The 113,918-nt window shown below is 34.9% G+C and overlaps 1 protein-coding gene across 1 annotated transcript; it reads left to right on the forward strand.

Moving 5' to 3' along the window:
- Positions 1 to 290: 290 nt before the first annotated feature.
- On the forward strand, positions 291 to 101,838 carry LOC126977018 (cholecystokinin receptor-like). The gene is made up of 12 exons (XM_050825670.1): positions 291 to 451; positions 31,708 to 31,951; positions 35,477 to 35,591; positions 40,483 to 40,683; positions 49,254 to 49,436; positions 58,889 to 59,004; positions 62,407 to 62,523; positions 77,271 to 77,342; positions 88,223 to 88,395; positions 89,729 to 89,832; positions 96,428 to 96,541; positions 100,774 to 101,838. Exons 2-11 carry the CDS (start codon positions 31,715 to 31,717, stop codon positions 96,457 to 96,459), a joined length of 1,350 nt encoding a protein of 449 aa, XP_050681627.1. The 5' UTR covers positions 291 to 451; positions 31,708 to 31,714; the 3' UTR covers positions 96,460 to 96,541; positions 100,774 to 101,838.
- Positions 101,839 to 113,918: the final 12,080 nt, after the last annotated feature.

Raw genomic sequence — 113,918 nt, forward strand, 5'->3', positions numbered from 1 at the left:
AATTTATAGTTTGTTAGTACATGATGCGATTATGAATGATAAAAGTTATATTAAATTTATTATTAAAGTACATAAACTATGAAACCATTAAATTTGTTAAAAACATCACAGATTACAGTAGCTATCAACTAAGTACACATGCGCATTACGTGCTACCTTCATTCACAAAGGCAGTTGTACCAAAGCTATCTCCGCGCCGGTTGAGAGCTTTCGAACGGAACTTTCAGCGTACAGAAGCGAAATTGTAAACTTTGTTTTGAAAGCTTGTAATTTACTCGATAGAATATAAGTGTTTATTTTCGTTTTTAAATTTATATAAATATAAGTGTAAGTGTTCGTACCTTTAGATTAAGCTAGTGTATATGGTGTGAAAATAATTTTATTTGATTTCGTAATAATGACTTGAGGCTGTGTGTTTGGTGAATAAAAATTTGTTGTGTTGTTAAGAATTGTGAGTATATTTCATCTTTTCTTGAATTATTTTTTAATTTATTTACTTAATCAATTAACATTCGGTGATACGTCTTAACATTATAAAACAATTATAATTGCATTTATACATGTTAAGTCGCGTTTCTTTTATAAAAGTTTTCTATTAAAATTAAAATTAATTAGATTTTTACTAAATAACTTAGAAATCAAATTAAAAGTATGAGCAATATTTTTTAAATAAATTTTACTTTTAATATATTTTTACCTTAACTTGATGTTTAAAATATATCTTTTTCACATTGTCTTACTTTTATATTTTCTTTTATTGGGTACAAAAATAACAATAACAAATGCATTAAATTTCCTAATAACCATAAATAACACTACACTAACACTAACACTAAATATAGCCACTAAAAATATTGTTTTAATAAAAAAATCTGCCATTTGAGATGATAATGAAATAGCATTTATTTTATTTTATTTAAAAAGATATCAATTAAGTTTTCTTTAAAATTACTCAAATAAGTTATATATGTGAAAACATTGAATTTCTTTAATGCTCCTTTTCTAGATATATTTTCTCCAAACATACAGTAAATGAAATAAGTAAAGACGACTTAAAAGCGCTAAATGTAAAATCTTTAATTATTATGGAACACAATATTATCACAATATAATTTATTGATTTAGTTCAAAGTTATCTTCAAAATTTGCAAATAAATTTTTCGTTGTTCCATAACAATTTCTTATGCAAAATGCTTCTCGTGTCACAATGTTAGTTACCTTACTCCTCCGAAACGGCTTTACTGATTTTTACCAAATTTTATATGCATATTCAGTTTGAGAATCGGCTACTATCTATTTTAAATCCCCCTTAATGTTACCCCTTAAATTATTTTTTATTTTTTCGGGCGTAATTTTTTGTTTTATTTTTTTATGATACAACATTTAAAAATACATACAACCCTAAATTTTCAACCCTCTACGATCAACCACTATTTTTGTATCGCGATTTTTATATTATTCTGTTCGATCCACAATTCCGCTATAGGGTTGCAAGATGTCCATGGATCAATACTTACAATAATTGTAGTGCGATAAATTTGGTAGGTCTGAGAATCGGTTGCATCTACTTTTTACACCGTAAAATTTTTTTTATTACTTTATATGGCAATACAACGTTTGCTGGGTCAGCTAGTAATATATAAGATATAACATTGACATCTATAGCAACATAGCTTTATTGCGGACCATAACAAAATACTTTAATGTATAATACTATTACTAATTTTCATAATAGTAATAATTTATATTATAATTATTGACATGGAGTTAAAACTATCACTATGAGGATGTATAAAGAGAATTTTTAAGAAGACAGCATTTCCACCTTGTAAAAAAAGTTTTATTATAAATAGGTATCCTTCAATTCAATTCACCTTTATCGGTAATTCTATAATTACCATCACCTATGTGGCTGGTAATTCTTAATGGTGATACATACTTCAGATAATTAAAATAAAGAAAAGATCAATTATATAAAAACTTTAAAATATTTTTGAGTTACTAACGTAAGCTGTTCTTTAAGGCCTTTGGCCGGCAGTGGACATCTTGCTGTTGATATGATTTTAAAATCTTGATGAAAACAAATGACAGAATGCGGATAATATGGCTGGATTCACGAAATGAGCAAATGAATGTAGCTACTTATAACTAACAATTTTCTTTCATGATTTATTCTATAAGAATTATCGAAATACTTACTACGAAAAGAAAACCACCGCCTATCTCAAACAATTATCATATTCAGAAACCGAAAGTCTACTGTAACCTACTCACTAAGTATTAAACGCACAAACACACACACACACACACACACACACCGAAGATACAGTTTTAACTAGTTTCGGGGTCAGAGGTCCACCCATTTTAAAATCACTGCAAAACCGGTTTCCAATGTTATTATTATTACAATTAACGATAAAAAAGATGTTAATAATTAGTATTATACAATAAATATTGTACATTCAGTAAATTAAGTTACGTAAGAAAAAGATGAATTAAAGTATTATTATTATTACTTTATAGCCTTTTATTTGCCACAATAATATGCGTTCAGTGTAGACTTTATTGAATGAGAGATATAGAGGCGAAATAAATTTGTATCAGTGAGTAATATAACATATTTCTACCAAATAAAATATACAAAATTTCGAAGAAAACCTACTGATTAATAAAGGATTACAAGTCATGATTTATTTTCCATAAAAGGCGTTAGCAGTCATGATTTATTTTCCATAAATACGAGCCTCGCTCTCCCACATAAAATATTATCTCTTGCACGAGTAAAAAGGTAAGAACAGGCTAAGGACGAGAAATGCCGAAATTCCTTAGTGATGGCAATTTGATGCTTACTTACTCGTAAAAGTCGTATTTTCTTAGATAAATGACAATTTATAATGTTGCAACGTCGTTTTCGTAAATTGTTCACTTAGTAGTGCCATGTTTTTATCTTGATGCGTCACACTTAGTTCTCAAATATAATTTTATGAACGACACGAGACTCGAACTCACGACCTCTCGCGTTCCGTGCGAGTGCATTTTCAACTGAGATAACCGTTCGAGTGACGTATCGTGTATGCTTTGTTCAACTCTCAGGTTGTGGCTTCATCTACAGGATCAACCCCAGGTTTTTTTGTTTTTTGGGACTCAAACCCACGATCTCACGTTCCGTGCAAGTGCATTTCCAACTGAGCTAACCGTTCGAGTGACGTATCCTCATAAAATCTTGTATGCTTTGTTGAACTCTCAGATTGTGGCTTTATCTACCCGCATTGTTCATAAAATTTTATTTTCAAATTTTAGTTGAGCATTAATTCTAGAAGTGAGGGTAATCAATTTAAAAACATAACAAATGGTTTACATATAGTTCTTCTTATTTCTGTAATTTCTGTTATAATTTTCAATCGTTCTATTTTTATTTAGCATGAAGGCTGTTTTAATCTTTACCTTCTTGCTTTTTATACATAAAGGGGGCAAACGGTCGCCCATCTGGTAGAAGATAATAAAACCAGCTGCCAATGGATATGAGCTCCGCTGTATAGTTCAAGGGATGCATTGCAGGCCATGAAATAAGACAATACTGTAAATTCGAAGACTCTACGACCATATTATATTGATGTTATAGAGGTAATGGTCATATATACTCTGGGGATCATTAGATATGACCCGTTGACATATATAAATAATAGAAACGCCTAAGATGGATCTTGGGTACAGAAACCTGACAAAAGATTTTTTTTAGTACCCTTTATTTACTACAATCTGATTCCTTTGTGGGACATTCAGCAATATGTTGGTTGGTGCTATCGCTGACGCGCTCGGTATGTGACCTGTGTCACATCCTCAATGTTAAAACAGTAGCCGTGTTTACTGTGTATGAGGTGATCGTATTTAATATTGGGGTATTTTGAGTTTTAGCCGTCACGCTTTGTTGTGGTTTTCCATAAGTGCCGAGCCAGAGTGTTTGGGTGTATTTCGATGCGCTCTTTGTAAATTCTGGTATGGCGTACAATTTCCTCTTTAACGGTTAGCAGGCATAGGTCACGGTGTAATAATTTGTTGGGTACGAACCAGTTGGCATTGGTTATCATGCGGAGTACTTTATTTTGAAACCTTTGTATAATTTTAATATTAGAATGGGAAGCAGTACCCCACAGTTGGATTCCGTACGTCCAGACGGGCTTCAGTATTGCCTTGTGTATGAGTATTTTGTTTTGCAGAGACAATTGAGACTTTCGTCCAAAGAGCCAGTAAAGTTTTCGCGTTTGGATACCAAGTTGCTTTCGCTTAGTGAAAATATGTTTTTGCCAGGTAAGTCTTTTATCTAAGTGCAATCCAAGGTATCTCACATGATCTGCCTGTGGGACTACAATGTTGTTAACTATAACTGGAGGACAAGAGTCTCTTCTTAAAGTGAATGTTACGTTAACAGATTTTGTTTCATTTGCTTTTATCCGCCACTTTTTGAGCCATAGGGATATGTCATTTAACCCTTGTTCAAGTATTTGTGAGGCTATTTTTGGGTCGCTATGTGTAGCTAGTATAGCGGTATCGTCAGCAAGGGTTCCCGTTATTAGGATTCAGATGTCGGCAGGTCCGCAGTGAAGAGTAAGTAGAGTATGGGACCCAGAACGCTGCCCTGTGGAACTCCTGCTTTTATAGGGCAGAGATTAGACAGTGCTTCCCCTTGTTGTACTATGAAATGACGCTGCTGGAGAAATTACTTTAATATTCCGTAAAGGTAATCTGGTAGCGCATTTTTCAATTTAAATAACAATCCTTCATGCCACACTCGGTCAAACGCTTGAGATATGTCCAGGATAGCACTGGTGCAGTAAAATTTACCTTCCAGTGCTTCCATGATATGTTTTGTTAGTCTGTGCACTTGGTCGATAGTGGCATGCTTGCTGCGAAATCCAAACTGGTGATCAGGAATTAACTTCTTCTCTTTGAGTATAGGCAAGATTCGTTGTAGCAGTAGAGATTCGTATATATTAGATGGAATAGGTAACAGACTGATTGGTCTATACGATTTCGTTTCTTCAGGTTGTTTCTCTGGCTTCAACAGCATTACAATTTGTGCGACCTTCCACTCCAGAGGAATGAACTGCAGTTTGATCATCGCATTAAAGAGTGCCGTAAGGAAAGTTATGCCAGATTTAGGTAGTTCGTGTAATATACGGCTTGTAATAAGGTCGTATCCTGGAGCCTTTTTTGGGTCCGAATTTTTTTCTAATTTGGGCAACTTCTGTTTTTGTAAATTTAAGAGGCGTCTCCTGCGTATCTTTTGGACTGTAAACCTGTAACCACTTATGGTTAGTAATTTCTACTGCATCTTCTGGTGAGCCGTCGTATGGATGAGGAGTAAAGACGTTTAAGAGATGCTCTGAGAAGATTCTGGCTTTCTCTTGGTCTTTCCGTGCCTAGGTACTATCAGATTTTCATATAGGAGGAGAGACGTTGACGGGCCGTTTTAGTCTTCTTGTGGCTTTCCATAAAGAATAATCTGAGGAAGCAGTAGCATCCAGGCTGGTGAGATAATTATGAAATCCGTCATTACGATCTTTCTCTAGAGTGCGCTTTAGCTGTCTGTTGGCGTGGTTAAGTTGTTTTTTCGCAACAGGGTCTCTGGTTGTTTGCCAGCGTTTCCGTATTCTCCTCTTATTGATTATTAAATCAAATATGTGTTTCGCTACGTGGGTATCGCGGTTTCTAGATGATAGTGGTGGGGTCGACGACCAAGCTGCATCTTGCACACTCTTGTTGAAATATAGTACCGCTTCTGTTATTTCGTCTTTTGATTTGAGACGAACTGATTCTTGGAATGCTTTTTCTGTTAGCTCACGAAATAGGGACCAGTTAGTTCTTTTGTTATGCAGAACGCAATTTCTGATGCATTCTTGGGGGGTAGTTTTTTTGTTATTTAATTAACAGAAGAATTAAATAACAAAAAAACAATTGCCTTCAAAAAAAGCTATTCCAAAACAATAGATATAATATAAACTAAAATGTAAAAAAATAATTGCGTATTCTTATACAATCTAATTAATCTTATTCCAGTTACAATTATTGCTATTTTTGGGGTCGGTGTCCTTACACCGCGGCCCCACTCCTCACAATGAATGACGCTGGTGGCTTGGGCACGGGGAAGGGCGCTGGCTCCTTCTCATGTCCAAGTTACGTCATTAGTTGCTGGGGCTGCTGCTTCGACTGCCGAAGACGGCAAGCGTCGCAAATATGTTGGTCTTAGTGAGTCATACATCTTTGTGCCGTTTGGTGTCGAGACACTTGGCCCGTGGGGCCCAGAGGTGCGGAGAATGTTCAAAATACTATCTTCGCGCTACAATAAGGCTACTGGAAACCCAAGCGCTGGCAGCTATTTCGGTCAAATTCAGCCTTGCTATCCAACGCGGTAATGCTGCCCGTATTCTTGGTACGCTTCCACGTAATGATAGTTTTAATTTTATATAGTCATAGTATAGTTACAAACCTGCCTTGGCTGAAACGGATTCGAAGACCCTACGACCATATTATATTGATGTTAAAGCGATAATGGTTATACATACTCTGAGGCTCATTAGATAAAGCCCGTTGATAAGCATAATATTAGAATTCCAGTTTGGGTACAGAACCTTAAAAAGACAGCATTAAAAACATTTGTATGGTAAAGGTTACTATAACATAAATGACATTCTTAATGATACGATATTACATTGTGACCATATTTTATGAATAAAAGAAACCCGCTGAGTTTATTGCGCCCGTTCTTCTCAGGTCTGAGACATACTTTTTCGAATGGGTGTTAGATTTGACTTTCGATAAGTGATATATTTTATTATTTATTTATTTATTTATTTTATGAATATAAGGGACGAGACGAGCAGGACGTTCAGCTGATGGTAATTGATACGCCCTACCCATTACAATGCAGTGCCGCTCAGGATTCTTGAAAAACCCAAAACATCTGAGCGGCACTACAATTGCGCTCGTCACCTTGAGACATAAGATGTTAAGTCTCGTTTGCCCAGTTATTATATATATGATAGCTGACCCGGCAAACGTTGTTTTGCCATATAAAGTATAATTCACGCGATAGTTTTATAAGTAATAAAATATTGCCTATATTATAGCCTGTACATCATTTTGTTCTATTGTCAATAGTTTTTGCAGCGCACGCAAAAATAGGTTTTCGATTTTACACCTTGTGTTACAAAATAGCAATTTTATTACGGATCCCTAATTTTGAAAAAAAAAACATAGCCTATAGCCTTCCTCGATAAATGGACTACCCAACACTGAAAGAATCATTCAAATCGGACCAGTAGTACCAGAGATTAGCGCGTTCAAACAAACAAACAAACACTGCTGCTTTATAATATTAGTATAGATATATCATATTTAAAAAAAAAATATTTTAATTTGCTGTAACACTTGGGTGTCTGTCAGTCCCTTTTTCAATGCGTGAAAGTAACAAGTCAAAATTATCATTAAATAGTACAGTTTCTATCAACCCAAATAATTGATCTGGCCATATAAGCCTCATACTTAAACTCTTCGAAGATAAATCAATAGTTATATGTAACTTCCAAATATTCTACAAAAAATAACATTATTTATTATTTGTTGATATAAAACACGCTTAAACTAACAATATACCGCCTACAATATCAAATTGACAGGAAAATTGTTTTCCCGTATCATATGTCATTGTATTATTTTTACTTTTTCAATAAGATGTTCAATTGAATCCTATGTTTTGGAACATGGCCTACTTTCAGAAGCATAACTATGATTCGGATATTAAATCTTTCACATATTTATTTTACGTGTGTGTGTATTCTTTTACGAGCTCGATCATTACAGTTTAGTTTTAAATTTATAATTCAATTTTAAAAATAGTCTTGTGGCAAAGAGTTTTATTCATATAATCGGATATATTTTCATTAAAAAAAAAACGGAATAATGACGTACGTCTTAGCGTTGATTTGTCAAAATTCCTTTGAATAGTTATATTTATTTACCAGGTGTAATTTAATTATTTTCACAAAAACGCTCAATTTTCTATAAATATGAAAATAAGGGACGAGACGAGCAGGACGTTCAGCTGATGATAATTGATACGCCCTACCCATTACAATGCAGTGCCGCTCAGGATTCTTGAAAAACCCAAAAATTCTGAGCAACATCACAATTGCGCTCGTCACCATGAGACATAAGATGTTACGTCTCATTTGCCCATTAATTTCACTAGCTACGGCGCCCTTCAGACCGAAACAAAATAATGCTTATACATTACTGCTTCACAGCTAAAATGCGTGCCGTTGTCCTCCTCCTCGCGTCGTTTTCCTCATTACTGAGGGTCGTGACTCCCCTGCTGTTTCAGTTTCTCCCGTACGATTCCCCTCCATCTGCTGCGATTCTTAGCCTTATGAAGGGCATCATGGAAGTGCCGTTGTGGTACCCATAATCTAGCCGGCATCCTGTGCAAAGGAGCCTCCCATTGGTTTTGACCGTACTAAAGACAGATAGGGCTACCTACTTGTTTAAATCCAGCAATATTTATCATGCCAACACCTGTTGAAAATGATTAAGAAAATCTGAATAGGCAGTGAATATCGTGGGCGAACGTATTGATTATGGGGTAAGATTGTGTTCATTAGTTTGGAAATAACACTAAAGATTTAAATACGAGTACATCACAAATGTGTCGTGTCATTTTGTATAACACTTTATTTGTTATAATATAACTATTATAATTATAATTACATAATATTATAATCTATCTATCTATATATATAAAAGAGAATGTATGTTTGTATGTTCCCTAATAACTCCTAAACTATTCGACCGATCTCAATGAAATCTTTTGTAATAGATTCGTTGAAGCTCAAGGAAGGTTTACATATGTAGTTTGTCGTGTCACCCACGCACTCATCCACGCATTTACCATATCTCTCGAACCGTTTATTGACAGAACAATGTCTGTCGGGTCAGCTAGTTATTATATAAACTAGCTAACCCGACAGACGCTGTTCTGTCAATAGAAAAAAAATGACATTATTCGGGATAATGTAACCTAAAGCCACCGGAAATCAAAGTTGAGTTAAAAACGAAACAAAAACGTAAGATTTTGTGAATGATTTTATAATGTCACGTAGTAAGATGTTACAAGGATGTAGATATATCTATTTGTGTAAACAGCTTTTACATTACCGCATCATAATTGTTATCCTTAAGAAATAGACATATACCTTCGCGGAATTTTCTGTAGACCTATATAAGATACACAATTCCACCATACGATATTTTGTTATATCTCGAAGGGGTTAGAAAGCGTTTTGGTTGAAAGCTCCCACACGGCTTACTTTTTCCGACACCTCCAACAAATATCATTATGGTTTAAGACATTTATTGTTCCATAAAGGAATTTCCACTTAAATGGAACTTACAGGCTATTTTATAAAAAGTGGGTAACAAAATTGCATCTTAAAGCGTACAGAAAATTATAAAGTATTTAAAATAGGCTAATTAGTTAAGTATAGCTTATATTTCTATTTCTAATACAAATATTAAATAAAAATTATAATACAAATATTTTATAAAAATTATAATACTAGTGGGTAGTTTTAAAACACCATCGTATCAAAATCATACCGACCCGGGCCGGTCTCGTCAACAGTCGATGCGAGCCACGGTTGAGTCACAACTCACTACACAAGATTACATACATTAATCGATAACGAGTTACTAGATGTGACAACAGAAAATATTATTTCTATTCAATGGGTTGACAATTAATTTCAAGATATTTCTATTTATGTTTCAGTTTTATTGCTAAAATGGGCGTTTAGTAGTTTGTTAAAAATGTGCATACTGTTGCACTCTTTAATATTTTTAGAAAGCTTATTATACAGTTCAACACTTTCAAAAGTTATATTTTGTTTACCATAATTAGTTCTGGGTTGGCATAAGATTATATTATTGGCACTTCTTAATCGTTGTAATTGGGGATATTTATTTTTTATTGTTAAGGTTATGTTTGAATGTATTTCTTTTGATAATAATTTTCGGATTAAGATACAAGTGTAGTATTTGTAGTTATTAGTTATGTTCATTAATTTTGTTTCTATATATATTTTTTCTGATGATGTTAAGAAATCATAGTTAAATAATACTTTAGTCAATTTGTTTTGTGCCGTTTGTAGTACTTTAAGATTAGTATTAGCTGCTGATCCCCAGACTTGGATTAGGTAATCTAAGTGTGGCTTTATAAGGGAGTTATAGATTAAATAACGAACTTTATGGGGCAGGCAACGTACAATACTGCGAATGGCTCCAGTTAGAGATACTAATTTTGTTTTAATATTTTTAATATATGGTTTCCATGTAAGCCTATTATCTAAAGTTAAACCTAAATATTTTTCGGAATCTGACCTACTTATAGTAATATTATTTATTTTTAGCTGTTCAAAGTCATTATTTTTTTTATTTTTAGGTGCGAATATTACATAGTGGGTTTTGTTTATATTAAGGGTAAGCAAATTACATTGAAACCAGATATTAAGTATGTTAAGATCATTTTGGGCGTCTCGAATTATATCTTCAATTTTATTTCCATAATAAAACAAGGTGGTATCATCGGCATGTCATATATATCATTAATGTATACATACATGTATACAAAACCTTAAGAAATTATATACAAAAACCTTCCTATAGAACCACGCTATCTACTGGTGAAAACAGCATAAAAATCAGTGCAGGGTTTTTGAGGTTATATTCACTTCACTTTATCGTCTGCATCTGTGACATATTGTAGTAATAGGTATAATTATAAATCATAAGTTTCTGTGCTCATTTGCCGTTCCAAGATCCAATTCATAAATTTATACATTACTAGCTGACTATTTTTATTCAAAATAGGATTCAAAATCACTTATTCAACGTCAAAAACTACCACCCATTCAAAATAGACCTGAGAAGAATGGGCGCAAGAAGCTAAGCGGGCTTTTTTTTATAAAAATATGGATTTCAACGTAATATAGTACAATAAACAATAATAAGTATAGGGCCTGAGGGTGTTCGCTTCATTGCCAGTCTGTGGTATGGTTAAGAAAATCATTTATGCTATAATAACCTTTCCCACACAAACGTTTTTTAACAATTCTTTTAAATTTGGCAACACATTTGTTTTGTACATTTTCTAGGATCATATTGTAGAAGCATATACATCGCCGATTAAAAGACTTACTAACTCGACTTAACCGAGTAGTAGTCATAACAAGTTTATGTTTGTTCCTCGTGTTATCATTATGATTGTCACAGTTTCTAGCAAATTCCTCAATGCGATTATGATTTCTCAATGTGCTTCCCCAGTGAGCTAATATAGATACAGCAAGGTAGAAAAGGAGAGGGAATCTATTGTTACTGTAACTGATTTGATTGAAAAAACGTAAACAGTCAGCCACGGTATTTCCTCCTAAGTATTTAAAATACTAAATTACAAACTAATGCACACATTAACAAAACAAAATTTGTCACAAATTATCGGGCTGTCAGATCATCTATATGCTAGTATAATTTAAGTCTTATTTTATGACTGTAAGGGACGAGGCGAGCGATGCCCTGTACTTTCCCCGGGGCGTAAAAAGAATAGGGGAGTCCCAGGCCCATGGGTGTCGTAGAAGTGGGAGAGTCACGCTGCCGTCTTATTACGACAGCACAATCGGGCCAGACTCGTCCGGGTTAAAGACCACACTCGCACAGAATAACGCCGTGAAGTAGCGGCCTAGTGCCGCTATGTTTCGCATAGGTTAGTGTCGAGGACCGGAGGCCATCCCTTACCCCCACCCCCTCCCCCCAACAAAATATGAGAGCGGTCCATAAAGAGATATTACCCCAGGAGGGTACCGATTCTACCAGAGCCGGAGAATCCCTCCCCGAGCACTCTCGCTCGGGCTGCCCTTCCTATTCTGGGGTGGGCACAGAACCGCGCATGACCGAGGACAAACGAGGCAGAAACACCACGGCACCCCGCTCCACGCTCAACGTGGACTTTTGCAATATCAGGGGAATTCACTCCAATTTAAACGCCGTCCACCACTACCTTGAGACGGCGCAGCCGGCCTTGTGTTTCCTTACGGAGACGCAGATATCTCAACCTAGCGATACGTCATATTTAACGTACCCCGGGTACAAAATTGAGCACAATTTTTTGCCTCATGCCGGGGTATGTGTGTACGTTAGGGAGGATATCTGCTGTCGCCGTCTCGGCAATTTTGAGGGTAGCGACCTGTCTACACTCTGGCTCCGCGTAGATTTAGAAGACCGCGCCCGTATCTATGCGTGTGTCTACAGGTCCCATAGTGGTAACGCAGAAACGGATCACCTCATGGGCTGCGTTCAAGCGGCAATTGACGACGTGCTTGCACAGATCCGCTGAAATCGTAGTCTTGGGTGATTTCAACGGGCACAATGCCGAATGGCTTGGATCACGTACCACAGACTACGCAGGGCGATCTGTGCATAATTTGGCATTGGCGTATGGTCTGTCCCAATTGGTTGAGTCGCCAACGCGGCTCCCGGATGTGGATAGCCACATGCCGTCCTTATTAGATCTTCTGCTGACTACACATCCCGATGGTTACCAGGTCTTTGTCGACGCCCCTCTCGGAACGTCCGACCATTGCCTGGTCAGGAGTGTAGTGCCTATCCGACGCCAACGTCGCAGACCACCAGCGACCCGCCGCGTTTGGCACTACAAGTCAGCAGATTGGGATAGGATGCGTTTCTTTTTTGCATCCTTCCCTTGGGGCAAGGTTTGTTTCCCTTCGGATGATCCTAGTGCCTCCGCCGTTGCAGTAGCCGATGTGATGGTGCAGGGCATGGATATTTTTATACCAAGCTCTGTAGTACCGATTGGTGGCAGATCACAGCCCTGGTTCGATGCGTCAGTTAAAGTAGCATCTGACTGCAAAAAACAGGCGTATCGAACTTGGGTTGCGGCGCTGGGCACAAAGGATCCAAACTGCAAAGTTCTTAAGAGGAAATATAACCGTGCCTCCAGATTTTTTAAGCGGCAAATCACCCGTGCGAAGTCTAACCACGTCGTCAAAATCGGCGAGCAGCTTTCCAGTTACCCGACTGGAACACGCAAGTTCTGGTCGTTGTCGAAAGCTGCTCTTGGTAACTTCAACCAGCCGTCCATGCCGCCGTTGCACATGAGGAATGACACCCTGGCCCATACGGCAAAAGAGAAAGCCGAGCTCCTGTGCGCTCTTTTCGCCTCCAACTCGATACTTGACGACAACGGAAAAACACCGCCGACCATCCCGCGGTGTCAGAGCTCTATGCCTGAAGTACAGTTCAGACAGAAAACTGTTAGGCGAGCTCTGTTTTCGTTGGATGTCAGGAAGTCGAGCGGGCCGGATGGCATTTCTCCAATCGTGCTTAGAACGTGTGCCCCTGAGTTGACGCCGGTGCAAACGCGTTTATTCTGGCACTCTTTCCAAAGGCGTAGTCCCTGACTCATGGAAGTCAGCCCTTGTCCATCCGAACCAAAAAAAAGGAGACAGTTCGGATCCGGCGAACTACAGGCCTATTGCTATCACCTCCCTGCTCTCTAAAATCATGGAGAGCATAATTAGCCGCCAGGTTTTAGTATACCTAGAGGGTCACCAGTTGATCAACGACCGACAGTACGGCTTTCGCCATGGACGGTCGGCAGGTGATCTTCTGGTATACCTAACACATAGATGGGCGTCGGCTATTGAAAGCAAGGGGGAAGGCCTGGCAGTTAGCCTGGATATAGCGAAGGCCTTTGATCGTGTATGGCACAAGGCGCTCCTCTCAAAACTTCCGTCATTTGGGCTTCCCGAGAGCTTGTGCAAGTGGACCTCCAGCTTCCTCACTGGGCGTAGCATACAGGTCGTTGTCGACGGATATTGCTCGAACCCGAAGCCCGTGAATGCCGGAATGCCCCAAGGCTGTGTGCTATCTCCTACGCTGTTTCTTCTGCATATCAATGATATGTTGGACACCTCCAACATACATTGCTATGCGGACGACAGCACTGGTGATGCCTTATACACGGGCCATGCAGGTCTCTCTCGGGAAATCGTCGACCAGTGCCGGGAGAAACTTGTGTCTTCTATCAAGTCCTCTCTCGAGAAGGTCACGGAATGGGGTAAATTGAACCTTGTCCAATTTAACCCCCAGAAGACTCAAGTTTGCACGTTTACCACTAAAAAAACCCCATTTGTCGTATCACCGCTCTTCGAGAACACTTCTCTTAAAGCCGCGCCTAGTATCGGAATACTGGGTCTCGAAATCTCGAGCGATTGCCAATCCCGTGGCCATCTGGAGGGCAAAGCCAAATTGGCTTCGAAGAAGCTGGGCGTCATCAATAGAGCACGGCAATACTTTAAGCCCGCCCACATTCTAGCGCTCTACAAAGCGCAGGTCCAGCCACACATGGAGTATTGCCGTCATCTCTGGTCTGGCGCACCCCAGTATCTGCTCAATCCATTAGACCGCGTGCAACGTAGGGCAGCTCGAATTGTCGGGGACTCAGTGCTCTGTGAACGGCTGGATCTCTTGGCGTTGCGTAGAGACGTCGCATCATTGTGTGTCTTCTACCGCATTTATCACGGGGAGTGTTCCGAAGAGCTGTTTAACCTGATTCCTGCCGCCGAATTCCACCTTCGCACGACACGCCACAAGTTAGGATTTCATCCCCACCATCTGGATGTGTGGCGGTCTCTGGTGTTGCAAGAGAATGTGGGCGGCGGTGATCACTTAACACCAGGTGACCCGTACGCTCGTTTGTCCTCCTATTCCATAAAAAAAAGAGCAGGACGTTCAGCTGATGTTTATTGATACGCCCTGCCCATTACAATGCAGTGCCGCATAGGATTATTGAGAAACCAAAAAATTCTGATAGCACTACAATTGCGCTCGTCACTTTGGGACATAAGATGTTTAAGTCTCATTTGCCCAGTAATTGCACTAGCTACGACGCCCTTCAGACCGAAACACAATAATGCTAACACATTACTGCTTCACAGCAGAATTACTCGCCGTTGTGGTACGCATAATCTAGCCGGCATCTTGTGCAAAGGAGCCTACCATTGGTTTAATTTTAATTAATTTTATAATGCCTACTACTCGGCTAAGTCGAGTTAGTAAGTTTTTTTTGTGGGTCGATGTATATGCTTTTAGAAAAAGATCCCAGAAAATGTTCAAAACAAAAGTATTACGTTATTCAAAAAATTGTTAAAAAACGTTTGTGTGGTAAAGGCTACTATAACATAAATGACCATCTTAATGATACCACAGATTGGTAATAGAGTGATCGCCCTCAGGCTATTAAATAATAAGTTTAACTGTACAATTATATTACTTTGTAAACATATTTATTCGATGAAAAAAAAGCCCGCTGAGAGTGCTGCGCCCGTTCTTCTCAGGTCTGAGGCATTCATTTTGGAATGACTGGTAGTTTTTGACTTTAAATAAGTGATGTCACATCCTATTTTGAATAAAAATATTTTAATTTGAATTAATTTGAATTTGGGGTCTATGGGTTTGACCGTACTAAAGACAGATAGGGCTACCTACACGTTTATATCCGGCAATATTTATCATGCCATTTTTGTTAACCTTTAATCTAGTACTATTATTTTATCGAAGGTGAAACCATTAAAGATGCAAGCACGTGTGTGAATTCTTAAGCAAGTTGTCAGTGAAGCGTAAATAAATCATTTCAACACCTGTTGAAAATGATTAAGAAAATCTGAATAGGCAGTGAATATCGTGGGCGAACGTATTGATTATGGGGGTGAAATTGTGTTCATTGGTGTGGAAATATGTAAATTATTCAGCTTATGACATTAAATTTGTTAACGTGACACATAGGTACTAAATGGATTATTAAATTACTTACGTCTTATAATATAATATCTTTAAATTTAAATTTTATAAATATGTATAAATGATATCATTGCGAAATCCGACATGTTTCAGTATAACAGTAGTGTGTTGGTATTTGGACAATTTTATAACATATTTTGCATGTCAATTGACTAAACATATTGGATTATCAATAATATTATGTTAACATCTTATGTACAATGTTTCTTGCAAATAAATTTCATTTAATTTCAATAACACCATAGATTTAAATACGAGTACATCATAAATGTGTCATGTCATTTTGTGTAACACTTTATTTGTTATAATATAACTATTAAAATTATAATTACATAATATTATAATTATTATATAAACTAGCTCACCCGACAGACGCTGTTCGGTCAATAGAAAAAAAAGAAATTATTCGAGAATAAAGTAACCTAAAGCCACCGGAAATGTCTAATCAAAGTTGTGTTAAAAACGAAACAAAAACATAGTATTACCTGCATGATTTTATAATGTCACTTGCGGCCGTTCTCAATATACTATCTACAGATAGAGATAAATTACTACCTTCTACTGTCTGTCCTACCTGTCAATAATCTGAAGCTTTCCCAATATACCCGATAAGTCATTCTTATCGCCATATATTGGGACGCGTGAATTGCAATTTCCATACAAACTTCTATCGCTGGTAAGCTATACGTCGTCCCATTGACAGACAGCGTGTACAGATAAGGTGAGGTACCGTCGATGAGTTTATTGGGACAGAAAAGTCAACGATAGTTACGATTTTTATCTCAAGTAAGAGATAGACTGAATATTGGGAACGGCCGTTTGTAAGAAGTTACAAGGATTAAGGTATAGGTATCTATTTGTGTAAACAGCTTTTACATTACCACATCATAATTGTAAATTTTCCAAAGTATTAAAATTTTGGTCGTATGTTATCCTTAAGAAATAAACATATGAAATCAACCAATCAATCCAACAAATATCATTAATGTATATATATGTACACAAAACCTTAAGAAATCATATACATAAACCTTCCTCTAGAACCATGCTATCTACTGTTGAAAACAGCATGAAAATCAGTGTAGTGGTTTTTGAGGTTATATTCACTTCACTATATCGTCTGCATCTGTGACATATTGTAATAATAGATATAACTAGCTGACCCAGCAAACGTTGTATTGCCGATATTAAAATCGCGATAAAAAAGTAACTGTTGATCGTAGATGGGTGAAAATTTGAAGTTGTATGTATTTTTTAATGCTGACTCATAATCAAACAAATTTAAAAAAACATGTCAAAAAAATTAAAAAAAAAATCGTGTTGACCACCCTTAACATTTAGGGGTATGAAAAATAGATGTTGGCCGATTCTCAGACCTACTCAATATGCTAACAAAATTTCATGAGAGTACGGGAACAAGCCGTTTCGGAGGAGTACGGGAACGAACATTGTGACACGAGAATTTTATATATAAGACGAGAATTTTATATATAAGATTATATATCATAAGATTCTGTGCTTAGTTGCCGTTCCAAGAACAACTTCACAAAATTATACTAGCTGACCTGACAGACGTTGTTCTGTACATAATAAATACTGTTTTTATGAAGTTGTCAATAATATTTCATAGCATCAAGAATAATTTCGTATAATATGCTACCTGTTTTTATCATGAAATTGTTTTACAGCAGAACTTTCAAGCAGTGCGTCAATAAATTCTCTCATAGAAAATATATAAATACAAAACAAACATTGGAAATAAAAATAATTAATTATGGGACCAAACTGCACTCCATGAACTAATCCCCATTAAAATCCGTAGATTAGTTTAGGATTTCACTGGGAACAAAGATCAGGACACTGGACTTATATATATTAATAATAATAATAATTCCTTTATTTCAGGCTACATGGCCCATTAAATAAATACCTTATAGTCTAACATACATATGATATATAACTTAGATCTACGTCACATTTTCGCGGCGATGTGAGGTGCGGGTTTGGTAGCTTCCGTCGGCGATGTCCGTGATACTTGCGCAACACGACCCCCTTCGGCCACAGCTGCACGTCCAGGAAGGTTGATATATGTTCTGTCGGGACGCGAACAACAAAAGAGTTGAAGTCTACTGCGTGACGAGTCACCAACTTTTCGACCCCCAACCGGAACCTTGTTTACTCCACCAAGTAGTGAACAATGTCAGAGGCCTTGGTGGTGTGGTGAAAGCGAGAGACGTAGATATACGTCGCTGGGATTACGGGACGCAGGAGCTGGTTCTGTCCTATCGGTGCTGTGCCACATTGGTTATGACTAGGAGGTCTCCTCTTCTTCCGCTCCACCTTAATGAAGCCATCCTTGTCGGTCAGACCCTTCGACACAGCTCTAAAAGCGGGTTCGTTGCGGGCGTGCCCGCTTCCACTTTCTGTCCTCAGCACTGTCCGCTTTCTGGGTTGCTGGCGGATGGCAGCAGCATAGTCACGATATTATATTAAGATATACAAAATACTCGATCTCTTTGTATATAAATGAAAAGTGCTATATGTATACCTATAAAATTTGAAAAGTTCTCTCGATTCCTCAATATATTCCACCATCAAGACTTTTTTTACGATGGCAGTATAGCTTTTTAATGAAAAAAAAGCCGCAATAGGTCGGCTTTAACAGCGAAAATGAGGAAAAACAATTACAAAAACATCAAATACAGTTGTAATAACTATGATATTATAATTCTTACCGAAACTTGGCTATGTACAGGCATTTATAATTCAGAAATATTTAATAATAATTATAATGTTTATAGGAGAGACAGAGATCAGTTTAATTCAATAAAAAAAGGAGGTGGGGGAGTAATAGTTGCCGTTTCCAATAAATTAAATTCTAAGCGAATGAAAAACTGGGAAAGTAGGTGTGAAGACTTGTGGGTTATATTAGAATTAAACAAAAGTGAAAAAATAGCTATTTGTGCTGCTTATATTCCTCCACCTGTAAGTAAAATAGTTCTAGACAATTTCCTAGATAATTATAATCATCTCTCCGAAATTAATACGGTTTGTTCTCTTATTGTAGGAGACTTTAATTTAAGCTGTGTAGATTGGGACTTGGCTGACTACGTTTCTACTCAATATCACACATCTGGTATATCTAAAACCTTAATAGACTTTTGTCATGTCAACAATTTTCACCAATATAATCGAATCAAAAATAGTCAAAATAAAATATTAGATCTTGTTTTGTTTAACAGTGAGACACCGAAGATTTCAGTGGATAGTGCAATTACAGTACTAAGCAAAATTGATCCACTTCATCCACCTCTGCTTATAAACGTTAGCTATACTAAACAAGTAGAAAAAAAGTTAGGCACGAATAAATCTATGGTTAAATACAATTATGCAAGAGCTAATTTCAAGGCAATCAACGAATACCTTAGTAATTTAAATTGGAACGGTAAGTTTTCAGCTTGTGACAGCACTGATGAGATGGTGGATGTCTTATATGACCACATCCTAACATCAATGGATCTTTACATACCTAAGATCACAATTCATAATAGTAAAAAATTTCCTCCGTGGTTCAACAAAACTTTAATCAAAAGAGTAAAAGAAAAAGAAATAGTAAGAAAAAGGTATAAAAAGTACAAAAATCCGATGGACGCGATAATATTATCAGTATTGGAGAAAAGATGTGAAAGACTATCAACACAATGCTATAACGCTTATATTGAATTTACTGAAGAAGCAATCGCTTCTAACTCAAAATTTTTTTGGACCTTCACAAAACGTAAAAAACAAAATGCTTCTAATTCATATCCTGCTGAAATGACAAAAGATAATACTTGTGTATTTGATGGTCAAGGTATTTGTAATCTATTTGCATCACACTTTTCATCCATATACGTGCAGCGGAATTACAATCCATATGAAAAAAATGAAATTCTAAATAACCTAAACAATATTAAATTCAATTGTCAGTGTCTATCGTCTATACAGTTTGATCGAGATGAGATAATTCAGAAACTTAAACATCTCGATCGTAATAAGGGTGCTGGACCTGATCAAATATCACCTGTGTACCTAATCAACTGTGCTGAGACACTTGCTCTACCACTACAAGTATTATTTAATAATTCATTAAAAACGGGAGTATTTCCTAAAAAGTGGAAAATTGCCAAGCTGGTACCAGTATACAAAAGTGGCGATAAAAAAAGTGTTACGAATTACAGACCAATTTCCATACTTTCTTTGCTTGGTAAGGTATTTGAGGCCTTAATTTATTTACGACTTTATGGCTACTTGAAAAATACGTTTAGTGTTTACCAGCATGGCTTTATAAATGGAAGGTCGACTTGCACAAACTTGGTAAATTTTTCAGAATTATTAATAGACGCGGTTGATAAGAGGAAAAGAGTAGATGTTATCTACACTGATCTAAGTAAAGCATTCGATCTAGTGCCAATTTCCATCTTACTCTTGAAGTTATCTGTATATGGCATTGCTGGATCAATTTTAAATTTGTTAAATTCATACCTTACTGACAGATGTTTTTACGTAGTGGCTAATGGATTTGAATCTGTAAAATACGAAATAACATCAGGAGTACCACAAGGGTCGCATTTAGGTCCTCTCCTATTTAACATATTTATCAACGACCTTCCCAACTGCTTTAAATACTGCACACCATTTATGTTTGCTGATGACCTAAAAATTCTTAGGATAATCAATGGTCCCGCTGACGTTAGCGCATTGCAGTCAGACCTAAATAGTTTATTTAGATGGTCCGAGCTTAACGGTATGATACTGAATAAAAATAAATGCTTTCATATAACGTTTACAAAATGCAAAAATAATATTACAACTAAATACTATTTAGATAATATTCCTCTCAGTACAGTAGATACTATTAAGGATTTGGGTGTTATATTTGATAGCAAACTTACGTTTATACCGCACATAGACTCTATTGTAAGCAGAGCCTCTAAAATGCTGGGATTTGTAATTCGCAATGGCAAAGTTTTTAGGAACTGGCGCACTAAGATGATCCTATATAAAAGTCTCGTTGTGAGTATTTTGGAATACGGTAGTACAGTCTGGAGACCACATTACGCTAGCCATTGTCTCAGAATCGAAAGAATTCAGAAGCGTTTTCTTTATCACTTGGCTTTCTCAATTGGGAAATCTAGATCACTCGCAACATACTCTGAAAGATTTACATATTTTAATATACTAACTCTGAAACAACGTAGGGACATATTGGATTTACTTTTCTTATACAAAAGTATTAACAATATTTATGACAACTCCTTTCTGGTGTCTATGTTTAATTTTAGAGTGCCTAGATGCCCACGTAAACCTGTGAACTTATTTGAAAAACCATCTCGCAGAACTATTTTGGGGATCAATTCACCTGTGTCGCGATTATGCAAAATTATAAACGATTATAAATGCTTGGACCCATTCAGTGATTCATTGCCAAGGTTTCGCAAAAATGTAAAAAAATGTATTGTAAATAAATAATTTATAAGTATTCTTGATTTGTTTAATACGTTTATCTTGACTTATTTAGTAGATTTTGTTAATTTCTTAATTTCATTACATTATAGAATGGTTGTTTTATAACTTATATTTATTTTATGTAACTATTTCACACAATATAATTTAGCATGCGGTATTCACCTTAAAAGGTAATGCATTTAGTAATAAGACCCTTGTAAATTAGCATAATAATAATAATTATAAATGTATTATTGTAATTACCACTGGTGAATCTAAATAAATAAATAAAAATAAAAAAAAATAAAAAAAATATTAAGAACTTCCTGCTTTCGAAGTAGGTTTCCAACGACGTTGAGCTTAAATAATACGTAATTTAATCGTTAGAAAGAGATAATATTGAGAATAATTTTGAAATGAGTTCTTTCCCACATCAACTGTGTAATTGAATCAGGTTTTTTTTTATTCCAATAAGGGACGAGACGAGCAGGACTTTCAACTGATCAATGCAGTGCCCCTCAGGATTCTTGAAAAACCCAAAAACTCTGAGCGGCAGTACAATTGCGCTCGTCACTCTGAGAGATAAGGTATTAAGTCCCATTTGCCCAGTAATTTCACCAGTTACGACGAGCTTCAAACCGAAACACAGAAATGTTTACACATTACTGCTTCACGGCCATCTATATCTATAATCTAGCCGGCATCTTGTGCAAAAGAGCCGACTAATAATAAAAATTTGGGTAATGTAATAATATAATAACTATTTTAAAATTTATGAATTATATAAAATATAAAAAAAACATCTTCATCTAAGAGCTGTTGCAGAACCTTATAACGTGTATAAATAAAACCGATTCTATGTTCCAGTCGATATATTTTTCCGTTTCGCTTGTTGTCGGATGAAATTTGCGAAAGCAATTACTCTACCGCTGCTATTTTTTCGAATTTTCATCATAGAAATAGCCCACAAGCACGATTGGCATTTGAATTTTGCTACACTACTTCAAAGCTTCAAAAAATGTAATTGATACTGTTTAAAGTAAAAGTTTTACTGTACATAATTTTAAGTGTAAAGATGCAAGGTATTGTAAATCTAAATGTAATGTTTTAGAAGAAAAGTTTCAGCTCTGCGGGCTTCTCTTGCCAAAGTTTGCTTCGGGCAGTTTTAATTGGAAATGTTAAGACCCTGAGAACAATTATTAAGCAACGAACTTTCTTGAGTACTGACGTACAAGAAGTACAAAAGCAAGTACTACAAACAAGCCACAAGAACGGATTTATAGGAGATACTAGCTGATGCCCGCGACTTTTTCCGCGTAGAAGGGTTTTGAAAAATAATAAGCAATTTTAGAATTGAAGATTATCTCATGTCCTATTCCAGTTCCGGCTCCCGTTTTCGCTCCTGTTCCCAACATATTATATGAATCTTATTGCGAGGCAGATTGCTACAGCTCATCGAGGTTAATTTTAGTTTTTCACTAGGGAACCATGTGTTTTTCCGGAAAAAAATGTAGCCTATAACCTTTCCCAAGCTCTAGTCTATCGCTGTACCGAATTTCATCAAAATCAGTCCAGTAGCTCCAGTGTAAAAGCGTCACAAACAAACTTACATTTATAATATTAGTAGAGATAATAACATAACTATCAGGTTAATAATGTTGTCACGTAGTCTATATCACGTATATATCGTATTACGGCCGTTCCCAATATACTGTCTACAGCTGTCAATAATGTGAAGCTGTCCCAATATACCCGATAAGTCTGTATTATATATTCTTATCGCCTTATGTTGGGACGCGTGAACTGCAATTTCCATACAAACTTCTATCGCTGGTAAGCTATACGTCGTAAAATTGTTTTTTTTTTATAATAATAAGGGACGAGACGAGCAGGACGTTCAGCTGATGGTAATTGATACGCCATGCCCCATGCCCATTACAATGCAATGCCGTTCAGGATTCTCAAATAACCCAGAAATCCTGAGCGACACTACAATTGCGCTCGTCACCTTGAGACATAAGATGTTAGGCCTCATTTGCCCAGTAATTTCAATAGCTACGGCGCCCTTCAGACCGAAACACAGTAATGATTACACATTACTGCTTCACGGTAGAAATAGGCGCCGTTGTGGTACCCATAATCTAGCCGGCTTCCTGTGCAAAGGAGCCACCCACTGGTAATTGATAGACAGCGTGTACGGATAAGGTGAGTTACCGTCGATAAGTTTATTGGGACAGAAAAGTCAACGATAGTTACGATTTTTATCTCAAGTAAGACATAGACTGAATATTGGGAACGACCGTAAGCCGAGTAAAAATTGACAGATTGGGACCAATAATGAAAACATGTAGGGGCGTAAAACAGGGAGACCCGCTAACGCCTACAATCTTTATATCAGTCCTACAAGATAGAATGATTCATCTAGACTGGGATCAAAAAGGCATTAACATAAATGGGAAAACTTATAAATTCGCTGATGATTTTGTATTCTTTTCAAGATCAGCTAAACAATTAGAAGAAACGGTATCAGAGCTATGTGAAATAATCTACAGTATAGGATTACAATTAAATACAACAAAAACCAAAATAATGACTAACACAATCCAAACTCCTATTGAAGCTAGGAATTCAAAGATCTTAGAATACGCAGATAACTATATATATATATCTAGGAAAATACATTTCAAGATAAAATTGACAGAAGAAGAAACATGTCATGGCGTAAGTTCTGGAGCCTAAACTAAATTATAAAATAAAAACTTCCCTTGAAATTGAAATGGAGAGTTATGGATGGGTGTCTGCTCCCCTGTATGTCTTACGGTTCACAAACCTGGATATTAAATAAATATAATAGGGATAATAAACAGAAGACCCAGCGGGCAGTGGAAGAAAGTATCATGAATATAAGAAGGACGCAAAAATCAGAAATAATCCGCAAGTACACGAAAGTGAATTCAGCATATAAAAAGACTGAAATGAAAATTGGCTGGTCATGTGGCCAGATCAATAGATGGACGGTGTACAAAGCTGGCTCACGAGGCAAGAAAGCCAGAGGACGTCCTAAGGACAGATGAATTGATGAGATCATAAAAATTGCTGGAGAAAACTGGACTCAGAAAGCAAAGTCAAGAACAACCTGGAATTTGTTGGTGGAGCCCTATACCCTCCATGTGTTAGTTAAGGAAATAAAAGGGCTTAATTACTATTATTATTATATATCGTATATATATTTACGTATATATCATGTAAAAAATATGGAATAGGCCTACGTGATTCACTAAGAGAAACTAAGATAACTCACTTTTGAGTGTATTTTGTGTAGTGATTGAAAACATTACTCATCATAAACGCTCACAACAGAATCTTTAGAATGAATGAAAACGTCTGATGAAGTAACACATTTTTTAAAGTTGCTTTACGAAAATTATGCATCTAACATCTAGCAGACAACTTACAAAGAAAATTATAAACAAAAATAAGCGGAATCAAGAATAGAATATTCAAAAATTGGGATCGGTCTGTCCGCTAGCATGAATGGTCCTATCACAATTTATTTCGTTAACTCTACTACCACTCGGACCCAACTATAAATGGAATGGTTCATCAATAAGACTTAAAGAACAGATAAAATATGTGCCAATTTTATTAAAATCCGAGCGTACCTTTTAACATTTTACCTTTGTAGCGTATAAAAGTTATTGAGTTACGTGTATGATGTTCAGTGCCCAATATATGTATAGTTATTTTATTTATCAAAGAATCGCAATTGAAAGCAATTCCTGCACGAGCTTGACTCTCATTAATAGCCATCATTTTTCTATAAATTTAATATTGTGAAGCTCATAATTTTTGAAGTATAAACTTAGGCTTAGGCTCGCTGTGGGTTTTGAATGAGACTGAAAAGTCACACTTGGCTATGTAATACTCGATCGGGTAAAGTCGGCTCAATTACATATTGCTGGAGTGCAGGAAAAGTCGCTGTCGCGGTATCGAACTAGCCGACACTCTGTAAAAAAGCCTCCCACTAATAAATGTGCTTTTGTTCTTTGGAAGTAGATTTTTGTTGTTTGGATTTAATTTCTGTACATAGAGAACAGTATTAAAAACAGAGACGAATTAGACGGTAACGGCCATTCCCAATATTTTAGTTCCCAATACTATCTACAGATAGAGATAAATTGCTACCTTCTACTGTCAGTACTTAGCTGTCAATAATCTGAAGCAGTCCCAATGTAACCGATAAGTCATTCTTATCACCTTATATTGAGACGCGTGAATTGCAATTTCCATACAAATTTCTATCGCTGATAATATATATCGAATAAACGTCGTCCCATTGAAAGATAGCGTGTACGGATAAGGTGAGTTGCCGTCGATAAGTTTATTGGGACAGAAAAGTCAACGACAGTTACGATTTTTATCTCAAGTAAGAGATAAATTAATAATTCTTAATTCGGCTGAGGGAGCGCGATCAGTCAAAGCAAGCAGATTAATTTATTCACAACCATTTGTAAGGACTATTAATCGATAGACCGCTGATCCACATCTAGGTGACGATTTTGGTCGGAAAAAAGGAACCTCACCTTCGCCATCGAAAGCAGAGTAATGACCTTACAATAGTGCTTAGCTTGTGTAGCGTTTGTGTTTGTGTAGGTCACAGTAGACATAGTACATATGTCTACTGTGTGTAGGTGTAGGTGTCACTTTCGCGATGGTGTTCAGTATCACCTAGTGGCATGCCTCCCTCACGAAAGAGTTAGGGTGAAGAGGTCGTCTCGTTCAAAACATTATTTTAAGTAAAGTATTGAAAGCATTTTAAATCTATTTTTTTTAGTTTGATGTGCCTACCTGAGTGCGTTTTCAGATGAATACGGTTGCTATCTAAGCGACACAAATCCGTGCCGTCAAGCTCTATTACATGTACACGATTTACTCACGGTCGCCCGGCGGCGGCGAGAGGTGGTCGCAGAATTATCGAGGCACAAGACTGAAGTCTAACGTCGCCGTTTTGCACCCGTGTTCATGTGAACAAGGCTGTGCAAATCAATGCATTACTGCAAAGACGATTGCCGCGATTGTGTTTTTAGTGGACAAGCACGGGCAACACACGGTTACGGCGCGGTGCTGTGCCATGACGTGGAAGCTGTCATTGAAACTCATACATTTCTACTTAACACAACACGGTGACCGTGCCATAACAGTACGTATGTGAAAAGGCACTAACTGTTCTTAATCCCAACATAATTATTGAAATCAATACTAAAATAACGACTGTGAACACTGTAAGTGGTATTTTTACAGTAAATATCTTTCGTTATTATTGTTACACTGTAAGTTTTACAAATAAATAAAATTAAATAATCCCGAACAACTGACAAAAATCTTTCTTAATTATCGTAGTACACCATACTACACCGCATAACACTACTAGAGTGTTTTGTTTGAAAAAAACTGTTTTGTTAATATAATATTTAATCTTAATGTTAATGTTAAGGGAATTGATATTATAATAATGTATTTCCATCGAATTGTGTGACCTCCGGGCGGAACTGCGGTGGGGTGAGGGGAGAACCTCGTGACTGATTGACACTTGTCACTAATGGTACATTAGTTTATCAAGTTTTGTGATCTATTCACGGGACATTGGCTAAATTGTGGTGCATCTTCACAGAAGCCACAGTACGAAGAATAGAATAGAGTTAACGACTAATTAAATATTTTTTTTATGAAAATAAGGGATGAGACGAGCAAGTCTTTCAGCTGATGGTAATTGATACGCTCTGCCCATTACAATGCAGTGCCCGGTCAAGATTATTGAAACCCCAAAAATTCTGAGCGGCACTACAACTGCACTCGTCACCTTGAGACATAAGATGTTATGTCTCATTTGCCCAGTAATTTCACTAGCTACGGTGCCCTTCAGACCAAAACACAGTAATGCTTACACATTACTGCTTCATGGCAGATATAGGCGCTGTATATGTGTATATATAAATATATATATTGTACTTTGACTATATAAACTCGAGCGTAAAAATTCCGTTTTATTCAATACCCACAGAATTAAGTGCTCCCCAGCACGCCTAAAAGGTCTCTTAAATAAATTGAATCTTCGTTGGATTATCACTCTCTTAAAAATTAAGCGAAAATCTAATTCAATGATGGATATCCTGTAACTACCATTAAAATATCAACAATTTGTTATTTTTAAAGTAATAACCCTCTATACTGGGATAAGCTACACAAATTAAGTATGATAACAAAATTTAAAAACGATGCGGGACTCGAACCCGCGACCTCTCGAGGTACATGCGTCCGCTATTCTGGGATTAGTTACAAATAAGTGAGGGAAGATGAAGCCACAACCTTGGAGTTGAGCAAAGATATATCAAGATTTATGAACTTTACGTCACTTTCGAGTCCCACATCGTTCATAAAAAAATTGTTTTCAAATTTAATTTGTCTATCATTAAAATGGTTAACACGTAAAAAATTTCCAGACACTAATCCAATAATTAATAATAATAATTTTATATTTGCGAAAAACTGCCACCAAATTTTTTACAATTACAATAGATATGAACAATTAACATTCAATAAAGAAAATAAAAAATAACAATACAAATGTTAAAAAACAATAAAGACAGAGATATGAATGCTTTAAAACATGTAAGGATTATTTAATAACTAGAAACCGAGGCAGCAACGCGATTCGCAAAACGAAAAGTTCTCAGCAAACGTTAGGACGTATAATTAGGTAAAGTTTATTAAAAGTATAAAATTCATCGTAAGCAAACGTTGATCAATAATTATTTTAATCAAATACGTTGTATTTTGCGCAGGTCTTGACAGCAAAACACAAAATTGCCTTGAGATAAATTTCAAAGTTTACTAATTTATATAATATAAATTAATCGTATCTTTAAAGGTCCCTCCTAATTGATATTGTGATAGTTGTAATTTCTTGGGTAAAATTTTGTTTAGTTGGTTACTGTAATGTCAATTTATATATTAATTGAAATTTTAGTTTTGTTCGTAAGTAATTAGAAAAGCTTAAGGCGGTTCAGAATAGGCATCAGACTTCCAGTTGGAATAGAATTCATTGAGGCTGTTCAAAGCTTACATATTTTATACGTCTAGATAGAGTCTCTTACTGTTAGACAACCGATAACACGAAAGGTATATTAATTTATTGTGCCTGACAAGCTACGCTTTACACTCGCGATTTGTATGATACTTTGCGTAAGTGAGCGTGCATTGCTCAAAATTCGATAATTCCACCATTGCACGACACGCCACAAGTTAGGATATCATCCCCACCATCTGGATGTGTGGCGGTCCTCCACAGTGCGGTTTTCAAGGTGCTTTCTTCCACGTACTACAAAGCTGTGGAATGAGCTTCCTTGTGCGGTGTTTCCGGGACGATACGACATGGGTACCTTCAAAAAAAGCGCGTACACCTTCCTTTAAGGCCGGCAACGCTCTTGTGATTCCTCTGGTGTTGCAAGAGAATGTGGGCGGCGGTGATCACTTAACACCAGGTGACCCGTACGCTCGTTTGTCCTGCTATACCATAAAAAAAATGGAGATATGTCGTAAACTTTAAAAACTAAGTCTACCTAGTATAACGTATAAAGGAGCTTCGAAGTTTTTATTAAAAATATGAATTTTCTCTGTTTATGTAAGTAGAGGTCTTTATAGTATTTGTATGCGTGGCAGTGATATTACTACCGAAAACAACATTAAATGTTAACAAAGAACTTTTGATTTGAATCAAATATGTAATTATAGACTCGAGATCACAATAATCTACCGCTTCAATACTAATAATTGATTAATACTGGAGTATATTATTCTTTTGTGTTGAGTAACTTTCATGTACTTTTTATAAGTAAGTTGATCTCATCAAATTATGTTATTATTTTAGTATGTTCCGTACCAGACTCTTATATTATGTAGATTTAACTAAACTCATTGCATTTTAGCATGGTCTCAAATTGTGTTTTATACCTAAGAGTAGATAAATTATTTAAAAATTTAAAAAAAAATATTAAATTTTAATTTTATAAACATTATTTGTATTAAAATAATTTTTAATGTATCATTTTCATGTCTCCCATCTGGATGTGTGGCGCTACTCCAAATTGCGGTTTTCAAAGAACTTTCTTCCACTTACAACCAAGCTGTTGAATAAGTTTCCTTTAGCGGTATTTCCGGGACGATACGACATGGGTACCTTCAAAAGCGCGTACACCTTCCTTAATGCTCCTGTGATTCCTCTAGTGTTGTAAGAGAATGTTGGCGGGGGTGATCACTTAACAACAGGTGACTCGTATGCTCGTTTGTCCTCTTCTTCCATATTTTTTTTATTTATGACTATTAAATTTTACAGGCAAATCAGGTACCTGAAAAAATTTTAAACTTGCTCAAACTAAGATTAGTACAATATTATAACAATCCTAAAACTATACTAAACGTGTTTATCTCCCATAATAGTCTAATGTAAACAACCAGTTATTTACAGATATTTTTACGACGAGACGAGCGGGAAGTTCAGCTAATGGTAATTGATACGCACTGCCCATTACAATGCAGTGCCGCTCAGGATTCTTGAAAAGCCCAAAAATTCTGAGCGGCACTCCAGTTGCGCTCATCACCTTGAGACATAAGATGTTAAGTGTCATTTGCCCAGTAATTTCACTAGCTATGGCGCCCTTCAGACCGAAACACAGTAAAGTTTACACATTACTGCTTCACTGCAGCAATAGGCACCGTTGTGGTACCCCTAAACTAGTCGGCATTCTGTGCAGAGGAGCCTCCCACTGGTTACATTAAATAATTTGTTCACAGAGTTAGCCTACGCACAATTATATGTATATTATGTTTATCAAGTTTAAAACTTTATTATTTATGTTCGCAGCCAGAATAATTTCGCTTTCTCATATATCTTAATATAATAATAACCTACGTAAAAGAAGAAAAGTAATTAATTTCGTACATCGTAACTTTAAAAGTATCCAACCCCAAAGCCCAAACATAAGTTACATATTAACTTAAGGAGCTTTGTAAACTGAAAACTTTTTTCAAGTCAAAGTTACTTAGCCGTGCTTTGTACGATCAAAAGTGTTTAAAATTTTATATAAACACTTATATATATAAAAATATATTGAATTAGTAAAAAATTCAAAGATTTTCTTTCAAAGTTTTAAAAGTTCTAATAGTATTCCACACTAACTATGCCTATGTTTTATTTTTATCATAATACCTTTTTCAATATGACGACAAATTAATAGAATCGCACCATCATAAATGTGATGTACATTTATCAGTGGGAGGCGACATTGCACCGGATGCCGGCTAGATCATAGGTACCACAATGGCACATATTTGTGCCGTGAAGCAGTAATGTGTAAGCATTATTGTGTTTCGGTCTGAAATGTGCCGTACCTAGTAACATTACTGGGCAATTATGACTTAACATCTACGTATCAAAGTGACGAGCACAATTGTAGTGCCAGTCAGAATTTTTGGGTTTTTCAAGAATCCTCGTCTACTGAGAACAATCCTACTCGTCTCGTACCTTACTGTCATAAAAAAAACATTCACTCAATTACATCATTAGGACTGTTGCCCTAGCAATCGTGTTAATTATTATTACTTCGAATACAAAGGAGGTTACTGGGCGTAGGAGGTTTTTATTTATTCGCATTAAAAACTATTTATTTTTTAGGGTTCTGTACTTTAAAGGAAAAAATAAAATCGTAATACGGCTTCTTTTTTTTCGTCAGTCCGTCCGACCGTCGGTCAAGACCCTTTATCTCGGGGACGCGTAAAGGTGTGGAGTTTAAATGAAAATGAAATACTCAGGTCTACAGTCTCTTGAATCTGTGAACTGAAAATTTCTCAGCTGTCGTAAAAAAGATACAGCTGTTTATGGCGAAAAAACTTATATTTCGATACTCTCCAGGGAATCAAATTTTACAGGTTTTTTTTCCGTCGACTTAGAACTATGAAAATTTGGCAAGTCTTACACTACAACTACCTATACGGAAAATCTGAAAACTATATATTGTAACTAAATCATAAAAAAATTATTTTCTTTCAATGCTATTTTTATATTATTGAACTAATTATTAGTATGTAGTATACAGCACTTTTATGTGTTAGATATTGCATTAAACAAGAGTATTTCATTTCAAAAATCTCTACAATTATCATTGTTGAAATTTTGTAAAATTTCACTTGACTTACTTTTAGACGACATAAAAAACATTTAATGTATCTCTTTATTTTCAGAAAAATAATGGAAAATTTAACCCTCCTGAACATCAGTTCTCTACTCATACAAGAAGTGCCATCGAGTGTCAGCACTGTTATAGTGAGGAACAAAACTGTGAGCAACGCCTACGAATGGAGATTCGTACTTCCTCCCTACTTCCTTATATTCATGCTGTCTATATCTGGCAACTGCCTCGTGATAGCGACTCTGGCAAACAATCGACGAATGAGGACCGTCACTAACGTGTATCTGGTGAATTTGGTAAGTTGATTACTTTACTTGAAATTTTAACATGAGTTAATGTAACCAATGGGCAAGATACTCCTTTTTTATATAAGAGAGGCAAGCGGGCAAGAGGATCACAGGATACGGAGTCAATGACAGTCCATGCCCACAGCGCCCATGGACATCCGCAATAACAGACGTCACGGTATGTTACCGGCCTTTAAGGTGGGTGGGCTCTTTTCTTGAAGGTCCCTAAGCCCTATCGTTTCGGGTAAATCAGCAGATGGTAATTGATTTCCTAAGTCAATTCAAGTCAAAAACGCGGTCAAATGGAAGAATCTGGTACTGGGCAGTGCCCGCCAAGAATTGGGAACAGTACTCCATGTGAGGCCGAATTTGCGCCTAATATAGTTGCAAGCGGTGGCTTGTAGTGAAGTACTGTCTCGCCTTACTTTCGCGTACACAAAGCTTTTTAGAGGCCAGTTTGACATTCTCTTTCAAGTGACCACGGAACTTAACGTCACTCGATTTATTGACGCTGAGTATGCCATACAAGCTGTATGTGTGTGACAATGAGAGAAGTGATATCGAATCGAGGATATAATACTAAGGGATACTTTTAACGGTGAGCGCACTAATTTCTGTCTCCTTACCACATTAGTCTCCTTACATTGGACAATTTGCCCCATTGCGAGACTTAGATTATTAAATTTTTAATTAATATAAACTAAAATTGTACCTTAATCAAAAATACTGAGGAAAGACTAAAATTTATAGATTAAAAATAAAGTCAATTCCTGGCAACACAATGTGTAAATATTTTTTTTTAATCTAAAATATATCTTCTTGTCTAGCAACATAGTTTTTGTTTGTTTCCAAACTTTTATCACAAACCCGGGAAACATATCACTAAAACTGTCAATACTTTGATCAACTTTCGGAAAGTCGTTGTATGTGAAAACTATCTATTATGAGTGCAAAAGTAAAAGTGCGAAGGTTTTACTTTGCGGTTTTGGTTTGAAAAGTCAAGTTGTATATAATCTGTAGAACTGAAGTGCGATCTAGATAATCGATGTAACTATGCCAATATTAAAATATTTAAATAAAACACTTTTAAAAGATTAAAACGCGTGTAATTGTAACTGTGCTTTTACATTACATTTTTAGCGTAAAAGTTAGATTTTTATTTTTGTTCTCCCGATGTTTCAAGACCTTTCCAGATATCATTTTCAGGGGGACTGAAGATGAAATGAGCCAAAGATCATTACTTATATCTTCTTCATCATATCATCTCAAATCTAATGTAAGAACATAGTAACAATTATATGAGTTTTAATACTTTAAAAGTTTTTATTTAAACGTGTAACACTCGCGTTAATGAAAAAAATTGTATTAAAATATACAAATAAATTATTACGAGAATTGTTAAATGTAATGGGTGTATGACTTTACATTACAGTCTTCAAAATAGCTAAGCGAGTGATCACGACGTGAAGTTTGTTATCGAATTCATCAGTAGATTATGCTGGGCTTAAAATAGGATTGAACTTAGATTAGTTTAATTTCGTATTACTCATTGGCAGCCTAATCATAAAAACCCTTGAATCTTATCATTGTAGATACTTTTAATTAGATTAAATATTTCGTAGGATGACGGAATGGTTGAGTTTCCAGAGAACGGTTGAGGCTGAACCCGAAAGTTAAATTTGACACTTCGATAGTGGGAGCTTCTCATTTTAGTATATTATAATATAGTCGCATTATAAAATTTCCGTTTGTATAGTGACGTAGATAATGTAATTAGTGAGGTTCCATTGGTCGTATTAGCGCTCTTCAACAACACTTCCCTTAATACCACCAAGTATAAAATATATATTATACTGAGTCGAGAAATCTCGAGCGATTGCGAATTCCACGTTTATCTGATAGGCAAAGGCTAATTGGCTTCAAAGATACTGAGCGTCATAAGTAGAGCACAGTAATACTTTAACGGCCGTTCCCAATATACTATCTACAGATAGAGATAAATAACAACTACCTTTTACTGTCAGTAATTAGCTGTCAATAATCTGAAGCTGTCCCAATATACCCGATAAGTCATTCTTATCGCCTTATATTGGGACGCGTGAATTGCAATTTCCATACAAACTTCCATCACTGGTAAGCTATACGTCATTCCATTGACAGACAGCGTGTACGGATGAGGTTAGTTACCGTCGATAAGTTTACTGCGACAGAAAAGTCAACGATGGTTACGATTTTTATCTCAAGTAGGAGATAGACTGAATATTGGGAACGGCCGTAAGACGGCTCACATTCCAGGGCTCTACAAAGCGCAGATCCTGCCACATATAAAGTATTGTTATTATCACTGGTGTGGCGCACCACAGTATCAGCTCGAACCATTTGACCACGTGCAGCGCAGTGCTGCTTAAATTGTCGTGGATCGAGAGCTCTATGAATGGAGAGACCTCTCTTTATTCTTTATTTAGTCTTCTACCGCATTTACCACGGGGAGTGTTGCGAAGACCTGATCCCTACCGCCGAATTCCACCTTCACACGACATGTTACTCATTATTATGATATCATCCCCACGACATGTTTGGCGTTTCCCTGCAATGCGATTTGCGAGGAAGTATTACCCACGTAAATCCAAGCTGTGGAATGAGCGTCTTTGAGCAGTGTTTTCAGGACGGCACAACATGGGTACCTTAAAAAAACCACATACACTTTTCTAAAAGGCCGGCAACGCTCCTGTGATTCATTTGGTGTTGCAGGACATTGTGAGTGGTGGTGATTACTTAGCAACAGGTGACCCGTATGCTCATTTGTCTACCTCTTCCAAAAAAAAACACTTCCTATCGAAAACGTACCACGGATAAACTTCTATTTTAACTCGAGGACTGTAATAATTTACATAATAAGGTGTGATCAACACTTCATATCCATATAATTATCAAAGTTATTTCGTAACTCCACCGGAATTAATTTACGGCCGTTTTCAATAACCTATCTATCCTTAGTTTAACTTACTAGAGGTAAACAAATCTGTCCTTTTACGCTTACTTACATTTTAATTCAGATAGCATTGGAATATAACTATATTGGACATAACTTTGGATAGATAAGATCTTGTCGTTAAACGGTGACAGCAATGTATCCGTAAGATAAACTAAGGATACATAGGTTATTGAAAACGGCTGTTAATGAAAAGATCTTATCGATCCATATTTATGTCCAATATTAGTTATAGTCCAATGCTATCTGTCGATAGGTTATTGAAATGTAAGTAAGCGTAAAAGGACAGATTTGTCTACCTCTTAGTTAAACTAAGGATAGATAGGTTATTGAAAACGGCCGTTAATAAATTTTCCTACTACTATGATAAACTTACTATAAAGTTCACTGAAATTTTGTCAGTCGAGAGTTAATAAATTACAATTTAGTGTTCTCAACATGATTTCGAAGTGGCTTCCTTAATAAGATGTTATTATTTTATAAGCTGTTTACAACAACAAGATGTCAAGACGACGCTTGTTGACTTAAAATATTGTTTACAGGCGATATCAGATTTCCTCCTGGGAGTATTTTGTCTTCCATTTACGCTTGTTGGACAAATATATCGACGCTTTCTTTTTGGGGCCACACTCTGCAAATTGATACCATTCTTACAAGGTATGTAAATTATCTTTTGTTATTTATTAAATTTAATTAAATCTGTTGAAATTTTTATACCATTCATAAGATAGATAGTATATTATGTTTTTGCCATTTAGTAAAAATATATAAAAATCACTTAATAAATACGCCATAAACCAGTGGGAGGCTCCTTTGCACAGGATGATGGCTAGATTATGGGTACCACAACGGCGCCTATTTCTGCCGTGAAGCAGTAATGTGTAAGCATTACTGTATTTCGGTCTAAAGGGAGCCGTAGCTAGTGAAATTACTGGGCAAATGAGACGTAACATATATGTCTCAAGGTGACGAGCGCAGTTGTAGTGCCGCTCAGAATTTTTGGGTTTTTCAATAATTCTGAGAAACACTGCATTGTGATGGGCAGGGCGTATCAATTACCACCAGCTGAACTTGCCCGTCTCGTCCCTTATTTACATAAAAAAATACGACTACACATTGAACATGCATTTACTTATGCACTCCTATGAAAATAATTTCATAAAAAGCGTAACCTTATAACATTATTGTTATCTAATATATAAAATTCTCGTGTCATGGTGTTAAACATTGAACTCCTCCAAAACGGCTTGACCGATTCTCATGAAATTTTGAGTGCATATTGGGTAGGTCTGAGAATCGGACAACATCTATTTTTCAACCCCCTTAATGTTAAGGTTTGTTAATTTATTTTATTTTTTTATACATTTTTTTTTAAATTTGTTTGATTATGAGTCAGCATTAAAATATAGATACAACTTCAAATTTCCACTCATCTACGATCAACAGTTACTTTTGTATCGTGATTTTAATATCGGCAATACAACGTTTGCTGGGTCAGCTAGTAATCTTATAATATTTTTCAATTTCATCGCTTCTTTTATTTCCCTAAATGCAATGCAAAGTTAATTAAAAATGATATAACAGCTTCTTCGCAGCTTGCTGGTAGTATTATAGTGAATTCGCTTGAAAGTAAACAATCCGATTTTTTTTTATTTAACTACTAATAAATCCAATTGAGGGGCTATAACAACAAGTTTTGTTGGTATTTTACTTAAGCTTATGCAATGTTTTTCAACTTTTATTGTAAGTAGAGGTATTTTGTAAGTATTTTATGAGAATATAATATTATGTTTTTCTTGTTATTTGTTTTTATTTTATGAAAATAAGGGACGAGACGAGCAGGACGTTCAGCTGATGGTAATTGATACGCCCTACCCATTCCTCAGGATTCATGAAAAACCCAAAAAATTCTGATCGGCATTACAATTGCGCCCGTCACCTTGGGACATAAGATGTTAAGTCTCATTTGCCCAATAATTTCACTAGCTACGGTGCCCTTTAGACCAAAACACAGTAATGTTTACAAATTACTGCTTCACGGCAGAAATAGGGACCGTTGTGGTACCCACAATCTAGCTGGCTTTCTGTGCAAAGTAGAGGCTCCTTGGTAGTTTCGTCACGCTTGCTTAAATGTCACATGTTTCGATATCATGGGGCTGTTCATTTCCTTTTTGTGGCTGAGGGAAGTGATAGAGGTCAAGCACACGTGTGATTCCCGTGAAAGGGCGCTACTTATAATAATAATAATATTGACACACTTTTCACACAAATTATCTTGCCCTAAGTTAAGCATATATAGCCTGTGTTATGGGTTACAAGATAATGATATAATAAAATACAATATACTTACTTAAACATACATAAATACATTTAAACATCCATGACTCGGAAACAAACATCCATATTCATCATATAAATGCTTGCTCCTACCGGTATTCGAACCCGGGACTTCTTATGGTAGATGTATGACTTTGTCATTGAGAACATTGCTATTTTTGTAAAATTTAAGGCTATATTTTCTCCAAATACTTTACAAGATGTTCGCATAATAATTTAATTTATTTACAGTTTGTAGAATTTATGCATTATCAATAATTATTTAACGATGAAGCTGTTAATATTGATTGACAAGATTGGCAATGAGATTTCTGCCACTTCTTCTCAATAAAGCTTCTGAAGTGGTTGTAAAGTTATCCAAATGTTTTGAGTTTTCCTTAGTGTTAATTGGGACTCAGTGTTTGGCGAGTCAACATGTCCTGAGGATGCCTCGTGTAGAGGAGAAACAGGTGTCGAGTTTTTCAAGAGTCAATTGTTTTAAGACAAATATTGACGGAATTAACAATAAGGAAAACTCAAAACATTTGGATAATTATGGATTTCCGCAAAGTAACGCCTAATTCAATAAAAGTGGTTGTAAAGGTCTCTTACATGATTTTCACATTTAAAAGTGTCATTTTATCAAACCTACATGAATAAATAACTAAGTCTGAACTTTAACATTAATCTAAAAAAATAGAGTAGTAGATAGTAATATTATTAACATAATTTATGTAATTATTTTCCAAGTTAAGGTTGAAAGGTTCATTTAGAAATTATGCTCGCCTGAGAAGTTTTTCTCGCCATTTAATGGAGCTATATTTATCTATTATTATTAATTTGTGATTTATGGTGTGTACGTATTTAAGTATACTTGTAGTTTTTTATGAAATAGCGGGATAAAAGAGGCTACCAGGTCACTTAATTGTAACCTAATACTTATTTTTTACTGATTAGTAAATTAACGTCAAAACTGCAAACACATCTAAAATAATCTCGATAAATAATTATTACACACCAAAGTACACATAACTACTCCAATTACTACATTATCGTCTCCTTTCCCATGATTGCAGAACTTTTTCTTCTATGTGTATAACAATAATTTGATTTATTATCCCTAATAAACTCATTTGCAAAAAAAACTTGCGAGCCGGGTGGTTTAAATTTTTTCCGTCCTTTTAGAAAATATAATACCAAAAGAGGTTTCAATCATTTGAGAATATTACTAGCACATTTATGAAGTGTTGTGGTGCACTAAAAACGTTTATTCCAAATTAAAATTTCTATATAATTATTGTCGGATTGTCCTATTTCCTTGATATTTTCAAGCCTGGTATCAACCATTCTTTAGCCATCTCTAAAATGGTTGATAGAAGTTCAAGATGACCGCTTCATGGTGAACCAGGCATTGAGAAATTGCAAATCTTCTTATGTCGACATCAAAAAGACTCTTCAGGGAGTGAGAGGTGTGCAAGCCGGCTTATGGACTATCAGAAGGATCCTTCTCGCTGCCAATATTCTCGTACGAAGCTAGAATATCACTATTTGATGAGGACCGACGTCGGCGAGTACAGCAAAGGCAAGGGGAACGTTTCGCAGAATTTTGAAGAAATAACCCATTATGGTGGAAGCTCAGTTATGTTTTGGGCAGTAGTTAATGGATTGGACCGTACGGGGTTAGCCTTTATAAGAACGGCACATTGAATACGTCACTGAATACACATCGGTACGTACATTGAATGCAAGGAAGTCCTAATTCTTTACATACAACCCGCTTTTTATGGACAATAACGCTCGCGCTCACCGTTCTGGCGATGTGGAAGCGTATATTCAAGAGGCAGGGATTCGTCGTTTGGATGGGCCACCTCAAAGTCCCGACCTCAATTCCATTGAGCACATTTGGGAGGTTGTAAAACGAAGGGAAGGAGCAGCCCGCTCTGCAAAACATCAGGGATCTAAGGAATGTAAATACTGCGCAGTGGGAGCATATTTCACAAGAAACAATACAAGCCAAATACAAGAAGTCATTTTAGCAAGAGGGGGACACTCAGTATTAAGCCCTTACTTTTTATTTTTATGTTAAAAAAAACTTAAGACTTTTTTGAACAGATACGCAACTAGCTGCTTAGACTCTGGGATCATTTTTTATTAATTCCATGTAAATGAAATGACGAAGTTTACAGAAACTACTTTTTGCTTATTTATTTAAAGTATTAACTACTTAGAATTATGAAATAATCTGAAGATGCCAGTGAAACTAGTTATTTAGCAAGGTGCCCGTTTTTTTGCAAAGGAGTATAATTAACAAGTATTAACAATAATTGGTATATGAAATTCTACTAAAATTCTTAACGCTGCAGCTGATCTGCTACTAATGTTATTAATATACAAAACACTTAACAGCAGGAACCATCTCGGGGTGCGGTAATTATAAATGAAATCAACTAAAATCATTCAAATAATTAATTTAAATCTTTAGACGAAAGATAAGCCTATAAAATACTTGAATGCTTGTATTACTTTTAATCGTTATGTCAAGTCAAATTATAATATTTTAAAAAATTACCCTTATGATTTCGAAAGTTATACATTTTACCACTCACAGTAGTGTCATGAAACTTATTCTCCTTTAAATCCACATTCATCGTTTGACGATTTACAAATTTACACAATCTATGTCAAGTCATGCAGCAAAAATACTTTACATCATGACTAACGATTAAGCTAAAAAATAAATGCCAATTATATTTTTCAAAAAGCCTGCCATCAATTTACACATTTTAAATGAATAAAGGTATTAATTGAGCATTGTAATATTACAAAGATATAAAATTCTCGTGTCATGGTGTTAAACTTTGAACTCCTCCAAAACGGCTTGACCGATTCTCATGAAATTTTGAGTGCATATTGGATAGGTCTGAGAATCGGAAAACATCTATTTTTCATCCCCCTAAATGTTAAGGGTGGTCCACACGAAATTAATTTTTAATTTTTTTGACATTTTTTTTTAAATCTGTTTGATTATGAGTCAGCATTAAAAAATACATACAACTTCAAATCGATCAACAGTTACTTTTGTATCGCGATTTTAATATCAGCAATACAACATTTGCTGGGTCAGCTAGTATAACTATTTAAGATTTATCACTGTAAGTTTCATCAAATTGTAGTACTTTCTCCATTTTGTAAATTCGTGAAGCACAAAATATAAAATATGTTCTTTTTCTAGCTGTCTCTGTGTCAGTGGATGTTTGGACGTTGGTTGCAATATCATTGGAAAGATACTTCGCCATCTGCAGACCACTAAAGTCAAGAAAATGGCAGACTCAGTGCCACGCCTACAAAATGATAGCTACAGTATGGATTCTGTCGCTGGTATCCAACTCACCTATACTCATCGTATCCACGCTGCAGCCGATGAGAGGAAATGGTACGTTTATTTCAAATTGAATAAAGTATTAAGTAATACCTGAGATAATATTTAATGTGATTTCCAACTGCCTATATGTAAACACTATATTCTACCATCGCACGCATCGTCCCCATCAAATTAGTCAAGGTTCATAATCTTCGTGATATCTTAAAAAATATTTATTAACATTCCTACCCTAGGTGTGTGTAAGATTTCGTGATTTTCTGTATATTTAAAGCGTGAAAGAACAAGAAATGAGAAACGAAAGAAGAGAAAATAAACAAACGTATTTAATTTTAAATATTTTGATTAACACTCAAACTGTGTTTTCGATGAATAGTTCAAAATTTTGTGTATGTACATAAGGAAACAAAGATTACACTGCAGCACAGTACAAAGTGTCTTTATAGCTTGATTATATGTAATTCCTTATCAAAATCTATTTAGTTTTTAACGTTTACGGTGTTCCGTACCAGAAAAATAGTAGAATATACTCTTTCCATTACAGGCGTAGGTTTTTATGTGTAATTTACTTTTCGTGCACACAGAATACAGAACAAACTGTATTCTGAGTTCATGCTCATATATTATGGAAATATAATCTTTGCGCACATTCTTGCAAAATTCGACATATATTCTAATATATTTATGTGATATAAAAGATTATACGGCCTCATGATTGGCATCATTCTTTTAATAATAAATAATAAATTAAAAAAAAAAAAAAAAGAAGCCTGTAATTATCATAAAATCATACCTTGATACATAAATCGATACCTTAGAATATAGAAGAGATGTAATTGATATGTTACTCCTTTATGATATATTACATAATAAATTTGACTGTCCAGATATCTTAAACAAAATATCATTCCAGGTACCAACATTGCGTACTAGGCATACTAATTAATTTAACATTCCCTTTGCTTCTACTAAGTATCTTAAATATTCACCCCTATTTCGAATTCCTGACATATATAATAAGAAATTTTCTTCCGTCGACATTTTCAACTTATCACGGTTCAAAAAACTGATATTAAACTGTTTAAATTGCAGGAGTTAATCATCAGTATATTCAAGATAAATTATTAGTCTCACATCGTAATTTAAACATTATATTCGAACACTCACATTCACTCACACCACTCACATTCACTCACACCACTCACATTCACTCACACTAATCACATTCACTCACACCACACAACCTACTCACCGTTTCAGTTACTCAATATGGATACGATTTCTTCTTTTCTTTCTATTTAATTTTCTCTTGTAAGTTTTTCTAGTATTTCTCAGTTTTTGTCTTAAACAACTTTCTCACATACTTATTGTACTGTTAGTAGTATTCCTTTTAATTGGCGTATCTATTCTGTATTATTTTTAATATATCTTTTCATTTTGTTAGCTGTAAGGAATCATAAATAAATAAATAAATAAATGACCGCAAGTCATTTTCACAATCAATCTAGATTCTAGAACGTCCGAATTTGACAAACACCAAAACATTGGTGTAATGAACGATTTTTCGTTTTTGGGGTTTTACCCATGTTGCCTTCTAAGGTAATCTAGAGATACATTTAAAGCCACTCTGACGAAAACAAATAAACAAATTACAATTCGGCACAAAAGTTTTAGCAATTCGTATCAAGTTGATAAATATTCCGCACAGCTTTCTCCTTTACGATTACAAGCTGTTGTTAAAATTGTTTTTTTTTTGTATATTGTTAGGGCAAATGTCGCTAATTAAATTATGAATCTGTTACTTTTACCTTAAGCAATTTAGCTGATATTGGACATGTTGGCTGAGTTTCAATATCACAAAATTTTATGATAAGCATCACCTGAATTGATTTATTTTATATTATTCGGAATACTTACAGTATACACCAATACAGTTTTCGCTAATATGTATTAAAAATACCAATTATTTTAATACGTAACTTATCAGTAAAATACACATAATTTTGTTAAAATAATTCTTATCAGCTAAATATATTAATGGAAATACTTAATTAAATAGGGTTTCTATATGATATCCAATATTCACTTTGCATTAAAAAAACTATTCGTCGGTCAAGAAAACAAAATACATAATACTTTGACAATACGTTTAATTATGGAAGCCGGTTTAATTTGTAACCATGATATGGCTACTGCGCCTAATGTTGGCTAGCGAAGGAACTCCATTCACATTTCTAATAAAACCACCATGATATTATTATGTCTACAATCAAGCTTAGGGCACTTAAATAAAAAAAATAAAGACCAAAGGTTAGAAACAATTAAAAAAAGTGGTAAGTTATCTATCTATATACCTACTTCTAAAGACTAACTTGGATATCGATACTTCGATTTTCAATTTCAATTATTGCAATTCCATAAATATAACATTTGAAGTAAATACTATAATTGTACAAGGCAGTATTATGGATACCTAGTTTGGGTGTCGCAATTTGGTATGAACAGCAAACCGTTGTAGGGAGACCCATATTTTTATTTATTTTCGTTTGAGTCGTTTAGGAAATCATGGGGCAGTGCGGCCGATATTAATACCATATTTGTGCTGCAGAAGAGCGCTATTCGCGCGATTTATAACCTAGGTCCTAAAGAATCATTAAGTGAAAAATTTAAAGAATTAAACATTTTTACTGTTGCTTCTCAATACATTTTTTATAATGTTCTGTATGTTCATAAGCACATTGAGGATTTTTTTAGAAACTGTGACATTCATAATGTTAACACCAGGAACAAACATAAACTTGTTACGCCTACCACTCGGTTGGGTTGAGTTTAGTAAGTCTTTTGTTGGGCAATGTATATGCTTCTGCAATATGATCCCAGAAAATGTACAAAACAAATGTGTTACGAAATTGATACCATGGAATGGAAATAAAGCGAACACGCTCAGGCTCTTTAATTATAAATGTTTATTGTACGATATCACATTGTAATCCATATTTTACATTAAAAAAAAAGCCCGCTGAGTTTCTTGCGCCCATTCTTCTCAGGTCTGAGACAGTCTCTTTTGAATAGGTGGTAGTTTTTGACGTTCAATAAATGATTTTGAATCCTATTATGAATAAAAATATATGAATTTGAATTTGAATTAATGGCATACTAGCACTTTTCTAATAAAAAGTTTTTTAGTATTTTAATATTATGTCACTTTCGTTATCTATGCTTCGAATTTTGTCTGGCAGTTTTTTATATAGGTTTATGTAGACATTACGTAAGTACTCGATGTATGTAGTACTAATTTTGATTTCGGGACTTTGTCTAATAAAAATGATTATTATATTAGGCACTGATTTAATGTACATATCAGATATTCATTCAATTTGATTAGGCCCTAAATCTTACAGTTACCTATGAAACCTTTCTTTATGTTAAGCCATATATTATATAAATGGTCTAGCATTAGTGAAAGGTTTTGTTGTTACTACCTTTTATAGGATTAGTTTCGTATGCTTAAGCATAATCGATCTTATGTGATGGTGTTTAGAATCAAAATCGTTTATCACGAAGTACTTAGTAACAAGGTGAAGAGTTGACGTGGTTCTACAATAAAATGAGACAGCAACGGTTTGTGGTAAAGTAGTTCATATTATGATATGTTTGATTTATTATATAGAATATTTGACTAGTTTGTTTTAAATTATAAAAATTGAATATGTTTATAATTCATTGAATCAAGTTATTACCTTCCTTTCCCTTCCCGTGATCGTAAGTTGACCAAAGGGTGACCCAAAGGTGGTCAAAAGCATCCTCTGTATCCCAAAACTTTTGGTTTTGAACCGATTTTGATGATGTGAAATTTGGTACACAGATAGACTAAAGCTTGGGAAAGGACATAAGCTACGTTTTATCCCAAAAAATCCATGATTCCCGCGGGATTTATAAAAAACTGAAATTCACGTCGATGAGCTATAACTATAACTAAGTAGGTCTAGTTTGCCATAGCAATCTTCTTTGAAAGAAGGTTGATATAATATGTTGAGAAAGGGAGCGAAAACGGGAATCGGAACTGGAATAGGACATGAGATAATCTTCAATTCCAAACTTGCTTATTATTTTTAAGAACCGTTTATCTACGCAGACGAGGTCGCGAGCATCAGCAAGTATATAAGACTCTGTCACAAAAATACCGGGAACATATAAATAATACACCAATGTTAGTTATTCATTCAAATTCATTATTATCGCCTTCAAAGTATCCTCCACCTGAAACGATACACTTACGCCAACGAATAATCCAATCATAAAAACATTCTTAAACGTTTCCTCTAGAATTGAATTTAGTTCTTGTCGTGAATTTGAAACGTATTCAATCATAGAAAGAGTCTGATAATGCAGGACTATAATAGATATTTTATGTGATTTTTTTATGTTTAGTGTATCAATTTAATATAAACTAAATATTTGGGTCACCTTAAATAAAAGGAACATTTCATTGAAATATATGTGTTTGAAGGGGTTGGTAATTTAAACGCACTTAAAATAGAAAATCTGTATTTTACTATTTCCACTAATAATAATTATTTCTCTTAAAATAATTTCATTTCATTTCAAATTTCTATATTTGTTAATAAGATATGTACATAATTACTTATAATCTACTTATTATAGCAATTAACAATTAAGCCTTATATATGTAGGTCTCAGAAAACTTATTTCTACAACCCTATCTACGTATTGACGGATATAACTATATTATGCTTAGAAAAATTATATATGGTTTGTGGGGGAGAATCCAGGAAACTGGGAAAACCTGGATGTCCTCCCGAACTTAGCGCTCTGGCTTATATAGGGCACGACCGTCACAGTGATGATGCTACCAACCTGTTAACTTACACGAATCAAGTTTACGAAAGAATTGAATACAATATGCTATTATAGTTATTTCTAAAATTATATTTATAATTATATAAAACAATACTAACACAGTAAGTAGTTAAATAAATGTTATAATTAATTGGGATGTCTAATCTAATCTATCATAAATCGTGAATGTCATGTCGAAAATGTCAAATGTCTTATGACAGTTCATGACGTTGGTAGCGCTTGTAACCACATCAAGCTGACATATGTCAGCAATATTGAGACACAACGACCCAGATTAACTAACAATTCGAGCTCTAGCAATATATATAACCATAAAAATTTATCGTATTTAACTCTTCTCAATCGGTCACTCTTTATTTTTTATGAAAAAAAAAACACTCTTGTCAGGGTAGTCAGTAGTCGTCGCTGGTCTCTATAGATTTGGGTCGCACTGCCTCCCGCGCGAATCTACTCCACTTTTGGTGGTTTGTAGTTTGTAGCATTGCGGGAGCACTCCACCACAGTTGTCTGAGTCACTGCTTTGAGTGGATCCGTCCATCACGTGGGTGACCGTCCTCACGCTCTTTTCCCTTCCACCCGGCCCTGCACTATCAATTGCTTAATCTATCCGACATTGCTGGAGATGTGACCAACGAACTTCACAATACGTAGTTGAACAGTCGACGATAGCCTTTATTTTATCTTCAGTTCTTTCAAGATGGAATTGTTGGTTTAGAATGCCGTCCAAGGAATCTTCAGGAGGCGCCTCCAACACCACATCACTAATGCATCAATTTTGCGGCGGTCTTGCAGTCTAGGGGACCAAGATTCAGTCCCACAGAGTAAAAATTTAACTATACTATAATATAATATCGTCTTTACTGATACAAACTACATAGAAGAGACACATAAAAAGAAAAAGATATTAATCCACGACAGTACCAACCTTCAATTAAGATCTCATTATAACGACTCGTGAGCATCAGACACGGTTGTCGAGCCCTATTTAAGTTTTTTTTTATGAAAATAATGGACGAAACGAGTAGGATGTTTAGTTGATGGTCATTGATACGCCCTGCCCATTACAATCTAGTGCCGCTCAAGATTCTTGAAAAACACAAATTATCTAAGCGTAACTACAACTGCACTCGTCACCTTGAGACATAAGTTTCACTAGCTACGGCGCCCTTCAGACCGATACACAATAATGTGTACACATTACTGCTTCACGGCAGAAATAGGCGCCGTTGTGGTACCCATAATCTAGCCGGCATCCTGTGCAAAGTAGCCTGCCACTGGTAAAGAGTGTGCTAAAGTGCTAAGTTCCAGTATTCATATCTTATTGTGAATTCTAAGTGGAAATTCTCCCCATATACAGTGATTACAAAAATTATTGTGTGTGTACTTACCACCCTTACACACATATAATATTAGAATATTTATCATAGAGGCTCAATCACCAAATTGTCACCTGAAGGTCATCGATCCATATTGTTAATCTGTATGTCCAAATGATAAGCATTAAAAGAAGCCATTACAAAACGTGATTAATGTTTTATTCTGACAACAAAATGAATGTGAATTATGTTTGTTCAAATAAAAGAACTACACCACACTTTCAAAGTCGATATGGCAACACTAATGTAATTCATCTACTGTCACAAAGTGGTTGTAAGCGACAGTGATAACTTATCATTATTTTTATTGCTGTACTTTAAAAAAAGCTTTGCTCCAAATATAAACTTTTATGAATAAAGGTAGGTCCGCTCGGACGGAACCTGGAGGTCTACTCGCAAAATCGACAACGACATTCGGAACGATACGATAATACTCCGAATATATCGCAACTACCCTACTCTAACAAATGATCGAATTCCTTATCGTTTATCGTAACCATAGAGTAATATTTTGATTTTTTTTACGATGTATGTATGAATGAATTATGTGCAAACCTTGAAAAACTAAATATTATCTGTGCTATCTCACTGTTAAGTGTCAAAAGTCAAAACATAGTTTATGCGCAAAGGACTATGCTTGACTCTGCCCCACCAATTTTCATCATTTATACAAAATTTACATATTCAAAAATTATGTAATGAATATACTATGACTATTTAAAATTAAATAAATAATAAAAAACTTGCGAATAAAAAAATGTAAAAAAAACGTAACTCAACCCTTCACGTCGACTTGATTTTTGTCAGGCGGCCATTTGCATTACGTTCTACGGATACACGATCAATAAAACGACTTAAATTACTTGGTAGTAAAAAGAATTATATTGAATATGTAATTAATGTTTAAATATTTGACGTATGTTTAATTATTTAATATACAACAAAAGACTCCACAATCAAAATAAATGCACAACTACAACTTGAAACAATAATAGCAACGACAGCACAGAAGGTGTCGTTGAGATTATCGTAAATGTGACGTTTGATTATTTGTCAAATTCGAATATTCGTCTCTGACATTTTCAACTAAGAGTTGGGCTAGATACCGATACTATCGAATAATGTTTCGTTCGTTCAATCATCGTTTCGACAATAAATACGATGTAATTAAGAGTATGATTAGACACGACTAATGCCGCGATATATCGAATATCGATTTTAGGAGTAGGCCCCCTGAGAGGTCGCAGGTTCGAGTCTTGCATTGTTTATAAATTTTGGTTACAAATAAATAATTTTTATAATAACTCCCAGACAGTGAGGGATATTAATTTAAAAATAACAAATTGTTAATATTAAACGTTACAAATTAACAGCATAATACCCACTCACAGGACAAAATATTACTTAATATCGGTTAACAATGAAAGTGTAGACTGGAGCGGGGTCATGTTTGTTAGCGTTTTATGAATAACATCGTGAATAATGAATTATTCGTTCATATGTACATAACATACACAATCAAATTAATTGAAATTTATCAATGACTTGATACTTTTAATGGTTTTTTTTATTTATATTCTTGAGTGAAAATGAATTTCACATACCTACGTGAACGTGAACGTTGGCACATAATAAGTCATACGCCCTATCCATTACAAATTAGTGCCGCTCCAGATTCTTGATTAAACCCAAAATTTTCAGCGGTATTTCAATTGACCTCGTCGCTTTGAGAAGTAAAATTTTAAGTCTTATTTGCCCTCCCAATTTTTTGCCCCCTAAGCGCTGACAGTTTTATTATAAAATTTCAAATTCAAATAATTTTATTCAAAATAGGTTGTGACATCACTTATTGAAAGAATGCCCAGACCTGAGAATTTATGTTAGATAGTCATTTATGTTATAGTAACCTTTACCACACAAACGTTTTTTAACAATTTTTTGAATATCGTAAAACTTTTGTTTTGAACATTTTCTGGGATCTTGTTGTGAAAGTATAAGAAGTTTATGTTTGTTCCTCGTGTTAACATTATGATTGTCAATGTTTCTAGCAAATTCCTCAACGTGCTTATGAACATAGAACATTATAACGAATATATTATTGAGAAGCAAGATGCATTCACAGTCATGTCACAGGATAATATATCTTCTAGAATCTATGGACGATTACAAATAACTTCGTAATTGGAATAAAATGCATATTTTCGTGTATATATCCTAAGTTATTTTGAGGTTATTTTCATTTTTAAAGTTGAATAACACGTTATAACCATATTTCTGACCAACCAAAATAAAGATGCCACTGGTCAACTCTTATGATAAAACAATCAACATTCTAATTTCAAGATTTAATATAGATTTCACTTCCAGGTTATAAATGCCGGGAGGTATGGACAAGCGCGGAGTTAGAACGAGCATTCAACCTCGGTTTGGACGCAGCACTTCTTCTAATTCCATTCTTCATCATGTCCTTCGCGTACTCGCTGATTGTCACCAAGCTATGGCGAGGAATGCAGCATGAGATACAACACAATTTTAATTGGCAAAGACATTGTGAGTCCTAAACTTAAGAAAATCCTAAACTTTTACGAGATATAAAGGTTATTATTACTTATGTTTATATGACGATAAAATATCAAGTTTATGATGTTAATTATGTATCTTCTGTTCCTGATATGACAGACAAGCATTGCAACAAACAAAGAAACTCAACCATCGTAAAAAAGAATTATCAAAATCGGTTCATCCAGTCGAAAGTTATGAGGTAACAAACATAAAAAAAAGAACATACCGACGAATTGAAAACCTCCTCCTTTTTTGAAGTCGATTAAAAAGTCGCCTAGCTCATTACATAGAAGAGCAGATCTGGCGAGTAGCAGATAGCATCGGTCGTTCGCGTGCGGGGCTTTCGCGTAACGGCCGTTTTCAATAACCTATCTATCCTTAGTTTAACTTACTAGAGATACACAAAACTATCCTTTTACGCTTACTTACATTTCAATAACCTATCGACAGATAGCATTGGACTATAATTAATAATATAATTGGACATAACTATGAATACATAAGATCTTGACATTCAACGGTGACAGCAATGTATCCGTAACTAGAGATACGTTATTGAAAACGGCCGTAAATCACTCGATTCGATCATATATATGATTTACTTATTCGCAATAACGAAGGAAAATCTGGGACGAGATTATTAATATTTTTGTGTAAAGATTTATTTTCATGAAAAAGGAAAAATAGGAACACCATATAGTATAGAACCTCTTTCACATTTTCTTGTGTCGATTCACCTCTCTCAGAGCGCCATATTGTATTTCCGATTCGGTGGAAGTGTACTCGTATTTGGATTTAGAAAGATACAAAGGAGAACTATATATTATATCATATAAGTTATTTTATAGTTATATTTTGATGAAATTAATTTAGGTGTCTGAGCTGTCATAAATTTATGTAGTTTTATAACTCTAATTAAATGAAATAGAAAGAAAAGTTTATCAATATTTTATAGTTTTTTTTTATTCTTTCTAGATTAGTTTTTTTATGGAAAAAAAGGATAAACGAGCGTACGGGTCACCTGGTGCTAAGTGATCACCGCCGCCCACATTCTCTTGCAACACCAGAGGAATCAAAAGAGTCCTGCTGGCCTCTAAGGAAGGTTTACGCACTTTTTTTGAAGGTACTCATGTCGTATCGTTCCGGAAACACCGCACAAGGAAGCTCGTTCCACACTTGAAGTACATGGAAGAAATCTCCATGAAAACTGCACTGTGGAGGACCGCCACACATCCAGATGGTGGCGATGATATCCTAATTTGTGGCGTGTCGTGCGAAGGTGGAATTCGGCGGTAGGAATCAGGTGAAACAGCTCTACGGAACACTCCCCTTGACAAATGTTATAAAAGACACATAATGAAGCGACGTCTCTACACAACGCCAGGTGATCCAGCCGTTCACAGAGCACTGGGTCCCCACCTAACCAGAGATGAGCAATAGTCAATATGTGGCTTTTGCCGTATGGGCCAGGGTGTCACGTGCAACGGCGGCAGGGACGGCTGGTTGAGGTTACCGAGATCAGCTTTCCACAACGACCAGAACTTTCGTGTTCCAGTCGGGTAATTGGAAAGCTGCTCGCCAATTTTGACAACGTGCTTCGAATTTGCACGGGCGATTTGCCGCTTAAAGAATATATAAGTTACATTTCCTCTTTAGAACTTTGGAGTTCGGATCCTTTGAGCCCAGTACCGCAACGCAAGTTCGATATGCCTGTTTTTGCAGTCAGATGTGGCTTGAACTGACGCATCAAATTAGGTTTGTGATCTGCCGCCGATCAGTCAATGCCCTGTCACATCGGCTACTGCAACGGCACTGGCAATGGGATCATCCAAGGCAAACAAACATTGTCCCAAGGGTAGGATTTTTTTTTATATAAGTGTACGGTGGTGTAATTCGGCCGCTGGAATCAACCTGAACAGCTACTCTGAGCACTCCCAGTGATAAATGCGGTAGAAGATGCAGAGAGAACCCACATCTCTACGCAATGCTAAAGTATCAAGCCGATCGGAGATGACTTGATCGTCGATGAATCGAGCCGCTCTTCGTTGTATGCGGTCAAATGGAAGAAGCTGGTACTGGGGAGCGCCCGCCCAGAGATGAGAACAGTACTCCATGTGAGGCCGAATTTGCGCCTTATAAAGTTGCAGGTGGTGGCTTTTAGTGACTGTTTTAGTACTGTCTCGCCTTACTGAGTACACCAAGCTTTTTAGAGGCTAGTTTGGCCTTCTCTTCCAAGTGACCACGGAACTGAACGTCGCTCGATATATCGACGCCGAGTATGCCAATACAGGCTATGGCAGTTAGAGGAGTGATATCGAATCGAGGGAATACGACAAAGGGAGACTTTTTAGTGGTGAACGCACAAACTTGAGTCTTCTTGGGGTTGAATCGGACTAAATTTTGTCGGCCCCATTCCGAGACTTTGCAAAGCATAGTCTGCATTTCAGACACAAGTTTGTTCTGGTTCTCGTCGACGCTATCCCGGGACATGTTGGCACGGAAGGTGTACGGTTGGACGGTTTCGAGTGGGGGAGTGGTATTTCTCTTGGCGTGCCGGCCCAATTCGGTTGTGTCCGTGAGGACATGGCACTACCACTACTATGCAAAAAATGAACGCATCCTATCCCAATCTGCTGCATTGTAGTGCCAAACGCGGCGTGACGCTGGTGGTCTCCGACGTGGGCGTTGGATAGGCACTACACTCCTTATCAGGCAATGGTAATAGGGGCATCGACTGAGACCTGGTAACTATCGGGATGTGTAGTCAGCAGAAGATCTAATAAGGACCGCAAGTGGCTATCCACATCCGGGAGTCGCGTATGCGACTCAACCAATTTGGACAGACCATACGTCAGAGCAAAATTTTGCACAGATCGCAAGACCTAAGCTATTCAGCATTGTGCCCGTTGAAATCACCAAAGACTACGATTTCAGCAGAGGGGATCTGACAGCAGATATCCTCCCTAATGTACACACACATACCCCGGTATAAGGTAAAAAATTATGCTCAATTTTATACCAGTACGTATCGCTAGGTCGCGATATCTACGTCTCCGTAAGGAAACACAAAGCTGGCTGCGCCGACTCAAGGTGGTGGTGGATTAGTTAATTTAATTTAGTTTACATTGTAAGCCCGAAGTTATGAAAATATAACATTTTACCATGATTTTAATAATATACACTAACTAGTTAATCCTATTAAGCGGTGTCGGGTGAAACTACCTCCATTTTAATAATATCTTATTACAGCTGTTGACCTTTTAGTTTGTGTGTGTTTATCCGATATCTTTTCCCTTCACGTGAATAATAATTGGTTTTAATTTAATTACATGAACTAAATTATTCTCTTACTATTCTTAATTACTCCTACGCATTTAACATAATAACATTTTGTTGTTAAATGTCAATGACGTTCTGTACACTTATAAGGACATGTCATTCGCAGTCTGAGAGCGGAATGGCAAAAGTGTGCTTAAAGACAATGTAAGCACACTTTCTCCTTAGTTGTGTGTCAACTGTAGACTAGACCGGCTAGATTATGGGTACCACAACGGCGCCTATTTCGGCCGTGAAGCAGTAATGTGTAAACATTGCTGTGTTTCGGTCTGAAGGGCCCGTAGCTAGTGAAATAACTGGGCAAATGAGACTTAACATCTTATGTCTCAAGGTGACGAGCTCAATTGTAGTGCCGCTCAGAATTTCTGGGTTTTTCAAGAATCCTGAGCGGCACTGCATTGTAATGAATAGGACGCATCAATTACCATCAGCTGTACTTCTTGCTCGTCTCGTCCCTTATTTGCATAAAAAAAAAACTGTCACTGTCCGAATCAGATACGAGCAAGATGTAAGGAAAATCAAATAAAATATCTCAAATACACTAGAATTTTAAGGAAGTGTATATACCGTGCTCAAATAGCTCGATATATGAATTATATTTTAAATTGTAAAAAATACTGCCCGAGCTTTATGGCCAATAATTAAAAAAGCCGAAATGCTACTAAGATCACCCCTACTTCGGCTAATAGCTTGGTTAGCATCTTATTTAATTGTAATTTACTTAACAACTGGTTCTTCTTCACAGTCGTTCCCTCATTGCTGAGGATCATCACTCCGTTTAAGTTTGTCTACAGCTTTCCTACATCTGTTTCGGTCTGTCTGTCTAACAACTGGTTAGCAAGTTTTACAAGCATATATAAAACATGTCCTTTGAATTTAAAATTAATGGTAAAACGGATGAAGCAGTGTCGAATACTTTAAAGTCTTTTTCTCAGATATTACCACAAAAACCACCAGTAAACTGAATTTATCTACGGAATATGCCCTTTCCTTTTTAGAACATACTGTTAATGCGTTCATTGACGCAGATTACATTACAAAAACGTACGGATACTTTTATTATTTTTTATTTATGTATCGGCGCAAATACTACTACAATTTTAGTTAAAATTAGTTAATTAATCATCATTTGATTACATTGTGATGTGAAATTATTGTTAAAAACATTAATAGAAAACACGAGCACGTCCGCCGAGCTCTATAAATACGGCCATACTGTCGACACTCGAGGCACTCCTTCCCTTTCCCAAGATCCCCCCCCCACCCCACACCCCTCTTATATTTATATATTATATATGTATGTATACATATTTATGTATTTATTTACCTTAGTTTTTAAGTTAGTTTTTAAGTTCTAGTCATTAGTCTTAAGTTAGGTTAAGTGATAGGTTAATATTACGTTATATCAATAGCAAATAGCCAGGTTTTCCCAGTGTCCTGGTTTCCCCCCCTCCCTCCCACAAACCTCATGTATTAGTTTTTTAAGCATAATAAAGTTTTATCCCTCAATACGTAGATAGGGTTGTAGAAATAAGTTTTCTGATACCTACATATATAAGGCTTAATTGTAAATTGCTTTAATAAGTAGATTTAAGTAATTTTGTTACAATTTAATACCAAATATAGAAAAATTTTGAATTTGAAAAAAAAAAAAACACTCGAGGCACTCGTGCTCGGGCTGTGGTACGGTACTGACCTCTCTGGGACGTCGTAATGCTACCCGTGGAATATACGAAGGTGATCAAATACTCTAGCAGTTTTCTTTAGATCCATTTATGAGTGATCACCAGCAAGTCAGCATAACTGACGTCACACATTTTAAAAACAATGCCGAGGTTTTTTTTTCGTTATATATATGATTTTCTTATTTTCATTGCCAATGTTTATGGTATCAGTGGACTTGGGGAAGTGTGGCTTTTTTCTACGGTGTCTAGAGAATATCAGCGTTGAGACGTAAAATTCTCAACATAATACTGACTAGACACCATTTTGGTTCTTTAATGTTCATAGTGTTATTACCAATAAGATCTCTGTAAACTTTCTGAACCAAAAAAACCGTTTAATTATTAAAAATTACAAATAAAAACAGTAGGGGCGGGATAAAACTTACTGTGTTTCTTGCCGGTTCTTCTCAAAACGAGGCATCAAAAGTGACTTTTATATGTGTACCTAAATGAATAAAGAAATTTCGTTTTCATTTCATTTTCTTCTTAGACTGGATTATTCAAATAATAAAGTAAGTTTATTTGTATTCTCCGTGTAGCAACACGATCGCCATTACGAGGAACAAGTATTGAATCACTTAAGAAGTTTACTTGATCGATAACAATATAATAGAAACTTAAGCAATATTCTCCTCAGTAATGTAACTTTTCTTTCGTATAACTTTAGTTTCTGGCGTTCTGTAATCGAACAGTAACCAACGGATTCAATTAGTTACTGTTACTCCATCTTACTGAGTTCTATAGCTCGCTGTAATTGTGACAGAGTGTGTATTACCGCAGAGAATTTAGTCTATTGCAGTTTTAATCAACAATAAATAAAACAATATTGGTGAAATCAAAATAAAATTGATTTTTATGCATTATTAAAGCAACCTACGACGTCCCAGAGAGGTCGGTACCGTACGACAGCCCGAACACGAATGACTCGAGTGTTGATACTTTTCTTTCGAACAAGTGTAAACACACGTTACAGCCTTTCCTGCAATAATTGTCAGCGGTGTCTCGTTGTCAAAGAGTTATGGTTTATGGTTTAAGACATTTATTATTCCATAAAGGTATTTCCACTTAAATGGAACTTACAGGCTATTTTATAAAAAGTGGGTAACAAAATTGCATTTTAAAGCGTACAGTAAATATAAAGTAATTAAAATAGGCTAATTAGGTAAGTATAGCTTATATACATTTCTAATTTCTAATACAAATATTTTATAAAAATTATAATACTAGTGGGTAGTTTTAAAATCATGAGTTAATCTACTAATCTGCAAATACCGTAAAAATTTACACCACATATAATTATATAAGCTTCAGAAAACTTATCTCAAACATAATGTTAAATATTTTGTAAACTGTTTTATTAATAATTCAGCTAAAGTTATAATAAACAATAGAAAATGAAAACATAAAAATACATATTTAAGAATTATTTTTGATTTCACTTCAAACACTACCACCGCTTCGGAAACTAATGGCGCTCTGAGAGAGAAGAAACGGCGCAAGAAACTCTCCCAGTATTCTTGTTTTGCGCTATTTTAAATAAAATACACTATATTATGCTGTCATTGATATTCATCGTCATCATCATCAGCCGGTAGACGTCCACTGCTGGAGAAAGGCCTACCTCAAAGATCTCTACCACGATCGATCCTGCGTTGGCCTCATCCAACGTATTGCGACGACCTTGACCAGGTCGTCGGTCCATCACGTGGTCGCCATTCGAGGACTTTTCTGCCCCACCGGCCATCTGTCCGTCGAACTATGTGCCATGCTCACTGCCACTTCAGTTCCGCAATTATTTGGGCTGTGTCAGTGACTTTGGTTCTTCTACGGATCTCCTCCTCCACGTCCGACTGGCAACACACACTGGATGAAAAACCTTCGTCTTCTGTCATTGGTATTGGTATAAACGGAAGCATAATTATAATATTTATATTATTTTTAAGATATCGCATAAAAAATATATCAGTATCTAATGATAATATTATCATTAATATCTGGACGACCGAGCCTTGCTCGGATTTTTAAGAATGTACAAAACTTGAAAAAAAAAACTATAGGACATCTGGATTCGAACCAGGGTCTTCTGCTTTCCAGATCACCCAATGTCCCATCTGAGCTATTATAGTCTTGTGTATATATATATATATAAAACACGGATAAATTACATTTTTTAATATTGAAACCTAGCTAGGTCGAATTCTCGCCCCCGAAACTACCTGTATACTAAATTTTATTAAAATCGTTGGAGCCGTTTCCGAGATTCAAAATATATATATATATACAAGAATTGCTCATTTAAAGATATTAGATATTTAGATGACTTTGAATCTAATTTTTATTGTGAAAACTCACCTAACTAAATAAATAACTGTAAATAATAAAGGAATCAAATAAATAAAATCACACACACCACTATGGGGCATCACTTCTGATCAGGCAATTTTCTACCTATCTTACACTATGATAGACGTAGAGAGGTATGACAAAGGTAGGGCATTTAATATTACAACAATAACGGTTCCATCCAGGCCAAAGAGCCCTTGAGAAATTTATTAAATTCGAATAAAGAATATTAACTTAATTCCTTCGCTTTACTGCGAAAAATATTAAAATATATAAAAGCTTAAATGTTACTTTCATAATGTCCTTTTCGTTTAAGAACTCAAACAGCTTTGTAATTCAATTTAAGTGTAAAGTTCAATTTAAGAAGTAAAACACAAAAATGGTTTTGAACTTAGATAATTTATACGTGTAGATAGAGTCTCTTGCTGTTAGACAACCGATAAAAACAGTACAGGAATAATACTTTAGTGTGCGTGAAAAGCTACATCTTACACTGGCGATTTGTATGACACTTTGTGTTAGTTTGCGTGAATTGATCAAAATGGAAATTCTAAACTCAAATTTTTACGATGTTTTCACAGCTGTCTATCTGCCGTTTCCAATATTCAGCCTATCTCGTACCTGAAATAAAAATCGTAACTATCGTTGACTTTTCTGTCCCAATAAACCTATCGACGGTAACTCACCTTATCCGTACACGCTGTCTGTCAATGGGACGACGTACAGCTTACCAGCGATAGAAGTTTGTATAGAAATTGCAATTCACGTGTCCCAATATAAGGCGATAAGGATGACTTATGGGGTATATTGGGACAGCTTCAGATTATTGACAGCTAATTACTGATGGTAGAAAACAGTAATTTATCTCTATCTGTAGATAGTACATTGGGAATGGCCGATAGTCTATCAAGACGTATAAATGATCTAAGGTCTAAAGTTATATTTGTTTTGGCGCTTCAGGATAAAATTGTCAGTGTGATTTTTTTCTAGAAGAATTAGAAGTTAGCGAGATCATTTAAATATAACAAAATGTTTAAAAGTTTATAAGTTACTCTGGAAAAATTTACTCTGACTTATCACTACCTTAGACCATTAAAAGCCAAAGAAGAGTAAGTTCCATTAAGCGACATGATGAAAGACAATGAGGACCTAAAGAAACGCAGACGGTCTACGGCGGCTAAAAGCAACATGCTGGCTAGTCGTTTCACCCGCTGTTCCCGACAAGTAAAGGTCACTCTGTTCAAAACCTACTGCCAGGCACTCTACACCTCTCAGCTCTGGCACAACTACACCAAACCCACATTTGATGCTATCAGAGTGCAATGTAACAATGCGTTTCGAGCTCTACAGGGGCTGCCGTGGAAGTGTAGCGCTTCGGATATGTTTGCGATGCACAGGGATGACGATTTTTATGATGTAAGGATGGGATAGCAGGATTCCTGACTAGATTATATAAAAAAGAAATGTGTGGTTTTATGAAACCATGGTAAAAGTGAAACTTTTTTTCACATTATAGACATTTAACTCAAAATTTTGGAATAATATTCCATTGAGGGTATAAAAATCGATTTTTCATTCATAATTTTATACTTGGAAAATTAGAATGATAATGGGAAAAAATAAAAACAAACAAAATAGCGTGAAGCACTGGCACAAATGAGTAATAGTCTATACACTACACGGTCAGCTGCTGCGAACTATAGGCGCCGCCCGACCGTCGCGCGACATGCAACACACAGCCGAAAAAGTTTGAGACGATGTAATAAAAGTTTCACTTTAATAATAATAATTTAATATTGAAAACGGTAAAACATTACCACCTCAATACACCAAAATTTTTTCTTACATAATATTGTTATTTTTAATTAATGTTACCTTTACTTTAATATGAAATTGTTTATTGACGGATGTTTCTGTCTGAAATAAAATATTTTTATTTTAATTATTAAATACCCACAAAAAAAAATACTTCAGTGTACCTAATGAAGTTTTCAATACATAATTTTGGCCATATAATGATATTTGATACGGTTACAGTGCACGGCGATGGATCATGCAAGACCAACCACTTGTTGTCATCGACTCCGGTTGCGAACGGAAACTCCATAGAACTTTGTTGCAGGCATGGATGTAACGTAAAGAAACTAAACAAGGTAACATTAAAAAAATATATTTAAAAAAAAGCGTAGAGTTCTTTTTTACATATTACTAGCTGACCCAGCAAACGTTGTATTGCCGATATTAAAATTGCGATACAAATGTAACTGTTGATCGTAGATGGGTGAAAATTTGAAGTTGTAAGTATTTTTTAATGCTGACTCAAAACAAACAACACTAAAAAAAATGACAAAAAAATTAAAAAAAAAAATTCGTCTGGACCACCCTTAACATTTAGGGGGACGAAAAATAGATGTTTTTTTTTTATATATGAGAGGGGGCAAACGGGCAAGAGGCTCACGGGATGGGGAGAGGTGAGGCAACCGCCCATGGACATCCGCAACAACAGGTGTGTCAAGAAATGCGTTGCCGGCCTTTATGGTGGGAGTATGCTTTTTCTTGAAGGTCCCTAAGTCGTATCTGTTCGGGAAGACCGCTGCCGGTAGTTGATTCCACAAAGTGGCTGTGCGAGGCAAGAAATTTCGAAGAAAACGCGCGGTTGTGGAATGCCAGACGTCTACGTGATGCGGATGGTACTTTGCACGTAATGTCCGATGGTGGAATTCGGCCGCAGGAATCAACCCGAACAGCTCCTGTGTTGTCCGATTCTCAGACATACCCAATATGCACTCAAAATTTCATGAGAATCGGTCAAGCCGTTTCGGAGGAGTTCAAAGTTTAACACCATGACACGAGAATTTTATATATTAGAATTAAAATGATCAACTCATATCTGTCAATAAAAAAAATTTCTCTCCTGCGGGCGTAAAGTGTTAACTTAATCCCCGCTGCGCTAAACGAAGTTGCCGCTTTCCGCCTCCGTTGAGGCGAAATATATTATACAAACCATGTTCAGTAAATAAGAAAGCCTCAATTTACATTTGATATGAGACATTTCTTACTTTACTGTCCTAAATGTTTTTTTTTTAATAATATACTTTTTTCGTTTAATATTTTTTTCGTAAATTGAAATTAATATACAATCTAATTATTTATTTTTTAGTTTTGTTTTCTATTAAGGCGTATTTTTTAGTTTCTGAAACTATTATTTATTTATATAAGAGAGGGCAAACGGGGGAGTGTGCTCTAAGTCTGAAGGTCCCTAAGTCGTATCGGTTCGGGAAAACTATAGCCGTTAATTTATTTAACCTGTACGTGGCTAAAAAGTACGTCTCGCCCAACGCGCTGTTGTAGAATGCCATACGCCAACATAATGCGGATGGAATTTCGCACGCAATATCACGTGTAGATTAACGGCCATTCTCAATATTCAGTCTATCTCCGGTCCGGCCTACTTGAGATAAAAATCGTAACTGTCGTTGACTTTTCCGTCCCAATAAACTTCTCGACGATAACTCATCTTATCCGTACACGCTGTCTGTCAATGGGACGACGTATAGCTTACCAGCGATAGAAGTTTGTATGAAAATTGCAATTCACGCGTCCCAATATAAGGCGATAAGAATGACTTATCGGGTATATTGGGATAGCTTCAGATTATTGGCAGCTAATTACTGACAGTAGAAGGTCGTAATTTATCTCTATCTGTAGATTTTATATTGGGAACGGCCATAAGGTGACAGGTGGTTGAATTATATTATCAACTTAAAGTTCTTCCACTATATCGAGAAGATGCTTTTCGTCTTGTATATCTATATATATATTATCCAAATATATTTGCAGTATAATTTCAGACCTTAATAGTTTTTTATGACATAAACCATGGACAAACGGAGCGTGTGGATCAACTGGCGACGACCACTGACTATGCTCTTTTGCAGTTGTCTCTTTTGCAATTGCACGCTTTTTTAACTCGTCTGCCGTATTAACCGCCACAATAATAATAAGGTTAATGGTCACTACATAATATTATAACAAAAAAGTCCTCCGCCGAGTCTATATATCTGTCTGTTCGCCATAAACTCAGAAACTACTGCACCTATCTACACGCTGTTTCCATCAATGGATAGCGTGGTTCTCGAGAAGGTTTTAGTGTAGTATAATAATTTGTTAAGTTTTTGTGTACATTATTGTATCCCTCTACGAAATTTATTGGGGATGTCGGAAATAATAAGCCGTCTGGTAGCTTTCAACGAAAACGCTGTCTAAACACTTTGAGATATATCAAAATAATGTATGGTCGAGTTGTGTATCTTATATAAAGCTACAGAAATGTCCACGATGGCATATGTCTATCTCTTATAGATAGTATACTATATCTATTTTAATATTTTCAAAATAGGCAATTGTAAAGCGGTAATGTAAAAGCCGTTTGCACAAATACGATATTAATCCTTATTATTTTCTATTGGTGGAACATCGTCTGTCGATCAGCTATTATACAGATAATTTTTTGTAGAGTAGTAATGTGGATTAGATTTTTTTTTATTATAATTAATGCATGTTTCATTTTAATTCTTAAAGTAATAGTGAAATATAAATTAACGTAAGCAAGTTATTTAATGAAGTCGAAAATGCAAATTTCGAAATCTGGAATATTTAATAGAATTGCACTTTATTAAGTTTGAATAAGTTCAACAAAGCAAAACTTTATGCTAATTCGTTGTCACGGGTTAAGCTTGTCGTATAATTTATTGGTAAAACTTAAAATATATTTTACATAATTTAAATTTAGGATAGCTTAACCGACACTGAGAAATCGCATCGCTCATTAAATTTACTTAATTAAATACGATACGACATGGGTACCTTCAAAAAAAGCGCGTACACCTTCCTTAAAGGCCGGCAACGCTCTTGTGATTCCTCTGGTATTGCAAGAGAATGTGGACGGCGGTGATCACTTAACACGAGGTGACCCGTACGCTCGTTTGTCCTCCTATTCCATAAAAAAATTGATGGAAGCAATTTGTTACCGCAAACTAACCGGAGAAACTTACAAACAGTGCCCTATATTTGTTTGCCCAAATTGCAATACTTAAGCATCTAACTACAACTCTTTCTCTTAGATTATATTGTTATGATTTCTATTTTAATTGATTTTTACCATCAAAAATATCAAAAGAGATGCTAAGGAGTAATTTAATAAATTCGGGACTCTCAGAGAATAATAATGTTATTATTGGGCTCAGGTAGTAATTAACCATTAGCTTCAAAATATTAAAGAGAATTTGTTATGTTTTTAAAGTGATAGCCCTCACTTCTAGGATAAATACACAAATTAAACTCAAACACACTCACAGAGCACTCGCACGGATCGTGAGAGGTCGTAGGTTCGAGTCCTGCATCGTTCATAAGATTTTGTTTTCAAATTTTATTTGTGTATTAAAGAGAATGTTGTTTTGTTACATTGTTTGTTTTTTTAATTGAGAATTATTTATTTCACATGTGTTATTGTTCAATTATTAAGAAAAGAATTATAAAATTGATATTTGTTTCAGGAGAACGAAGTGAAGTTGGATGGAGAGAAAATACAAAATTGTTGCTTAACTGACGTAGAGTTCAGACATGTGGTTAGATCAACACATATTGACAAAAGTATCGAAGCCAAGAGAAAGGTATGTTATATTCTTCTCCAATGTGGATTTTGAATAATTTGCATTTTTATCTGTTTAATTTTTTTTTTATATCTCGATATATACTTAATATATGGCTATTTACGTCTGCGTGGAGTTATTGTTCTGTCGCGCATCCTTTGTAACAAATCAATTACTTAGCACCTAGAGAATCATTTAGGAAATATATATAAAGCTATGATATAAATAATACGAATACCTTCCCAAATATAAACATAGTACGCCTAAATGTACAAGACATCTTTCATACTTTTTTTATATATCTTAGATTTGAAATAATTATTAATATACGACTGTATGGCAAAATACACAGAATAGTTCAAAGAGATCTCTTCAAACTGTTCTGTGGTAAAATCATTATAACACGTAGTAAACCAGTAATTTAATAGTATTTTACGCAACAGTTGTATAAGAAGGTTTAAAAACATGAGTGGTGTACAGGCGAACACCGCAATGAATGACGCCAAGAGCGTTTTTTGCTAGGTTATACATACGTGCCACATAATATAATAATTTTTCTACGAGAAGAAAATATTAAATGAACGAAAAATTTAAAATAAAAAGTTTTCGAGTTTTATTTTTCTCACCTATTTAAAGGGTTAAATAGGTGAGAAAAATATTTTTATAATTTATACATATTTATCGCTGGTGAGTGGTTTTAATTTTTACTTCAAGGAATGGCAAACATACACCCATACAGCCAACTCGGGAAATGTAAAAAATGCAGAATATACCTACCAGCATCTTAGCAAATTATATTTAAACGGTTTTTTCTTAAGTTGACATTTGACATGATCCAAGCAAGGAAATAATATGCATGTAATATAGCATTCACTACGTAATACCTAATATTTCTATGAACCTACCATACCTAACCTAGATTTAGTTGTATGTGGCACAAAACACTTTTTTGGCGGCAATAAAGTACGACAATTAGGCTTTTTTAGGCCATATAGGTAGAAGAGTATATAGTCTAGCCCATACTTCTATACGGATGTGAGGCGTGGACTATTAAAAAAGACCTCAGGAAACGTATAGAATCTTCTGAAATGTGGGCGTATAGACGTATGTTGGCCATAAGTTGAGGAAAGTCGCATATTTGGGGCACGTGCTAAGACACGAGAAGTACGAACTCCTACAACTCATCTTGATGGGAAAAGTTGCCGGAAGAAGAGGCGTAGGTCGCAGAAAAAAGTCTTGGCTGCGCAACATCTGAGAGTGGACTGGCATCGAGAGTGCGGCATTTCGCCTCGCGATTTGACAAAAAATTTAAACTACAAAGCTGACCGCCCACCTTTCCTAGCCGGAGAGGCACGCGAAGAAGAAAAAGAAGAGTATAGACACAATAAAGTGTGTACTTATATAAGCCATCTTGGTTGTGTAAATGACAGATTAAAGTAGAGGAGTAGAACAATGACTTAATATTACCAAACTTTGAAAATTGAGTTATAACCACCAGGCCATCCGTGGGAAAATTAATTAAAAGGGAATCCAAATTATCGTGGTTTAGAGCAAGCCGTACTCTCTAAAACTGACAATAAATAATAATCCAGTGAATTAAGATCGGGACTAGACGACGGCCAGTCTTCAGCTCTGATGAAGTCCGAAACGTTCGTTTCCAACCAAGACTGCGTAGACCGAGCGTTTATGACCCGGCGCCGAGTCTTGCTGGAAGGACCATTCTTGGTTATTGAACATGGTACCTTGAACCTTGACAAAAATGGTATCTTGATATACTTATGCCGATGTTTTGAGACTTTTTTCACAAAAGTGTGGCTCAGTCACGCTAATATCCTACCAAACCATCACTGAAGTGCCCACGTTGCATTCTGTCGACTAATTGGGAAGCTTCCTTAAAGCTTTGAGCATAAATACGGTCATTTTGTTTGTTAAAATGTTGCTCAATTGTAAAAATTGTCTCATCCGTAAACAAAATTTTTCTGTGACCTCCCTGTGCGTACCGCTTCAGTAGATGTTTCAATTGTTTCACCCTATTCTTTTTTAAATAATCAGTTAAGTAATGACCTGTACGTCTCTTATAGGCTGCAAGCCTATAAGAGACGGTCACGTCACGTCCTAAGTCATCTTTAAAACTACGCGACATGTTTCTAGGTGCTATCTTCATCTTCCAAAATACAATCTTTTGCTTTCGGACAAGATTTCTTCGAATTCTTTCCCTTACTGGTTTGACCACCTTTTTTGAACGAACATTACGTGGACGGCCAGATCTTTTTCTGTCACAAACAGAGGAGGTCTCATTGTACCAAGCGTATGGAGAGTTTTACAAATTACATTTGGCTTCATACCTACTTTGTGTAATGCAATCACAGCGATTCGGTTCTCATTACTACCCCACTCCATTTTAATATCGCAAAATATTATACAATGTATTAGCGCCAAAATGAGAAAACTCAATGAACAATCATATAAAAATGACACATTCCAAATTCAAATGTAATGTTTTGTTTATTTTTAATTGTAACAGTATTTATGGCCAGACTAAGTATAAACAATAATATCAAGAACATGTGAAGAAACGTGTAGTTGCTGCAAGTTAAATCAGATCGGATGAAGCAATAGGCAATGACAATAGGCATTTTAAAAACAATGGAATCGATATATCGTGTATAATACGCCTGCTATATATCTGTATATATATATAAAGTGAATGTCATTTCATCACAGTCTATTATTGGCATCATCCCGGCCACTGTACGAAATAAACTCGAAATATTTCCTCAATTAAGAATAAAGTTGCTGAAACTTTTCTTTGAAACGATTTATGAACAATTTTTCCTTATTTAATAAACTTAAAATACTTGTGATTATACAAGACTAGTGATACATTTTTGTCTCTTAATTTTAAGAGATCTGTAAGCTTGTTTGCTGTCAGTTTCCAAAAAAGGGTCTTCCTTTGTGTAATCTACAACCCTTCAAATAAATTAGCGGCAAGGTTAATATATTGGCGTATTTCGTTTTGCAAGTCGAAGGTTTTCTCTTTGCAACTAAATTAATAAGAAGATTAAGGCAGCAAATTTATCGGGCCCGAAGATGAGCGTCTACAAAATGTTCAATGATACTTAAAGAAACGTACATGGCATGCGTTAACTAAATATTTAGTTACTCTGTTACCTCTGCCAACCTGTTAACGGCCATTCCCAATATACTATCTGCAGATAGAGATAAATTATTACCTTCTATTGTCAGTAATTAGCTGTCAATAATCTGAAGCTGTCCCAATATACCCGATAAGTCATTTTTATGGCCTTATATTGGGACGCGTGATATGCAATTTCCATACAAACTTCTATCGCTGGTAAGCTATGCGTCGTCCCATTGACAGACAGCGTGTACGGATAAGGTGAGTAACCGTCGATAAGTTTATTGGGACAGAAAAGTCATCAAGTTACTCTCCTTATCCGTACACGCCGTCTGTCGGACGACCTATAGCTTACCAGCGATAGAATTCTGTATGGAAATTGCAATTCACGTGTCCCAATATAAGGCGATCAAAATGACTTATCCGGTATATTGGGACAGCTTCAGATTATTGACAGCTAATTACTGACAGTAGAAAGTAGTTATTTATCTCTCTCTGTAGATAGTATTGACAAATTTAGCCACACATCGCACCCTTACTAAGGCATCGTAAGTCGATAAGGGGGGACTCCTTAACGACTTACGATGCATTGATAATCATATTCGACTACGACATACTACCTACTTGATCATAACTATGTTATGGTAGATGACTTAAATATCCAGATAGCATAAAAGAGATTCGGCCGAGAATCGTTAATTTGCTCCTAAGAGTTAAAGATTTCCGTTAATTTGTCATGGATTCCGTAATCAGAACCTAACTAAACTCTCACCAAACTGTCTTTGAAGTATATCCTTTCCAATAAAAAAAGAATCATCGAAATCGGTTGGCGCGATATTGAGTTATTCGTAAATTATCATCCACTTTGCTATACGTATGTATAGCAAATTTTAGATTTTTATGGTTTTCTCATAGATGCCATTATCAGATCTGGACCAGAATAGGAGCACACGGGAAGCACCAGCTTTCAAATAAAAAAAGAATTATCGAAATCGAAAGTTTTGAGGTAACAAACATAAAAAAAAGAACATACCGACGAATTGAGAACCTCCTCCTTTTTTGAAGTCGGTTAAAAACACTAAAATTAAACGGCGGTCCAATTTGACAGGAGACTAATTGACACTAAATAGTTTCAAAACGGTTTCATGGTCTTCATCTATTCCGTCTCTTTCTCAAACCTAGGTTTTTAAGTAAGGATAGTTATTTATTTTCACATGGGATTTGTCTATTACACTAGTATACTAAGTTTATGGTTAATCTATGGACTTATATTGACGGGATTTTCACTACCACCTCCGATTGAGAGGAAATACTTCAGTCTTTTAATATAGGGTATTAATTACGGTGCTTTCTCGTATAATTAAATAAATCAGATTAAATTTGCTTCGTTAACGAAATCTCCGCGGACGATTTCCCGAGAAGCTTCACGTGAAGAGGAAATGCGTTCTTATTTTTATAATAAAACTATATAAACTTGTCTAAGAAGGGAAGTTTTTTTTATTTTTAAATAATTTAGGCTGAGAACAAAACAATCATTCATAAACGTAAAATATATTAAATACAACTAGGTTTCACAATCATTCATTGTCATTAATAATAAAACTTAGCCGGGTATGTGTTTTAGATTCAATTAATTTCAGACACATTCGCAATTTATACGTGTTTGAAAAAAAAACTTTTTATGTATTAGACACTAGTCAGTTGTAAATTTATTTTTAAAATCATGATTGAATTATAACAAGTAAAAATAGGAACGTTCGAATTTCAAAATATTTCCTCCAAATTTTTACTAGCTAATTAAGTTGGGATCATTTGCGCGATGATCGGGATCTTTAAGATTTCAAATGTTCATTGAAACCGGATGATTCATATCATAGATATTTAATAGTATTTAACTATAAAATTCCTTCGAAAGCAATCGTGTATTCTGCGTAAATTGAATTTTACCGCAGTAATGTTTTTTTGAAGGATGAAGAAATAAATGATCATCCGTTAACGGCGGTTGCCGAAGAAAACGTGATCCGCAGTGAAAACTTTAAGTACCTGCTTGCCATAGGTTTTTACTGCTGGGAGCTACAAGCGAACTTAAGGCTCCGTTGGCTGTTGCTTCACCACGACTACGCCACACACTCAGCTCTCCAAACGACATCCTGGATTTACTTATTATAGTCTAAACGTAGCCCCGTATGACTTTTTTAACTCCGTAAAATAAAATCAGCTCAAAGGGATACAGTATTCGACGCTGGAAGATGTGCTATCAACGGTAGAAAATGCTAAGGCAGAGGTGTCTGAAGCCGACACGAAAAAGTATTTTGGAAATAGATTCAGACGTATCAAAAATGGTGGTGAATTCTTCGAAACAATTGTATAAAAAAAACAGTTAGCTATAGAACACACTATATTTTATTTTCGCAAAATTTTCTTAGTGCCCAACGAAGACTGCTAATGAGTCATCGAGTAAATAAAACATAAATAACAATTTAAATCTCTAAAAAAGATAACAATTATCTTAATATCGTGCCTTATAAAGGTTTGTATTCGAGCGGACATAAAAGTAAGTTGAGGTTAAAAGATGAGAAAGAGGTTATAAAAAACTTTTATTTTACTACAGTGCCAGTTCTACCAGTGACTCCTTTGCACAGGATGCCGGCTAGATTATGGGTGCCTATTTCTGCCGTGAAGTAGTAATATGTAAACATTATTGTTTCGGTCTGAAGGGCGCCGTAGCTAGTGAAATTATTGGACAAATGAGACTTAACATCTAATGTCTCAAGATGACAAGCGCAACTGTATTGCCACTTAGAATTTTTGGGTTTTTCAAGAATCCTGAGCGGCAGTGCATTGTAAATGGGCTGGGTGTATCAATTACAATCAGCTTAACGTCCTGCTCGTAGACATAAACATAAAAGTGCCTGTTGACTGAGTAAGCTCTTAGCGTAAGCTGAGTAATATATTCAGTATAAATTCCGTTAAGATTTGTTCGTTTTCATGCAGAATGAGCCTCTCGCCTACCCGCACTTCCCAACTTCCGTGTTAGAGGTTATACGCGTCCTCCATCTAATCGGCCCACGCTGTTCCCACGACCGAACGACCGGGTGAATCGTTAACGATAAACTCTGCTAAAACCGATTTGACACGTGTTTCGTTTCTACACGAGACACCCTCATAAGTTGTTGACTCGCCACAACCTTTATTATATAAAATCCTTCATACATTACTTAGTTCACTTAATTCTACTTAATATTATTATACTATAATAACAATACAAGTAATGGAACATACACGACATTTTTCTGGACAAACAACACCAAATAAATCAAAATAGTTTTCAAATATTCACAATGCTTTTGAAAATAATCGCACCACTAATCCAGTGAGGATAAGTAGTGTTTCTAATAGTTAGTTAAAATATTTTATATTATTTTAGTTGTCACTAGCATTAAACTAGGCCGGGCCTGTGTTTTTTAATACTAGTTACTTCCAGATACATTGTTTTTTACAGTTACTTCAATACATAAAAGCGTATATAAGAATTTAACTTATGGAAAAAAAAAATTTAACAGTTCTACGAGAAAATAAATAACATTTGTCTATCATACATATTACTGGTTAGTACTTGAGCGGTCAGTAATAAAATTGAGGGTATTCTTAAAAACATTTGGGTTGACTACAAAGACTGTTGACTTGGGCTATTTTCATATAATAATATAGTAAGGTATTATTGATTGGGTTTATTTTGAACTTTTAAAGTAATAATGTATAATAAAGTATTAAAGATAATAAATTTATTGTAGATGTGAAATATAAGCTATTATTATGCATACTATAATTTTATAAGATAAAGGGTATAAAATAAACAATGAAATTTAAAGTTTTTTTTTTTTTCTGTATGTTGTGCGTATATCGGTAAGGTAAGTAAGGCTGGATAATTAATAATCTGGTACGAGAGAGTCACTCACGATATTTATTTACTTATAACATTAATATTAATTACACAAATTAAATTTGAAGAATGTTTGTTTGTTTGAATGAATGTTTTTTTTCTAATTTTCGCGTTTTCTAATCTTGCGTTCAGTGCGAGCGCTTCCAACTAAGCCAACCGTACGAGTGACGTACACAGGTCGCGGGTCCCGCATCGTTCATAAATATTGTTTTCAAATTTAATTTGTGTAACTCATCCCAGAAGTGTGGGCTATCACTTTAAAACAACAAATTGATTAATATTAATACCTACAATAGACAATAATGTGAAAACTATGAGATTTAATGGAAATTAAATGAGTTAAGATTCAAATTTTAATTTATAATTCTTGTATGTGTGAATACAAACACACTGTTACATATGTACACATAATTTAATTAAATAACTGTTTCATTTAATTAAATTAATTAAACATTTCAATGTAATTAATGAAAATAGTAGTAGTAGAAGTAGTACACTGCGTGTTCAGCGAATATGTATTGGTGGCACTTGTATTTGTTTGTGTAGGTAAGAAAGATGCCAAAAAAAACATAGCTTGTAAAAAAACCAAGCCTCGCTACTCAGGTCTTGTACCGTTATGAGATCCATGTAATACGAAGTCTATCAATGTATTTAGTTCCTAATTAAGTCTTAAGGGGCTTCAATCTTAAGTTATTACATAATTGTCTAACCTAAATACATCGTATTGTGACCATATCAATATTGAAAATATTTTATGTTTTAAATAAATAGATTGTTGACAGACATTATGGTGGCATAATGTAACGTATAGCTTACCCAGATAGGATAAAATCTACGTATAAAAAAAGTGTGTGTGTCAGCCTCCGACGCACGACTGGAGTTTACTCCTCAAGTGCGATTGTCTTTGAACAGGTACTAAACAAAATCAAGTCCAGTGGAGTCGGTTACAAACAGACATACAGCAAAAGCTAATAGAAGCGTATTAATTAAAAAATCAAATAAATCCTTAACGCTCAAAGTATGTCAGAAAATGCCCAAACACAACTCCTGTTATAAGCGGAACTCTAAATTCCAATTTTAAAAGGTCTATCAATGAAGATATATTTTGGCACACCCTAATAGGTATATTATGCTACATTCGTAAGCTATCACGCAGTATACTGCGTATCCTGGCTACACACAAGTATATATATACACACACACATACACATAACTGAAAAGTGACAGGTGCGCGAGAAATGAGGCGCACCAAAAACGTTACTATCCCATTTGATGGGTAGGTTTTACTCTCCATATTTTTCTCAAACCGAGCGCCTTATATGAAAATCGATTCTTAAGGAGTAAATTCCAATAAAGTTTTGAAAGTATTTATAAAACAGACCTTATCTTTACATTGTATTGTTGTTGTTTTTGAGTAAAAGCAAGTTTTTAATTCTGAGCCTCTACAGTGTCCCTTAGAAACAATTGTCTCACTGATAAGACGTCGCTTGCTCGCTAGCTCGTTGAATGATTCCCGGGTAGGCTACAGAAAGGGTTTATAATTGAACAAATTTACCAACAAAGCTTATATTTACTGTGCTAATGCAAAGTAAACATCTCTCAATAGTGTAAAGTTAGCAATGCGGAATGTATCATTACAAAAATAAATTTTGTAGTCTAAAACACCCTGGGATTTTCCCTATTAACCGACTTCAAAAAAGGTTGAGGTTCTCAATTCGTCGGTATGCTTTTTATGTTTGTTACCTCAGTACTTTCGACTGGGTGAACCGACTCCAAGAATAACAATAATCGTAACAAGAATTAGTTTAAAAGATTGTATGAAAATACGCAATTATTTTTATACTTTTTTTGTGCATATTATATTTTTTTTTGAATAGTGTTTTTGAAGTCGTTTTTTTGTTTTCATTATACTAAAATTGGCACAAAATCATCCTCTCTAGTATCAAGATCTTGCTTACACATCATTAGCTACACATACTTTGCTACATGTACTATATGGTTATGAGCTACTAAGAATTGAATTTTTAGAGTTAACATTTTTTTAAGAGTTTTTGAAGTCTTGATCACCCAAGGATAAATAAAAGTCATCAGCATACATAAATGTTTGAGCTACTCCGAAAGTTATTAGACGATATGCGAAATAGTAATTACCATTAACTACACTTTGCTTTCTATTTATCAGATAATACTTAAGAAGCGCTTTCCTCATATTGCAATAGCCGACAATTTGGCTAGACGAAGTTTGACGCAGTAACAGATGTGGTTGAATCAAATAAGAGATTTGCATTTTGAAATGGCCATCACTTAGTAAGGGCTAATTTGGTTTGATTATTTTTGCTGTGTAATGTTCAAACAAGTTGTTCGAATAAGGATTCAACTTATGAGGTTTGAGTAAATTTGAATATTAATACATAACTAAGGATCCAAATTTAAGAAATGAAAGAAGAGGAATAAACGTTATCGCCAACTTTGCAATATTAAAAAATATTCATACAACATTCACACAAAACTTAGATGAGACAAGGTTAAGAGAGAAGACGAGCAGTACGTTCAGCTGATGGTAATTGTTACGCCCTGCCCATCTCAATGCCGCTCAGAATTCTTGAAAAATCGGAAATCTCGTATTGGCACTACAATAGTGCTTGTCTTGAGACATAAGATGTTAAGTCTCGTTTGCCCAGTAATTTCACTAGCTACGGCGCAGAAATAGGCACCATTATGGTATCCATAACCTAGCCGGCATCCTGTGTAAAGGAGCCTCCCACTGGTAATTATATTTATTATTATCTGGTTTATTATGTCAGCAAAAGTAATAAATTATCAAATGAATAATTTCACAATCCATACATTAAATTACATCATTTCTATACAAACAAATTTAATATAGACCATTCGTATTCCTTAATTAATGTTTTGTCACGTTTTCCGAGATTCATAGAATTGAGGAGTGAATAAAATTATTACATTATCTTATGAGACTTTTGAGCGACCGCCCTCAGGCTGTAAAATAATTTATTTTATTTTATTGCACGATATCAATTTGTAAGCATAATTATTTATGAAATAAGCTCACTGAGTTTCTTGCACTCGTTCTTCTCAGGTCTGAGGCATACCTTATCGAATGGTTTTTAACCGAATTCAAAAAGGAAGAGGTTCTCAATTCTAGTATCGATTACTCTGAGATTTATAATCCGATTTACGTAATTCTTCACTAGTTCGAAGTAGAGTTAATGCCATTTGGTCCGTATCCAAATGGATCAATCTTTGTAAAATTAAAAAAAAAGAACAAACATGTTTGTACTCTTTTTTGTATCTTGTGGATGGCTTTTTTAGGAGTTTTCATTCCGGTTAATTGTATATTTTATTATTAACTGACACAAAAAAATAAAAAAACCGATTTCAATAACGGAAAAGCCAAGCAAAATGTAAAAGTACATTTACACTCGCCACGCGTGACTTTGAGCGGAATAGCTTCGTCTAGAACAAAACGACACACAAGCGGACAGACACGCGTGGCCAGACAACCTTTATAATTACCGTAAGAAAGCTGTTTATAATATTTTTAGGGCGTAGTACCTTGACTTAAAACCTATCGATTGGTAGCACATATGAATAATAGTATTTTATTAATAACAAACGTAAAGGTTTGTATAAGGGATGTATTTATTTAAATTTTTAGTTATTTGATACTTTTAAGTTTTTGAAGTCGATTTTTTTAAATGTACTTTTTTATAAACTTTCAATAGGTGATATGATATCCTATTTTGAATAAAAATATTTGAATTTGAATTATGCTCGATTCGTCACATCAAAAGAAGAGGATCAATAATTGAAAAGTGTCTCACCACGCTCATTAAGATGATCATCATCATGGTATCAGGCAAGTAGCCTGTGATTGTGGACAGCGAATTACCATGTAACGGTGTGTTAAAAAAATAATGAGAATTTTTGTTTTATGAAAAAAATCTTTATTTATTCATCAATATCTATTTTTTCCCCTTCAAAGTAACCTCTCTCGGATATAATACACTTGTGCCAACGCTTTTTCCAATCCTCGAATCACTTTTGAAACTCGATCTTTGAAATAGCTTTTAGCTCTTTCAGCGATTCGCTTTTAATGTCATTTATGCTTGTAAAACGACGGCCTTTTAATGCAATAATAAATTCATATCCGTAAACCCATGTTTCGTCACCTGTTATAACACGTTTTAGTTGTTCTGCATCGTTATTAACTTCATTTAGCGACTTCTGAGCAACTTCCATTCGCCGCTGTTTTTTTCGAATTTTAACAATTTTGGAACGAATTTTGCTGCCACACGTTTCATACCCAACGCATCCGAAAAAATTTCATGGCATGAGCCAACTGATATGCCAACATCATCAGCGACTTCTCTGATTGTGATTCGGCGATCGTTCATAACCATTTCTTTCACTTTTTTCACGTTTTCATCGGTTGTTGATGTGCTTGGGCGTTCGGGTCGTTCGTCATCTTCAACGTTTTCGCGGCCATCTTGGAAACGCTTATACCACTCGTAAATCCTTGATTTACTCATAGCAGACTCACCATATGCCTTTGTTAACATTTTACAAACTTCACTACACTTTATTTCATTTTATGCAAAATTGAATACAAATTCATTGATCCAATTTTTTTCAAAAACGAAAATCGCCGAGCTCGAAAAACATGTCTAATGCTAGCGGCTGCCACTCAAAAAGTAAGCAATGAATATTGCTGAAAATTTTATCGTACTTCAGGGATATGTGTACCAACATAATACAAAAAAAATTATGCAGGTGGACTCTCCAAACCCGCGAAATTTAAAAATTCTCGTTACTTTTTGAACACACCTCGTATATAAGATCGTTAATATATATAAGAAACAAGAAAGGACCGAGAATAGAACCCTGTGGAACACCTATTCCCACAGGTTTACCCGAAGACCGTTTGCCATTTACATCGACTATCTGAACTCTTTCGCTTAAATATGATTTTAATAGTTTTAGGGCTCTATTTTTCACTCCATAATGTTTTAGTTTTAGGAGTAAAGTTTCATGGTGGACGCAGTCAAATGCTTTGGGCAAATCACAAAAATCACGGCTTGTTTTGGTGCTTCACTGTTATGTAAGGTGACACGGAGTCCTTCTTTTTTTACTCGTCCGTGGTATGCGCATGGCTGCGTATATTATCACAGTGCATTTTCACCAAAGGACAATAGCAATATTTAAGAGTTTTTATAAAAATAACTGGTACATAGTTTCAACGTTTTAACATGTTAAAAAACAACAATCATAATGATGCTATTAATTGCTCCAATATACAATAAGGTATAGAATAATAACAAAAAAATGCTAAAGCTTTGAGCTCTTAAATATTTATAACTAGATTCTTTGTCAACGAGCATTTGCATTATAAATCGCTTCAAATTCTTGTAAGTTTGCTTAAGAATAAGAGTTTTGTCAGTTCTGAAGAAGTTTTCATAGTTTATGACGACTTAGCACTTTCAGATGTCAAGTTGGCTGAGCCAATTTAATATTCTAGCTATAAGAATTTCTGTGAGACAATTTTATTACTTTGGTGTGAACAATATTTAACCTGATGACAGTGATTAGAAATAAATTTAGTTTATAAGCATTATAACTGTTTTATAAATTTGAAAGATGAAAATAATAAATATTAAATTGAAGAAGCGGCGCGAGAAACTCTACCAGCATTTTTTTTTTGCGCTCTTTTTAATAAAATATACAATATTGTGTTGTCATTGTTAACAAGTAAAATAATCATAATCTAGTCCCGTAATGTCAGATCATAGTTTTTCAGCTGTGGAGTAGTATAAAGGATTTACGACACAGACATTTTTTAAAATAACATTAAGATTTCTTTTTTTTAAGGAAAATAAGGGACGAGACGAGCAGGACGTTCAGCTGATAGTAATTGATAATACACCCTGCCCATTACAATGCACTGCCGCTCAGGATTCTTGAAAAACCCAAAAATTCTAAGTGGCAATACAGTTGCGCTCGTCATCTTGAGACATAAGATGTTAAGTCTCATTTGTCCAATAATTTCACTAGCTACGGCGCCCTTCAGACCGAAACACAATAATGTTTACATATAACTACTTCACGGCAGAAATAGGCGCCGTTGTGGTACCCATAATCTAGCCGGCATCTTATTTATAGATAATGCCTGAACAGTGGCTGGGACTTTATTATAAAGGTGTATAAATTTACCCTTAGAGCTATAGTATCTTATGAAGCCTACTAGATTTAGTTAGCAATCTCTTATTTCTAGTGTTATAGTGTTAGATGTAAAACACTATTAAAAGCAAAAAGGTGACGATTTTTGTGAATGTATATTAAATTTTCATAAATCTACTGACAATGCACAGTCATGAATAGGATTCTAGCGTTCGATTTCGACAAGGTTTTATATTACACTTACGGCCGTTATAAATAACCTATCTATGCTTGGTTTAACTTACTAGAGGTAGACAAATCTATCCTTTTACGCTTACTTACATTTCAATAACCTATCGACATAAAGCATTAGGCTATATAACATAATACATAACTATGGATAGATAAGATCTTATATATATATATATATCTCATATATATATATATATATATCTCATATATATATATATATATATCTCAGTATAGGACCCTACCAATATAAATCTATTATATTTTGATATCTAACTGACATAATAATTTAGTTTATAAATTTAGTTAATATACCTCTCAGAGAAGCTTTATTATGATGCTGGCAAGTATTTGTATCAGTTTCCTGGCGGTTAACTCTGACATGTCTTGACTGCTAGGTTTACATTTGCACTCTAAAATCTAATATATAAAATTTTCGTGTCATGGTGTTAAACTTTGAACTCCTCCGAAACGGCTTGACCGATTCTCATGAAATTTTGAGTGCATATTGGGTAGGTCTGAGAATCGGACAACATCTATTTTCCATCCCCCTAAATGTTAAGGGTCCTCACGATTTTTTTTTTTAATTTTTTTGACATTTATTTTTAAATTTATTTGATTATGAGTCAGCATTAAAAAATACACACAACTTCAAATTTTCACCCATCTACGATCAACAGTTACTTTTGTATCGCGATTTTAATATCGGCAATACAACGTTTGCTGGGTCAGCTAGTATTTTATTAAAAACAGTAAATTCTGCCGTAATGAATGTACTGTTACATATAAAAAGAAATAATAATGTTAGTAGAATACTTTTGACACAACCCTACGGAAATTACGAGCTGCTCAGATACGAAATCGTTGCGAAGAGAAATTCAAGAGCCGTCAATTGACGGGAAAATATTTTGATATTAGACTCTAGTATAAATTTAATAATTTCCTTATAACATGTACTTAGATAATTTATACGTTTAGATAGAGTCTCTTGCTGTTAGACAACCGATAAAAACAGCCAGGAATATTAGTTCAGTGTGTGACAAGCTACGTCTGAACACTCGCGATTTTTATGACACTTTCTGTTAGGGTGTGCATTGTTCAAAACAGAGTTTAGTTCTAAACTCAATTTTTTGACGTTTTCATAGCTGTCATAGTCTATTTAGACGTATAAATGATCTAAAGATCATGTATTTGTATCAAATAATGGAGTGGCTTTTAAGCATAATATGACATTGTTAAAATTATTTATTATGGCCGCAGGTAATTCGAATGCTGTTTGTCATTATTCTGGAATTCTTCGTCTGCTGGACTCCATTGCATGTAATCAATACTGTGAGTATGAAATAATTATAATATTGTTTGTCACGGACGAGTAAATAAAGAAGGACTCCGCGAATATTAGCAAGTGAAACACCGTAATGTTAGTGTGTGTGCGGTTACGGGGGATACTAGTTACACAATTTTTTCTCCCTTAAATAATCATATATGGCCACTAATACTTATAAAGTATCGTTTTTACACTTGTTCACAACGCACGACGGCATTTTTGAAATATTTTATTGAGACGCAAACTGATGTGTCACAGACGATGACAATTCCCATAATGGCCGCCTGTCGGCCTGTGGTAGTGTAAGTGTGTGCGTGGGGCTATGTATTACACACATTATTTATTATTATGTAGTACACGTTAATCGGCTTGTTTTGGTGCTACACTGTTATGTAAGGTGACGCGGAGTCCTTATTTTCTTACGAGTCTGTGATTGTTTGTATAAAAAATACAGTATGATATAATTCCATTCCGTATCACACATATAATGTTAATACGTTGGATGAGACCGATCGTGGAAATCTTTGGTAGAGGCCTTTGTCCAGCAACTTTTTTTATCTGATTTACATTTTAGAACGATATTATAAAGTGATAAATTGCAAATTTAGATGACTTACAAAAACAAATATTTTGAAGTTTATGGTGACTGGGGATGTCTATGCAGAACTTCATCTAGACATCACTGTGAGCCTCATAATGACTCATGTCTGCGATATGTTTAGCCCATGACCTTATGAAAGGCACCAGAAGACGAAGCACATTCAGATACGACATTTCTTTGTACGCGAGTGTGTGACTACAGCAAGCCTTAAGGTCCTTAAAGTAGATGCAGCGAAACAGCTCGCCGACTTCCTAACCAAGCCGCTATTCAAGCCCCCGGATAAAAGAGCTGAGCACTCTTATAGGCTTAGCGTAGACAAAAACGAGACGGGGTGTTTATATTAATGGTTAGTAATATCAATGTCAAAGAATTTGTTTTTATAATTACACAAGTTTGCAACCCTCGGTACATGTGTGAGAATCGCATTAGTCTGCTTATTTTATGAACACCCATCATTTTGCAGTAGAACCGAAGGAAAATATCGGCTTACCATTTATTAGTATAGACGAGATCTGCTGATCCAACATTTGCTGTTCTATCGTATTAAAAAAAAAAAAGTCTGACACCTCCAACAAATATCGTTAATATTTACAAAAATGTATAAACTTAACAAATTATAAAGCATATAGGTAAGTATAATATACTTATTACAAACCTAACCATGGATAACTGCTTTAAGGCTGAGCCACGCTTGTTTTTCGTGGCCCTTCACGCCTGTAATCCCCCGGCAACCCCAGCTCTTGCGTGTTAAAATGGTTATTCCTCAAACGTTCTGTCAAAATCTTAAATATTTATTTTTCATTGTAAAATATACAAAAGCAAACTTTATTTGTTATGAATGGAGCCTGTGGTTACTTTTAGTTGTAGACAATAATTGGAAAATATTAATATAATAACAAACCCAAAAAAAATTTTTTTTTGTTGATCTGTGGAATTTAAACCCAAACATTCTGAGCGGCACTACATTTGCGCTCGTCACCTTGAGACATAAGATGTTAAGTCTCATTTGCCCAGTAATTTTACTAGCTACGGCGCCCTTCACACCGAAACACAGTAGGTAATGTTTACACATTACTGCTTCATGGCAGAAATAGGCGCCGTTGTGATACCTATAATCTAGCCGGCTTCCTGTACAAAGGAGCCTCCCACTTGTCAACCTAACATAATTTATTGTATATCATTCATTACTCCGTATAAATGAAGTCGCGTGCTCCAGCTAGTAAAGCATAAGAATCACTTTCATTGAAGCATTTTCAAATAATTTGGTGAGTGAGGCAAACGAAAAACGGACAAAATTAGATCAAGAGCGTCGAACCTGACATAGTAAAATATTTTAGTACTTTCCGGTATCTTCCTTAGAAGAATTCATTAATTTATAAATTCATCCTTTGAAATTGAAGGAGCTAATAATATCCTATTTCTCAGAGATCGTTGGAATGCTGGCTATTTCATTCTCATAGAAAAGATTTATTTGCCAAACTCTTAAGTACGATTGTCCACAATACAAAATTGTCTTACGACTATACATAGGAGTGTATTTAGTTATACACTTATATAAATCCATCTTAGCTTTTCATAACTTATTTTTTGGAAGGGAAATTCAAGCCCCGCAACCTAGCACATGAAAGTAACGCATTAAAAACGGTACGTAGCCGTTCCAGGCCAGTCTGTAATGTGAATCTTATCGGACAAACCACCTTTCAAAGCCTCCTTATCTGTTAATTCCCTTAAATTAAAAATGAAAACATATCTATTAAATGAATATCGAATTCAGTATTCCAGCAATAGTTGCGTTCAAAGAGACCTGGAGCTTTTTGTTTTGTTTTATTTTATTGTTTGTTATTGTTAGGTATTATTATTAATTATAATTACTCTTAATTATAATTACATACTTTTTTATGTTTGTTCTTGTTTTTAAGTTTAGTTAGTATAATAATACTTTATTCAGGCGATGTGTCGCCCTTGAGGTTCATGAGTCACGCGGCAGTCACAGAAGATCAGCGTTGCAACACACTTGTGTTGAAACACATGCTCAGTGGCTCCTTTTTTAAACACCACACGTTTTTATATTTGTATATTTTTAAGTTGCTTCATTTTGTTATATGTGTGTGTGATGAAATAAATATTTTTTTTATCCTTCTTCTTATTAAAAAATCTTTGTCACCCTTACGTAGTTCGTTACTCCTTTGAGATTTAATTTAACATTTCAGCTGCTCCAAAATGTTCAAATAATGTTATAAATATTTATACAACATAGAGACAAACTTATCGTGTTATATGGCTCAATGCCTGAAGTACAGTTCAGACAGAAAACTCTTAGGCGAGCTCTGTTTTCGTTGGACGTCAGGAAGTCGAGCGGGTCGGATGACATTTCTCCAATCGTGGTTAGAACGTGTGCCCCTGAGTTGACGCCGGTGCTAACGCTTTTTTCTTTTTATTCCGGCACTCATATACAAAAGGCGTAGTCCCTGACTCATGGAACTCGGCCCTTGTCCATCCGATCCAAAAAAAGAAGACAGTTCGGATCCGGTAAACTATACGCCTATAGCTATTCACCCCCTGCTCTCCAAAATAATGGAGAGCATAAAAAGCGCGTACACCTTCCTACAAGGCCAGCAACGCTCCTGTGATTCCTCTGGTGTTACAAAAAATATGGGCGGCGGTGATCACTTAACACCAGGTGACAGACGAGCATGTATGTATGCAGCTTATTCATAAAAAAAATTTCGCTTATTTTCTCGATCGTCAGAAACTCATCGAGCCCTGGTGTTTTGCAGTTGTAATTTTCAGTACTAGTTCACCTTGAAACTTCTTGACTCTTAGACAAAGTTTCAAGTTTTATATAGCCTCCTTATAGACTCGTTCACTTTTCCAACACAATAGGTAAGAAGATACTTTCAACTTTGAAAATTCATACTAAGGTTACTATTATTATATTCAGACCATGGATAATCTTTTTCTGACTTTCGCACTAATAATATAATTAAATATTTACATATTAATGTAAGTGTTAAAGGTGTCTGTCAATGTGTAAATGTACTGTTAAATATTTTTCGAGTTAATTACTTTCTATTGAGATATGATTTGTTATAACACCATGAAAATTTGTATTTAGGAACTTGATAAGAAGTAACTAAATATTTGTTCTAGCGTTTTTAATATTCAGACCTATGTGGGGACGAAATAGGGCAATGAAAGATCTTTAGTTGGTAGCTTATAAAAATGTATTAACCACAGCAGATTGTTGTGTATTATTTGCAAAGTGAGAATGTTAAAAAATAAAAAATACTGCACAAAGTAACCATTGCACGCGCATGAAGTCGCGGGTAAGTACACAATAAATTACTCCACTTTATACACATATTACCAGGGTTTGATTTGACTTAAATGTAGACATTGTAAAAGAGAAAACTTTTTGTATGGAAGAGGAAGACAAACGAGTGTGAGTGATCACCGCCGCCCACATTCTCTTGCAACATCAGAGGAATCACAGGAGCGTTGCCAGTCTTTAAGGAAGTTGTACGCCCTTTTTTTGAAGGTACCTATGTTAATATACAAACTTTTCGAATGGTTATTGTTACTTACCTAGCTAAAGGAAATAATCAGTTAAGCGAGAGTCGGCTTCACACACGAAGGGTTTCGCATCATCGTACAAGCTACAAATCGTTGTAATTGTTAAAAGATTTTCAAAAAGAAATACTTTATCTTAATTTGTATATCAGCCATTCTTTTTTTCCTATTATATTTTTTATATTTTAATTATTTTTTATATTACTATTATATTATTCTCCTATTATACTGTTTATATGTTACTATAACGGAAAGTAAATGCAAACAGCAAAATAGATTTGGGCAGTCCACACAATAAGGAAAAGTAACGAAAGATGGAGCAGTATAACCAAAAACTCGTACGCCAAAAGAAGAAGACCTGGTACGAGATGGAGAGACGAGATAGTTAATTACGAAAGAGTGCTATAGTCCAGCACAGCAAATAATAAGGACAAATCAGTGAAGAAGGGGGGGCTTTGCCCATTAGTGGGATGATATATAAAATATAAATATCCGGACCACCAAACCTTGCTCGTATTTTTAAGAAGGTACAATACTTGAAGAAACTATTAGGACATCTGGATTTGAACCGGGGTCTTCTGCTTTCCAGATCACGCAATGTCCCATCTGAGCTATGATTGTCTTGTATATAGTGGATAAATTTACCAGATTATATATATACAAGAATTGCTCGTTTCATGATATAAGATTAATTAGAAATGGTTTAATATTTTAATGTGCTTTAATAAATAAATAAATAATGACAAGTAATACAGACTCTATCATAACTTCCGCTGTCTTACGGCCGTTTTCAATAACCTATCTATCCTTAGTTTAACTAACTAGAGGTAGATAAATCTATCCTTTTACGCTTACTTACATTTCAATAACCTATTGAGAGATAGGATTGGACTATGACTATATTGGACATTACTATCGATAGATAAGGTCTTGTCATTAAAAAGTGACAGCAATGTATCCGTAAGTTGAACTAAGGATAGATAGGTTATTGAAAACGGCCGTTAGAATTGCGGTTAAAAAGCGGATAGATAGAGAGTTTTAGTGATAGGTATCCTGTTGGGTATGGAATCATATAAAACTGTCCATACCAATAAATATTTCTCTCTGTTATAGGCCCTCTGTTATCAAGTGTGAGATTACAGTTAGGGACCTACTCTTACTATCAGTATTATGATTATATCTTTTCAGTATCTGCCACAAAGCGTGTCGAGGTCCTCGTGAGATTAATTACGATGATAACAGTCACTCAGACTGTAAAATGTCTATGTAATTGAACTAGTTTTCGTATACAATAATATTGTATATTTTGTTGATTCGGTATACTTTATATTCCAAACAATTTAAAGAAATTAATACCTTATGTTTATAAAAATAAACTGAAACTTGGTAATAAGTTGAGTAAATTATTATGTACTAGCTTTTACCCGCGAGTTTGTGTGCGTGCAATTGTTAGTTTGGGCAGCATTTTTTTATTTTACAATATACTCACTTTGCAAATAATACACAACAATCTGCTGTGGTTAATACATTTTTATATGCTACCAACTAAAGATCTTTCATTGCCCTTTTTCATCCCCACATAGGTCCGAATATTAAAAAAGCTAGAACAAATATTTATTTACTTCTTATCAAGTTCCTAAATACAAATTTTCATGGTATTCTCTTCGATAGTGGCAAACTTTCATACAAACTTCCACCCCCTATTTCAACCCCGCCAAGCTTTTTAATCGCGATAAAAGGTAGCCTATGTCTTTTCTAAGCTCTTGTTTATCGCTGTAATAAATTTTATCAAAATCGGTTCAGTGGTTTAGTCATGAAATGCGTCATAAATATTTTTATATTTTATATTCACATTTATAATATCAGTAGTAGAGCATGACGCTTTTCGTTGGGGCAACCAAAGTTCTCGGTAACTGGCGGTTAAGTATGGATTTTGTAAATGTGATTTAAACATTTTCGCTTGGTTAATCTCTCCTATGCTCTTAGTCGAGTGGCCAGTGCTATTTTCAAAAATTCAAAAATGAAACTCCTTTTCCATGCTCTAATAGAAAGTCTCACAGAAGAGGAAAATAATCAAATACATTGTAATTAATATTCCCCATTAATATCATTATCGAAGTAAACAAAGTGTTGTTATAATGAATGCTGCTATAACCCAACATTAGGCAACACAATCACATTTGCGGGAACTATTGCTCAATATATGGACTGGAATGGATCATTAACTCCACCGTAACAGTTTTCGGTTACGTCACCCAACAGGGAGTATCTAACCTTTTGAAAAAACGTGTATTTAATAGAAAATTATTAGTAGAATAAGTATTATTTCGAGATATTCCATTGCTATTTAACATGTTATAAATTATCTTTAGTCTTATTTCTGTTGAGCTTCACAAAGTCACTTCGACACGTGTTTTGCTTCTACATGAGGCATCACGAGAGAGCTGTAAGAGTTCGAGAACAAATCTAAATATATATATTATGTAAGTAGTTCTATTTGATCGTTATGAATAATTAATGACTTTTATTTATTTCCTATACCAATAAGCTGTTCTACTTTTCTACTATACAACTCAAACAAGTACAATATCATACTATATAAAATCAAGAAACATAATATGATATAAGATATTATAAAGAGAAGAGGCTTCTTACAGTTTTGTACAGCCTTGTGATTTATGAGTTTTGAAACAAAAATTGACGCGTGGCTGTATCAAAATGAGATTTGTAGTAAGATTAATACTAAAAGTAATAAGCAATTAATAAAACGTCTACTTTTGCACAGGAAAAAATATTTGAACCGCCTATTTATCCACACATTTCGTGGCAATCTAATCATTTAGTTACAGAATAACAACATGGTTTCGTGAAAATTGCTTGAATCTTCCAAATTTGATACATTTTACTGGATCACATATACATAAAATAAGCAATGAAAATGAGGTTGAAGTAATTTATACTGATCTTAGTAAGGTATTTGATAAAGTTGATCTTTTTCTTGGCCTGGCCTTTTCCCATTTTATTTGGTGTCGGCCCTCCGTATCATGTGTCTCCAGGTGGCTCGGTCCTGGGTCGTCTCTTTGTTTATGTGGGCTTCTTTCAGGTTCTTATTTACTATAGGCATCCATGTAATTCGAGGTTTCCCTCCTCCTCGGGGTTTAGTTACTATATCTAACACTTTTTTTTGCTCATGTATGGTCGCCTCATAACGTGTCCGTACCACCGCAGACAGCTCTCCTGCAGTTTATCTGGGATAGGTCTTACTTTAAAGGTGCCTCTTATGTGTATGTATGTTCTGACCTGATCCAGCCTAGTTACACCATCTGCCCGCCCACCTGAGCATCTTCATCTGTGCGCAGTGCAATTGATATTCATGCTGCTTTTTGAGTTGCCAGTATTCGGCTCCGTATGTCATAGCCGGTCGGACAGCTGCTCTGTATACTCGTCCCTTTATGCGCACGGGCATTCGGCTATCGCATAGCACCCTAGAGAGTTCTGTCCATTTCATCCACCCGGTATTTATGCGATGGGTGATATCTGTGTCCATTGACCCATCCTTACTGATTACTGACCTGACTAGGTACTTGATATGGTCCACTTCTTTTAGCTGGGTGTTTTGCAGACACATCTGTCTGTGTCAGAACACCATCGTGTTCTTGCTGTTGATGCCACTAAAGTTGCAATGCATGTACTTGGTCTTCAAATCAAAATCAGTTTATTCACGTAGGTCACGGAGATGACACTTATGAATGTCAAAAAAATATATATTTTTCTTATCAAATCTACCGCTACTTCGTAAAGGGTTGACCTAATGAGAAGAAGTAGCAAGAAACTCATTGCTTCACTCTGCTTATTCGATGTCCCAAATTAATTCTCTCGGTACCCGGTCGAAAGCTTTTTCTAAGTCGATGAATATCATGTGCAAGTCTTGTTTGTTGTCTCTGTACTTTTCCATCAGTATTCTAACTGAATGTATGGCATCAGTTGTGGATCTACCGGCGACGAATCCGCATTGGTTTTCAGTGACGTTAGTTATTTCAAGAAGCCTTTTGTTGATGACTCTTTCCCATATTTTGAAGGAATAAGATTTGTAATTTTGCAGAGTTTTATAAAACATTTATTTTTATAGAAAGGGATGAGAAAGCTCTTTCGCCATTCGTCGGAAATTCCATCACATAGGAACTTGTTGATAAGTTTTGTCAGGAACAGTACTCCGGTATCTCCTATTCGCTTCCAGAATTCAGGAGGGATGTCACCAGGGCCAGTGGCTTTTTGATTTAATAAAGTTGATCACTGTATATTAATTACGAAATAAGCTTAAATATATATAGACCATTCCGGAACATTCTATAGTGTTTAAAATCTTATTTATCACATCAACCGCTCATTGTGGATATCATTGGATTCAATGGATATCATTACAATGAATTTCAAGAACTTTATGGGATCTCCCAAGGCTCACACTTAAGCCCGTTACTACTTATTCTTTTATTCAACGATATTTCCAAAAAAAATATTGAATCTAGATATGAATTATATGTTGATAATTTAAATGTGTCGAATAAAGAATTGCCCTCTTAATCAAACTAAGCTACAAAATGATATCAATCGTGTGTCACTTTGGTGAACGAAAAACCTTATGCAACCAAACAAAAATAAATGCAATCATTTAAGAATTTCCAGAACTCTAATATAATCTATTAGACCAAACCACACAATATAAGAAAGCTGGCGTACTGATCAACATCATTACAACTCATGTGTGTAAACTTAAAAATTTATATTATTTTACAATTTTTAACTTATATAATAGTTGACTAGGTGACCCCACATTGTCCTTCTTTTCCATAAAAAATCATATTATTGACACCAGGAAACAAACTTGTTATGCCTACTTCTCGGTTAAGTCGAGTTAATATATCTTTAGTCGTGTGTATATGCCACATGATCCCAAAAAGTTACAAATAAATTTGAATTTAAAAGACTCATTAAGAGAATCGTTTCTTTGGTAAAGGTACATATACCATAAATTGGGACTATACCATAACCCACAGACTACTTAATAACAAATTTTATTGTACCGAGAAAAATTATCTCGTTTATGAACAGTAGTAAGTCAGCTGCCCCCTGAAAGCCTGAAAAATATTGAAAATAAAACTGTCATGCAAAAACCTATTGGAGTAATACAACAAGAATACGTGGGTAACATTGAAAATTTTTAGAACTGGCCAGTCAGAAAAATTGCTAATGAAAACTTATTTTGAATTTATATTGCATTCATTTGTTATTGTGAATTGGCGGCAAATCTAAAACTCTTGTTACACGTGAAAATGAACCTAACGCTTGAAAATTTTCGGTCATTGATTTATTATGACTTTTGTTGTGGGCTTACTCAACAACAAAGCTTTGATAGGTTGCGATTAGCATTTCTTAATGAAGCTCCATCTCCATGATCCCCGTGAGGGACGTCCTTTAACAGCGACTACTGAAGATAACATCAGTGCTGTGCGACGCATGATAGAGGAAAATAAGAGAGTGACCTATAAGCAGATACGGGCAAGCCTAGGCATTGGTATGAGTCAAGCTCAAAAAATATTACACGAACATTTAGGCGTCAGGAAGCTTTGTTTTTAATGGATTCCCCATACTTTAACCGACGACGAAAAACACCTTCGCATGGACTCGTGTCGCCAAATGTTAAATAAGTTCAACGGCGGTGACTCAAATGCTATATTTGACATCGTCACAGGTGATGAATGCTGCTATATTGCTACGAACCCTAAACCAAAAGACAATCAGCTCAGTGGGTGTTTCCTTTCGAGGATCAGCCAACTAAGGTAAAGAAAGGAAGAAGTCAAGGAAAAAAGATGATTGCCTAATTCTTTGGTCGGAAACGTCTTTTCGCGACAGTTGTGCTAGAAGATGGAAGGACAGTTAATGCAGACTGGTATGTCAATCGCTGTTTGGCTGTTGTCTTGGAAAAAAATCGATAGCAGTGACCTCGAAGCAGGATCCTTCTTCACAACGACAATGCTTCAGCGCACGCTCCAAAACGGACTGTTGAATATTTGACTATAGCAGGCTTCGAGATAATGATAATCATCCGCCATACAGTCCGGATCTGGCGCCCTGCGACTTTTATTAATTCCCAAGAACTAACGATAAAATTCGAGGTATTCGTTTTGCAAGCCCTGAAGATGCGGTGAAAGCGTACGAAAATGCCATAGATGAGACCTCTGAGGAAGATTGGGCCCACTGCTTTTCTCAGAGGTTCCATCGAATGCGACGATGTGTAGAGAGGAACGGAGATTATTTCGAAAAACAATAAAAGTATTGGCAACTTTCTACATAAAGCCGTTCTTCATTTTCTAAACCTTTTTAGTATTACCTAGGTATGACGCGTTTTAATCCATTAAAAAGTAGTAAAGTGATTGTTACAAATTTATTTAAATAAATTTATTTATAATTTATTTATTTAATAATTTATTTAAATAAATTTGTAACAATCACTTTATTTAAGAATATACTAGTATTAGGCTTTTTCATCATCTTCACGAGTTTAATGTTGAAGAACGACAGCACGATCTTTTGCCTTCGGTATTTCCAACCAGAATTAGTTTTTCCAAACTACCGTCTTTTTTTTCTTTTTAGCTGTAAAATTAGATTAATAAATTTAAGTGTATTAAGAATACAGACGTAATACTTTCTTCACAGATCTACCTATTTTATCCAGAAGAGTTGTACCAGTACATTGGCTCGAAAGGCATCATTTCCATGCAACTACTTGCCTACTGCTCATCGTGTTGTAATCCTATCACTTATTGCTTCATGAACAGGAAGTTTCGACAGGCATTCATCAGCCTCTTTAAGACTTGCCGGCTTTTGAGGTTTGTATTGTTTGTTTGTGTATGGTGATGCGAGGGAGTCAAAATGGGGTGCGGTGTAATGTAACATGGCCTGGAAGTCCAGGTTAAGTGCGGTTGCGGGAAATCTGTTTTGGCCTGTTCACAATCAATAAACATAAAGCGCCAAGTAGTTGAAGTACTCACCTGATACTGGTCAGCCCTTTCCTCAGTCAAGCACTTCACTTGGCACTACGATGATGCGAAAGATAGTAGTATAAAACCACGTGCGACAATGACGAACGAATGCGGCGGAACTTGCGCATGCTTGGTCAGCGGTGTCCACTCAATCAAGTTCAATCGGTTAGTGTCGCGTTGTAAGCGGCCAGAGAGTGGTTTAGCGTCCGATGCGAAGACCAGGGTGATGCCAATGCTCGGATTGTACATCAACTCCCAGATGGCGTTATATGCTATTAAATGGGAACAATAATGGCACAAACAGTGTGATTACAAATTTTGTGATAGTAAGTAAAAACCGCCAATAATAGTATATTGTCTGGACTCTTCGACGTGGTAGATTTATTAGACACTCTACAAATGAGAGCCGGTTCCATGCAATATTGCAGACAGTTTGTTATAAAGTACTGGGCGTGAACAAGGCGATTCAGGAGATTCTTGAGAAATGAATTGTGAAAATGAAAGATAAAATAACGGTGGCAATTTCATCCAACAGTTCTTCCGAACATTTAGTATTTGAGTTTTTATAATATTTTAGTTAATGAAAGCATGGCGAGCAATAATTTTGTTTAATTTTCCATTTCAACGATTCAAATATTAAAAAGTATGCCCGCACAAAGCTTAAGCTGATAATCTATCAAAATTCTTTCAAGAAAAATTTGTGTTAATACCACTTAAGCCTTAATTGCCTTGATAACGCTCATATAGTAAGAATCATGTGTTTTCTGGGTTCCGCTCCCAAAGCAAAGCTATAAATTCAAATTTAGAATAGAATAGAAAAATCTTTATTAGCATCAAACAACACACACCTTCAATTTACAATATTAATAACAATCTTAAAATACTCAATTAAATGAGATAAATAACATAAAATATTAAAATATAAAAAAAAACATTGGCGCGTCATTTCCTACAAAAACTTAAATTTTTTCTTACAAATTGTTTGGAGTCACAATACCCATTTAAAAAATATGCCTCAGATCTGGAATGAATAGGCGCAACAAACTGAGCCTACATAATATTAGTTTATAAAGTAGATTTATAATATAATACTATTCTCATACAGATGTTTACTGAAATTTTCTGTTGTTCAAACATAATACCAAACACATAGTTTTCCTTACAGACCCAAATTTTTCAGATGGTGTTTTCCTGAGAAACTGGAAGGCAAACAATTGACGCCTCCGCCATCTAGCCAAGATGCTACGGCCTGCATTATAAGGGGAAGCCAAACAGGACGCACTGGTAAATTAATTTCACTAATAAATTAAAATTTAATAAATTTATTTAATTTAAATAAATTAAATTATTTAATAAATAAAAATAAATATATATAAATTAAATATAATATAAAATATTAAAAATAAAAATATTAAAATTATTTAAATAAATTAAAAAAATTAATTGCTACATTAATAAATTACTAGGTTTTAGGCTACCTGTCCACTCGAGCGGAGAATAAAGTAGCGGAGGGGAGTTTTGCCAATAAGATGCATGTGTGTGCGTGAAATAATAGTCCACAACTTTTTTTTTTTTATGATAATAAGGGACGAGACGAGCCGGACGTTCAGCTGATTGTAATTGATAAGCCATGCCCATTACAATGCAGTGCCGCTCAGGATTCTCAAAAAACCCAAAAATTCTGAGCAGCACTACAATTGCGCTCGTCACCTTGAGACATAAAATGTTAAGCCTCATTTGCCCAGTAATTTCACTAGCTACGGCGCCCTTCAGACCAAAACACAGTAATGCTTACACATTACTGCTTCACGGCAGAAATAGGCGCCGTTGTGGTACCCATAATCTAGCCGGCATCCTGTGCAAAGGAGCCTCTCACTGGTAAACAACTCCGCTCAGCATTACTTTCTCACTCCATCTCTTTGTCTCACTCCATATAAATAGTCAGACATAGACCGTAACACCGCTCAGCATTACTTTCTCACTTTATCTCTCTGTCTCACTCCATATAAATAGTCAGAGATAGACCGCAACTCCGCTCAGCATTACTTTCTTACTCCATCTCTCTGTCTCGCTCTCCCTCCACATTACTCCCTTGTTCCGCTCCTCTGCCTAGCTCCGCATCTGTGGACAGGCGGCTTAACCCTCCTACGCTTCATCATTGTTCATACCTACCCGAGTAGGTAGGAGTAAAATTAATATTATGTTATGCGTTGCAGCACTATCAAGTAAATATACAGATGCAGGCGCGTGCATTCCATATATGCCTTTAGGCATATATGGAATGCCTACCTCGTTATGAAAGTATTAAATAAAATAAATAAATACAGTTACTCAATATACAATAAAAATAAAATATTAAATAATAAAGTTGATTAAGTTAAATTTGATTCCGTTATTCTATAACCAAACTTCTTTTGAACACCAACTCATTCAATTTTTCCTTACGGTAGATACATACTACATTCGTACGGTAGGCAGTCCCAAAAATGCCTATACGACGCTACGAGTATTTCATAGATCTTATTTAGCAAAGTATTGGTCACAGTTAAACGATATTCAGTAATGTATGGGCGTCTAAGTAGGCATGCCTACTTACGATTTGTAGCGAGATAAACCGATTACCCCACATCTGTCTCACTCCCTCCATATTAGGAGTTTATGGCTATTTCGGTTTTTTGTCTACATAAGTATCATTAGAGTTAATAAGTATATTCATTGATTAATAATTAGTATTTTATTTTTATTATAGTTCATTCCGTCGTCCGTGACCCGTGTAAAGTTCTACTGTGATAAAAAGATGATGTGTGATTTGTGTTTAAAATAGGTATTGGGTTTTAAAAATACAAGTAAGTAATAGAGAAATTAAATAAGTGCGCCGGTTATGATATAGGTACAGGTTTCAATAATAAATATAATAAAAATTGTTTCTTTTAATAGACCAGTACTTTTACGAGTAATGTTCAAGCATTTTTAAAGATTTATAAAGATAATGACTTATGTTGGTTAATTACCGTTCGACCGGCCCATAACTAATGTTATTGTAATCAAAACAAGTTACAGCCCGAAAAACCGGCAAAAGAAGTGGTAAGTTAATTTATTTAAATATCAAGTAGGTATAATAATATTATCAAGAAAAGCTAAAGGATAGTATTAAAATTATAATATGAACTATGAAGCCGACAGCGCTGTGCTATTTTGAGGTTATGTCCTCAAAGTTCAAAAAAATTAAAAGGTCCTCTGTTCTTCTTTTCTTTGTTCTTTTACGAAGCCACAAACATTTAAAAAAATATTACTTTATTTAGAGTTTTCAATAATAATTAAAGGTTTAAATATGAATAAATGCATGAAATTTAAGGTTTGAGAGTAAATGCAAATGGGTGTTTATGCTAGAATGCATTATGGGTGTTTACCGCTAGATGGCGGTAAAAATGAAAATATGTGTTATCTCAGTTTAGGATTTTAATAACAAATAACTTTTGTGAAATAAACACGCATGCTTAGGTTATTGAGATAAATAAGAAAGCAGTTTAAGGTATACTTGTTCCTCGAATGACATATGGTACAGAAACTACATGCGAAACACAAACAACTCCAGTATGTAGATTTCAAAGCCCAGTACTGTCAGACTAGAGCGCGGTTCTACGACTAGTTAGATTATAGATACAGTACTTACCTCGCTAGAAAACCAATGCACGACACTGTACAGATATAAATAATGATAATATATTAAGATACTTTACGTGTTCGATTACAAAGGTGTATCGGTATTCGGATCACTTGAATTGCATAGAAATCTTCTACATGAAAAAGCACTTTCATTTAAATAGTAATCACAATTGGACGAACAGACTACAGCGCACAATATTCATTTATTGCGCTATCGTACACAAAAATGACAATTTATATTACATAAATAATTGAAAACTTCAGAATTATTACAATTATTTTACATTAAAACGTTTATATGTCTTACGAATTTTTGATCAGGTCACGTGTCCTGAAGAGAGTTTAACATTTTATACACATCCCAGGAGAAGTGCTCAACGCCACTAAAGAAGTTTACACTTCAAAGAACTGTTTTCCAACACCAGACAGTGACGAATTATTAATTTGCTATATAAATGAAACTGTAGCAGAATTTGAATAAATTTTTATATAAAATATAAAATTTTGTTCTGCAGTTTAAAGTTTTAAAAAATAAATAATGATATTTTTTTTAGTATTTAATGTTTTTTCATACAGATGCTTTTTTTTTTTCAGGATTAGCTAAATCTCTATAACTTATACTAAGTAGATTCTATTACCCATTATTACTGAAACATACCCTAATGTTAACACCAGGAACAGACATAAACTTATAATGCCTACTACTAGTCTTTTGTGGGGCGATGTAGGTATATGCATTTACAACAAGATCCCAGAAAATGTTCAAAACAAAAGTATTACGTTATTCTAAAGAATTGTTAAAAAACGTTTCTGTGGTAAAGGTTACTATAACATAAATGACTTTCTTAATGACCCCACAGATTATGAATGGAGTGACCGCCCTCAGGCTATTAAATAATAAGTTTAATTGTACTATATTACTTTGTAAACATATTTTTTCGATGAAAAAAAGCCCGCTAATTTTATTGCGCCCGTTCTTCACAGGTCTGAGGCATTCATTTTGAAATGGGTGGTAGTTTTTGACTTTCAATAAGTGATGTCACATCCTATTTGAATAAAAATACTTCAATTTGAATTTGAATAAAATCTACAATTTATCAGCGGTTTGTTTGCCGTTTTGAGTATATGGGTGTATTGAATCAATATTCCTTATTCAATAAAATACATTTTTTAAATACTCATACTCTTCATGAGAGTACATTATTGTACACGATTTTTTGTACCGAAAAACCAACTACATGATGGAATAAATTAACTAGGTTTGACAGCATGCAAGGCAGAACTTTTTGAATTGGCGGGACCCAGAGGCCTGTGAACGGCTAGATTGCGTGACTTTCGAGATGTTTAATTTGTAGAACATAATATGCACTAAAATACTAAATATTACATTTTATTATTTATCTATTCTATTTTCTATATTCTATACTCTATTTTCTATCTATTTCTATGCTAATATAACATAATATTGACACACTTTTACACAAATTATCTTGCCCCAAACTAGGCATAGCCTGTACTATAGGTAAAAGACAACGATGTATTTAATACAATATACTTACTTAAACATACATAAATACATATAAACATCCATGACTCGGAAACAAACATCTATAAAGATTTTCACACAAAAATAGAAAAAAAAAAACAAGTAATTTTGGGGGTTCCCCTCCCCATACTCAGAACTGAAACTCAATTTTTTTTTTTCATCAATCCCGAACGTGTGGGTATTTATGGATAGGTCTTCAAAAATGATCTTGAGGTTTCTAATTTCATTTTATTCTAAACTGAATAGTTTGCGCGAGACTCTACCAAAGTGGTAAAATGAGTCACCCCCCCGTAATTTCTAAAATAAGAGAATGATACATATAAAAAAATATGTAATTATTATTCAATTTATAGTATAGCATCACAGTCATCACATGACGACCCCTATAGCCTAGTGGTTAGTGACCCTGCCTACTGAGCTAGAGGTCCCGGGTCCCGGGTTCGAATCCCGGTTGTTGGATGTTTATATGTATTTATGTATATTGTACTAAATATATCGTTGTCTTGTACCCATAGTACAGGCTATGCCTAGTTTGGGGCAAGATAATTTGTGTTACAGTGTGTCAATATTATAATATTATCTGAGCTCGAAGATTAACATAAATGAGCTAGCCCTAATCACTGACTATTTCCTCCTAAAATACTACAGGAGTTACATAAACTTTGCCGCATTTTAATAGCTTTCTTAATTAGCTCATAGATCAAGTTGTTGTCTTTTGAGATACTTTTATAAAATGGAATTGTATTTTATAAATGAGTGATTATGACACAATGTAACACCTGCGAATTTGAAATCTCAAGAGGACAAATATATCTCTCTCTAAAATATTGTTACTTCGGATAATTTCATTTCAATACAGTTTAATGGTCTGAGGCGCTACCACGGCTGGCTGCTAATAGATCAAATGTTTATTGATTTCGGAACGAGTTTAGAATGTGTGTATTGTACTCTTATTCTTCATCATCAGCCGGAAGACGTCCACTGCTGGACAAAGGCCTTCCTCCAAATGCAACTAGTTTATTTATTTTTTATTGTATGTTGGACATACTAAGTCATAGTTTTGACACACATATAATACAATATTATTTCTTAATTTCATGACATACTAGAATGGTATCATACAAATGATATGTGCAGTCCTATATGAGTTTGTTAGTCTGTTTGTTTGTTAAGTTTTCATGCCTAAACTACTCAACCAATCATTATGTAATTTTGTACATACATTACAGAATAAGACATAAGTACACGGTAAATCAAGAAAAAATAAAATTGTTCCTGAATGACAAGACATTCGTCTGACAAATTCACTCGGGCGCCCAACATGTAGGCAATTTACGTAAAAATGAATATATACGGTGCAAAGCATCCCATTCCCGGCATGCAAGTGCGATACAACCACCTCGCTCGATACTTCTTCCCTGACTGCCTGCTGGCTACGACGAATACCGAATCATCCTCGCTCTTGCTTTTTGGCTCGACGTTCTTGAGTACGACATATATAATATCTCTGTTCGCGATAAACTCAAAAACTACTGCACCTATATTCCCGCTGTTTCACCAATGGATGACGTGGTTCTCGAGGAAGGTTTAAGTATATAATTTGTTAAATTTTTTATACCTTTTTGTATATATTAACGAAATCTTTTGGAGATGTCGGAATAAAATAAGCCGTCTCGGAGCTTTGCACGAATACAGTGTCTAAAACCTTTGCAATGTAACAAAATTATGCATAGTGGAATTGTATTATATAGGTCTACAGAAAAGTCTACGATGGCATATGTATATTTCTTAAGTATAACATACTATACCTATCCACTTCAATATTTTCAAAATGGGCAATTATAAAGCGGTAATGTAAAAGCCGTTTGCACAAATACGATAGTAATCCTTATTATGTTCTATTGGTGGAACACCGTCTGTCAGGTCAGCTAGTATATAATATATATATTGTAGTGAATAAAGAAAATAGGAATTACTTATTAAATGTCAAAAACTAAGACCCATTTGAAAATGTATGTCACAGACCTAAGAAGAAAGGGTGCCAAAACTCTGTCTACTTTTTTTAAATAAAATTTTCTCACATTATAATATCGTGCATGAAAATTTACTATTAAATAGCCTGAGGGCGGTTGCTTGACTCCCCATCTGTGGTATCATTAGAAAAGTCATTTGTGTTACAGTAACCTTTATTACCTCAAAAACGTTTTTTCTATTCTTTTGAATTTCGCTACACATCTGTGTTGTAAATTTTGTGGGATCCTGTCGTAAAAGCATTAATCCAAACGAGTGTTGTAATGAAATTCAGTCCAACATTACAACACTCGTTTGGATGATGTAATGGTTATTAGGACATTGGGTGTTTTAATGTTAGCAGTAACCTAACTGATTCAGATTCTTTTAGAGGATTCATATTATGGGTTTAGATAAAGTCTTGTATGCAACAGTTGATAATTAGGTATTAAAACTCTCATGTGATACTATTATCACACGAGGCTTATTACTAGAGATATAATTATCACCTCGTGTGATAAACCCACATTAGCGTTTTAATACCCCTTATTACACAACAGTTGCATAAATAACTAATACATCGTTTACGTAATGATAATTGACGTCAATAATATGCGTTTGTTGATGTGTATAAATAATATAATGATTTTGTTGTAGAGCTGGATGGGCAGGGTGAGGATTGTGTTTAGCAGCGGCTCACAAAGCACAGCGTTAGGAAGTGGCCCGCACTCCACAACATCCGCCGTAGTCGTCGCGCGGCCCGTTACACAGGTGATACATTTTTTTTATGGAATAGGAGGACAAACGAGCGTACGGGTCACCTGGTGTTAAGTGATCACCGCCGCCCACATTCTCTTGCAACACCAGAGGAATCACAAGAGCGTTGGCCTCCGGTCCTCGACACTAACCTATGCGAAACATAGCGGCACTAGGCTGCTACTTCACGCCGGTATTCTGTGCGAGTGTGGTAAGTAACCCGGACGAGTCTGGCCCGATTGTGCTGACGTCAAAAGACGGTAGCGTGACTCTCCCACTCTCAATAAGCCCGTAGTCGCCTCTTACGACACCCATGGGCCTGAGACTACCCTATTCTTTTTACGCCCCGGGGAAGCACAGGGCAAATATAATGAACAATGACTTGATTACATTCGATTGAGAATCATATATTTTTGAAGTTATACTTCTTTAGACGTGTTATGAAAAAATGATGAGAGTGAAATTTTAAGATGCGCGCGCATCACTGTAACACAAAAGGACAAGGGCGTGACGTTTGCGACATTCGTTATTTTAAGAACGTACAGCAGTATTCGTTATTTAATAATGCATTGTCAAAGCATCGTTGCAAGATTTTTACAATATTGTTCTTTCTACAAACGTAGAATAGCACGAGGAGTAAATAATTTTAGGATTTTTGCTTTGTTTGGCCAAAGATGTATAAGTTCTTGCGTGCATACATAAGTACACACACACTTTTTTTAATGTAAGAGGAGGACAAATGTCATCTGATAGTAAGTGATCACCGTAGCCCATACTCTCTTGTAACGCCACGGGGGGGGGGGGGGGGGGGGGGGGGCTTTAATTGTCAAAATAGTCAGTTATTTACCAATCGGATAAAGGTGGGCAGTGGTCCGGCAATTCCTGACTTGATTCCTGAGGGTGGAATCGTATTTCTTCAATACACAAAAAATATTGTATTGTTCATTTTAATTAATTTGTTGAATTTAATATATAGTAAAATATAATAAAATAATTAAATAAATAATAAAATTAAATATATAATTAAATTCAAGGATGAGTTCTGGTTTACGAACTCACTTCTCGAAGAAAAGAAGAGTAAAGTAAAGGATTGAAACATGCGTAACTGATAAGAAGTACAATTTTCAAGGAATTTTCGTCCACGTAATATCAAACTATAGCTTCTTTGTCCTATATTCTGTACGATAGTACATGGATTCCTTAAAAAGAAGCGCATTCATTTTTATAAAAGGATGGCAACGCTCCTGTGATTCCTCTGGTGCTGCAGGAAAATATAGGTGACGGTAATCACTTCACAAACGACAGGCCGTACGCTGGTTTTTCATTCTCTTCGGACTGGCTTGACCATGTGAAATAACATTTCACATATCACGTGAAACGTTGTTTTTATTAAATAATATTAATTTTCATATTATGTAACAATTGAATAATAATCTTAGTATATATAAATTACGTGACGCGTTGTTTGTCCGCGATGGACTCCTAAACTAATGAACAGATTTTAATGGGGATTACTTCATGGAGTGTAGTTTAGTCCAACTTGAGAGATAGAATAGTTTTTATTTCGATTTGGGACCCATAATTATTTTTAATTTCATTATTTGTTTTGTATGGACATATTTTCTATGAGAGAATTTATTGACGCACGGTTTGACAGTTCTGCTGTGAAACAACTTCATTACAGTTAACAACAGGGAGCAATGATGTTCAATACGTCATTGACAGGGATCATAATTTACAAATTATTCTTGGTGTTATGAAGTATTATTGACAAATACAGAAAAAAAACAGTATTTTTTTTATTTTGCACAGAACAACGTCTGTCCGGTCAACTAGTATAAATAAGCAAGCATTTGAACTACATATATTTTAAAGTATTTCATTTTAGTCTCGTAATTATCAAATACAAAACTATTTTACTTTATTTGCGATTTATAGAGATGTTTGTTAAATAAACTTCAACACGAACTGCAATTAATTTTATTATAATTGTTTTTTTTATATTATTACTAGCTGACCCAGCAAACGTTGTATTGCCGATATTAAAATCGCGATACAAAAGTAACTGTTGATCGTAGATGGGTGAAAATTTGAAGTTGTATGTATTTTTTAACGCTGACTCATAATCAAACAAATTTAAAAAAAAATGTTAAAAAAAAGTAAAAAAAAAATCGTGTGGACCACCCTTAACATTTAGGGGTATGAAAATAGATGTTGGCCGATTCTCAGACCTACTCAATATGCTCACAAAATTTCATGAGAATCGGTCAAACCGTTTCGGAGGAGTACGGGAACGAACATTGTGACACGAGAATTTTATATAAAAGATAACGTAATTAATTTTTCATTGAAAGTTTTTGCTGGTTAAGCAATTAAAATCAAGTATGTACAGAAATACTCCAGTAATTTTTCTACAACATATTTATGTGTAGAGATCGGTCAGTTTCAGTCTTGTATTACGAACTAATTAGTCAGTGTATGCAGCTAGTATTGGTTTACAGCACAAGCTGAGCATCGGCCTTTTCTTTTGCGACATAGCATATTTTTTTAAGTTAGGATTAGGAATATATATTAACCCCCTTATTCAACCTAAGTCAGAATGAGAAAAAACACTCCTTAGCGGCTCTTTTAAGTTAGCGGACCATTATGAGTAAGTATTTAGATTGTATTTTTAGGTGTGTGGCAAGGAATAAATATTTCATATTTCTTGTATATGGAGTAAAAATACCGTATAAGCTCACGCAGTGTTTCACAACCTTTTTTAGGCCTTGCCCCACCTTAACATTTCTAAAATTTTTATGCCCCCCCATACATATATAACCTGTATTGCTGAGTGATTAGCGATCCTACCTACTAAGCTAGAGGTCCCGGGTTCGAATCCCGGTAGGTGCAAGCATTTATATGATGAATATGGATGTTTGTTTCCGAATCATGGATGTTTATATGTATTTATGTATGTTTAAGTAAGTATATTGTATTAAATATATCGTTGTCTTGCAACCCATAACACAGGCTATATTCCTAATTTGGGGCAAGATAATTTGTTTAAAAAGTGTGTCAGTATATTATTATATTTATACATAATTTTTAACCTTTTAAAAATTGTTTTATTCCCCTAAGAAATAAAACTGATAAGTTTTAGGAAGAAATCACTATAATATTGTTATAAAAACAACTGATGAAAAACTGAAATTCAAAATGATTTTAATATTTTTTTTTTCTATATTCATTTAGTGCGATTCTTGCGCATGATGCTTGCTGCACAGAGATTTATATTTGGTTCCAATTTACTTACATTAAATCTCAAGTCTTCGCATTGTGTTGAAATATCTAGTCAACCGATCAACATTCAGCTTAATATGAAGATGGGAACGGTATAAGGAATTTTGGAGTTTGCCTTTTTTTTAACTATCAAATTGCCTAACTGTGGGTTGTGGGCTCCACGTTGAGAAACACTTGCTATAAGGCGTAAAAATATGAACTTATTAAAAAAGGCATATTAAAACTGACTCCGTTCCGGAGAAAAACTCATTTGGACGAATAAAAAACTGTTCAACTTTATATTATGTGTATACAATGCAACAAGCAGGACGTTCAGCTGATGGTAATTGATACCTAATGCTCTACCCATTACAATGCAGTGCCGCTCAGGATTCTTGAAAAACCCAAAACTTCTGAACGGCAGTAAACTGCGCTCGTCTCCTTGAGACATAAGTTGTCAAAAATCTTTTGCCCAGTAATTTCACTAGCTACGGCGCCCTACAGACCGAAACACAGTAATTCTTGCACATTACTGCTTCACGGCAGAAATAGATCGCACGCCGTTGTGGTATCCATAATCGAGCCGGCATCCTGTGCAAAGGAGCCTCCCACTGGATCTCTTAGATAATTTATGCGTCTAGATAGAGTCTCTTGCTGTTAGACAACCGATAAAACAGGCCAGGTTTAATATTTTAGAGTGCGTGACAAGTTACGTTTTACACGCACACACACACTTTGTATTAGCGTGCGTGCATTGCTCAAAATAGATATTAACTCTAAACTCAATTTTATTTTCAACGTTTTCACAGCTCTCATAGTCTATCTGGACCTAAGAGAAACATAATACAAATTAAGTTTTATGAATTGTAAAGGATTGATGAATATATTATGAAGCAATTTCGACAGATTTGAAACCTTGAGAAGGGTCTTTCACAATGTCTTTATCAGACAATCTCATGAAATTCATACCTTTTTTTTATTGAAAGGTTCTCGAGACCGGAAAGGAAGGCAGCCAATTTCTCTATCGCATCACATGGCCAAGGACGACGCAAATGAAAGGGACAAACTCACAACCGCTCTATGAATAGTGAGAGTGAACTTAATAAGTGAAGTGAAAAGTCGAATTTTGTTTTCAACGAGCTTGTTTAGTGTTTATAATATGAATATAAGGAAGTTGAGAGTACACATGTATTATAATATTTATGTATATATATAGTCATATTGTTATTAAGTGGATTACATCAATAGATCATTATTGAAATACATTGTATAAACTATATAATATTATGTACATAGTGTAAATAAATGACGTGCGTTAGGTTAGGTTTTTTAGGCTATCTATCTTTATGTAATAGATTTACGGCCGTTTTCAATAACGCATCTTTAGTTACGGATATATTGCTATCAGCGTCTTTCCATAGTTATGTCCAATATAGTTATAGTCCAATTTTATCTTTCGATAAGTTATTGAAATGTAAGTAAGCGTAAAAGGATAGATTTGTCTACCTCTAGTGAGTTAAACTAAGGATATATATGGTATTGAAAACGGCCGTTAAGGAGTATTTAAGAAATCATATTTCATATTCTTGTAGCAAGTAATAAATTTGGAATAAATTTAACGTCCTAAAACATTCATTTCATACATTTATTGATATTATTATTGAGTCGTCATGGCAGTGTTGTGATTTATTGGGGCACAAATTGAAAATAGAATAGGCTATGGAATATTCCTTAGTACTACCGTAATAATATACTTATCGATTAAAGAAAATCATTGACACGGAAAATCCAAAGGAACTTTGATTTATTTCATTACACAACCAATAAAACGAATTTGATTGTTTCTTAACTACCTCTACCAGGGATAAGGTACCCTTATAGCCTTAGCACATGGTCGGATTTGGTACGACCAGACCATCGGACGGTCCAGTGGGCGCCACGCACCATTTGGTCTGGCGTCTTACCCGGTACGGTCCGGACGATAAAAATAATAATCTTGTGCGATGAACATGGAACATGGGGACATACCATTGAATATAGTCCGCTACCAGACCTCGCGATCATGTGTTTAGGCTATTTATTATATGGATCACTTCTTTTAGTATCAGAAGCCCGTTAATCTATCAAGACGTTTTCCTTAGCAACACCGTTTTAGAAACTTAGTTTTTTACTAAATTATTTGTCATTGCGTGGCGTTGTATTCAAAGCGCGGTCAAAACATAACTGAAGGAAAACTCTGCCTAATAGACACGTAGGCAGAGTTTTGTAACGTAAAACGTAAACGTAATTGATACGCCCTGCCCATTACAATGCAGTGCCGTAGTACAATTGCGCTCGTCATCTTAAGACATAAGATGTTAAGTCTCATTTGCTCAGTAATTTTTTACTATGTACGGCGCCCTTCAAACCGAAACACATAATATTTACACATTACTACTTCACGGCAGAAATTGGCGCCGTTGTGGTACCCATATAGCCGGCATTCTGTGTAAAGGAGCCTCTCACTGGTAAAATATCTTCGTTGTGTGTTTTACTATGTTTTTATTTTTAATGTAGTAAGAAAGTATTAATGTTCATAATCTTAGACTGGGTTTTGAAAGTTTAATAAGTAGTAATTGTGTTTAATAAGCACTACAAAATAAAGGCCTCCCTTTGTGTGTGGTGTGTATTAAAAGCAAAGATATCTTCTCGTGTCACATGTCATTGTACTGTTTAATTAAGGTTTCAGAAATATATCCTTTTATTAAATAGCTTTGTATTTGTTATTTCACCATTCTAGTCAACGACCAGTAACGCTCATGTAATTCCCTAGACTCACGGTGCAAACAAATTTTATTTGATTTTTTTCAAAATATTTTGGTATTTTATGTTCCATTTTCTATTTAGGATCAATGTCGATTACTATATAACAGCTTATGATCCAACCAGATACATTTATTTCAGTAATGGCAGATGAAGATGAGAAGATATTTTGAGACTTGCTTTAACTCTGATTTTGCGTGTTCAAAATTACACGTCATTTTCGACGCGACTTGACTAACTGAATGAGTGAATGTAAATGACAAAGAGGATCTAAATACTACGTAATAGGTGGCGGGAATATCTTGGTAAAAATTTAAATTAAGTTTAGAATGAAACGTGCAGTCATTTGACATAAGTTTGAAATAGTAATTGTAATTACAGTATGGCGATGGGCTTCAAAGTATAATCAGGCTAAGTTTGAAAGCGAACATTTGCTTAATACGTAGTCGATTTCGGCAATCTCCGTTTTATACAAGATTATAGCCTTCACCTGTCAATCTATCAATGACTGCACGTTTCATACAATCGAGTGAATCACATTTTTCTTAGAGAGTTTCGCTAGGCTTGTAAATGGTTGATTTCTGCCAGGGCAATTTCAGACAGTATACTGAATGGCATCTATCTCACATCTTTCCCAAGCTTTTGTTTTGCCGAAAGTATTAATCCCTACTCTTCGGTGTAACATAACTTTTTATCGTGTCTCAAATTTTGCAATAGAATTGCAAATAATGACCTTTTTAGATTGAATTATATTTCAAACTTGATAATTTGATTCCAATATTACTATGCTCCCAAATTTAATAACCATTTATTTTTAGGAACTATAAGCTATGATTTAGCTATTAAAAAGATTGGATCGTAAGAAGAAGAATACTATATCAAAGAATTACATAAAAGGAAGAATTTATTAAATCTTCAAGTATACTAAAGCATTTTGAGCACATGAATTAGGGTTGAATGAGAAGAATTTAAACTAATCCACTTTCTTTCGTATTTTTTAATTTTGAGATGCCCGATTCTTCTTTATTTTTGATATATTATTCATGTCTCTTCAGTCCGCATTAATTTCCTCAGTGTAATCCCTGCTAATATTATAAATTTGAATGTAAGTTTGTTTGTTACGCTTTTACGCTGGAGCTACTGAACAGATTTTGATGAAATTTGGTACAGCGATAGACTACAGCGTGAGAAAGGACATAGATTTATCCCGAAAAAAATCATGGGTCCCGCGGGATTTGTGCAAAGTTGAAATTCACGTCGATGAACTATAACTATACCAATAGTAGGTTTAGTTTGACATAGAAATATTCCTCGAAATAAGATTCATATAATATGTTGGAAACGGGAGCGAAAACAGGAACCGGAACAGGAATAGTACATGAGATAATCTTCAATTCCAAACTTGCTTAATATTAAAAAAAAAAAAAACCCTTTAATAAACATTTCAAGTACCCTAATATTTTCGTAAAACCCGAGTTAAAAAAGTTTTTATGGCATATTCTCCATACAATATTTCGTCGCTAATTGCCTTTTCGTGTTACAGAAGCTCACAGTTGAGTTTCAAAGTACAAATGAGTAAGAAAAATAAGAAACCTTTATAATATGGCAATATAGTATTCATAAAATGTTTTATATCTTAGTATTTTATGATTTATTAGTAACGCTCGTTTTCTATAAAATTCGTAAGATGATCATCGGAGATTACAATAATTATAATCCATTTATTGTTTTAGTTAAAAAACAAACTAGACTTATAACTTCAGAAGATTCGTCAAACCACACACACTTGCTGGTATCTTATTAACGATAATAGAATAAAAATTCATAATTCATTCATAAAAGATATAAAAAACCAATAATTCAAAATCAAATATTTTGTTCAAAAAAGGGATATGATATCAATTATTGAAAGTGAAAAAGAAACTCAGCGGGCTTCCTTTTTTTCATAATAAATATTGTTATAAGGTTATATCGTTACAATATCGTAAAACTTACTAATTAATAGCCCGCGAATGGTCGCTCCATTCGCAATCTGTGGGATTATTAAGAAAGTCAATTCTGTTATTCATTATTCTGTTAATTCTAACACACAAAACTTTTTAACAGTTCTTTTGAATTTCGTAACATCGCCTCACAAAAGACTCGACTTAACCGAGTCGTAGGCATTATAATTTTTTATCTGTTCCTCGTGTTAACATTATGGTTATGACAGTTTCTAGCAAATTCATTTATGGCCAAACATTACATTATCAAGAATATATTGAGATGGAACTGCCAAGACCTTTATTTCTGTATATCAAGCTCTAAATGATTCTTTAGCACCTAGATTATAAATAGCTCGGTTAGCCTTCTTATGCAGCACAAAAATTGTATTAATGTCGGCAGCGTTGCCCCATTACGCTAAGGTCCAAGGGACTGATAAAGGCTTTTTAGAGAGTCAATCATAGCTATGAGATATATACACATCGAACTATACATAGATGCCTCTTACGTTGGACGAAGTTTATATGTCTTATATATTCAATAGTAGGTAATTGGAGGATTTAAACGGATTTAGCTCACAACAAATCTCATCATATTCGGCGTCCCTCAGGGATCGTTTCTCGTCCCATTAATGTTTATTTTATATATTACTTAATCCCTAGGTTAAGTAATTTTCCTACTTTATGCGGATTACCTTAAAGCTATAGTCGAGTTAAAACTATCAGTGATTGAAGTAATTTACAATTGAACCTTCATACTCTACTAATAATAGCTGGAGTTTGAGTGTTAAGAAAAGCTCTTTTTATCTTTCTTTACATTTATAATACAACTGTAACTTGAGTGGAAGTTTGTTATACGAGATCTTGGTGTTGTATTTGACTCTGAGCTTACTTTCTACTATCACTATGAAGCAATAGCAAAGAAATGAAAAATACTATCAGACTTCATATGTAGAGCTACTAAGGAGTTCAAGTCTCCAAAAGTTTTCCATTTAATACGTGAGTATCCATTCCTCCTATGTGCTATTACTTTATAAATCGCTAATCCTAAGCCAGCACGAGTACGCCTCTATTGTTTGGTGACCAAAACATAATACACTATAGTATATGCTCGTGTCTATTCAATGACGTCTTCTTCGCGTATTGTCGATTAGGTTTTGTCTCAAATGGGAGCTGATTACATACGTTGAGAGGCTATGATACTTCGTGTCAATCATAAGCCTTGAGAGTCGTCCCATGGTTGCGTGGCCTAGCGAATTTATTCAAAATACTTAATGGCACAATTTCTAATACTCTCATGTCAGACATTCATCTAAGAGTTTCAAGGCATGAACAGCCTTTCTCCATTTTGTTTTATAACAATAACGTGTCCTTCCACAACCCCAGCTATAGAATCTGTCGTCAATACACGAAAATTGTGGAGTACCTGACATCCACATTTCATCTCTTTGTTAATGAAGTGTAGTTTATTAAAATTAATCTAAATTAATAAGAGAAAATTTAACATGCCTGTACATCACTCATGTTTATTTGTTAATTTATATTTTTCTATCTATTACTTTTATACTATATCTGTTACATAACTTAAAAGTAGTTTTAAGATTCGTTTATTATTATTGTACCTCAAATACTAATCTATTTCCGCCAAACATGCTGTGTACACACCATCGTGGAGGTGCAGTCTTTTATTGTATTTAGCTAATAGTTTTTTTGTATTTCATGTAATTCTGTTATGTGTATGAAAATAATTAAATAATAAATTATAAAGTAGAAATTAATGTAAATAATAATTATTTAATTAATCGTATAAAATGTTAAGATGGTCTATGGATTTAAGTACTTATAACATTGCTGAAACAAAAAAAAATTACAAATAAGTCCGCTTTATATGAATGAATGTCTTGAATTAGAAGATTAGTTTATTTATTTTGAATACATTGGTGTTAATAAATGTTGTACATTTTGTTATTTTACTTATACAATTATGAAACCTTTTTTGTGGGTTTAGCATAGTAACTTCTTTTCAAATGGAACACGTTAGAAGTTAGAACTATAAATCTTTCATCCATAATTTCGACGACTGTCTTACGAATTTTCGATCAGGCCACGTGTCCTGACACGAGTTTAACAAAAATACTTCAACAGTAAAACAAATATATTAATATTTAATATACTTAATATTTTCTTTAATATTTCAACGAACATCGTAGACGATAATTTATATTTTCCATTACTTAGGAGTTTCTTTTAAAATAAAAGCTGCAACATTAAAAGTAATTTTCGTGTTTCCACTTTTAATTTTGTAAGGTGTTACATCAATCATTTTGAAAGGTAAATGATTGATCGTACTATAAAAATTTGGTGTATTTTCATTAATTTAAATGGCTTAATAATTCCATAATCGTAGGCAATCTTAAGCGATTTGGTTGGTTTGTTCACTAACTTCTTACGTAGAAAATGCAGAACTGAGGTGTCTCGGCCTTATTTCGATATCCAGTACTAATTTGTTTATCCAATCAACTAGTTTATGTAACCGACTGGCTATCAGGAGTAGCTATAGTGTAGAAAACTAAGAACAGGCTTACGAACAAAACAATTTACTGAATCCAGAATCCACTCGGTGCCAATAATTCTTTTTTTTATTCGCGTCTACCAATAACTTTCGAACTACAGCTGATATCATAAATTAGACAAATAGAATTTCCAAGAAGCATTTGGAATGTTTTTGAGAAAAGAAAATTTTAAATGAAAATTTGGAAAAAGAAAATAATAAATCAGAACTGGTCTGGTATATCAGGTGGGTGCAATTGAACAAATTTTAAGAATACAATTGATTTAAGTTTTCTTTAGTGTTAATTAACGAGAAAGTCTCGTGCCAGATTTTGGCGAGACAACACGTCCTGAGGATGCCTCGTGTAGAGGCGAAACACGTGTCGAATTGTTTAAAAACAAATATTGGCGGAATTAACACTAAAGAAAACTTAAATCATTTGTATAATTATGGATTTCCGCAAAGTAACGCCTAATTCAATAAATTTTCTTAAATTTTAAGAATATCATGATTATGAACATTATCACATAAACCACAATTTCGACCTAGACTGAGCGCAGTGGTTAGTTAGGTGACCTATAGGCTAGAAGTCCAGGGTCCGAATACAAGTTATTACAAACTTTTATTTGATGAATATCAATGATTTAGCCGCAGCTATAAGAAAATTGTAGTATGTTTAACCTGATTCTTGCCGCCGAATTCCACCTTCGTACGACACGCCACAAGTTAGGATATCATCCTCACCATCTGGATGTGTGGCGGTCCTCCACAATGCGGTTTTCAAGGAGCTTTCTTCCACGTACTACAAAGCTGTGGAATGAGCTTCCTTGTGCGGTGTTTCCGGGACGATACGACATGGGTACCTTCAAAAAAAGCGCGTACACATTCCTTAAAGGCCGGCAACGCTCCTGTGATTCCTCTGGTGTTGCAAGAGATTGTGGGCGGCGATGATCACTTAACAACAGGTGACCCGTACGCTCGTTTGTCCTCCTATTCCATAAAAAAAAATGTTATGCGTAGGCATATTGTATCAAATATGATACTTTAGAATATGGCTATTTTAGTGCTGGATATGTGTGAAACTCCAACCACTTCGTTCGACCTAAATTTGATAATATAAAAATAAACGCCTTAATCTTTTCAAGAGCAAAGTGTTGCAAAACCAACATTAGCGCGATATTTACTTGTGTATTATTTCAGTTTATTTAGGAATTGTCTTGTTTTTAATTAACCACACCAAATATTCATTGATAAAGTGTCATTGTACTGTGTATTATTAAAAGATTAATGTAGCACTCTATTACCTACTTTACTTTACATACATTTCTACAACAATTATAATAATTTACCAGTGTGATACTCCTTTGCACAGGATGCCGGCTAGATTATGGGTAATACAATGGCACCTATTTCTGCTGTGAAGCATTATTATGTTTAAGTCTGAAGTGCGCCGTAGCTAGTGAAGTTACTGGGCAAATGAGAATTAACATCTTATGTCTCAAGGTGACGAGCGCAGTTGTAGTACCGCTCAGGACAGAGTGTATTAATTACCATCAGCTGAAGGTCCTGCTAGTCTCGTCTTTTACTGCCATAAAAAAATAGTTGTATTAAGCAATGGATTGGGTCCGAATAGTAGAATCATACCTGCGACGAAATTTCTCTAGGGAACATTTATGTATTCAGGTCGGTCGCCATGGCACAAGGAAACTACTCTCAGCTTACCATTCCGTCACTGGACAGAAACTCGCCCACAACGTAAAAATGAAAGCTGATGTCCTGGACTTTTTTTTGCGTTCTGTCAAATTTATTCATAACATTTTTAGGTGTTCGTAATGCTATTTTGAATCATTAAAAATGGCTGTATAAGTTTGACTACTTAAAAGGGTGAAAAACTTTAATTTTAACAAAAATAACTGCAAAATAAATATCGTAGTGAGATCATGTTATATTGCGATGATCAGTCAAAAGAGATTGAAAAGAAGTGAAAATAAAAAAATATAAAGATTTATTGGTAGACAATTCGACAGGCAGGCCACGTCTCGTCACCCAATTGGCTGAAGAGGAGACCTGTGTTTGAGTATTTTATAGAGAATAAAAGTGTAGAAATAAGTAGGAGAAGTTGAAGGGATTTTTTTTTGTAGGGAGATTTTGGAGGGAAGTTTGTCAAGAAACCTTTGTTCACTCCGATGTGGTTCTCGTTATTCATTGTAATAACTCATAATAAATATGGGGCTTGATGAGCTCGTCCGAAATTTCAGATGTTGGCTATGTCATATTTGTTACTATTTATCCAAAATTAATAATTATTTTTATGGCATGCAGAAGGCAGTGGGAAACCACAACAACTATCCTATCCAAGAGAAATGTCATGCAAATAAAAAATAGTTGACAGTCAGAACCGCTCTGTCATGAGCGTATCGACCGAGAAGATTTTCTACGGCAAAATCCCTTGATAAATTAATTAAAGTTCTGCTTGTAGTTCTAGCATACATCTGACCTGTACACTAGAAGTAATACGCAAAATTGTTGATGTATTTAAAAAATAGAATAAATATTCTCAACAATTTAACGTCAAGGTTTTTCAATTACCTTCACAAAATGTACTTGGCATAGAAATGTAGTTAAGTATGAAGTAGAAGAAGGCACATTATAAGTCGATTTTCAAACATTTTCATTCAACATTTCCACTCTCACATTAGTGCGAAAGAAATGGACCATTTTCGCGCCACCTGCTGCAGAGGCACTTTCCGAGCACATAACGATATTATTTCAAACATTTTCGATAAGGTAACTGCTAGTACAACCTTATTTAAAGAATTTCTCGAAAAATACTACTTTTATTATAACATTTTCCACTTCTGTATCCAGAAACTATTATACTATATCCAGCAACTATATTGAATGTTGGTTTTTAGTATATTACACATCCTAAACACGAATGGTTTCTTATCCCGAATATAAAGGCATTCCCTTAGGAAAAGGGAAACGTGTTTATCGTCAACTGATAGATTGCGCATAAACTGCAGACCTCATTTTGTTGCTTAAATAAAAGTCAACCTTATTTTATATAGGCTATATACGACTTGTGTACATTCTCCTAGGATTTCCTATATATACCTATTTATATTTTAAGAGGTAATAAAAAAAATTCAGATAAGTACTCATCATCCATAGTAGGAACAGAAATCTTATGTTAGTAAAACTAGTGTTTAGAGACAAGCTAGTTGCTAGTAAGGCACATTTGACTCATACAATTTATAATCAAAGAAACGTGCCTCCCTGATAAAGTTTGCAGGGTGGAGTTGAAGTTTAGTTGGACTATGGCATGGAATCCATCGACTTGCTCTTGCCTACCAGACACACTCTCACAGGATACCAAAAGCGGAGCAGCCCTATCTATCAGGATCCTGAATCCGATGTTGTGTTGGATTTTTTTTATGAAAATAAGGGATAAGACGAGCAGAAACTTCAGCTGATGGTGATTGGTACGCCCTGCCCATTACAATGCAGTACTGCTCAGGATTCTTGCAAGTTGTAGTAATTGCACTAGCTCCGGCACCCTTCGGACCGAAACACAAAAATGTTTACACATTAGTACTTCACGGATGAAACAGGCGCCGTTGTTGTACCCATAATCAAGCCGGTATCCTGTGCAAAGGAGCCTCCCACTGGCCAGTAGTGGATCCGCAGAGCACTGAGAGTCCGCTGAGTGAAATAGTCTATAGGCTGCACTTGTAGAATATCTGGCAATAAGCTTTTAAAAGCGATATTTTAACGGTTTTTCTAGATCGTGCAAACCTTTGTACCAACATATAACACGGACCGTCAGTGCTCTCCGTTCCCTCTCAATATCTACCTGGTCATTTAGGGTATCGGTAACGAGGTACTTGAACTGACAGAACTATTTTAATTAGTTTCGTTTGATCGTGGGCACGGATTTTGGACATTTACCACCGCTAACTTTAGAGGCCAGAAACTCACTTTTTTAGCAATAAACAATAAAGCATGCGCTTGAGAATATCGTTGACAACAAGAAATCATAACTCTAAGCGCCCTAGCCGTTGGGCTCAGCTGCACCATATCATTTATTTATTTAACACCAACAAGATAAACTAACAAAAGCATAGTAATATTATTACAATAAATAATAAATTCTAACTGTTGGCTTAATTAAAGGTTTCACACACATTTCAAAAACATAGACACAAAAACAATATTGAAATAAATTGAATGCACAAAATTATCGAAATATTTACAAATTGAATTAAACGTAAATGAATAAGAAATCAATATTATTTTATAATAATTAAAACATGCATCATTTCACAATTATATAAAACAGACTTAAACTTATCAATATTTATTAATTATTTGAAACGAGTGGTCTTTATAAAAATCTCTCCATATTTAAAAAATGTTTCATGCTTAAAAAGCTGATTTGTCTCTTTTTCTCCAATATCAAAATTATCTACTTTTCAATAAATTTCTTCTCATAATGTATGTATTTCGCGTGTGTGCTCAAGCGTGGGCTACTAGCTCAAACACGTAGTGCATAAATCACTCACACTGATGAAGGACTTTTGATCGATCCGAAACATCCCACACCGAGTTTGCGTAAGTGAAGCCGTTTTAGTTATATACTTGATAATTTATCACAAAATTTGTGTAAAAAAATTTTTAACAAAAAAACAACCGACTTCAAAAACGCTATTCCAAAACAATAGATATAATATACACTAAAAAGTATTAAAATAATTGCGTATTTTAATATAATCTAATTAATAAATCTAATTCTAGTTACATACATACGTATAGCAAATTTAAGACTTTAATGGTTTTCTTCCAAATTACAATGGGACCACACGAGAAGCACCAGCTTTCAAATAAAAAAAGATTATCAAATTCGGTTCACCCAGTAGAAATTTTTGAGGTAACAAACATAAAAAAAAAACATAGCGACGAATTGAGAACCTCCTCCTTTTTTGAAGTCGGTTAAAAAATAACTGAATAGGCCTTGCATTTATATGAACTTTACCGGAATAATAATTTCTTTGGAGTTCCAAAAACCTGTAAGTGCCTAGGACTCGATCTCATTCTTGTCACTAGTGATTTTAGTGATTAAGGTCAATTCCAAATTGGTGAACTGTTTGGCTTGTTCCTTGACTTGAAATTCAAAACTACAAAATTAGCTCGAACCATTTTCCTGTGTATAAAATTTCGTTTGATTTTCGGTAAAGTGTGCTGTGAGGGATGCGGGCTATATAGCGTATATTTATAACTGTTTAAATAGATTTCTTTCTAATTTAACAAAAATATCGTTCCTTTGCTAATTCATATTGTTTAAACAGGAATGTTAACCGTTAACCATGGAAGCAATACTAGTTTTATTGTGAGATTTTGAAGCAGTCGCCAATAAACAAAATTATATGGTAGACCTAACATTTATGTAATGTGAGAATTGCTTTAAAATTGTCTAGACAGGTATACTATCACACTAATTGAAAGCCACTTTATCAAAGACAAAGCCATCGTTGTCAGTGATCTAACTCAAATTTTGTAGGGTGACTGCAATTTTTAGTAATGTCACTTTTGCTTTAAAATTTACTAGAAAGGTAAAGACATAAAAAAAGACATTCACACTGATTGAGAGCCATTTTAAAAAATACAAAAATGCAATAGTTGTCACTGATTTGCCGTAAATTTTGTAGGGTGACTACGATTTTTAGTTGTGTCAATATTGCTCTAGAATTTGCTAGATAGGTAGAATATCACACTGGTCTAGGGCCGCGTTATCAAAGACAAAATAAATTCTTCTCACAGATGTGCCGTAAATTTTGTAGGGTGACTGTGATTTTAATAATATCACTATCGCTATAAAATTTACTAGTAAGGTAGACAATCAAACTGATTGGGAGCCACTTTATAAAATACAAATGCAATAGTTGTCACTCATCTGTCGTAAATTTTGTAGGGTGACTGCGATTTTTAGTTGTGTCAATATTGCTCTTGTGAATTTGCTAGATAGGTAGAATATCACACTTATCTAAGGCTGCGTTATCAAAGACAAAATAAATCCTTGTCTATGATCTGCCGTAAATTTTGTAGGGTGACTGCATTCTTTTATAATGTGAAACGAGTATGTTATTTACTTCATATTATTTGTATAATATGGGCATCAGGAGACGCCAAAAAGTAATGGTTTACTCATTAAATAATTTATACGTCTAGATAGAGCCTCTTGCTGCTACAAAATCGATGAAAACAGGCCAGGTTTATTACTCTTACACTCGCAATTTGTATGTCACTTTGTCAGTGTTCCTGAATTGATCAAAATAGAGGTTAACTGTCAACCTACTTTTTTTGACATTTTCACAGCTATCACAGTTTGTCTATACTATAAATAATCTAAGGTTTACTCGTTTGTTCCTCATGATGTAAAATGAGTGGAAAAGATAACAAAAGTATTCTAACATGAATCAGTAATTTAAAATCAAACGAAGAAGGTCTATGATAGCATAGCTTTGATACGCTATTAGAAAGTCTATGTGACTTTCTAAGACTTCATGGAGCGTAAAAAAACGAATTTCGCGACCCGTTTTTATCTATACCGCTATACAGATAGATTCTTGCGTCAGGCAGAGCATTTATTCAAAAACTCGTATTAAAAACAAGATTCAAAATATGACTTAAGTTAACCTTGAAGGTCATATAATAATAGGTAATATATATACTCTAGTAGTGACCTTTATGTCAGTATACTAGTGACTGCTTAGTATTGTTTTCATAATTTATACTA

Source organism: Leptidea sinapis, chromosome 43 (assembly GCF_905404315.1).
Source record: "Leptidea sinapis chromosome 43, ilLepSina1.1, whole genome shotgun sequence".
Lineage (NCBI taxonomy): Eukaryota > Metazoa > Arthropoda > Insecta > Lepidoptera > Pieridae > Leptidea > Leptidea sinapis.

Bases quoted from the DNA above. Each gene is read 5' to 3' on its own strand.
- LOC126977018 (XM_050825670.1), top strand. From the start codon at position 31,715: ATGGAAAATTTAACCCTCCTGAACATCAGTTCTCTACTCATACAAGAA. The intron at 77,343-88,222 runs GTGAGTATGAAA...CTTTCTTCACAG, and splicing joins CATTGCATGTAATCAATACT to ATCTACCTATTTTATCCAGA. The intron at 88,396-89,728 runs GTTTGTATTGTT...CAAATTTTTCAG, and splicing joins AAGACTTGCCGGCTTTTGAG to ATGGTGTTTTCCTGAGAAAC.